This window comes from Chiloscyllium plagiosum, unplaced genomic scaffold (assembly GCF_037043375.1).
Source record: "Chiloscyllium plagiosum isolate Xiang-an unplaced genomic scaffold, Cpla_swu_hap1 HiC_scaffold_3, whole genome shotgun sequence".
Taxonomy (NCBI): Eukaryota; Metazoa; Chordata; class Chondrichthyes; order Orectolobiformes; family Hemiscylliidae; genus Chiloscyllium; species Chiloscyllium plagiosum.
The window spans coordinates 39,716,436-39,860,614 of NW_028270141.1; the positions used below are offsets into that span (position 1 = coordinate 39,716,436).

At 42.8% G+C, this 144,179-nt stretch overlaps 2 protein-coding genes and 1 pseudogene across 7 annotated transcripts in view; 2 read left to right on the plus strand and 1 right to left on the minus strand.

Annotated features, from left to right (window-relative positions):
• The first annotated feature begins 18,782 nt into the window (after positions 1–18,782).
• Positions 18,783–106,593, plus strand: extl3 (exostosin-like glycosyltransferase 3). 3 transcript variants are annotated; one of them, XM_043680266.2, is made up of 7 exons: positions 18,790–18,937; positions 22,069–22,113; positions 93,892–96,571; positions 97,186–97,313; positions 97,467–97,611; positions 103,302–103,430; positions 104,987–106,593. In XM_043680266.2, exons 3-7 carry the CDS (start codon positions 94,439–94,441, stop codon positions 105,194–105,196), a joined length of 2,745 nt encoding a protein of 914 aa, XP_043536201.1. In that variant the 5' UTR covers positions 18,790–18,937; positions 22,069–22,113; positions 93,892–94,438; the 3' UTR covers positions 105,197–106,593. The 3 variants fall into 3 exon arrangements, with proteins under 3 accessions (XP_043536191.1, XP_043536216.1, XP_043536201.1); XM_043680256.2 differs by lacking the exon at positions 22,069–22,113 and having other exon boundaries at positions 18,783–18,937; XM_043680281.2 differs by lacking the exon at positions 22,069–22,113 and having other exon boundaries at positions 18,786–18,814.
• On the minus strand, positions 97,656–102,343 carry LOC148150570 (uncharacterized; annotated as a pseudogene).
• A 16,406-nt stretch (positions 106,594–122,999) lies between the features above and the next one.
• Positions 123,000–144,179, plus strand: part of LOC122548604 (pecanex-like protein 1) — a 281,969-nt gene continuing 260,789 nt past the window's right edge. For all 4 annotated transcript variants that reach the window (XR_015752841.1, XM_087978544.1, XM_087978548.1 and 1 more), the window contains exon 1: positions 123,000–123,442. Coding sequence is in view for 3 of the 4 variants with exons in the window: in XM_087978544.1 (XP_087834670.1) it covers positions 123,290–123,442 (153 nt within the window). In the remaining variant the exon portion in view is untranslated. The remainder of the gene's footprint in view (positions 123,443–144,179) is intronic.

Consider the following 144,179-nt stretch of genomic DNA (forward strand, 5'->3'; position numbering starts at 1 on the left):
GGTATCACAATATCTCTGAACAGATTGATTAAAAATATCTGAAGGAATAACATGTACTGTGGAAAAGAGGAACCTGTGGATGTACTGTACTTGGATTTGCAGAATTTAATGAGATGCCATGTATAAATTTATTTCAGAAAATATAAGTTCATGGTGTACAAAGTAAAACATTTAACATGAATAGAAGTTTTGCTGGCTGACAGAAAACAGAGAGTACACATCAAAGGGTGTTTGTCTGACTGGCGGGTAGGATTGATGAGTACAGTCTGACAAGGATCTGTGCTGGAGTCTTTTTACAATTTACATCAATGATTTAGATGAGGGGAGTGAAGGCATGGTATCTAACTTTGCAGATTACAGAATTTCGAGCTGCAGTGGAATTTGGGTGTTCTGGTCCATTAGCCACAAAAAGTTTGTATACAACTACAGCGTGTAATCTACTATCTTTAATGAGAGCAATTGAACATAAAGTAAGAGTGTTATGTTTCGTTTGTACAGACATTGGTGAGACTACATCTTGAATGCTGTGCACAGTTTATATCTCCTTATTTAAGGAAAGATGTAAATGCACAGGAGGTCGTTCAGAGAATGTTTGCTAGATAGATATCTGGACTGAGTAGATTGTTTTGTGGGGATAGATTGGGCATGCTGGGCATGTTTGCATTGGAATTTTACAAGAGTGAGATGTAGCTTCATTAAACTGCATGCGATCCTGAATGATATTGAAAACATGGACATGAAAGAGGTGCTTCCACTTGTGGGTCTGTTCACAACTAGGAAGCACTGTTTGAAAATGAACAGTTGCCCTTTCAGGATAGAGAGAATGTTTTTCTCACGGTGGGTTGTGCAATTTTGGAGCTCTCTGCCTACAGAGGCAGTGGAGGTGGGTCATTAATTATTTTTGAAACAGAGATGAATAGATTCTCATTCGGCAAAGGAATCAGTGATTGTTGTCAGAGGTAGATGGGAATGTGGAATTCGAAACACAAAAGATCCGCCATGATTTTATTGAATGGCAGAGAAGACCTGAAGGGCACGTTTATCTGTGCTCTTATTTCTTCCAGGGTTTAGATGGTTCAAAAGGAATGGGGGGGGGGGGGGTAGGTAAAAGAGGTGGGGTAGTGGCATTGCTAATCAGGGATAGTATCACAGCTACAAAAAGGGAGGTCATCGAGGAGGGTCTGTTTACAGAGTTAGTATGGGCGGAAGTCAAAAACAGGAAAGGAGCAGTCACTTTATTTGGAATTACAGACCCCCCAATAGCTGCAGAAGCACAGAGGAGCAGATTGGGAAGCAGAGTTTGGAAAGGTGCAGAAGTAAGAGGGTTGTTGTCTTGGATGATTTTAACTTCCCTAATGTTGATTGGAACTTCCTTAGTTCAAATTGTTTGATTGGAGCAGTTTTTGTCAAGTGTGTCCAGGAAGGATTCTTGATTCAATATGTAGATAGGCTGACTAAAGGGGACACCATACTGGATTTGGTGCTTGGCAACGAACCAGGCCAGGTGTCAGATCTCTCATTGGGAGAGCATTTTGGTGATAGTGATCACAACTCCCTGACCTCTACCATGGTCATGGAGAGGGATAGGAGCAGATGGCATGCGAAAATATTTAATTGGGGGAGGGGGAATTACAATATTATTAAGCAGGAACCGGGGCATCTAAATTGGGAACAGATGTTTTCAGGAAAATGACCAACAGAAATGTGGAGGTTGTTTAGGGAGCGCTTGCTGATACTGCTGGATGGGTTTGTCCCACTGAGGTAAGGAAAGGATGGTAGGGTGACAAGGGATGTAGAACTTTTAGTTGAGAGGAAGAAGGAAGCTTACTTAAGGCTGATAAAGCAAGGATCACACAGAGCTCTAGAGGATTTCAATATGGCCAGAAAAGAACTGAAGAATGAATGTAGGAAAGCTAGAAGGGGACATGAAAAAGCTTTAGCGGATTAAGGATAACCCTAAGGCATTCTACTCTTATGTGAGGAACACACTTATGTGTGCTCATATATTAATCCAAATATTTTTTGAAAGTTACTACTAAAGCTGTTCCTATCATCATTTCAGGCACAGTATTGCAGATTACAACTCTGCATAATTTTCCTTCTCTCAAGTTCTCATCTCTTTTTCCAAACATGTAAATCTGTGTTCTCTGATGACAGGGCCTTCTGCCATTGGAAAGGTTTTTCCTTATCTAATCCCTCATAAAAGAGGTAAACATCTCGCAACAAATGTACGAAATCAAGCTTTTGCTGTCTGGTACATCCACTCTTGAATGGTGAATAATTACTTAACTAATGAGAGGAAGAGGAGACTTCATGAATATCCTCACAGAATCCACAATGTCAATGTAAAAAAGTATTTGTGACCATTTTCAGACAGAAATGCCAAGTGAGTACCCCATCTTGACCTCATCCTGAAATGCCCAGCATCAAAAATGCCAAACTTCATTCAATTTGATTCACTTCAACTGACATCAAGAAATGACTGAGTACTCTGTTAATACAAAAGTCTAGGAACTCTAATAATTTCCTAGCTATAGTACGGAATCTCTGTGATTTAGATGTATCCATATTTCTTGTGGTGGTGTGCTATTTTTAAATATCAATTTGTGTAGTGTTCATTTGCAGCTGTCATAAAAAAACACCAGTAGATGGTGCTGTAAGACGAAGCAGCCAAAAGCATGGGACAAACTGGCACTAATAGTAGCCATTGTTTTATACTATTTTTTTCTGCAGTTTTGTTTTCTGAATCCCAACATACTCGCAGTCAACTAGGAATCTCACACCCTTAGTCAAGCTATTCCACTAAATCTACGATAGTGGGATCAAGAATTTGGAAAATGATCTATCAAAAGCAGGACAAATCCAATCCACTTATTGTCCCAACAATCTATTCTTAATCATCAGCAAAATGATGAAAGATATTGGCAACAGTGCTTTCAAGTAGTCTTTACTCAGCATTCATCTAACCACCAATACTGAGTTTTCCAGTACCCACTTAGTTCCAGAATTCACTATAGCCTTGAACCAAGCATGGACAAAAGAGTTGAATTTTTGAGGTCTCTTGAATGTGACTATCTTTAACTGTGTGTGGCATCAAGGAACACTAAAATTGAAGTCAATGGACACAGGTGGAAAACACTCCACTGCTGAAATCATAAAAAACACAAAGAGAGGAAGCTGGGTGGTTGTCTGCAGACATTGAATTGTAGAATCCCTACAGTATGGAAAGAGGCCATTTGGCTCATTGAGTCTGCACAAATCCTCCGAAGAGCATCCCACCCAATTCCTGTAACCCCATATTTACCACAGTTAATCTACCTAACTTCACATCCCTGTACACTTTGGGCAATTTAGCATGGCTAATCCACCTAACCTGCACATCTTTGGACTGTGGGAGGAAACCAGAGGAAATCCACACAGACAGAGGGAGAACATGCAAATTCCACACAGTCACCCAAGGCCGGAATCAAACTTGGGTCCCTGGTGCTTTGTGGCAGCAGTGCTAACCACTGAGATACCTTGACACCCTTTCTCAGCTTACTGTCCTAGGTGTTCCTCAAGTCATTGATCTAGGCTCAGCCATTTTAAGGTAAAAACAATGACTGCAGATGCTGGAAACCAGATTCTGGATTAGTGGTGCTGGAAGAGCACAGCAGTTCAGGCAGCATCTGAGGAGCAGTAAAATCAACGTTTCAGGCAAAAGCCCTTCATCAGGAATATAGGCACAGAGCCTGAAGGGTGGAGAGATAAGTTAGAGGAGGGTGGGGGTGGGGAGAAAGTAGCATAAGAGCTTCAGGGCAGAGGAAATGACCTGGGAGTTGCAATGGGAGAGGGACTGCCTGAAATTCTTGTAGAGAGAGGAGGAAAACTTCTTCAAGGCAGGCATCCTTGCAAGAGGATTCGCAGTAGGGTTAAAATCAACTAGGTAAAAACAATGACTGCAGATGCTGGAAACCAGATTCTGGATTAGTGGTGCTGAAAGAACACAGCAGTTCAGGCAGCATCCGAGGAGCAGTAAAATCGACGTTTCAGGCAAAAGCCCTTCATCAGGAATACAGGCAGAGAGCCTGAAGGGTGGAGAGATAAGTTAGAGGAGGGTGGGGGTGGGGAGAAAGTAGCATAAGAGCTTCAGGTCAGAGGAAATGACCTGGGAGTTGCAATGGGAGAAGGACTCCCTGAGATTCTTGTAGAGAGAGGAGGAACACTTCTGCTTCATATATAAACTTCACTCCATCATAAGGACAGATGTGTGGATGTTTGTTGATGATTGCACTGCTTTCAGAACTGTTCAAATAATGTTATAATCCATGCTCACATGCATCAGGATATGGTCTATATTCAGACTGACTGATAGGGAGAAAGTAACATTCATGCCATGCAAGCACCAGGCAATGACCATCTTCAAGAATCTACCAATCTTCCCTTGACATTCAGTGGCATCACCATTGCTCATGATCTTGGGGAGTATGTGTCGAACTAGACCAGACGTATAAATACAATGACCAAAAGAGCAGATTATAAACTGATTATTCTGCAAATTCAAACTCTAAAAAATGATATAAATCAGACACATTTCATCACACTTGAATGAGCATTAACAGTTCAACACCATTCAGGACAAAGCAACTTGCCTGATTAGTATTCATCCATTACCTTAAAAACATTCAGTACCTCCACCATAGGCTCACAGTATTATCTACACTTTCCACTGCAACAACTCATCCAGGATTCTTCATCAGCATTTTCCAAACCTAAAACTTCTACAACCTGTAAAAACAAGGGCATCAGACACATGAGCCTGAGATAGATAGATAGATAGATTCTTGATCGGTAGGGGAATCAGTGGTTACAGAAAAAGACAAGAAAATGGACGTGAGGACTGTCAGATCAGCCATGATCCTATTAAATGATGGGGCAGGCTTAAGGGACTGAACAGCCGACTCCTGTTCCTATTTCCTACCTTACAAGAAGATCATCTCTTCCAAATAACACACTAAATCACATACCATACTGACTTAGAATTATATCACTTTTCCTTCAGTGTTACTAGTTCAAAATCTTGGAACTCCAGGCCTTACAGCATTATGGATGTAGTAAACAGATGAACTGATCTAATCTATACTTTCTCAAGGGTAATTAGGAATGAACAACAATGCTGACCCCATCAACAGTGGCCACATGCCAAGAAGGAATAATACAAACACGGCCACTTAGGACATTGAGCATCCTGAAATATCCACATGGCACAGCAATTGCATGGCACGCAGGCAACAAATTTAAATTCTTCTTCTCACTCCTGCTCTTTATGAGTCTACATAGTTTTTGGATATCCTTATGTGCCTATTGCACTATTTTTGTGTTTTTACCTTAGTATGATTTTCATTCCAAATCCATTCCTTTATTTCATATGTTTGTATATCATATTATGTTTAATACAATTTTGATTCCTTTTGTGTCACTAGTTCTTTTAGTGGTTTTCTAAATATTGAAACAGTGGTTTCTTGGGCTACACACTCTGTACTAGTTTATGGTAAAAACAATGACTGCAGATGCTGGAAACCAGATTCTGGATTAGTGGTGCTGGAAGAGCACAGCAGTTCAGGCAGCATCCAAGAAGCAACGAAATCCTCTTCAGCTTTTGTGTTGCTGTGTTCAGTGTTGCATTGTGCTCCTGAGCCTCCTGCTGTTTGATGCTTTCTTCATGTCTTGTTTGACCTGTGATTTGGTCTTCCAGTTTTTCTGTGATTACAACATCTTTATGATCTTGATTATCTTGTGATTCTCTCTGTTACTCCCTTTGCTGTTGTGCTGTGTTTTGCTTTTGGTCCTGAGATGACCCACATATTTCTATATTAGATCTCTGCATTGAGGAAGAGCAGTAGTTCAAGGTTAGCTGCAACCTTCTTTAGTATTGTTTCCTGCCTTGTGCTGTCATTATGTTCCCTTCAAAAATTCACAGAGCTTTCAGGTACAAGTGTAACAGAATCATAACATCATACAGTGCAGAAAGAGGCCTTCAATCCATCAACCTATATAAAACAAACTATCATATTCTAATAGGATTAGATAGGTTATATGCAGGAAGGATGCACTCAATGGTGGGGAGTCCAGAAACAAGGATCATGGTAAGTGTAAACCTTTTAGGACTGAGATGAGGAGAAATGTCTTCACCCACTACCACAAAAAGTAGATGAGGCAAAAATATTGTGTTTTCAAGAAAGAGGAAAATCTTACTCTTGTAGCTAAAGTGATCTTGAGATATGGGGAAGGGCAGGATTAAAATATTGCATTTGATGATACACCATGATCATAATGAATGATGGAGCAGGCTCTAGCCATCAAATGGCTTACTTCTGATTCTATCTGCTATGTTTCTATGTTAAGTCTGTACCACCAAAAATATACTACTACCTACACTCTTCCTACTGTCCTTCACTAGACCCATAACCTTGAATATTATGACAATTCAAGTGCTCCTGAGTACTTTTTAAAGATTGTAAGGTCTCCTACCTCAACTGCTCTTCCAGGCAGTGCATTCAAGATCCCTATCATCCTCTGGATGAAAACATTTTTCTTCAAATCCTTTCAAACCTCCTGTCTTTCTCTTTAAAATTATGCCTTCTTGTTCTTCATCCTTCAAGTAAGGAGAACAGTTGCTTTTATTCACCCTGTCCATGCCCCTCATAATCTTATACATCTTATCAGATCCCCCCCCCCCCCCCCCCCCCCTCTCCCCACCAACCTTCTCTGCTGCAAAAAAAATCTGAGCTACTCCAATCTCTCTTCATAAATGAAAGACTCCATCCCAGGCAACATCCTGGTGAATCTCCTTTGCACGTTCTTCAATGCAATAACATCCTTCCTATATTGTGGTGACCAGAACTGCACACTGTATTCCAACGTTCTGTACAGTTCCAACATCTAGTTACCTAAATTTGGTGTGGTATTCAAAGCTACAACCTTTTGAATCAGAAACAAGAATGCTCCCCATTAAATCACAGCTGATACTTCATTTATATATCACTTCCTTTAGTACTTCAGGACTGTGTCATACAGCATCCATCAAATACACCATCAAGGTTTATCATGGAGAAGATGTTTCGATTCGCAAAATAATATTGACCAAGACAAGTGAGTACTCAATGCATGGTAAGACATTGGGAAGCTCAGAGGAACAGATAGGTCTTGAGGTGCTTGTCCAGAGATCCCAGAAGATGGCAAGACTAGCTACGAAAGCAAATGGGAACTTGCCTTTTTCAGTTATGGCATAGACTTTAAGAGCAGGGAAGTTATGTTGGAGCTGTACAAAACTTTGGTTAGGTCACAGCTGGAGTACTGTGTGTAGTTCTGTTCACCAAACTACAGGAAGAATGTGATTATACTGGAGGGAGTGCAGAGGACATTCACCGGGATGTTGACTGGAATGGAGGATTTTAGCTGTGGATTGGGTTTGGATTGTTTTGTATGGAGCAAACAATGCTGAGGGGGGACCTGATTGAGGTACATAAAACTATGAGGGGCATGGATAGGGTGGATAGGAATCAGCTATTCCTCTTATTCAGTAATGAAGTGTATAAAGTCAATAATGAAGAGGCATAATTTTAAAGTGAAGGGCAGGTGTTAGAGGGGACTTGAGGAAAGTTTCTTCACTCGGACAGTGGAGGGAATTTGAAATACACTACCTGGGAAGTTGTAGGGGCAGGAATCCTCTTTAAAAAGTACTTGGATGAACACTTATAATGTCATAACATTCAAGACTATGAGCCAGGTGCTATAAAATGGGATTATTATAGCTAGCTCATTGCAGACTTGATAGGCTGATGGCCTTGTCTGTGCTGTAAAACCCTATGATCATCTTCCTTTTGCTGCAAGAATTAATTACGACATATTTATGTATAATGGAATAAGCACAGATACTGCTGCTGAAAGTTTTGATACAGAACTTACTGTACTTATTGATTTAAAAAGCAATATTGGATCTTCAAACAGTTTGATCAGTTGTTTGCATCTAGTTAGATATTTTCAATCAATCTATTCAGGCATACTGTTAACTTAGGTATGCTGTCAGACAACTTAACCTATTTTTCTAATTAACCTGTTCAGGGGTGTTATTACACACCTCTGGAGCAAGTAAGTCTTGAACCTAGGCCCTTAGGTCCAGGGGTAGGGACACTACCAGAAGGCCTCTTTTGCACCTAGGTAAACTATGACAAGTGATTGATATCAATCTGGATGTGATTGTTAACTATTAGGACTGACAGTTCCTCAGTGGAAAATTTCTATTGTTCAAATGCCTCAGGTTGCTTAGTTGTTTGGTTTTGGACTGCTAATGGGTAAATTACATTAACAGCCAGTCCTGCTCAATGTCCCACATTGCACTGAGAACATGGACTGCTTGGAATAGGAGTTTTTCTATTATGTAATGAGGAAGAAAGTAGTTATACATAACAACCAGCTCCCCTCCCTCTATTGATGTTTCATAATTTTTGCTGTCTTGAGGTCTGGAGATATAGAATCTGTTTTTCTCGGCTTTTTGGTCAAAGGGGGATTGCAATTTTTTCCATCTTTTCCATTAGTGGGCCCTTGTTCACTAAGAGTCAGTGTTTCACCCAATGACAGCTTTTCTGCTTCACATTCTCTTGAGTGGTTGTCTTTTGGCTTGTGTGCATAATTATGATGAAACAATGCAGCTGGTGAGGATGTGGTTTTTGTAACTCAGGAATCTAAATCAATGGTGCAACTGCTGAGTTGTGAATATCATGCCTTTTCCAGAAGTGTAGTCCCATGACATTCAGTTGCTGATTCAAAAAGGATATACTAGACAAGGAGCCAAGTGGAGGCTTTATCAAGTGTTTTGGCCTTGTGATGTCATTCATACTCTACCTGTCTGTGTGGCTGTTTTGAATTGGTATGAGTTGTACTGATTTGGTCTCCTCCTTTCACACAGTCCACATTACTCATTTAGGAAGCTTCAGTATTCAAACATTTTCATCTTATGATCATCATTTCACCTCCAAATTTGTCTTTGTATTCTGGTAAATTATTTATCTAACCACAAATGTCAGTACCTTTTTTGTCATTTAATTTATCAATGCTCATACTTTCAGGAAATGATGTTCTTGAATCCTGGGGACCCCTATTCATTCACACTTTTCAGTGTCTTTATTTGGACAGTATCTCAAAAACAAATTGTCAAGGACTGAATAATTTGATGGCTTGATCATAATGCTGAAGAATAGCATTGTAAAAATCCATTAGTTCTCTGCGTTAAACATGCACAAGTAATGTAAATAGAGCATCAAATAATTAATTGTGGAAACAATGCTACAGGATTGAATGTCAAGAAATTCTGTCTCAGTGATAATTTGCAGAGACTGTAACACGTGAAGAACAGAACTTTGGTGTAGTGCATTGGATGAGTTAGTGCTTGGTTTCCAGACATTGATCTTTATTCAATCATTAGAGATTAACTGTTTCTCTCTGTCCCTCTCTTCCTATAAAGGATAACTTACACAAGTGACCTGAATTCAAAGCCTAGGCCGACATTCCCAATGAAGCACTGAAGCAATGCTGAATTGCCAGAAGTCCCAACTTTCAGATGAAGTGTTAAACTGAAGACCTGTCTGTCCTCTGAGATGGATATTAAAAAAATCACTCAGATCTCTCCAATATCAGGGTACTTTATATTCCTCAACTCTCCAAGATGACAGCAGCAATGTAGCAGGCTACTGAGTCTGGGGCATCCACTTCTGTCTGTTTTTTCTTTTTACTTTTGCTTTTTATTTGTTTTCTCTTTAAAGATTATTTTGCTCAGTTGCAGTGGCACCTATAAGAGCGGGTCCTGTGTGGCATGGCAGACAAAGATGGCAGCGCGAACCCAGAGACCAGCAAGACTGAGTAAATGTTGAAGGAGGAGGCATCCAGCAGTGGTAACAGCAACTCCAGGATGAGGCAGTCATGGCTCCACCCCAACCCACGGTCTCCCAGGGAGTGAGAAGCAGGTCCCAGGCTTAATCTCCCATTCTAGACTCGCAGACTGAGCCGAAGTTCCAGGTCTGTGCTAGGCCTGGGTGCCTCTCAGAGAAGGCAGCAGCGGAGATGAATTTGGTTCCAGCACAGGAATCTGCAGCACCAGTGACTGCATCTGCGTGAACTCATAGTGGCAGTGATTGTAGAGGCGAGATGGCACTGGAGAGTGGTGACTCTTTGTTTTAATGGCAGAAGCACGGTGAAGTGTGGTTGCAAGAGTGTTGTCAGTTTATCAGCAGGGAGTTGAAGCATTGGATTGGAGGAGCCTGGATCCAGGCCCACGGCTGAGCTAGAAGTGGGAACTGTTCCAAAGACCTTTATCTCTTTATTGAGATAAGACTATAAGTTGAACTTTATTGTTTTATTTTCTAACTTTATATTCTGTGTTTTGATTTATTTTATGTGTTTTAAAATGGCACCGGAGAGTAGCGACACTAAGCAACACTTTTCACTGTATTTTTATAAATACTTATTACAACAAATAAATAAAATTTAACTAACTTGACTTAAGAATAAAAGATTGTCTCATCATTATCACAGTGGTGTTCGTGACAACTTGCAGAATATAAATGAGCTGCAACATATTCTGCATTATAAAATGTGATTATACTTCAATATTATATGTACTTGCCTATCAAGCTTTTCGGCGCATCCTGCAATCATGAAAGATGCTATACAAATGCAAGTATGTGTTTTGTTTTCATTGTTATATCCTGAGGCCCAGATTTTCTGACTGTCATCAGAACAGATCCAACTAATGGTAATCCTATTAAAAATTGCCCATTTGCCTGTCAATGATTGTCAAGGTTTCCAAGCCTGCACTCCTGCATGGCTCCATTGTAAGAAACTAACATCCAGTGCAAGATTTGGGAATTGACTGAAATGACTACTTGATTCCCTCTGACAAAGACAGAACACAAGGTAGTCATCCACACAAACCACAAAGACAATTTCTCTTCAGAAACGTGTATCAACAATCCTTCTTCCCAAGGACAATCCCACAGTGGAACAAGTTGCCAAAGGAAATTGTCTTAGCATCGTCACCTAAAATGTTTAAGACCCATTTTTGGATTATTTTCACTTAAAATGATTAATTATCAGGTTTACTGTTTCAAGAGGTCATGCTTGATTTAGGTAGGAAGTTTTGGAGGCCAAGCCCCTTTTTCAGAACCATTATTTGCTGTACTCCTGTAAGTAAAATGATTAAAGATCCCAAAGTCAATTTGACATCCATTGGAAGAAGATAAATTTCTGCAAGACTGTATCAGGAAATATCTTCAGAATTATTTTTATTTGTGTAATATTTGATCACATGAAAGATTTGGATTTACTTCTATATTCATTTTTTGAATGTGGGTATCACTAGCGAGGCCAACATTTGTTGCCCATCCCTATTTTCTCTAAAGAAAATAAACTGTTTTTTTGAACTGCTGTAGTGTAGGAAATGAGTTTCGGGATTTTAATCCAGCAACAGCAATTACTACAGCAAAGGAGAGAGAAAAAAGATGGACTATGTTTATAAAATATGAATGAATTGGTGGGAATTGACTGAAACAAGTAATTGATGCCCTCCAGCAAAGACAAAACACAGGGTAGTCATCCACACAACTGCAAAGACAATTTCTCTTCAAGCAAGTGTATCAATAATCCCTCTTCTCAAGGACAATCCCACAGTAGAACAAGCTGCCAAAGGAAATTGTCTCAGCATTGTCACTTGAAATCTTTAAGACTTATCTTTGGATTATTTTCACTTTAAAAAAATGAATTATCAGGTTTACCATTTCAATAGGTCATGCTTGATTTAGTTAACACTGACCATACAAATGGTGGCAGAAAATAGCAATCAGTTTCCATTGCTGACACAGTAAAGCAGAAGCAAAGGCACAAAATTCAATAGATACATCAAATCAGAACAAAAGAACAAGAGTGGGCCATTTAAACCCTCCAGCCTGTTCTGTCACTACTCAATCAAATCATGGCTGATCACTGAACAAATTCCATATACCATAGATACTCGTGTAAATGTCAAATTTTTTAGATTATTTTTTAAGGTTAAGTTTTTGGGGTTGACTATTACATGAAATTACTTTTGAGGGGCTGAAATTTATGCTACAATCTAAAATACCATATCATTAGCAGAAGCCCAACTGATCTCTAAAGAAATGAAGAAAAATCCCAATGAATTGTGATAATTATTGGATGAAGACAATAGAGACAAAAATGAATTAGTAAGCTTTTATATACACATACAAGAAGTGAAGTAGAAATATAATATGGCTTTAACTATAATTACATGGTACATCTTAAGTTAAACATGTCAAATACAAAAGTTCATTAAAATCCTGCAACATCACACTGTTCAACACCTTCAGCAGTGAAAAAAACTTCATAATCAGCAGGATGAATGATATCATTGTATGGATCCTCTTCATCTTCACTGTCTGTAGTTAGAGTAGCACATCATCCGCTTCTTCTTCTTCATCTATGTCATCCCATAGATAATTGTCCAGTGTATTGTCTATTGCATTCAAAATTCCACATTTCTTGAATGATTTGAAAATACTGTCAGCTTTTATTTCCTTCCATGAATCAACGATTCATTCACAGAACAGTGGCAGTGATGGAGCCCACATATTGCCTCCTTTCACATATGTGTTTTCTCCATCACGCATCCAGTTATTCCACTTCATTCTCATCATGTCCTTGAATGGCCTATTGATACCATCTATTGGTTGCAAAACACTTGTAAGTCTGCTGGGAATTACAGCTACTTCAGCATTATGTGATCAGATGTTAGCAACAACATTCTTAACTAGCCATGATCTAAACTGGTCCCAGATTTTTCTTGCGTAGTCCACCAGGTCGTAAATTCCAAATTTCCTTTATTCATTTTCTACATCCACCTTCATTCATCCGGCCTGTGGATGCATATAGACGACAATTTATTTTGGAAATTTCTCCTTTGGCAAAGTTTTCTCTTAAAAACAGTCATTGATTTTAACTTACTGCCACCAGCCACACAAGAAAGAACCAAAGTAAACCTATTTAGCTCATGACCAGTGTTTTTTGCCAATATTGGTTTTTTTCTCCTTTTTGGTTTGTAAAATCACTAGGGGCATAGATAAGGTGAACAGCAAAAGTATTTTCCCTAGGGAAGGGGAGTTCAAAACTAGAGAGCATAGGTTTAAGGTGAAAGGAGAAAGATTTAAAAAGAGACTCGAGGGTGACTTATGTGGAATGAACTGCGAGAGGTAGTGTTAGGTGCAGGTACAGTTACAACATTTAAAAGACAGTTTGGAGAGATGTATGGATAGGAAAGCCTTCAAGGGAGATGTGCCAAACGCAGGCAAATGGAACTGGTTCAGTTTGGGAAACTTGGTTGGCATAGACAGACCACATGACGGCGGATTGTAAGGTCACTATCTGTTAGAACTGCAAGCAGAAGGGTCACCCGACCAAGGAATGCAAAGAGGCCAAGAACTGTAATCTGTGCAGAGAGACGGGCTACATGTACAAGGCCTGCCCAGACAAGGAGCCGCCACCTACTCACAGATGGCCGGAGGTGGACCGCAAAAGACCAGCAAGGTACCACAAACCAGCAAGGGAACAGTGTCTGGTGGCACCCAGAAGGAACGACAGGCTGGAGTGGAGCAGACAGCAGCCAGTGGGGAGGTACAGCAGCCGATCCAAGCTCCGACAGGACAGATGGAGGCAATGGAGGAGGACGGAACCAAGGAGGCAGAGGAATGGATTCCTGTTAAAAACAGGAAGAGGAAAACCCGCCAGGTCCTCAAAATCTCCCAAGGGGGAAATGGCAGCTGCACGGTGAGGATACAGGCAGCTCTTCGGATGGTGAAGACAGGCGCAAGGAGAGTCGTCACCAGAAGAAGAGACAGAGTGCCGCAGGGAGAAAGGAGGGCAGCACCTTCCAAACAGGAAATGACAAACCCTCTGAGGAGACTGGTAAAGACCACCCCCACCAGGTGAAAACCAGGAGATACCCACTGCCCCACAGCTTCAGGTAACTGGGAGAAGCGACCTTCTGACAGCCCTGCTGTTAGACATAGAACTGGACTGTGCGAAATCTGGTCCCGGCCCGATGAAACCCAAGCATGGAAATGGCCCCAGTGTGGAGCCAGACAGCTACCTCAGCCCTGCGAGGATCCAGCTGTTCGCGTACACCACAGGGATGCAGACAGCTACCCCAGAGAGGCAGAACCAGCGGCAAATGGACACTGGTAACCTCTTAAACTGTTAAAATGGTGATTAAAAACTTTGAGTATTAATGTGCATAGCATTAAATCCACTACGCGATGTGTTTCTACATTGATCTTCCTCGCCAACTTTAAAGCCAATGTCCTGTTTCTACAAGAGTGTGGGATACCACACCTCAGCAGCTACAGGAGATGGTTGAGCTTGTGGGCCCATGGGCCATCAGTTTTGTTGGGGGGCAACAATAACCGCTCCTCAGGCCTGGGTATCCTGTTGCGGGGAGGTAACTTCACCATCTCCGAGGTTAAGAATGTGGTGGGCGGGCGCCTCCTTGTCACTGACGTCATGTACAGAAACGCTTCCCTGAGACTAATTAACGTGTATGCCCCAGTGAGTAAGAGTGAACGATTGGCCGTCCTGCAGCAGCTTCCATTGTTGCTGGCAACATCCAGGCCGATCATTCTGGCCGGAGACTTCAACTGTATCATTGATGCAGATGGACGATCCGGCGGGGGGGTCAGTAAACTTGACGCCACGTCCAAAGCCCTGATGGAAACGGTCAAAGAAGCCAAGCTGCACGATGTCTTCGGCATCCCTGCAGACAGAGCGCAGTGTAGATACACCTGGTCATGGGCAGACGGGTCTATACGCTCAAGGATAGATTACCTGTTTGTGTCCCGAACGTTCTCGGTCAGATCCACCGACGTCAAGCCGGTGTTCTTCTCTGACCACTGCCTCTTGCTGGCTGACTGTCATCTACAGGACGAGCAGCGGGCTGGTAAGGGAATGTGGAAGATGAACACAAAGCTGTTGACCCCAGGAGACATTGAGGAGCTCAAGAGGGATTACACAGGTTGGAGAATCGTGAAGCCCTTCTTTGAGTCTCCAGCGGACTGGTGGGAAACAGTAAAAGAGAACATCAAAAGGTTCTTCATCCTCAAAGGTGTTCAGGAGGTGAGAGAGAGGTGGGCAAAACTGTCCCAACTCCAGGAAAGTATGCAGAACCTGCTCCTGCTGCAGATGATGGGGGGTCGATGTCACGGAGGTCCTCCAGGAGGTGAAGGGCCAGCAAGCCTCGCTCTTTGCCTCGGAGGCCTCCAAGATAATCTTCCGGTCCAGGGTCCGCTCCGTGGAGCAGGATGAGACGTGTTCACGTTTCTTCTTCCAGAAGGTGCACAAAGGGAGCTCCGTGCTCACAGCCTGAAGGAAGGAGATGGCTCGGTAACGTCATCTCAGGCTGATATCATGAGTGTGACTCAAAGCCAACTGACAGCGTGGCTTCCCAGTCATTCCTGTCCTCTATCATGGAGGTCTTAGATGACAGGACATCGGAGAGGCTGGACCAGCCATTATCTCTGGATGAGCTGACCAAGGCCCTCAAGTCCTTCGAAAAGCAACAGCTTAGAGGTCGAGCTCTATTCTGCTCTATGGCACTTGATTGGCCAGGACCTGCTGGAGGCGTATGTCAGTATGCTTCTGGCAGGTACCATGAACGAATCCATGAGGAAAGGCATCATCACCCTCATCTACAAGCGGAAGGGGGAGAGGGAGGAAATTAGATATTGGAGACCAATCTCACTATTAAACGCAGATTACAAAATCTTGTCAAAGGTCATCGCCAACCGGGTCAGGTCTGCTTTGGGATCGGTGATTCACCCTGACCAAACCTGTGCTGTACCGGGTAGGAAGATCGCTGAGAGTCTCGCACTCCTCAGGGATACGATTGCCTATGTGCAGGACAGGGGGGTGGACACTGCCTCATCAGCCTGGACAAGGAGAAAGGCTTTGACAGGATATCCCATACATATATGAGCGATGTCCTCTCCAAAATGGACATTGGGGAGGGAATCTGCAATTGGATCAGACTGCTCTACACCAACATTGTCAGTGCAGTCTCAATCATTGGGTGGGAATCAAATAGCTTTCCAGTCAGATCTGGAGTCAGGCAGGGCTGCCCTCTCTCTCTCCTGCCTTGTTTGTGTGCTGCATAGAGCCATTTGCCGAGTCCATCATAATGGATGCGAGCCTGAGAGGGGTGACTATTCCTGGCAGCGGGGGCCTACAGGTTAAGGCCTCCCTGTACATGGACGATGTCGCTGTTTTCTGCTCGGATCTGCTGTCCGTGCACAGACTCCGTGTGCATATGTGCCCAGTTCGAATGGGCCTCAGGGGCCAAGGTAAACCAAGGCAAGAGCAAGTCCATGCTCTTCGGGAACTGGGCTGACCAATCCTCCATGCCCTTCACCGTCAGGACTGACCACCTGAAAGTGCTGGGTATTTGGTTCGGTGGGGCTGGGGCATGCGCCAAGACTTGGGAGGAACAGATCAGGAAAGCAAGGCAGAAACTAGGCAGATGGGCGCAAAGCTCTCCATCAGGGGCAAAAACCTGGTCATCAGGTGTGAGATACTGTCAGTGTTGTTATATGTGGCACAGGTCTGGCCTATTCCCCGAACCTGTGCCGCCACATTCACCTGGGCCATCTTCCACCTTATGTGGAGATCAAAGATGGATCGGGTCCGAAGGGACACCATGTATAAAGATCTGGGCAATGGGGGGAAATACACACCCAATGCCACCCTCACCCTGATGGCCACCTTTGTGTGTGGCTGCATCAAGCTGTGCATGGATCCCTGGTACGCAAACACCAAGTGTCACTATGTACTGAGGTTCTACCTGTCCCCGGTATTGCGAAGGATGAGCCTAGCCTCACTGTCGTGGAACGCTCCATAGCTCCTTGAAAGTGGAGTCGCAGGTAAATAGGATAGTGAAGAAGGCATTTCGTATGCTTTCCTTTATTGGTCAGAGTATTGAGTACAGGAGTTGGGAGGTCATGTTGCAGCTGTATAGGACATTGGTTAGGCCACTGTTGGAATATTGCGTGCAATTCTGGTCTCCTTCCTATCAGAAAGATGTGAAACTTGAAAAGGTTTACAAGGATGTTGCCAGGTTTGGAGGATTTGAGCTGTAGGGAGAGGCTGAACAGGCTGGGGCTGTTTCCCCTGGAGCGTTAGAGGCTGACGGGTGATCTTATAGAGGTTTACAAAATTATGAGGGGCATGGATAGGATAAATAGACAAAGTCTTTTCCCTGGGATGGGGGAGTCCAGAACCAGAGGGCATAGGTTTAGGGTGAGAGGGGAAAGATATAAAAGAGACCTAAGGGGACAACTTTTTCATGCAGAGAGTGGTACATGTATGGAATGAGCTGCCAGAGGATGTGATGGAGGCTGGTACAATTGCAACATTTAAGAGGCATTTGGATGGGTATATGAATAGGAAGAGTTTGGAAGGATATGGGCCAAGTGCTGGCAGGTGGGACTAGATTGAGTTGGAATATCTGGTTGGCATGGACAGGTTGGACCGAAGGGTCTGTTTCCATGCTGTACATCTCTATGACTCTATGACCTGTCCTTCATGGAGAAATTTATGAAGAAAAACACCTTTGACCACAAGTCCATCAGGAAGTGGTCAGCACGTACTGTCCTTGAGACCCTTCAGGAAAAGGAGAGGGTGGATCCTATTGAGCGGTTCCCTGGGCAGACTGTCAAAGTCATTTGGTAGAATGCCTCATCATCAGAACTTCTCAACAAGCACTAAAACATGGCTTGGCTGGTGGTGAGAAGGGCTCTGCCGGTGAGATCCTTTATAGACGCCCGGACTCTCTGCCCCACGAAGCAGCTGTGGAGGGGACGAGACTGTCACACACCTCCTTCTGGAATGTGCCTATGCGAAGGAAGTTTGGAGAGGAATGCAATGGTGTATGTCAAGGTTCACCCCGAGCAGCTCCGTGACGCGGGACTCTGTGCTCTCTCGTCTGTTCCCGGGACGCACACCAAGACGAACATCAACTGTGCCTGGAGGATCATCAACTCAGTGAAAGACATCTTTTGGTCTGTCTGAAACCTGTTGATCTTCCAGGTGAAGGAGCTGACCCCGACTGAGTGTTGCGGACTGGCACATTCCAAGGTCCAGAACTACGTGCTGAGGGATGCGCTGAAGCTTGGGGCAGCTGCTGCCAAGATGCTGTGGGGAAAGACCACCGTGTAAGGTCTGTCTGCCTAAGAAGAACAAGGGGCCCACCCAGTAATTGGGCTCTGCTGACGTCTCAGCAGAATATCTGGATAGTCAATGTACAGATTTGTACATACAAATGATTAATTCCGATCCCTGTATGTAAAGAAATGGAATGTATATGTGTGTATGGCATCACCAGTTGTATAGATATGAAAATAATTCGATGAATAAAGTATATTTTTGAAATTAAAAAAACTTGGTTGGCATAGACGAGTAGGACCGAAGGGTCTGTTTCCGTGCTCATTCACTCGATGAGTGGTCTGCTTGTTCTCTGCAACCCGTAATGTCCTGAAACAACGGATTGCCCATGAGTTGAAGCCAAATGTAACGGCCAGCGAGCGGTGTATTTTGAATTACGGTAAGCTTGCTATTGTGAATGTTGCCAGCAGGAGGCGGGCGGCTGCTGTGAGTCGGATGGGGGCCGGTTCCCACAATGCTGCTGCGCCCTGTTTGGAGAGCAGCTTGTACTATGCGGCGGGGCTGAAAGCGAGCCTTGCAGGTAGTGGTTTTTTTCCTTAAATGAATGTTTTTTTTTAAAAAAGACGCGGCTTCAATTTTGCATTTGCAGAAGATTATATCTTCTAAACAAAAGCACAAAGGCATAGAGCGCACCCCGGATCATGTAAGTCATTTTGGTTTTCTGTATCTAAGAGATTTATTTTTTGTGTTGCTGAAGCCAGGCAGTGTGTTGGAGAGATATAGAGCATACACGGGCCTGTGTAGCTGCTGCGAGCACAGCGGCTGGAAGTCGCTATTTCGGATTCCTTTTACGGCAACATGTCTGATACAGTGTTGCACCGCGACTTGTCGTTTCTCCATTGCCTGGAAAATGCCCCCTTCTGCTCTTGTCTTGCCCTAGCGGCTAGGGGCCTGGACAGTTCTCGGCTCCAGTAAGCTTACAAGCTTACAGTCCGTCCCCCCCCCCCCCGTCTCCCCCCAGTGTAGGTTTATACTGCAACATCAATTCAGGGGAATTCAGATCTTGGATTGTTTTCCAGAATCACTTCGCGTTAATGCATTTTTTTTTCAAAATGCAAGTTGGAAGTTTCAGACCGTAGGCGACACCCGATTCATCGACTGTTGGTTTGCTCTGGCTGTGTATATGATCCGCTTCAGGATTGGAGTTTCCTGTGGTGACAGAGTCGATGCAGCCAACTGAAAGTGTATTGCTCAGTTTACCTTAACCCCCACCCATCCTTTCAAGAAAACACTAACTAGCCTCAGCCAGAAGTTACTAGGAACTTGCTGGATTTTGTTTTGTTTGGCTGTTGAGGTCATTGCTGATCACCCCATGCAGCCAATCGAGTGGAGAATAAATATTTTGCTCAAATGTCAGATCTTGGATCAGCGAATTGAAAGAACGGGATTTCTTGCACCCATCAGTGACAGCGTAGTGGATAATGCTTAAGTGTGTTTTTGTCAGAACACGCCGCACTGCACAGTGAAAAGTTCTCATTCCCAGGTTTGCATTTAAAAAAAAAGTGGGGTACAGGAGAAGATGCAAGAAAGTTAAAACCTCTAGTTTTGGTGGCAAATTGAAACAACTGATCAGATTTATAGGTGACCTGACAGAGATCTTTAGAATCTTGGACGAGTTTAGTTTACTATAGATTTTGAGAAGACCATTTTACTTCTGTGTAAGACCCAAAACAGAAACCTTCAATATAAGGTAGTCTTTAAACCAACGAAGGAATTCAGGAGAAATTTGTTAATTAGCCTAGAATGTGAAACCTGCGCAAGATGTGGTTGAGGCAGGTCATATACAAGTCTTACAGTAAAATCGATAAAATGTCTCTCACAATGTTATTAAGCAAAACTATGCTGGAGGGAGTAATGTATTAGCATGGATTGTGGATTGGTTAACATACAGAAGACAGGCCACGGTGGTGCAATGGTTAGCATTGTTGCCCCACAGATTTGATTCCAGTCTTGGGTGACTGTGCAATTTTCTGTTCTCCCTGTGTCTACGTGGGTTTCCGTTAGATGCTCTGGCTTCCTACCATAGGAGAAAGTGAGGACTGCAGATGCTGGAGATCAGAGCTGAAAAATGTGTTGCTGGAAAAGCGCAGCAGGTCAGGCAGCATCCAAGGAGCAGGCGAATTGACGTTTCGGGCATAAGCCCTTCTTCACCATGGGCTTCAGCAGAAGGGCTTATGCCCGAATCATCGTTTCTCCTGCTCCTTGGATGCTGCCTGACCTGCTGCGCTTTTCCAGCAACACATTTTTAAGCTTCCTACCACAGTCCAAGAGATGTGCAGGTTAAGTGGATTGACTATGTTGAATTGCCCTGTTGTGTCCAGGGATGCATAGACTGGGTGGATTAACCAGTATAAATGTGATAGGGTGGATCTGGGTGAGATGCTTTTTGGAGGGTTAGAGCAGACTCAATGGGGTGGCACGGTGGCTCAGCAGTTAGCACTGTTGCCTCACACTGCCAAGGACCTGGGTTCGATTCACACCTTGGGCAACTGTCTGTGTGGAGTTTGCACATTCTCCCCATGTCTGCGTGGGTTTCCTTCGGGTGCTGTGGTTTCCTCCCACCATTCAAAGATGTGCAGGTCAGGTGAATTGGCCATGCTAAATTGCCCATAGTGTTAGGTGCATTAGTCAGGGGTAAATACAGGGTATGATCTGGGTGGGTTGCTCTTCTGAGGGTTGGTGTAGACTTGTTAGGCCAAAGGGCCTGTTTCCATACTGTAGGGAATCTAATCTATTCTAAAAATGTGCTGAATGGCCTTTATCTGCACTGTTGACATTCTAAGACAGAATTAGAATTAATGGATATTTTTCACATGAGAAAGATGTAACTAGTGGAGTGCCCCAAAGAACATTCCAAGTGTCTCCATTGTTTATTACCTATAGCAATGTGTTGAGGGGTAAAATTGTTGTGAAAATAGGTGAGTGGGGAATGTTGTGATGCAGACCTAAGAAATCTATAAGGAGATATGGATAGGTTCAGAAAATGGCCAAAACCTGGTGCGTAATACTGGAAAGTGAGTTATCTCATTTGGTAGAGTCACCAGGCAGGCTTCCATTTAAACTGCGAGGGACTCCCAAAAAAATAGTGAAGCATTCTGAGACCTGGGTGTTTGTGTACATGAACACAAAAAGGTAAGCATGCAAATGCAGCATGTAATTAAGAAATGAAAGGGAATTTTGGCTTTAAATGCAAGGGACTAGAGTTTACACATAGGAAAGACACTATAAGAATCCAGGGTATTGCTGAGGTCTCACCTGAGTACGGTGTGCTGTTTGATCCCAGTATTTTAAAAAAGGATATATTGGCACTGGGGGCAGAGATTCACGAGCCTGATTTCTGAGATGAAGGGGTTGACTGAGGAAGAATGGCTAAACAGGTCTTCGTTCACTAGAGTTTAGAAAAATGATGTGTAATCTGATTGAAACAAACAAGATTCTGAGAGGACTTTACGGAGTATATCTTGAGATATTTCCACTAATGAGGCAATCTCAAGCTAGGGAATATAATTATGGAATAAAGGGACACTGACATGAATAGGAATTTATTCTGCAAGTAGTGAATGTCTAGGGTTTTCTATCCCAAAGTATTGTGGAGGCTAAATCACTGGAAGTATTTAAAGAAGAGGTTTTGAGATATCAAGGAGTTGGACGTTTTGAACAGCTGGCATGAAAGAGGGATCGAGGTCTGAGGCAGATCAGCCATCATCTTAAAATGGTGGGCAGGCTTGAAGGGGTGAATGGCCTATTCCTGCATCAATTTCTTTTCTTATCTAGATAAGCATAATGGAGGAAGGAACAGAAGGATGCTGATGGAGTGAGGTGAGAGATAACATTCCACATTCTAACCACTCACTGCGTAAAAACTGTTTTCCTCATGTTGTAGTTGCATTGATCTTTACTAGAGAATAAAGCTGTACACCAGGTAATGGAAGGGATGTAGGAACTCAAAAAAATCACAATCATCAGAGATTGTTACTGAGTAGATTAGCTGGGATCTTGTCAGCCCCAGGTCCAATGATGGACACCAGCTTAGGGTCTTAAAAGAAATGGCTAGTGGGGTCATTGTTGCATTGTTTTTAATTTTCCAGAAATTCCTACATTTGCAGAATGTCCATTAGATTGGAGAATAGTGAATGTAACTTCTTTATTCCAAAAGGGGGAGAAATGGAAAGCTGAAAACTCCAGGTCAGTTTGCTTAACATCTATCATTGGGAAGATGTTAAAATCCTTTATGCAGAATTTCCTTATTAAAGAATTTATAACAGGGCACTTAGAGAAGTTAAAGATAATAGACAGGGTCACATGGCATGGATAGAAGATTAACTGACTAGCAGGAAATGGGAAATAGGCACAAATGAGTCATGCATGGTTGGAAAGATTTAATAAAGGGTAAACCACAGGGAAGCACTTGAGCCTCAAGTTTTCATAACTTGTATAAGTGACAAGGATGAAGGGAAGGAAGTATTGTAGCTAAATTTACTGATAATATAGATAAGTTGTGAGAGGTCATGAAGAGGCTACAATAGCAAATAATTAGTTTAAATAATTTGACACATTTGAAAAATAGAGTATAATGTGAAACTGGCCAATTGGAAGGAAAAATGAAAATGTTTATAATCTCATGGTGAGATTGCAGAGCTCTGAAGTACAGAGGGATCTACATGTTGTAGTGCATACGTCACCAAAGGTTAGTATGCAGATCTACTAAGTAACTAAAAAAGCTAATAGGACATATTGTTTGTTACTATAGGAATTCTATGAAAAGGTAACGGAATTATACTTCTGTTATACATGGCAATGGTAAGACCACATCTGGAGTACATGCACAGTATTGATCTCCTTATTTAAGGAAGGATATAAATATGTTTGAAGCAATTCAGACAAGATGTGCTAAATAATATCTGGAATGGGCAGGTTATCTGGGTGGGAAAATTTAGACAGCCTTGGTTTATATCCACTGGAGTTTACAATAATAATTGGTAACTTAGAGTCTTGGAGATGTACATCATGGAAACAGACCCTTCGGTCCAACTCATCTATGCTGACCATATATCTTAAACTGATCAATCCCATTTGCCAGCACTTGTACTCCCCGACCCCAAGGAAAAGACTTTGTCAATTTACCCTATCCAACACCTTCATGGTTTTATAAACCTCTATAAGGTCGCTCCCTCAGCCTCCATCACTGCATGGAAAACCGCCCCAGTGTATTTGGCATCTCTATAGCTCAAACCTCTAACCCTGGCAACATCCTTGTAAATCTTTTCTGAACCCTTTCAAGTTTCACATCATCCTTCCAGTAAGTGGGAGATCAGAATTGCTCACAGTATTCCAAAAGTGGCCTAACCAATGTCCTGTACAGCCACAACATGACCTCCCAAATCCTATACTTGATACTCTGACCAATAAACGAAAGCATAACAAATGCCACCTTCACTATCCTATCTACCTGCGGTTCCACTTTTAAGGAACTATGAACCTGCACTCCAAGGTCTCTTTGTTCGACGACACTCCCCGGGACTTTACCATTAAGTGTATAAGTCCTGTCCTGATTTGCCTTTCCAAAATGCAGCATCTCACATTTATTTAAATTAAACTTCATCTGCCACTCCTCAGTCGAGTGACCCATCTGATCAAGATCCTGTTGTACTCTGAGGTAATCATCTTTGCTGTCCACTACACCTCCAATTTTGGTGTCATCTGCAAACTTGCCAACTATATCTCCTATGTGCGTATCCAAATCACTCATATAAATGATGAAACACACTGGACCCAGCACCGATCCGTGTGGCACACAACTGGTCACAGGCCTCCAGTCTGAAAAGCAACCCTCCACCACCACTCTCTGTCTTCTACCTTCGAGCCACTTCTGCATCCATATAGCTAGTTCTCCCTGTATTCCATAAGATCTACACTTGCTAACCAGTCTCCCACAAGGAACCTTTTCAAACACCTTATCGAAATTTCCATATGGATGCGTCCACTGCTCATCCCTCGTCAACCCTCTTCATTACTTTTTCAAAAAACTCAATTTGGTGAGACATGATTTCCCACGTACAAAACTATGTTGACTATCCCTAATCAGTCCTTGCCTTTCCAAATACAAGAAATCCTGAGGGACAGGATTTACTTTCAACAACTTGCCAACCACTAATGTCAGGCTCATCGGTCTATAGTCCACTGACATTTCCTTACCACCTTTCTTAAATAGTGGCACCATGTTAGCCAACCTCCAGTCTTCTAGCACCTCACCCTATTACTTTTGTTGACCCAAATAACTCAGTAAAGGGCCCAGCAAACACTTCCCACAGAGTTCCGGGGTACGATTGATCAGGTCCTGGGGATTTATCCACCTTTATGCGTTTAAGACATCTAGCAGCACCATCTGTGTAATATGGACATTTTTTCAAGATGTCACCATCTATTTCTCCACATTCTATATCTTCCATGTTCTTCTCCACTGTGAACACTGATGCAAAATACTTATTTTGTATCTCTCCCCATCTCCTGCAATTCCACACATAAGCTGCCTTGCTGATCTTTGAGGGGCCCTATTCTCTCTCTAGTTACCCTTTTGACCTTAATGTATTTTTAAAATCCCTACAGATTCTTAACCCTATTTGCTAAAGTTATCTTATATACCCTTTTTGCCCTTCTGATTTAACTCTTAAGTATACTCTGCCTTTATACTCTTCTAAGGATTTACTCAGTCTCTACTCTCTATACCTGACATATGCTTCCTTTTTCTTGGCCAAAACTTCAATTTCTCTAGTCATTCAGCATTCCCTCCACCTACCAGCCTTGCCTTTCACCCAAGCAGAAATTTACTGTCTTTGGACTCTTGTTATCTCATTTCTGAAGGCTTCCCATTTTCCAGACGTCCCTTTACCTGCGAACATGCGCCCATGATCAACCTTTGAAAGTTCTTGCCTAATACCATCAAAATTGGCCTTCCTCCAATTTAGAATTTTAACTTTTAGATCTGGTCTATTGTTTTCCATCGTTATTTTAAAGCTAATACAATTATGGTTGCTTGGTCCAAAGTGCTCCCCCACTGACACTTCAATCACTTGCCTGCCTTATTTCCCAGGAGTAGGTCGAGTTTTGCACCTTCTCTATTAGGTATATCCACATACTGAATCTGAAAATTTTCTTGTACGCACCTTACAAATTCCTCTCCATCTAAACCCTTAACACTATGGCAGTCCCAGTCTATGTTTGGAAAGTTTAGAAATCACCTACCATATTGAAGCATGCAACATCCTGAAATGTCTTGACAGGTGCACGTGGAAAGGATATTTTCTCCTGTTAGAGAATCTAGAATTGGGAATCTCTTCCTCAAAAAATGGTGGAAGCAGTTTCCTAGAGTATTTTTAAGGAAGCGGTAAATAATGGGAAACAATGGGAAAAAGGTTATTGAGCATAGGCAGGAAAGTGAAGTAATCTGATCAGCCCGGGCCTTATTAAACAGTCGAACAGAGTTGAGAGGTTGTACGGCCTACTCTTGCATCTAATTTGGATGTTAATTGTTTTAGTATTTTCCAGTCTCCATAAATGAGTGTCTCCAGGTTCTTGACTCTCCCATCAATGGGACCTGTTTCTCTCCATCTATTCTGTCCAGACCTTTTATAGTTTAGAGCACCTCTATCAGATTTCTTCTCAGCTTGACCTTTTCTACTTTAAGAAGAACAACCTCATTCTCCAATCTTCAATGTAGCTAAATCTCTCATCCTTGGAAGCATTGTCATAATTTTTTACTACACCCTCTCTAAGTCCTTCACTTCCTTGGTAAAGTGTATTGTCCAGAATTGGACACAATACTACAATTGAATTGATGCCAAACAAGTGCTAATGTTTTTTATGGCATCCTTGTTTTTATACTGTGTCTCCATTTATAAAGCCCAGGATCTTTTTTCCACTTTCTGATCATGCCCTACAATCTTCAATAATTGCATACTTATACCTCAGATTTCTCTTCCTGCATCTGCTTTAGAATTATATTCTTTATGTTGTTAAAGAATCATTACGGTTCAGAGGGAGGCCACTTGGCCCACTGTGTCTGCATTGGTGTTCTGAGCATTTTGACTTAGTATTGGTCTCCTGCCTTTCCCTCACCTTGACTTACATTTTGACAAGAAATAAAATCACTTCTCAGTTCTCTATCAAATCGCATTTACCAATCCTACCAGCCTTTCAATATCCCCTTGAAGTCTGCAACTGTCTTTTTATGGTTTAAAATGTATTCAAATTTTATATTATCTGCAAATTTTGGAATTGTAATCTGTACGACTGAGTTTGGATCACTAATATTTAAGAAAAGCAGGTGCGAATGCGGAAGCTCCACTAAAAACCTTCTTCTATCCTGACAAACATCACTTCACCACTACTGTCTGTTTCCTGCCCGTTTGCCAACTTTGTATCCATGTTGCTCTTCAAAATGGTGAGATAGGATCTCACACATCCAAGTGAGAGGACTGAACAGGGCTCAGCCTTGTCTTCAGAAAGTGGCACTTCGGGCAGGACAACTCCTCCCTTATTTGGTGTGTCAGCTTGGAATTTGATATTTAATTTGATTTATTGTAGTCACATGCACCTAAGTACAGTGAAAAGCTTTTTTTGTGAGCAGTACAGACAGATCATAGCAAGCAAGGACATACCGATCATAGGGTTTTTAGACAGAGTGAGGCATATAGGTTACACTACACAGGTGTGCGAAGCAAGATCGACATTAATAAGATCAATATTATTTGAAGTTAGAGAGTCCATTCATTGACATCTCTGTCTCAGTGAAGTGTAGTTAGGAAATGTTGCAGCCAATTTGAGTATAACAAGCTTGCAGAAATACCAATATTTTAACATCAGATAATCTGTTTTGACTGATGTTAGTTGAGGGATAAATATTGACCATGGCAGTAGGAAGAGCTCTCTTGCTGCTCTTTGAAATAATGCCTTGGGATCTTTTATATCCAACGGAGAACAAATGGGTCATCAGAATGATGACGACTCCAACAATACAGCACTCCTTCATTACTGGCTTATGTGCCAGACCAGACTTGTGTGCTAAAATCTCTGGAATGGGACATGTACCCACAACTTATTGACAGTTGAGAATGTTACCACTGAGGCACGATTGACATTGTGAGGACTGCAGATGCTGGAGATTAGAGTCGAGAGTGTGGTCCTGGAAAAGCACAGCAGGTTAGGCAGCTTCTGAGGAAGAGGAGAATTGACGTTTCAGGTAAAAGCCCTTCATCAGGAATGAGGCTGTGAGCTGAGGGGGTGGTGAGATAAATGGGAGGGGGAGGTGGAGTTGGGGGGAAGCTAGCTGAGAGTACGCTAGGGGGTAGACGAAGGTGGAGGTAATGGTGATGGGTAAAAGAGGAGGGTGGAGCGGATAGGTAGGAAGGAAGATGGACAGGTCATGAGGACGGTGCCGAGTTGGAAGGTTGGAACTGGGATAAGGGGAAATGAGGAAACTGGTGAAATTCACATTGATGCCGTGGGGTTGTTTACAAGAGGTTCTGATTGATCCTATGACCGTTCCAAGTGGTTTATAATTGTATGTGGCTTTGATGTTTGTATACGTCCAGTGACCAACTGCAATACACGTAGCCTATCCTCCATAACTGTCTCAATGATGATACAAATGCTGACCTGTGCCAGAGGTACCCCTTCATCAGAAATAATCAGTTTTTATGTTGTTTTTCTTTCTAGCATTAGCAAGTATTGTTGCTTACTCCTGATCAGGATTGGTGATTGAAAATTGATGACATGGATTTAAACTAAAATTCAACAGTATAATGTAATTTTGAATTTCCTTCCTCTTTTTGAGGATAAGGTAAACTTGTAAAATATTAATTTTGGGGAAACTATGATTCCAACGGATATTATTGGATAAGTATGAGACTGCATTTTGGCTTGTTAGATCATATTTTTTTTGTTGGTTTTAATGAGGCAGTCTTGCACTGAACACTGCAGATTTGGGTTTAACAAAACAAGTTTATTATGCAAAATAAATGAAGATAATACAGCATAAATCAAACTATTTGCATATAACACACAATTTCAGAGCATACAGTAAAATACAATCCCATTAATCTCAACCGCTACTTTTTTTAATACTTGCACAAGAGAGAAATCCACAAACCAACAGTTACTCTCAGACAACAACTCACCAGGACGAAGGACCCGATACCCAGCATGAGCAAAACCAATGTAGTGTACAAAATCCCAGGCAAGGACTGCACAAAACACTACATAGGACAAACAGGAAGACAGCTAATGATCTGCATCCATGAACACCAACTAGCCATGAAACAACACGACCCACTATCCTTAGTAGCCACACAAGCAGATGACGAGCAACATGAGTTCGACTGGGACAACACTACTATTATAGGACAAGGAGAAAGTGAGGACTGCAGATGCTGGAGATCAGAGCTGAAAATGTGTTGCTGGAAAAGCGCAGCAGGTCAGGCAGCATCCAAGGAACAGGAGAATAGACATTTCGGGCATAAGCCCATTGTAGGACAAGCCAAACAGAGAACAGCCAGGGAATTCCTAGAGGCATGGCACTCATCCACAGATTCAATCAATAAGCACATCGATCTGGACCCAATATACCGACCACTGCAACAGAGAGCTGGAACTGACAACCGGAAGCGGCAGATTCAGACCACGACAAATGCCAGAGGAAAAATCATAGAAGCGTTTCACAGGAGGCTCCCAAGCACTGAGGATGTCACCTAGACAGGGGACGAAACGTCTGCAACACAAATTCCCAGCTCGGCGAACAGAACCACAACAGAATTCCATTCTCTTATCACAACTTAAAGCTTAGTTAACTGTCCTCAGTTCCAATCTTGATAATCTGATGGCCTCTTCCTTGAGACTTCATATAAAAAGTTTAGATTTTCTCAACTTCGGATAACTCTTCAGTCTTTTAACCAAACACTGCTGGTCTTGAATTTTAAAACTCAATGCTTTACATGGAAGTAACCTATTTTTTTAACCATCGTAAACTACCTCCCTTTCTCAGGCGCAACAGTATTACACATCCAGCTTCAGCCAAAACTTCTGTAAACCATCAAATTAAAACCCAAAAGCTTTCCCAAAGCAGTGGTGTTTTCCCAATCAAAAAATCTGTAGAACCCTGTAAACCAAAAGCCTAATGCACAACATTGTTTGTTTTGTTCGTTCATAAACTCTCCCAATGAAGAAAAATCGCACTCGGAACTGTATATTATACTGTTTCCAAAAGAAACCACCATGACTACAGAAACACAAGTTATTCATAAACCACTTCAGATTCAGACCAAAATACATATGCTACTAATTCAAATTCAAACTGTAAGATAAATGATGTTAAAATATTTGTATAAATCACACATCTTACATTACCATATTAATATTGTGTGATATCCTGTCAAATTATTGCCCACTCTTATTCCATGGACTCCCATTGTCAACATGATAAAGGTGCATCCACAATTTAGAGGTTGCGGGACTTTGGTGATGGAGGAACAGTGAAATGTTTCCAAGTCAATATGGTGAGTGATTTATTGAGTATTTGGAAGTTGTGAAATTCCGATTCTACTGCTGCTTTAGGTAGCGGAGGTTGTGGGTTTGGGCAATCTATTTGTTAGATGCCATATTATGCTGTTCTTTTTTTTTATTATGATGATATGGCAGTGGTGTGTTATGGATCATATGGATGGGCAAGTTTGTGGCAACGTGCATGGTCTGGCATCACTATTCATAGCTACAGACTGCAGAGGTTGCAACTTCCTTTCCATCATATCTTGCAAAATGTCCAGACTACAGAGGAGAAAGTGCTGGATGTCTTGAAACGGGTAAAGGTGGATAAATCTCCAGGACCTGATCAGGTGTACCCTAGAACTCTGTGGGAAGCTAGAGAAGTGATTGCTGGGCCTCTTGCTGAGATATTTTTATCATCGATAGTCACAGGTGAGGTACTGAAAGACTGGAGGTTGGCAAACGTGTGCCACTGTTTAAAGTTCATAAGGACAAGCCAGGGAACTATAGACCAGTGAGCCTGACGTCGGTGGTGGGCAAGCTGTTGGAGGGAATCCTGAGGGTCAGGATGTACATGTATTTGAAAAGGCAAAGACTGATTAGGGATAGTCAACATGGCTGTGTGTGTGTGGGAAATCATGTCTCACAAACTTGATTGAGTTTTTTGAGGAAGTAACAAAGAGGATTGATGAGGGCAGAGCGATAGATGTGATCTATATGGACTTCAATAAGGCATTCGACAAGGTTTACCCATGGGAGACTGATTAGCAAGGTTAGATCTCACGGAATATAGGGAGAACTAGCCATTTGGATATAGAACTAACTCAAAGGTAGAAGACAGAGGGTGTGGTGGAGGGTTGTTTTTCAGACTGGAGGTCTGTGACCACTGGAGTGCCACAAGGATCTGTGCTGGGTCCTCTACGTTTTGTCATTTACATAAATGATTTGGATGCGAGCATAAGGGGTACAGTTAATAAATTTGCAGATGACATCAAAATTTGAAGTGTAGTGGATAGCCAAGAGGGTTACCTTAGATTACAACAGGATCTTTACCAGATGGGCCAATGGGCTGGGAAGTGACAGATGGAGTTTAATTCAGATAAATGCGAGGTGCTGCATTTTGGGAAAGCAAATCTTAGCAGGACTTATACACTTAATGGTAAGGTCCTAGGGAGTGTTGCTGAACAAAGAGACCTTGGAGTGCAGATTCATAGCTCCTTGAAAGTGGAGTTGTAGGTAGATAGGATAGTGAAGGCGTTTGGTATGCTTTCCTTTATTGGTCAGAGTATTGAGTACAGGAGTTGGGAGGTCATGATGCGGCTGTACAGGATATTAGTTAGGCCACTGTTGGAATATTGCATGCAATTCTGGCCTCCTTCCTATCAGAAAGATGTTGTGAAACTTGAAAGGGTTCAGAAAAGATTTACAAGGATGTTGCCAGGGTTGGAGGATTTGAGCTATTGGGAGAGGCTGAACAGGCTGGGGCTGTTTTCCCTGGATCGTCGGAGGCTGAGGGGTGACCTTATAAAGGTTTACAAAATCTTGGGGGACATGGATATGGTAAATAGGCAAAGTCTTTTCCCTGGGGTCGGGGAGTCCAGAACTAGAGGGCATAGGTTTAGGGTGAGAGGGGAAAGATATAAAAGAGACCTACGTTGCAATGTTTTCACACAGAGAGTGGTACGGGTATGGAATGAGCTGCCAGAGGAAGTGGTGGGAGGCTGGTACAATTGCAACATTTAAGAGGCATTTGGATGGGTATATGAATAGGAAAGGTTTGGAGGGATATGGGCTGGGTGTTGGCAGGTGGGACTAGATTGGGTTGGGATATCTGGTCGGCATGGATGGGTTGGACCGAAGGGTCTGTTTCCGTGCTGTACATCTTTATGATACTATGACTATATGACTTTGACCAGAAATCTCTCCAAATCTTACTGCCTGCCATTGGTCTGTAATAGAAGGATTTGCAGATTGATTGTTCCAACTATAAAGGTTGAATATCAATTTGTGGAGCTTCTGGCTCAGAGTCAGGGACATTACTGCTATGTTGCAAGAATCCTGATTATGATGCAACATCACATAAACCATAAAATACCAGAAAATGTCATCATTCTCCTCTGGTTCTTGATAGCCACAACACTTTAATTTAACAGAATCTCCCACAAACTGTGTGGTTTCATGGTTGTGTCAGAGTACCTGAATCACCTCCAGACTGTTGCACGTAGTTAACCACTGGCTGTTTACTGGTTTAATATTGAAACAGGAGAGCAGTGTGTCTTAAGATGAGGAAGTGGTACATAAAATTTCCCTCATGAGTACGCTGTTTGCTATTCTAGCATGTTTAAACTGATTTGTATAACCTGTGCTATTTTTAATTTTGCTGCATGTCTAGCTGTGTACTTCATAAATGTTTTAATGCCAAAATTTCACTTTATTCCTGAGCAAAAGAGGTTTCTCATTGCATTGCATGATTGCCACTTTCAATAACCTGTTAAGAGGTTTTGGGTAAGTCTAGTTCCAGGGGATTAAACACAAAACCATGACTGGGGCTGAATTTTCCCTCCTAAGTTGGGAGCACTTACTTCAGAGCATTCCTGAAGGGGTTGACCTGACTTGGCAGAAAGTTCTACATTTTGTTTTGGGTAGTTGGGGGTGTTGGCAGGCAGTTGTGGGTATCAGGTCTGGTGCCGCTGGAAATAGTGTGGAGGCAACCACGTGGGCTGCTGGAAATAGACTTGTGAAAGACCTATCTTGGTGATCCATGACATCATTCTGGCGGTAAAAGAAAGCAGTAAATAAAAAAGCTGCCCTCTGGTCCTCAGACCTCACAAAAACCTTATCTGCCACAAAGTCTTCATGCTTTGACCATACCAACTCAGACCACATTATGTCCTGCAACCAGTTCCATCGTTGCTCATATCACCAGACCAACCCTGTCCATCTATTTAATATTCATGGTCCCTGATATCACCCATTCTAACCTATGCCCCTTTACCAATGCTTATAGCCCACTTTATGTCCCATGCCAACTTAGTGCCATTTCATGCCAACCTATGATGTTCCACTTACCACCTTTGCCCTTACATCTTCCATGCAAACTCATCAAGCATGCATCATGGGCTAACTTTGAACCATGCTGAATTGGAATAAAATAAAATTCTAAGATTTTTTTAATGACTCCCCATAAAACTATTTTGATAAAATAATTTAAATATGCAAAATTACTTCTAATGAAAGCATACATTTATATACATAGTCCCACATAAAAGACTTGGAGGTAGTATTTAAATTGGGGACATAGAAGTGCACCCTCTCCTCAATATCGTATGGTGATGCGAGGTGGAATTAGTCACGCAACATTAATCCTATAATCCTAACACTCCAGCATATGTTCATGACTTCATGAAATTGCAAGCACTGATCATTTTCAACTGCAGTGTTTTTTTTAATCCAAGAGCTTGGGGATTTAAATGCCTTGACAGTTCTATTAAATTAATTTTTATATGCATTAATGTCTGCATTTAACACTGACCTGACCCATCCAAAAAGCATGCGTAGACTTCTCTCAAAGGGCACCCTATCTCTCCAAATTAACCTGGCAGTTTTGGCTTTATAAGCATATGAGATCCCGATGAGGGCTTTTGTAGCGCAGTGGTAGTGCTAGTGCCAGTGGTTGAATCCAAAAGGCTTGGGCTCAAGTCTTAACTGCTCCAGAGATGTGCCATAACCTATCAGTCTCTAGACAATAATAAAAGTATCTGAGAGATCCTGGAAGATCTTGAGAGGGTAGACTTGGTGAGACTTTCGACGTGAGGAGAATCTAAACTTGAAATTTAACACACAGGTGAGGTGATTTTTTGTCTCTGAGGATTGGATGTCTTTTGATCTCTTTCTCAAAAGGTGATCAATGCATGGTTTTTGAATATTTGTGAGCTAGAGGTGGATAGTTTCTTGGTAAGCAAAGCAATGAAAGATCATTGGAAGTAATGTGGCAGTTGCCTTCTTAAAACACAGTTGCAAACTAAACCTGTTCCCTTAGCAAACATGTTGGAAGCTTTGTTTGGAGGTTAAAATGCAGGGCTCCAGTACCATTATGCGGAAACTTCCAGCAATGTGAAAATCCGACCCTGACTTTCAGTGAAGTATTACAGGTGTGCTGTATTGTTGGAGATGTGCCTTTAAGATAAGAAGTTAAATTGATCCGCCCCACTGTCCCATCAGATAGAGGTAAAAGATCCCACAAGGACAGTTTTGTAAAGAGCAGAGGAGATGTTCTTAGAATTGTGACTGATTCTAAACCTTTCAACAGCATGAACACAGTTTAACTGATTATTATCATTGCATTCTGGTTTTTGGCAACTTGCTGTAGGCAAATTGTATGCTGTGTTTTCTAATTACTAAGGTGTAATCACTGTTGTAATGCATCATTGTCTGATAATTGTTTTAAGTCACACTGAGGTGAAAGTAGATTACTGAAGTGCAAAGGTGCCTTTAATGACTTTAAAATATTCATGTAACTTTTTTATTTGTTCACTAGATATGGGCATTGCTGGTAAGACAGTATTTAGTGCTTGTCCCCAATTGCCTTGGTGAAAGTGATGATGAGCTGCTTTTTGAACTACTACACTCTATGTACTGTAGGTGCTTGCATAATGCTATTAGGAAATGAGTTCCAGGATTTTTGTCCCAACAAGGAACAACAATATGTTTCCAAGTCAGGATGGTGAGTGGTTTGGAGGGGAATGTGCTGTTGGTGGTTTACCCATGTATCTGCTGCTCCTTGTCCTTCTAGATAGAAGTGATTGATGTTAGCAAAGTGCTGTCTAAGGAGCGTTGGTGAATTTCTGCAGTACATCTTGTAGATAGTAGTACACACTGTTGATCTGAGCTTTAGTGGTGGAGGGAGTGAATGCTTGTGTATGTGGTGCCAATCAAGTGGACTGCTTTGTCCGGATGATGTTGAGTTTCTTAGTGTTGTTGGAACTACACTAATCCAGGCAATTGGGGAGTATGATAACACCTTCCTTACTGCTGCCTTATAGATGGTGGACAGGCTTTGGGGAGACGGGAAGTGGTTAACTTTTAGCCTCTGAACTGCTCTTGTAGCTACAATATTTGTATGGCTGGTGTCATTCAGTTTCTAGTGGCTCAAGTCTTTCTTGCTAGTTAACCCAAATCTGGATATTGTCTGCATCTTTGCTTGTGCATTCTGGTTCGTTCTTTTAGTATATGAAGAGTCACAAAAGATGCTGAACATTGATTGCACGATGAATATTCCCACTTCTGATCTTTAAGATGGAGAGACAATTATTAATGTTCAATTGTTTAATTGTCCATTACCAGTCACAACTGGATGTGACTGATCTGCAGAGCGTGACCTGACCCACTGGTTATGGGATTGTCTAGTCCTGTCTATCACATGTAGCTTTCATTGGTTGGCACAAAAGTAGTCCTGTATTGTAGCTTCATCAGGCTGACATCTACTTTTTGATATGCCTGGTGTTGCCACAGACATGTTTTCCTGGACTCTTCAATTAATGCGTCTTACTCTCCCTCACTGTGACATCACTTCTGTTGGGTCTGTCCTGCAGGTGGACAGGATGGGAGTGTCTGGGACATTGACTGTAAAGTAAGTTTACATATGCGTGAATATGCCAAGCTATTACTTGTGTGTGGGATAGCTCTCCCATTTTAGGTTAAAATTCCCAGAGATTGGTAAAGAGGATTTTGCAGGTTTAGCAGGGATGGGTTTGTCATTGATGTTTCAAGTGCTGAGGTAAATATGGTGTGGTTCACCAATTCTTTATGCTTTGCAGTGATGATAAAATGTGAGTTGGTATTCTAGGACATCTTAGATGGCAGTTAAGAGTCCACTGTGCTTAGTCTGGGACCAAATCAGGTAGAATGGCATATTGTCCTCCTTTAAAGGACATCACTGAACCAGTTGGGTTTTTATGATAGTTGACATTAGAATAGCTTTTATTTGCAAATTCTAGTGAATTCAGATTTCACCATCTGTGTGGTCAGATTTGAACCCATATCCTCAGACCTTTAGCCTGGGTTCTGGATTACTGATTCAGTAACATTACTACTGTGCCACCTCCTTCACCTTCCTAGTGTTACTTGGTTTGACACCTGGAACTTTTCCTAACCTTGTACGCTTGTGTCCTCTGTTCTTTTCCTTAATCCACTTAACTGCTTTGGTTTTCTCATTCCCCTTCACCATCACATTCTCCTTTTAGCTGTCATGCTTTTGCAAACATTAAAGGTACTTTGAAGGAGTTTGTTGAGCTGCCAACCTTTGCAAGTAGTTAATTGGGTGGCATTCTCACTCGTCAGTGGCCAGAGGGAGTATCAGCCATTCGTGTAGACTGCTGTGCACTGTTCTTCAGGGTAAATACCTCCTCAGATCAACTTCTTTGCTACCCCACTTATATTTATTTGGTGGCACTTTGTCACCAATAATCAAACTGAATCTGAAGAAAGCAACTTGAAAGTGTCATTCATTCATCACTTACTACACTTCATCGGTTCCTGATATCTCAACACACTTGAATTTAAAATCCTTGTTTACAAATTCCACTGTGGTCTCACTACCCTTCTCTCTTGTTTGTCAGCTCCTACAACCCTGAGTCCACCTCTCATCCTGGCCTGTTGAGCATTCCTGAAGTAAAGCATATCACCATTTGCAGCTATACCCTCTGATGTCTGGGCCCTGAAGCACCAGAATTCCTCCTAAACCCCTGTGTCTACATCTGTCTGTCTGTCTCTTTCCTCCTATATAAATGGCTGCTTAAAACCTGGCAGTTTGCTAAGCTTTTTGTCTCCTGTCCTAATATCTATTTAGATGAGTTGGTGTCAGCTTTTGTCTGACAATACTCCTGTGGAGCATCTTGTGATGTTTTACAATATGAAAGATGCTAGATAAATGCAAGTTATTTTTGTTGGTATTGCACAAAATACCTCATAGAAAATATTATTTCAAATGAATTGGTTCTAGCCAATTTTGCATGGGGAGTCACTAACCCTGAGAAGTTCGAGTGAAATGGACTTAGAGAAGTGGTAAATTGCTTCAGATTATTTGTTCAGGTGCTTGTTTTGAAGTCATATGTTCTGTTCTTTATTTATATGATGCATTTAGACTTGTTTTAATAACTGGCACAACAATACAAATCTAAAACAAATTCAAACCCTTCATCCAGATATATTAAGTATTACTTAAAAGATAGTATGATCAGTTGGAGTGATTTGGGGCTTATAATCTAATATTGTGGTTTAGTTGTCTCTCTATAAAGCACTGGAGTGAGCCCGTGCAGTTTACAGTATCATCGTATAAATCATCCTAGCTATCTTTACTCTGAGTTAAACTCAAATTGAAACTCTTAAACAAAACCAAAGCCTTGCTTAATTCAGCAAAAATTTCCATTGATATAGTCCCTTTTAATATGTTAAAAGATCTCATGGTGGAGATCCAAGATGGCGGCACTCTGAGTGGTCTACTGTGCTGGGCTCTGTGCCATACCCCTGGCAAGGTGGACCTTTAGATTAGAGTGGTGCTGGAAAAGCACAGCTGGTCAGGCAGCATCCGAGGAGCAGGAAAACCAACGTTTTGGGCAAAATCCCTTCTTCAGGACTGAAAGGTTAAGATGTATGGAGAAGAACTGTGGAGGGGGGACGGTGGGTGTCCATTGTTAACTCTCAATGTAAATAACATGTTTCCCTTATCTGTGCATTGCCTGGGACTGGGGCACAGCCTCAGCTGGAAGGAGGCAGGATGGTAGCAAGGATTGAGAGGATTGCCCCCTATGGGCAAGGGCGGGGGGGGGGGCGATCTCTAGTGAATTGGGGTTTATTTGGGTGTTTATTTAAGTTAAATGTAGTGATTTTTGTTTTAGTTATAGTAGTTTTTTTATAGGAGTAGTTTTTAGACTTTAGAGTTAATGTCTTTTTCGCTCACTGCATCTCAGATAAGCTTCGTCCTCTTGGGAAACCAAGCTGCTGTGGATGACCGTGGCTAGTGATGTGTTCAGGTGGTGCACCTGTAATGTAAAAGGGAGCCATACCCCCATTTAAAGAAAGAAGGTGCTGTCAGGCCTTAGGAAGGAAAGGGTTGACATCTCCCTGCTGCAAGAGACACATTTAACTGATAAGGAACATCTGAAGCTGCAGCAGGGGGTATATGACAGGGTATTCTTCTCTCCCTTTAGCTCCAAGAGTAGAGGAGTGGCTATACTGATAAGAAACCTCCCATTCCAGGTAACTGAGCAAAGTAAGGATGAACGTGGACAGTTCATTCTTAAACCGCCTCATCTTCCGCCTAGGAACCCTCCAACCACAAGGGATCAACTCAGACTTCTCCAGTTTCCTCATTTCCCTCCCCCCCCACCTTGTCTCAGTCCCAACCCTCGAACTCAGCACCACCTTCCTAACCTGCAATCTTCTTCCTGACCTCTCCGCCCCCACCCCCACTCCCACCCCCACCCCCACTCTGGCCTATTACCCTCACCTTTACCTCCTTCCACCTATCGCATTTCCAACGCCCCTCCCCCAAGTCCCTCCTCCCTACCTTTTATCTTAGCCTGCTTGTCACACTTTCCTCATTCCTGAAGAAGGGCTCATGCCCGAAACATCGATTCTCCTGTTCCTTGGATGCTGCCTGACCTGCTGCGCTTTTCCAGCAACACATTTTCAGCTCATCATTCTTAAAGCTCTAATACATGGAGAAGAGTATGGCATCCTGAATGTTTATTGTCCCCTGGCACACCCTTTTAAATTTCTAATTGATGCAGTTGCTAAATTAATGAATCTTGGGCTGTACCGCACGATCATAGGAGGGGATTTTAACCGCCTAATGGATCCCAGTGTAGACAGGATGCCAATGGGCCCAGCAGGTACACCTGCGCAATCTAGACAGTTGGTGAACCTGTGTGAGGAGTTGGGATTAGTGGATGTGTGGAGGCATCTCCACTCTAATTGAAGAGACTTTATTTTTTATTCCAACCTGCACGAGTGCCACACGCGAATTGACATGTTCCTTATGCTGTCGGTTTGTTTGGACAGAACATTGATTTGCAAAATTAGGACCATGTACCAGTGTATTTAGATGTTAAAATCAAGGATGACAGAATAGATACACGGCAATGGCACATGGACCCATTCCTGTTAAGGGATAGCAGATTTGTTGAGTACATTACAAGAGATTTCAGGGCCGTCTAGGATATCAACTCAGGTACGGCCAGTTATCCAGCAATACTATGGGAAGCCACTAAGATATATTTATGAGGCCTGATCATTTAGTATTCAATGACTAGAAGGAGGCAGAGGGAGGAGCAGCAACGGATGCTGGAGACATGGCTGAAGGTAGCTGAGGAAGCATATCATAAGAGGCCTTCATTGGTCAAGCTGTAGAGGGTCACGGCTCTCTGGGCTGCTGTCAACTCATTGCACACACAGGTGGCAAAATAAAGAGGTCTCCTTTGCTAAACAAAGATTGTTTGTTTGAATTTGGAGATACGCCAGGTAGATATCTGGCTAGAGAGAAAATGCTTGCCAATCCATAATGTCTGTTAGAGAGAAGGCTGGCACAGTCACCTGTGAATTGAAAAAAATCAATGTTAGATTTAGGGAATATTTTGCAGAGTTATACCGGTTGCAGGGCGGCAAAGATGGTGCAGTGAGAATGCAGTTCTTTTTTGAGAACCTGGACCTCCCCGGTATAAACGCAGAACAGGTCTCCCTGTTAAATGTGCCTATGGCAATACAAGAGGTGCCGGAAACAATAAAGCATCTCCAGGGTGGCAGAGCACCAGGGCCAGATGGATTCCCAAGTGAGTTTTGTAAGGAATTCATAAATGTGTTGGTGGAGCCACATTTGGGGATGTATAGCTATTCATTAGTGGGCGGCACGGTGGCACAGTGGTTAGCACTGCTGCCTCACAGCGCCTGAGACCCGGGTTCAATTCCCGCCTCAGGCGACTGACTGTGTGGAGTTTGCACGTTCTCCCCGTGTCTGCGTGGGTTTCCTCCGGGTGCTCCGGTTTCCTCCCACAGTCCAAAAGATGTGCAGGGTCAGGTGAATTGGCCATGCTAAATTGCCCGTAGTGTTACGTAAGGGGTAAATGTAGGGGTATGGGTGGGTTGCGCTTCGGCGGGGCGGTGTGGACTTGTTGGGCCGAAGGGCCTGTTTCCACACTGTAATGTAATCTAATCTAATCATATACACAGAACGGTCTTCCTCCCTCTCTTAGGAAGGCTAATATCACCCTCATTTTAAAGAAGGGGAAAGACCCCGAAGAACGTTCTTCATACAGACCAATTTCATTGTTGATTAGAGACTTGAAAATTCTGTCGAAGGTGCTGGCCCTGAGGTTAGAAAAGATTGCCCAAGATTGCCCTATATTATGAAAGAAGATCAGACTGGTTTTGTCAAGGGCCATAGCTCCTCCAACAATATAAGGAGGGTACTGAACATAGTGCAGGTATGCCAGCAAAGATTGATCCCGGGTTTGGTGGTCTCCCTAGATGTGGAAAAGGCATTTGACCGGATAGAATGGCTGTACCTGTTTGGGGTCCTAGAGCGCTTTGGTCTGGGCGGAGCCTTTGCTAGGTGGGTGGCAGTATTATATAATGATTCTAAGGCAGCACTAAGTCAGATAACTTTAGTATTGGGAAAGATAGTCAACAGGGATGTCCTCTTTCACCGCTGTTATTTACCTTGGCAATTGAGCCGTCAGCCGAGGCTATCAGGAAGGATCCTGAAATAGTGACGCCAAGGGTGGGAATGGAGGAGCATAAGATCACCCTATACACTGATGATGTCTTTCTGTTTTTGGCCAATCCGGAGGAGTCTGTTCCTCGATTGATTCAAAAAATTAATTTATTTGGCAGTTTTGCAGGATATAGGATCAACTTCACAAAATCGGAAGCCATGCCATTGGGGAGATTAGTAGAGGTCCTTGATCTGAAGGATGGGATGCAGTTCCCATTTTGATGGTCGTCAAAAGGTTTTTTGTATTTAGGAATTTTTTATTACCCCTGCCTTCCACCAGCTATATAAAGCTAACTATGCCCAATTATTGCAGAGGATAAAACAGGATTTGCAGCAGTGGGAGGGATTATCATTATCGTGGTTTGGCCGAATAGCTCTGATTAAAATGAATAATCTTCCTCGCCTGTTGTACCCCATGAGAACGCTCCCGTTGTTGCTACCCAGACAAGTATTATGGAGGCTCAGTGGTTGGTTAGGGTCCTTTATTTGGTATCGCAGGCGCACCCTAATTAAATTTACTTGATTGAGGCTGCCACAGGGTAAGGGAGTGGGTGTCGTGGGATGGACCTTCCAGACTTGAAGGATATCAAATAAGCGCCCTGTTAGCGTATGTGGGTGACTGGGTACAGGGGATTTCGGAGCTGATTTGGCTTGATGTTTAAGCCTTGCAATTGAGATGCCCCCTAGTTAATCTATTATTCATGGATAAGATGAAATCCGTGATCGAGCAATATAAGAACCCAACCATTTTAAATATGGTAAAAGCTTGGCGAATAATGAGGCAAGACAAGGGCAATTGGCTTAAGACCTCGCTGTTTACCCCGTTAGCGAAAGCCCAAGGATTTAAACCTGGGGCAATGGACTCCGGCTTTCTGTTATGGGAAAGTAAGGGAATCTCTTGTTTGGGAGATTTATTTGAGGGGGAGGTCTTGATGTCATTTAGCCAACTAAGTCAGAAATATGGATTGTCTAATAGGGACCTTTTCTGGTACTTTCAGAAAAGGGATTACATACAGAGGAAGACCACGCTGCTGGCCCAGCCTTACAAGTCAGACGTGGAGACGAGTGCTCCGGTGTACAGGCGCTCTTTCAGTTAGTACTTTGTATCGTTTACAGAAAGGACGTGCCTTAGGAGATGTGGAGAGACTCTGTAGGACTTGGAATCGGGAACTAGGAGAGGATATTTCATTAGAAATATGGGAAGATAGATGGGAAAATGTAAAGAAAATCTCCATATGTAACAAAGCGCAGGCCACGCAGTTGAAGATTTTACACAGGGTTCATTTGGCGCCAGAGAGGCTAGCTAAGTTTAAGAGATGAGCGTCTCCAGGGTGTCCCAAATGTAAAATTAGTACAGGCACTCTTACACGCTGATACTGGAGTGCCATAGTAAGGGAGCTGAAGGAAATCCTGGGAATTTAAGTCAAAGTGGACCTGGTATTTCTTCTTCTGGGGTTACCAAATCTGCCCCCTCTGGAGGGAACACGGGAAGAGACTGTAACATTCTTTCTCCGTGTGTGAGGAGAACATTTTAATGATTTGGATGTTGAGAAAACCCCAGGTCTTATGAGGTGGCGCAGGCTGGTGATGGAGCATCTCCCCCAAGACGACCTCTCAAATGTGGTGCACCACAAAACAGAGCAGTTTTATACGACGTGGCAGCCCTTTCTCAATTATATTGACACAGACTTATCGGCAATATTAATTAAGGCCGTGATATAGCCGTGGGAATCAGTTTGGGTGCCCATGGGGCCCTGGGAGGGGGAAGAATACGGGTACAATAACTGGTGCTCCCAGGGGTGGGAACTTCAGTGGAGGTGTGGTAGTGAAATAAAGTAATGTGATATAATTTAATTTACCATAATTTGAATTCAGCTTAATTTAATTTTTAATTAATTTAATTGTAGTTTAGTTTAAGTAGATACGTTTGTTCTGGAAGAATAGTAGGTAGCTTATTATTAATAGTATTGTGATATGACATTGTTGTACTACCTCTATCTTGTATTTTGGTTTTTTAAAATATATATAATTGCTTTGTAAAAGATTTGAAAAAGTTTTTAATAAAAATATTTATTAAAAATAATCTCATGGCATTTCCTATGACAAAGAATAATAGTGCTGCTCAAAGGAGGAACAGAATGTTTTGAGGAGGGAGTTCCATAGCTTAAGCTCAGGCAGTTAAAGGCACATTGAGGAATAATGCATTTAAAATCAGGGTGCACAAGAACCCAGAACAGGAGGAATGCAGAGATCTTTGAGAGTTATGTTGTAAAGAGTTGTAATTAAGTAACAAAATGTGCAGCACCTTGCAAACCAGAGAAACTATGTTGCTGGAAGAAGAAAACGGACAAGCTCCGAGGAGCAAACAGTTGCTACAGAACCACCACTAGCAGGGGGTTATAATTATACTGTGACAAATTTACATAGTTTCCACTACAAATATGGCCATAGAAATGCATACAGGGTAATTTAAAAAGCTGATAGTGCACAGAAACATAAAATCATAAACAAACAGAAGTGTATTAATATGTTAATTGTCTGGAATTGTTGCAAGTGATTCCATTCACCACTGTGTTAGCAATAAAGGGACATTTCCTGGATCTGTTCGATATTTCATGGCTATGGAAACCTTGCAATAAAATAGCAAGTGGCTCAAAACAAAAGCTTAATGTGACTCCTCTATGATAGTGAATGCTGCCTGCACTGTTCGAGGGAATCCCAGAATGTTTCGCATGTTGAAGGACACAGCCTGTGTGACCTGATTGTTCTTAATTTACTTGATACAGCTTCAGTGCTTATTTAATTGTCATGAATCATTAAATGCTTCACCTCATGGCAAAGGTAGTCCAGCCTCTATGCCAACATTTAAAAATCTACTTCATGAAAATTTCTGCACTTCATGTAATAAATGAAAAAGGTTAGTTTCATTACTGATAATTAAACATTGTATATTTGCTAAAGATTTTCACTCGAGGTACTTTGATTTAAATTAATTTGGAGTGTTTTCTTGATGGTGACAAACGTGAAGCTTTGGAGGAACAAAGGAATGTGTGTCCAGGTACAGAAATGGCTAAATATCAGTGCACAGATGCAAGCAGTCATCAAACTGTTTGTGGAACCTTGGGCTGTCTTGTGGCACAGTGGAAGTGACCCTACCCCTGGACTGAGAGGCCCAGGTTCAAGTCCCACCTGCTCCAGAGGTGTGTAAAACCATCTCTGAACAGGTTGATTATGAACAACAATAGAACTTCGGACTTTGTTGAGGGAGTTGGAATAAAGAAATATGGAAGCAGTGTTGCAGTTATGCAGAGCCTTCATTGGACCCCACCTGAGAACTGTGCTTCTCAGCAGTACGCCTCAGAAAGGGCCTATTGGTCTTGTGGTTAGTGCAGCTTCACCAGGAAGATACCAGAACTTAAGAGGATTAAACAGAGAGGAAAATATGCCTAAACTTGGTTTGTAATCCCTTAAAGTTAGAGGTTTGCTGTTCAGGTGTACTGCATGGAGACATTTCCCCCGCCATAGGGGGAAATCTGAAACTCTTCGTGCTGAGCTCTCACCCGACAAATAAGGCTGTTGGTTGACATTTTCAGTGATGAGGCTAATAGATTTTTGGGGAAGGACATCAAAGGATATGGAGCAAAGGCAGGTAAATGGGTGTATTCATCAATAGTAGAACAGACTCAAGGGGCTAAATAGCCCATTTCTCTTCCTATCAATCCAGAACTTGATAAGGCCATCAAATTTCTCTTTGGCCATCATCCGATTCATGTATTTGAGGGCTTGTTTATATCTGTTGCTGAAAATGTTTGATTAATATAAACTTTTTGTGTAATAGTAACATTGTGTTCCTTTGAGGAGCAGCAGTTTGCCTTTTGGGTGTCCCAATGGGTTCCTTGGACTGTATCAAAATTTGTGCAAGGTTACTTATACACAAGCTTCAAAACCAGTACCCAAAGTTACTAACTAACCACTTTTTTCTTGTTTTTTGTTTGTTGCTCCCCTTTTTAAAAAAGATTAATTACGTTTTCCTTTTGACTACATCCATACATTTTCTAGAGAATAGTCCTAAAACTCTATTGTATCATCGCTTCATGGCATTGACCATGGACCTAGAGAGATCTCCTCCCTTGCTGCCTTCAATTACATTTTCCTGCCATATATGTTTAACATTTGACCTGCCCACATGTACAATGTTACCTTTTTTAAAAATTAAACATAGTCTCTCACTACTTCTACCCCTCTCAATTATGTATTCCCCAGCTTTACTTGTCCTTCTTTCTGTTGATTTCCATTTAACACTTTTCTGCCCACTTAACCAAATAATTGATATCATTCTGAAGTTGACAACTATCCTCATCACTACCAATTATATGGTTAATTTTTGTGTTGACTTAGCATTTCCAAATCATGATTCCCATATTTAAGTCTAAATCATTGTCATGCAACAAACAACAAGTGTACCAACACATGAGCCCAGTGAAGCAGCAGTGAAAATCGCTGTCCATTCCGAAGTATCAGTCAACCATTACCCTCTATTTCCTGTCATTGAGTCAATTGGATCCATCTCGCTACATTTCCCTTATCCCATGGGCTTTTACTTTTCTAACCAGTTTCCCATGTAGAACCTTGTTAACTGTCTTACTAATATCCACTGTAGTCCCACATCAATCCTCTTTGTTATTACCACAAAAAAAGCTCAAACCAATTATAAGGGCATTACCTTACCTTAAAATCATGCTGACTGTCCCCGATTAATCTGGTAGTTTATTCATCTCTCTGAATTGAATCTAATAACTTGTCCACCACCAAAGTAAGACCAGCCAGCCTATAATTATTTAGCCTATCCCTCAGCTCTTCAAGCAACTCTTGAACAACGTTTGCAGACCTCCAATCCTGTAGTACTTCATCTGAATCTAGCGATGTTTGGAAAGTGACCCTAGAAGGATCTGACCTTTCCCCTCTCGCTTCCTTTAACTACCTGGAATACAATCCATTTGGCTCGGTGATTTATTCACCATTGAGGATGTCAGTTCCTCCATGCTTCTTCTCACATTATGCTGATTGTATTTGATATTTCACACGTCTCTTTAACTAAAGCACCTGTGTTATCCCTGTCCTCTCAAGGCAAAGTACTTACCAAGAACATTACCTCCAACTTTTCCGATCAGAATACAAATAACCTTGTGCGTATCTCATACACACTATCCATTCCTTTGCTATCCTCTTGTTCTTAACTTATTTTTTCATCATCCTTGTACTTTCTGTAATCCTAAGCATTTTAATGTTACACATTTTCTCTGACTCTTGTAAGCTTTCTTTTTCTGCAAACAAATGTCTCTAGATACCAATCCGTTAGCTAGTTTTCTGCCTGAGATATTTCAGCCAATTCCCAATCTACTGCAGCACATTGCTGCTAGTCACTCACTCTAAGTCTCTTCTGATGCACCTTATCAAAGGAATAGTTGTAAGACTTTGTAAACAATGACTAATTATATTCCAGACTTAACAGCAGCAATTTATTTTGGTAAATCAATCTTTTGTCAGAAGGTGCGAAGTGTTCATGATAAGATCTTCTCCATCTGTTGTTATTTGAGGTATTTCTAATGGTATACAATTATAAATGTGTAATAACATAGCTCTGCCATGTTCCCTTTTGGAAAATTGGAACTATCTACATCTCCTTCCTGTTAAGAGTAACAGCCCTCAACTCCAGAGAGTCATAACATTGGGTGAGAAAGGGCTCATATTCTACCTCATGTCCTTAAGGGTCCAGGGTGGATGTTCTCTATCTTATTTTGCGGTAGAATGCTCTCCTCACAGTGGAGAAATAGCAACAGGTCAAGGTCCTGTTTTCTGTTTTGCAACAAACTTGAGACAAGTGATTGCAGCTGCTGTTAACTGCTTAATTTTGAGAGTTGAGTGTAAGATGTTCTATAATGCACTTGGGTAATTGCACTGATTTTTGAGTTTCACTGCTCCTGATGTTGCCACAAAACACCATGATTTAATTAAGCTACACAAAATCCCCAACTTACCTGTCATATGAATTCAGGTTGACAGAAAGCACTGACTACAATCTTTTACTTAATGAGAGCTACTATGTATTACAAATAATTAAAGTCTAGCCATAAGTAAACACAACTATGAACCATCAACCGATAACTCTAACACCTTGATTGGTGTTACATACATACATACATGGACGGACACACCCAGACAAACAAAAGAATGTGGGTGTTATGGATGGAGGGAAAATAAACTACTGCAACAGCTTCAATATGGTGTTCACTTTTCTTCCCCAAGACCTCGGTTCTGCTTTTTCCTTCTCTGGGTTCTTTCACAATGTCACAGGAGGCTGAGGATAATTGGTATACCAATTACCAACTCTGTTAGTTACTGGTTAAAGGCAATAACATATCGCAACTAGTGGGAGAAAATAGCTAACCTGCCTCAGGTACTTCTATTGCAGAGAGTAAGAGACAGAACCTCTTCTTCCAGCAATCTGGAGGCTTCTCACCCACTATTAGATTAGATTACATTACATTACAGTGTAGAAACAGGCCCTTCGGCCCAACAAGTCCACACCGACCCGCCGAAGCGAAACCCACCCATACCCCCACATTTACCCCTTACCTAACACTACGGGCAATTTAGCATGGCCAATTCACCTGACCCTGCACATCTTTTGGACTGTGGGAGGAAACCGGAGCACCCGGAGGAAACCCACGCAGACACGGGGAGAACGTGCAAACTCCACACAGTCAGTCGCCTGAGGCGGGAATTGAACCCGGGTCTCAGGCGCTGTGAGGCAGCAGTGCTAACCACTGTGCCACCGTGCCGCCCACTATTGTAAGCACCCAACCTGTTCACTTGCCCAGAAGAGCTGACTTCCAGCACGCACAACTATTTTTAATTGTACAGACCAATCAGAAATCTATTGCTGTTTGAATCTCCCTATGCATGCATCCTAGTGCTGTGTCATCTTGTGTCTTCTCCCCATTACTGCTTGCAAAGCAACAGTATAAACACAACTCTCAATGAGTCTAGCAACTTGTTTTTAAAAAGTGTAGTTATTCCTTCCACAGTCCTTGGTATTGGAACAGTATTTTTCTTATTTCAGTCCCTAATCAAAAATAAAATGACGTGGTCTTTAAAGATGTGGGAGAATAGATAACATGGGGTAGACTACAAGAGTGTAAGAGGGCCTTGTTTGAAAGGTGTGTTGGTAGGATGATTGTCAACTCTGCATGGTCCATTATATAGTTATTTAAAAAGAACATCACTATTGTGATGTTGCAGGCAAGGTTGACATTAATGATCTGACCTTATATCTTTTGAGATGATGGTAGTGGACTGGCTTGAACTCCAGAAGTGGGTTGTTACAACTGAGCGACTTGTCAGTCCTTCATTTAAGGATGGTTAAGGGTGGGGTGGGACTGACATCACAAATAGGTCCAAACCAGGTAAGAACAACAGGTTTTCTTCCTGATAAGGATGTTAATGAGTCAGTTGGTTTTTAGCAGCAATTTGACAATTTCATCTTTGCCTTGATTAATACCAGGTTTTGTTTATTTACAAATTTGTTTGAAACTGCTCAGCTTGGATTTGGAAGTCTCATAAGGAGGCAGTGGTTGTAATGTTCCTGGAGTGTCACTGCGCAATGCCATGCTAATGTTCTGAGGATATGGATTTGAAACCCACCACAGCACGTGGTGAAATTTGAACTAAATAAAAAGCTGGTCTAATAGCAAGGATATAATCTTTAATCTTTTAAAACCCATCTAGTTCGCTGATGTGTTTTATGGAAGGAAATTTGCTATTCTTAACTGGTCTGGCTTACATGTGACTCCAGATCCACAGCAATATTGCTCTTAATTGATCTTAGGGTGAGGCAATTAATAGACAAGTCATATCACATGAGTGATTAAAGAATTGAGGATTATTAGTTCAGTAACATAATCACTTCACTGCTATACCTGTGCATCTTGCTTGTTATAAGATTATTCACTCAACTATCACAGCTTTAAATCTAGAGTCATGGAGCTGAATCCATATTACTTGGTAGGACTCAACTTGTTTATGGTGGTACAATAAAGATCAATGAAATGCTAATGTTTTCCAAATATCTAAGTTGGGTCACCATCATTGATAGGATACTTTTCTCAGTACTAGAGCTTCTCCCTGCTCCAATTCTGGATGTTTGCATATCCCCACACATTCTCGCTTCATTAGTGGTTGTATCTCTTGCTCATTAAGCCTTAAAATCTGGAATATCTTCTGTCAACTTCTCCACATGATCATCTCTTCTTTCTTCAAGACACTCCTTGAAAGCCTACCTTTTTCACTAGGATGTTGTCATCGTCTTAATATCTCCTTTTGTGTCACTGTATCTAAACTTGTATTCCTGTGAAGAACCTGGGGACATTTCAGTGCTAAACTTGGTATATAAATGCAGGTCATATTATTACAAATGGTCTCATCTCATTAATTTTACATACCTGTGCCCATCGTATTCTGGGTGTAAAGGTAAGAATATGACTGGTTTATTTATATAATCAGTGCATTTATACACAAGTATAAAGCACTGAGTCTGCCCAAGAAGCCAATTATGTATTACTTTGTGTTGATATGGTGTTAATTTCAATAAGTTTGTTATGTGCTAACAATAGCTTTGAGTTTGCGTGGGTGGTGTCATTTTGCCTTTTGTTCGAGATTCTATGAGTCCCGGTTTTAACTGTATGTCGTGATCAAGTAAGTGAATTGTCTATACAACTAAGAGAATGTCCAATGAAAACGTGTTTAATTAGAAGTGTCTTGTGATAATTTAAATGAAAGTAATCAGCATATAATCAGTAATCAGAGTATGTGTTCATTAAAAGGATTTCACCAAAAGAAACGCTTTTGAAGTTTAGTCATTGCTTTGTTTCATGATGTTGAGAAGTAAGTATTGGCAAAGATACCAGGAAGAAATTCCCCTGCTCTATAAAGGCAATTGAGACCTGCATTTAAGTAGTCATGATAATGCTACCTCTAACCATGCAGCAGCCCCTTCATATCAGCAAGGACTTTGTATTGAAGATTATGGAATGAGTTTAGAACCCAAATTGCAAAAGAAGGTTTTGAAGCAAACTGAAGAATGAAAGAGTATGAAGAGGATTTAGAAGTTATAATGGAAGGGCATAACGTCTCCTAGATGCTAATAGGTTTAAGAGGTTTTTGAGATAGCACAAGTGTTTTGAATCTTGAAGCAAATTTTGTGAAGTGGTTTGTATTATAGGTGTTGTGTATGATTTATGTTGTATTACATTGTAAATTTTTAGTATTTTTCCTTTTTGGTAACCCAAAGGAGTTGGGTTTCGTGTCGCCCAAAAGGAGTACTTAAATTTTTTACTCCATTATTCTTCCCTTGTATGACAGACAAAACTCAGGGAGGTGTCTCAGACTTTAATTAATCAAACATTCCTTTAACTCTTTAAGTACCAATATAAAATATACATTCATTGAAACACTTCATCTAACTTAACTTCAACTTAACCCTAACTCTAAATCTAAGTTTGTCTTGAAATATGTGCTGCCCCAATTTGAATAAAGTGGTCAATTTTGCTCTCTGTACAGGTCTTGCCTCGTGTTTCTTTGCTCTCTGAAGATAACTTCTCAAGTGTTGGTTTCAAGGGCTCACTCCTGCAAAATCCTTTGTTCTGGTAACCTTTAAGCTCAAAGTGTGCTCACTTTCCAGAAACTTCTCTGGCACTCAGGCAATGAATTGACCAAACCTAATCAGTGTTTGATCCCAGCCAATGGCATTTATTGGTAAACGTTTATACTGCATTGTAAACAGGCATGTACCATGCTCCATATAAGGTAATATAGTCCCAGGGCATGTCTAGCAGACCACTAAATCATCCCTTTAGTCAACACAGGAAACTGCAGGTCATAGCTTACAGGACAGGTCATAACATATGTCCTGACCGCAGTTTTGACTGAGGTCAGAATTTCAACTAGCTTGACTGAAGTTCTCAGGATGCTTGATTGTAGCTCTTAACTAGTCTCATAACTATTTCTCCTACTGGACAACTGACCACTGTGGTATTAATAAATTAGTCCATTTCTGCTACCTGTCAATTGTATGTGACAGTTTGAGAGTAAGAAACTTGGATTAGAAAAATCTGTGCGAAATTTAAATAAAGTTAATTATATAGGGATGAGCACAGAATTGGCTGGAGTAGACTAGGAAAGCAGTTTAGCAGAAAAGGTGGTTGAGGAACAATGGCAGAAATCTAAGGAAGTAGTTCATGGTCATATCAAAGTGAGGAAGAAGGATTCTAAGGGTTCTATGGTTACCCAAGGAAGTATCAAATTCAAAGAAAAAGAAAACCACTATCAAAAGTTAGCAATTAACCAAATGGTCAGGATAGTTTTTAAAAAAACAATAAAAGATGATGATCAAAAATCTTTTTGTGAGAAAATGTGGTGTTATGTAATTTTGGCAGGAAGGCTAGAAAAGCTGAGTAGTATTCAAATAGGGAAGGAGTGCAGAATATGGCAGCAAAGAGGAATTTGTTGGACCTTGTACATGAAGCAGAAAAATGCTTGCACCAAATTCCAGTAATGAGAACGCAAATGACCTTTATTTCAAAGTGAATAGAGTTTAAAAATAAGAGGTCTTGTTAAAATGATATAAGGCTGTAGTCAAACCACACCAGGAATAGTGTGAACAGTTTAGTTCCTCTTATCTAAGGAACACTGGCAACAGATGCAGTCTGGAAGTGGTTCATTAGATTGTCTCTGGGCCTGGAGGGTTTCCTTTATCGGGAGAAGCCATTTTATAGAATTCTTCTACTCCCAAAGAAGAGCTGTACTGAATTTGAAATTTCAACTCTGTTTCTCTCTCCACAGATGTTGGCAAACCTCCTAAGCTTCTCCAGCACTTCGTTTTATTTTAGATTTCAAGTGCCTGTAATAGTTCAGGTTGGCTTGTATACATTGGAGTTTAGTAGAATGAGAGGAGATCTCATTGAATTTCGGGAGCTTGACAGGGTAGATGCAGAGAGGTCATTTCCCCCTGTGGGGGACTCTAGAGCCAGAGAGCATAATCTTAGAGCAAGAGTTCCCCCATTTAATCATAAGGGAATTAGTAAAGGTAGGAAAGTGGAGCTGAGAATTCTCAGGTCAGCCATAATGACGGTGCAGACTCAGTGGGCTGAATAGTTTATCTCTGCACCTACATCTTATTGTTTTGTGGTTTATATCTGACCCAACTGTGTTCATAGACTACTTCCACTCTCCTTTACAAACGAACTGGTCAATGAAATGACAGCAATCCTGAAATACATTTCAACGTACAAGCCCATAGAGTAAATGTAGAGTCAACAGTGAATAAGGAAAATCAGTCTATAAGGTGATCTATCAGTATTTCTGACAATTTTTTAAAAAGTATTTTCTTCTCGATTTTTGTCATTCTTTGGGTTTACCTCATTATTTGCCATCCACTTCCTTTGTTCAATGAGTGATAGTGTTTAATTTTTTTTTCTGATCTCTGATTTGTGGCCTCAATCTCTGGTTCTTGTTCTCACTTTTTCTTTAACTTTTTGTTCGCTCTTCATCCTGCCTTCTGCCCCCACTCCCTCCAACTCCTGCGCTGAGGAGTGCTGGGAAAAGTGCTTGCATTCTTTCTTGAAGTTCAGCGTTTGCTGATCTGTTTGCTTAATGGATCCCTTCAGGTTTAATGCAAGTGGTGTTTTATGACTCTTGTCATAGTACAGACTATGAAACAATAACTACTGTGATCTGCTTCATGGTCAGATAAGTACAGGGGCTTGTTTTTGTTGTAGTAGCTATTATTGTTTTAAAGCAATCAAGTGTAAGAAACATTCACAAGAGGCAAAGGGGTGGAGTGGTAATATCACTGGACTGGTAAGTCATAGGTGCAGATTAATGGTCTGAGTACATGGTTTCTTATCCTTCTATGGCACTTTGTAGAATTTAAATCTAGTTAATACGTCTGAATTGGAATCTTGATTTGGTATGGTGGCAATGAAACTACCATCTATTGTTGTTTTTAAAAAAAAATCTGGTTCACTAACCTTCATTTGAATTAGTCTGGCCTACATAGAATCGTAGAAATAAACAGGACTGGAACTGACCCTTTGGTCCAATTCTCCATGCTGACCAGATATCCTAAGTTAATCTAGTCCCATTGGCCAGCACTTGGCCCATATCCCTCTAAACCATTCCTATTCATATACCCATCAGATGTCTTTTAAATGTTGTAATTGTACCAGCCTCCACCACTTCCACTGGCAGCTCATTCCATACATGCACCATCCTCTGCCAAAATGCCACTCCCCCCTCCTTTCTATCCTTTCTGCAGCATTTGTATCCTGGAACAGAAAGCTGCAAGTTCTGTCATCCCTGAGCCACATCTCTGTAATTGCTATGATCTCCCAGTCCCATGTCCTGAGTTAATCTGCCTTCCCTGTTAGGCCTCTTGCATTGAAATAAATGCAGTTTAATGAAGTGGCCTAGCTGTGCAGTGGCCGAAGGAGAGTTGGGAATAAGCAAAAACATTAGCCTTGTCATCCATGCCCCGTTCCATGACAGAATGCTTTTAAAAATCCAACCACCTATCCAAGACTGGGATCTCTTTATCTCTGTATCATTTTTCTGTCTCATTCCACCCTTCCATTTCCCTCATCCCACTCTGATCTCATTCTTCTGATGTTTCTATATCCTTGCCTTTTTCCGTTTCTTTCCGGTAAGCTAGTAAATGTGTGAAATTACAAACAATTGGACTGACCCATCAAGAAATATAAAATCAGTTGGTCAAAAGTTTGATCAAAGAGTTAAAGAGCATTTTAAAGGAGGAAAAAGAAGTGGAGAGGTTTATGGAAAAATTTTCAGAATATTCACTGTAGGCAGCAGAGAGTTTGGACATCCCAGTTTAAAGTTGGGAGTTTACCAGAGGCTGGAATCGAAGGAGTGCAGAGGCAGTTGGTCCTGAGAGTGATGAAGTAACTAGAAGAAGCGAGGGCAAGTACATTCTGGTCCACCACAAATACTTAGCATACATAGCAAATGTTAATTTTTGTAGCAAACTATTTCAGAGCTAGACAAAAGTACAGAAAGGCCTCACTGTGTTAGCTGCAATCTCTGGTTAGTATTACCAATACTTTAATGTGACAATACAATCCTAATAATTTCATTTCACGAACTTGGAAACTTGTCTTTGAATTATTTTCCCTGCAGACTGTTTGCAGTTGAAGGTTTCCTTATGAAATGAGTTTCTCCCAGGCCTCTGATATGACTCCTTTACAAAAGACAAGAGAACTCTGGTCTACTTGTAGATTGCTAACTTATGACATTTTATCTCCTGCCAAGATGATACAGGTTAGTTTATATAGGAAATGAAAGAAATTGCAAGAATTCAGTAAACAGTTAAGGGTGAGAGAAGCAATTTGTTTTGAAGTAGAATATGGCTGGGATGAATGAAAGATTTGTTTCTTATTTCTACCACATCTTACACAACTTATGTCCCAAAACACTTGACAGTCAATGAACTGTAGTCACTATTCAGAGTCAAGAAGTGTGGTGCTGGAAAAGCACAGCCGATCGGTCAGCATCCAAGGAGCAGGAAAATCGATGTTTCGGGCATAAGCTCTTCATCAGGAGTCTTATGCCCTAACATCAATTCTCCTGCTTCTCTGATGCTGCCTGAGCTGTGCTTTTCTAGCACCATACTTTTTGACTAATCTCCGGCATCTGCAGTCTTCACTTTCTCCCTGTAGTCACTATTCCAGTTGTACAGCACTCCCTTAGTAATGCACTTGTGTCAGGCTACATATTAAAAGGTAAAGGTGCCATAGACCTACTGGACCACAGGTTCCCTATCTGGAGAGAGAAATGGCTGGTGGTGGTTTAAACTGAGGGTCGCCATGCCCAAAGTGGGGAGAGAGGTTGAGAAGGAATGTCCTTTATGGTAACATTAGGTGATGTGAGGACTGAACCCGTGCTTTTGCCATTATACTGTGCATCACAAACCAGCCAGACAGGCTTGAAGAGAAAATGGTGGTGATGCTCGCATGCATCAACTGACCTTGTCCTATATGTTGTTAGAGGTTGTGGGTTTGGAAGATGCTTTTATTTTAGGCCTGAAGAAATTCTAACAGAAATAGTTCAATATTTCTGACCTAGCTTGAACAACAGTTGAAATTTTAAGTATGTATGCAGCATCATACACATTGTGGTGTTGGGAGATAACAAACCGCTATCCAGACAGAACAATTCAATGGTCCGTTACCCACCAGGCACATCACATGAAGCAGAATTACTTCAACAAGTTCATAGGAATGTACAAACAGAAGTAGGCTGTTCAGCCCCTCAACCCTGTTCCAACATTCAGTGAGATCATGGCTGACTTGTGGTCTAACTCCAAATACCTGCCTTTAGCCCATATCCCTTAATACTTTTGCTTAACAAAAATTTATCTATCTCAGATTTGTTTAAAACACTGATCTGGCAGATATCCACTATATCTAACAAGCATTAGAAAATAACATAGCTGAAGAAATTAAGAGAATTGGGCTAAAATAAAACTGCTAATAGTTAAAATATTTTTTCAATAGTTCACTATTTGGAGAGAGTGAATTTAACTCCTTAAATTCTCTATCAATTCCACTCCTGATTCGTCAATTTGGAGCAGTCAAAAGCGAACTAAAGTTATTTGTCCTCTATCTTTGTGGAACTTTTTGAATGATCTGTGCGCCAATATTGTACATCATCTGACTTCTCTTCAGTGACCATTTCAGGTGTAAGACCCAACTGTGTTTTGAGTGGCCTGTTCAGAAATAACTGAACTATAAGCTTCAGTGGCAAAAAATGTCCAGTTCTTGTAAGTTGAAGTCCATTGTTCCTTCAGGAAAGCCCTAGATAGCATTTCAGTTGAGAACACATTTTCTGTGTTGGAAAACTGAGAATGATGGTTTTTCTGGAGAGTTGAGCCAGCTGCACAAGAGGGGGAGGAGAAAGAATGGAAGAGCAATAGTGGTGGGAGACTCAATAGTAAAGGGTACAGAAAGCCTTTCTGCAGCCTCAGACATGACTCCAGGATGGTGTGTTGCCTCCCAGGGCCCAGAGTCATGTCACTAGTTGCAGGGCATTCTAAAAGGGGAAGGTGAGCAGAGGTTGTGGTTCAGATTGGTACCAAGGACATTGGAAAGAGAGATGAGCTCTTGCAACAAGAATTTGGGGAGCTAGATAGATTGAAAAACAGGTCACATGAGTAGAACTTAGAAACAAAAAGAAAACAGTTATATTGTTATAGACCTCCAAATGATCAGTGAGAGATGGAAGGGCAGGTATGTAGGCAAATTTCAGAGAAGCATAAAAATAATAGTAATAGAGAAAAACCTCGATTATCCGACCGAGGCGGGCAGGGAATATTTTGTTTGGATAACTAATCAAGGTTCCCGCGGCGGTGCCAGGAGCAGGGTTCCCACAGTGGCCCTGTTCCTGCTCCCGCTGCCAGCTCAGGCTGCCTGGTCTCACTCTGCTTTTATTTATGGGAGGAGAAAGTGAGGACTGCAGATGCTGGAGATCAGAGCTGAAAACGTGTTGCTGGAAAAGCGCAGCAGGTCAGGCAGCATCCAAGGAACAGGAGAATCGACGTTTCAGGCATGGGCCCTTCTTCAGGATTGAGGAAAGTGTGCCCAGCAGGCTAAGATAAAAGGTAGGGAGGAGGGACTTGGGGGAGGGGCGTTGGAAATGTGATAGGTGGAAGGAGGTTAAGGTGAGGGTGATAGGCCGAAGTGGGGGTGGGTGCAGAGAGGTCAGGAAGAAGATTGCAGGTTAGGAAGGTGGTGCTGAGTTTGAGGGTTGGGACTGAGACAAGGTGGGGGGAGGGGAAATTAGGAAACTGGAGAAGTCTGAGTTCATCCCTTGTGGTTGGAGGGTTCCTAGGCGGAAGATGAGGCACTCTTCCTCCAGCCGTCGTGTTGCTATGGTCTGGCGATGGAGGAGTCCAAGGACCTGCATGTCCTTGGTGGAGTTGGAGGGGGAGTTGAAGTGTTGAGCCACGGGGTGGTTGGGTTGGTTGGTCCGGGTGATGAGGAGATGATTTATCAGAATTGAAAAGTTAAGGAAATCTGAACAACCTGACTTGCACCTTCCTATTATAGTGTGTTCATATTTGCTTTATCTGCCCATGTACACATTTATAATTTACATGTCTTGTTCTCCAAAAACCAATGTAAATTTGCACAATTATTTAAAATATAATATCAATTCTCTGTGAAAACCAATAAATGCTTCCAACAAATCTCGTGAAATGTCATCCATAATTTCAGTGTCTATATTTTGAAATCAAAAGCCACAAAAGAAGTGATCAGAATGTTTAAATGAGCCTACTCCCATTTTTAAATTTAATTAATTCTCATTATTTAGGTGTATCTGTCAAGGTTAGGGTTTATTGCTTATCCCTTAAGGAGATGATGGTAAACCAACCTCCTACTGACGAGAAAGTGAGGTCTGCAGATGCTGGAGATCAGAGCTGGAAATGTGTTGCTGGAAAAGCGCAGCAGGTCAGGCAGCATCCAAGGAACAGGAGAATCGACGTTTCAGGCATAAGCCCTTCTTCAGGAATGAGGAGGGTGTGCCAAGCAATCTAAGATAAAAGGTAGGGAGGAGGGACTTGGGGGAGGGGCACTGGGAATACGATAGGTGGAAGGAGGTTAAGGTGAGGGTGATAGGTCGGAGAGGGGGTGGGGACGGAGAGGTTGGGAAGAAGATTGCAGGTCAAGAAGGTGGTGCTGAGTTTGAGGGTTGGGACTGAGAAAAGTTGGGGGGAGGGGAAATGAGAATGCAGATTTCTCCAGCTTTCTCATTTCCCCTCCCCCCACCTTTTCTCAGCACCGCCTTCTTGACCTGCAATCTTCTTCCCGACCTCTCCGCCCCCATCCCCTCTCCGGCCTATCACCCTTACCTTAACCTTCCACCTATCGTATTCCCAATGCCCCTCCCCCAAGTCCCTCCTCCCTACCTTTTATCTTAGCCTGCTTGGCACACCCTCCTCATTCCTGAAGAAGGGCTTATGCCCGAAACGTCGATTCTCCTGTTCCCTGGATGCTGCCTGACCTGCTGCGCTTTTCCAGCAACACATTTCCAGCTCCAACCTCCTACTGACATCTACTGAGTGGCCTGCTAGGTTGTTAGAGGATAGGCAGTAGTCAAGTATACTGTTGGTCTAGAGTTCGCTCAAGAACATGTGATTTTAAAGATATTGAACTGAAATTCCTAAACTGCTATGATGGTATTTGATTGCATGTTCAGTCTTATTAATGCAGATTTTTGACTCTCCTGTAACATTATGCTTTGCAAATCAGAGATTATGTAATGTAAATGCTATAGATAAGATGGGAAAGTAAAGTGTCAATAGATCAAATTGCATGAATTCTGTCCAATAATTAACAGCTATGTACACATTGTTTTTTCTCACTAGCAATACCAGGACATAACTTGCAATGCATAACTTGCCAGTAATGCAATCTGTCCCTCTCTCTTTTGAGCTTTACTAGACATTCCCTGAGCACTGGTCATCTTCTGGCCTAGTTAGATTTTCCACTCTTGGCTGTGCGGGTGATGTTGATACTGTGAAAGCAGCTTATCGGAAACACCAGGCTGTTCCATATATTCCCAACTCCAGCAATTAATCACCTTTCCTATCTTGCTCAATCCCTCTCACATAGCTCCCTTCAGTCCAGAAATTGTTGAAAGCAACATGGTATCAGCTAACTCATTGCCTGGTAAGGAAAGATCCTAGGCTTAATGTGCTTATCAGTTGAACCATAGATAGTAAATAAATATGTTTGTATGCCCCATCTCCGACACTTGAACATGGAATCGAGGCTGATGCTTCATTGCATTGAGGGGATACTTCACAGACAGAATTGCTGACTTTTTGATATCAAATTAAATTGCCTGAAAAATAGCATGTTCATGTTGTTTTGAATTATTTTTGTGTAATTGTACCAGTCTCCACAACTTCCTGTGGCAGCTCATTCAATGCATGCACCATGGTCTGTGTGGAAAGTTGCCCCTTTCACCTTAAACCTATGCCCTCTAGTTATGGAAAAGACCTCGTCTATTTACCCTATCTATACCCCTCATGATCTAATAAACCTCTACGAGGTCACCCCTCTGCTTCTGACGCTCCAGGGAAAATAGCCCAAGCCTAGTCGGCCTCTTCCCTATAGCTCAAACCCTGGCAACATCCTTGTCAATATTTTCTGAACCCTTTCAAGGAGGGAGACCAGAATTGCACACAGTATTCCAAAAGTGGCTGAACCAGTGTTCTGTTCAGCTGCAACATGACCTCCAACTCCTATACTAAATGCACTGAGCAGTAAAGGAAAGCATACGAAATGCCACTTTCACTCTCCTATCTCCCTGTGACTCCACTTCCAGTGAACTATGAACCAGCACTCCAAGATCTCTTTGTTCACCAACAGTCCCCAGGACCTTACCATTAAGTGTATAAGTCCTACTCTGCTCTGCTTTTCTAAAATGCAGCACCTAACATTGATCCACATTAAACTCTATCTGCCACTCCCCGGCCCATTGGCCCATTTGGTCAAGATCCTGTTGTACGCTAAGGTCACCATCTTCGCTGTCCACCTCCAATTTTGGTATCATCTGCAAACTTACTGACCATATATCCTGTGTTTGCATCCAAATCATTTATATAAGTGACAAAAAAGTAGTGAACCCAGCACCGATCCTTGTGGCACTCCACTGGTCATAGGCCTCCAGTCTGAAAAGCAATCCTCCACCACCACCTCTGTCTTCTACCTTTGAACCAGTTGTTTATCCAAATGGCTAGATCTCCCAGTATTCCATGTGCTCTAACCTTGCTAACTGGTTTACCACGAGGAACCCTATTGTGAATGCCTTACTGAAGTCCACATAGATCACGTCCACTGCTCTGCCCTCATTGATCCCCCTTAGTTATTACTACAAACAACTCAATCAAGTTCATGAGACATGACTTCCCAAGCACAATGCCATATTGATTATCTCTAATCAGTCCTTGCCTTTCCAAATACATTTCAATCCTGTCCCTCAGGATTCCCTTTAACAACCACTGATGTCAGGGTCACCAGTCTGTAGTCCCCTGGCTTTTCCTTACCATCTTTCTTAGATAGTGCCACTATGTTAGCCATTCCGGCACCTCACCTGTGACTATCGATGATACAAATATCTCAGCAAGGGGCCCAGCAATGACTTCCCTAGCTTCCTACAGAGTTCTAGCACACACCTGATCAGGTCCCGCAGATTTATCCAGCTTTATGGCGTTTTAAGATGTCCAGCACCACCACCTCTGTACATTTTTCAAGATGCCGCTATTTGATTCCCCACATTCTCCACAGTGAATACTGATGCAAAATACTCGTTTAGTATCTCCCCCATTTTCCAGCCATCCCTTTACTTGCGAACATCCACTCCCAATCATCTTTTGAAAGTTCTTGCCTAATACTGTCAAAATTGGCATTCCTCCAATTTAGAACTTCAACTTTTAGAACTATGCTTTTCTATCACTATTTGAAAACTAATGGTCACTGCCTCCCAAAGTACTTCCCCACTGACACCTTAGTCACCTGCCCAAGAGTAGGTCATATTTTGCACCTTGTCTTGTAGGTACATCCACATATTGAATTAGAAAATTTTCTTGTACAGACTTGACAAATACCTCTCCATCTAAATCCTTAACACTATGGCAGACCCAGTCTTTGTTTGGAAAGTTACTAAATCATCCTATTATTCTTACAGATAACTGAGATCTCTGAGGAATGGTGGATGGAATTTATAATTTGGATAAGTGCAAAGTGTTGCATTTTTGATAAGGAGATCAAAGGCAGGATTGAAGTGGTAGGGCCCTGGAGGATCTTGTCAAACAGAGCGATCGAGGGGTTCATGTACATCGTCCTTTGAAAGTTGCATCTCAGGTAGACAGAATGGTTAAAAAACATGTTGCTGAAGTTGGAATGGCAATTATGTTTCTGAGTTGTCGTTACTCTTCGATGTTTATATCAGATGGGTAAATGGATACAGTCCAGTATGATGAGAGTGACAGCCAAGGTCATTCATGCTAGTGTTTGTAATGTGTTTAGTACTTAAAAATAAAATGCAAATTAGCCACTTGTAAATTTGTTGAAATTTACTTTTTAAAGAAAATGCTAACAATTTCTCCGTGCTGTAAATATCTGGAACAATAGCTTAATGGAATCATTCAGTTAACTGTCAGTTAATGAAATCTTGAAGCTGCTCCTGCATCAAACCTGACCGAGTTGGTAAAATCACTGACCAACTCTCACAACCAACATCATTGTTTTGGTGAAATCACTAACCAACTCTCCCATTCAAAATGTTGGTTTGTGATTTCATTGACTGGGAGCTGCTTAGTGATTTCATGGAGTTGGTCAGTCTGTTTGAGAGAGTTTGTCAGCAAGTTTGCACCAAAGAACATTTGTTGCAAATTAACTCTAGGGGCTGGGGGGGATGGTCCAGTTCTGGTCACCCAGTTATAGGAAGGATATTATCGAGCTGGAGAAGGTTCAGAAGAGATTTACAAGGATGTTACTGGGTGTGGAATGTGTGAGTTGGAAAGAAAGGCTGGATAGGCTGGGACTTTTTTCATTGGAGCGTAGGAGATTGAGAGGTGATCTGATAGAAGTTTATCAAATAATGAGAGGTTTAGATAGAGTTGATGGTCGTTGTCCTTTCCCTAAGATGGGAAATTTCAAGACTACGGGCACATTTTAAAGGTGAGTGGAGAGAGATTTTAAAAAAAGATATGAGACAGTTTTTTACACACAGGGTGGTTCGCGTGTAGAGTGAACTTCCTGAGGAAGTGATGGACGCATGTACAGTTACAATGACTAGATTAGATTTCCTGCAGTGTGGAAACAGGCCCTTCGGCCCAACCAGTCCACACCGACCCTCCAAAGAGTAACTCACACAGACCCATTCCTTCTGACTAATGCACCTAACACTATAGGCAATTTAGCATGGTCAATTCACCTGACATGCACATCTTTGGACTGTGGGAGAAAACCGGAGCACCCGGAGGAAACCCACGCAGACACGGGGAGAATGTACAAACTCCACACAGATAGTTACCCGAGGCTGGAATCAATCCTGGGACCCTGGTGCTGTGAGGCAGCAGTGCTAACCACTGAGCTACCATGCCGCCCCGATAAAAGACATTTGGATGGACACATGAATAGCTGAAAATGTGTTGCTGGAAAAGCGCAGCAGGTCAGGCAGCATCCAAGGAGCAGGAGAATCGACGTTTCGGGCATGAGCCCTTCTTCTGGATGCTGCCTGACCTGCTGCGCTTTTTCAGCAACACATTTTCAGCTCTGATCTCCAGCATCTGCAGTCCTCACTTTCTCCTAGATGGATACATGAATAGGAAAGATTTGGATGGATGTGGGCCAGGAGCAGGCAGGTTGGATGAGTTTAGTTTGGGATTATGTTTGGCATGAACTGGTTGGACCAAAGGGTCTGTTTCTGTGCTGTATGACTCTATAACTCTCTCACTGAACCCAACCCATTCAGTGAAATGGCAGTAATTTACTTGCATACTGTTCATCCACAATATTTCTGGAACTCGTTGCTGATTACTTGCAAAGTTTGAAAAGTAGGCTTAAGATCTCAAACATCATTGAACAAGTTAAACTGACTGATTCACCTGCTCTCCTCAGAATAAAGATAAGTTTTTTTTTAACATTTCTATTTGAAAATGGTAAAGACTGTCTCCCCACAGGCTACTTAAAGATTGTGGGTAGCGAGAGAAACCGATGTTGGAGTCTGTATCCTGGAACATCAGCTGCGTTCTACATGCCTTAAAAACAACTTCCTTTTACTACTGTCCTTCAGCCAAGGGTATATCTAGCCAAAAACAAAACTGAAAAGTGCTGGAAATACACGGCGAGTCTCTCCATACTGGGAAAAGCATAGACAAGTTTACACATGGAGCGCAACTTTATTAGAATTGGAAGCTTTGTCAAAGGGTCAGCATCTAAAACATGAATAACCCTGAAGTCATAAATAGTTTTTGACCCCAAGTCTAAAGTACATTCCATACTCTGAACTTTCTCTGCTGGAGAAGGATTTTGTCCTGAGGTCGTCATGCGAAACATCATTTCATAATTGTCAGTAACCAAAAAACTTGACCTTGCTTTGAATTTTAAAAATATTTTTAAATAGACAAATTGCAAATTGTCTATGGCTAAACTTTCTATCCCTCTGGAGTTTGGATCCTTGAGGGAAGGGAAGCTGAATATTGCAAAAAATGTGAAAAGGAAACTGAGATTGAAATAATAAAATTGTTCCCGAACTGTGTTTGCAAGTTTGAGAGTAGAACAAAGATTTTGACTTGATGCCAACTAATCGACTGCTGCAGCCCTGATCAATGCCTTTGATACTTTTTGGGCACAACTTCCATTATTTTAATGCTCTCCTGGTTGGCCTCCCATCTGTCATCTTTCTCAGAGCTGAAATCATTTAAAATTCTGCTTGTACCTTAACTAGTATAAAATAGTGTTCGCCCACAACACTGAAACCACCCAGCTCCCAATCTGACAACACCAAGATTTTAAACTATGCCCTTGCACCCCTCTATCTCTGCAATATCCCACTACTCTTTGAGAAATCTACACTAACCTCTCATCGAGCCCACATTTTAATTGCTCTCCACTACATGTGGCCATGCTGATAGTTGCTGAGGTTGTAAGCTCTGCAATTAACTAATTCTATTGGAATTCAATGGAGATATAGCAGACAGCGGAAACCCAGAGATATGGAGCATCTAGATTTCCAAAAGGCTTTTGACAAGGTCATGCACAAAAAACTTATATACCAAGGCAATGTATTAGCATGGATGGAGGATTGGTTAACTAACAGGAAGCAAAGAGTTGGGATAAATGAGTGCTTTTCTGGTTGGCAATCAGTGACTAGTGTGCCTCAGGGGTCAGTGTTGGGGCCATAATTATTCGCAATTTACATAGATGATTTGGAGTTGGGGACTACGTGTAGCGTGTCAAAGGTTGCAGATGACACTGAGATGAGTGGTAGAGCAAAGTGTGCAGAGGACTCTGAAACTTTGCAGAGGGTGTACTATAAGTGAGTAAGCAAAGGTCTGGCAGATGGAGTACAATGTCAATAAGTGTGAAGTCATCCATTTCGCTAGGAACAATAATAAAAAAAGACTATTATTTGAACGGTAAAAAGAATGCAGCATGCAGATGTGCAGAGGGACCTGGGCGTCCTTGTGCATGAATCACAGAAAGTTGGTCTGCAAGTGCAACAGGTAATTAAGAAGGCAAATGGAATTTTGCCCTGCATTGTTAAAGGGATTGAGCTTAAAACCAGGGAGCTGTCTAGGGTGCTAGTGAGGCCACACCTGTGTACAGTTTTGGTCACTTACTTGAGAAAGGATGTACTGGCACTAGGGGTTAGGAGAAGGTTTACTAGGTTGATTCCGGAGTTGAGAGGCTTGGCTTATGAAGAGAAACTGAATAGACTGGGATTATATTCATTAGAATTTAGAAGAATGGGGGGGAGATCTTAGGTTGTTGTTGTGTCACCATAGTCGTACCAGACCATAGGGGCTGCTCTTTTATTGGAGAGAAGCAGCTAGTGGTGATTTAACCTGAGGGAAGAGGTTGAGAAGGAGGCTCCTTCATGGTAACCTCACACTGCTCTGCAAACCAACAATCCAGCCAACTGAGCTAACCAATTCCCAAGAATATCTTATAGAAACATAAAATTATGAAGAGAATAGATAAGATAGAAGTAGAGAGGATGTTTCCATTATCAGGTGAACCTAAAACAAGAGGGCATAGCCTCAAAATCATGGGGAGCAGATTTAGGACTGAATGGAGAAGGGACTTCTTCACCCAGAGGGTTGTGAATCTGTGGAGTTCTCTGCCAAGTGAACTAGTTGAGGCTTCCTCATTGAACGCTTTTAAAGCTAAGATTTTTTTGAACAGTAAAGGAATTAAGGGTTATGGTGAGAGCGCAGATGAGCAGATCTGAAGCCACAAAAACATCAGCCACGATCTTATTGAATGTTGGGGCGGGCTCGAAGGGCCAAATGGCCTACTCTTGCTCCTAGTTCTTATGTTCTTAATTTCATCCTCAAGCATTAAGGTGCTTCTTAAAATCTACCTCTTGGTCACCTACCTTTATAGCTATATATATGACTGACTCCAATTTTGTTCTAAAACCACCTCCTCTAAAATACCTTGGGATGCTTTGCTTTATTAAGTGCATTAAGTAAATGCACTATTCTGTTGATAAAGGCTAGGGATTAAGATCATTCCAATACAGAAATGCAGAATACAGAAATGTGACTTTGCAACCATGTCTCAGAGGAGGTGGAGATGAGGTCATTGAATAATTTTAAGGTGAAGGTAGGTAGATTCAGGTTAGGCAGAAGAATTAACGATTATCGGGATAGAAGGGAATTCGAAACAAACAAATCAGGCAAATGATCTTCTTGAATGATAGAGCAGGCTTGAAGGGTTGAATGGCCTACTGCTCCTCCCAGTTCATATTTTCTTACGCAGGGTATCATCTGTGGAAGCTCCTGACACTTTGGAGAGGGAAAATACTGCTGTTCTTGCTATTTTTACAATATCGGGTTTGCTATTAAATTACTCTGCTTGATACCAGAAATTAAATTCTTTGACCTTGATCAATGTGCAAGAAAGAAAAAGTCAAAAATAGCTGTTTATGCTTAAATGTACTTTTTTTGGTTACAGCTTTTGAATTTCAAATCTTACACATTGGTGAATTGTGGTTCTTTAATATTCCCCACATTCTACAGGTCAGGTTACTCTTTCTAATATTTTGTTCATGTATGTTAGATCGGGGTAGAAGTAAGGTGGTTTTCTAGAAACAGCTGAAAATGCATAGCAGGCTGGGTAGACCTTTGCATTTATGGGTTTTTCTTGTTATTCATTCTTAAAAAGTGAAATTGATGATAAAGTTGGAGTTCCAATAACGACTGTCTAAACTCAGTACAACAAAAATAACCCTGTGCAACTTCCCCATAGTTAGAAACAAGAGGCTGTTTAGCCCTTCTGATTAATGAGATCATAGCTATTGTACCTTAAAACATGCTACTCAAATTTGTTGCTTAATCTTAATATCCTTATATAACAAAAGTTTAATAATCTTGCTTTTGAAATTTCACTTGACACCATAGAGCTTCAATCATTTCAGATTTCCACTATCCTTCATATGAAGTCCTTTCTGCCATCACCACCAACAACCTATTTTCCTTCATTGCAAAAAATTGGATATATGGAGAGAAACTCTCAAATCTTTTTATTATCTTGCTAATCTCAATTAGGTACCTGCCTAATCTGCTATGCTTGAGGGACTTCTTTTATTCACAAGTTCTGGGTATCACTGACTAGGCCAGCAATTATTGTCCATCCTAATTTGTCCCTGAGAAGTTGATGATGAGCTGCCTTTTTGTCCACTACCGAACAAGATTTTGACACTGTGAAAGTGAAGGAACCACATGTATTTCAAAGTCATGATGGTGCGTTGCAGGTGGTGATGTTCCCATGAACTTGCTGCCTTTGTCCTTGTAAGTGGGAGAGGTCATGGGTTTGGAAGGTACTGTCAAAAGGGCCTTGGCAAATTGCTGCAGTGCATCTTCTAGATGGTGCACATGTCTGGCATTTTGCATCGATGGCGAAGAGCATAACCATTGAAAGTGGTGGATGCAGTATCAAGTGGGCTGCTTTGTCCTGAATAATGTTGGACTTCTTGACTGTTCTTGGACCTGTGCCAGTTCAAGCAAGTGGAGAGTATTTCATCATACCCTTGATTGGTGCCTTGTAGTCGGTGGATCAGACATTAGGGAGACAGAAGTGTTACTCACTGCAGAATTCTTAGCATCGGACTTGCTCTTGTAGCTACTAAATTTAAATGGTTTGTCTCGTTCTGTTTCTGGTTAATAATAACCCCCAGATGATAGTGGGAGATTCAGCAGTGGTAATGCAATTCAATGCCAAGGAGAGATGGTTGAATTCTCTCATTGTATGTGGACATTGCGCGGCTGTTTTGTGTGAAATTACTTGCCACTTATGTGGGTATGACTGGATATTGTCCAGTTTTCTTTTGCTGCACATGGGCACAGGCCATTTCAATATCTAAGGAGTCACCAGTCATGTCAAACACTGCAATGAGGATCCCCACTTCTGACCTCTTAATAACGGTAAGGTCATTGATGAAGCGCTGATCTGTAGAACCACCATCACAACTAACCCCCTCGTGCCCCCACACCTACGCATTTGCAGTCTTGTGGTCTCTCACTCTGTTCTCCGCCACCCCCCCCCCACCGTGTTTCTCTGTCTGATCCCATCTAGCCCCCAACCCTATCCCCATAACCTCTCATTAACCATGGCTACTCCATTTATCCTGCACATCCTTGAACACTACAGACAATTTAACATGGCTAGTCTATTTAACCTGCGCATCTTTGGACTGTGGGAGGAAACCCACACAGGAGGAAACCGTGGGGAATGTGTAAATTCCAGACTTCACTCCAAACTTTCTCCTGAGGGTGGAATTGAACCTTGGTCTGTGGCGTTGAGGCCACAGTTCCAAATACTGAGCTGCCATGCAGCCCACAAAAATCAAATTTTAAAAAACATTTTCTCAGTGCTGCATTGTAGTGTCAGCCTTGAACTCTGATTTGGGGTAGAACTTAAAATCAACAACATTCTTTCACAGTTATGAGAATGTGACTAACTGGACCACAACGAGTCTTTGTTTATGCCCCTTTGTTCTGGATGCAGTCATATATGGAATTACTTCTCCACATTTACCTTATGAAATGCATTATAGTCTATCTCCGCTCTCCTCTTGACTCTTTCTGTAGAAAAGATAAGATTCGATTGAAGTTCATCCTGCTCCTTCCTTCACTATTTAGTAACACGCCACCTCCAAACTGTACATGCAAGCACTTGCTTATAAGCTGCTGACTTCAAAACAGACATGTCACCATATGCCTGTAAAGTGCTTCACCTTATCCTACAGGTTCAGATTACTCATTGCAGCATAATACATGAGAATCTTACTCAAAGTTTGGCATGATTGATTATAACAAGCTAATTTTGGTATTATATTTTCTATCTGGGTTGTCCGGGAAGTGATATTACAGTACAACCTTTATTAAAGCAGTGGAATTGTCAACTTAGATCATAAAGTTACAAGCTGATCACAAGGCTTGGAGTTGTGAGGTAAGACCTCAATGATGTGGACTTCCCAAGTTGTGAAAAAGGAGAATGAAGGGTGATCTAGAAGGACTGAATATATTTTCGTTTGGAAACTGGCTTTGAACAAAATGATGACTAGATCTTGTAGGATAAAAGGAGGCTGTTTGGCCTACCTTTCCTCTGCTGGCTCTCTAGAAGAGCTAGCTCATTAGTTCTACTGTCCACTCTTCCCCATCATTTCTTTTATTTATAGAGCTAATTCTCTTTTGAAAATTAGTACTGAATCTATATCCATCGCTCTTGCAGATTGTCATGAGTCATGACTGCTCAGTGAAAATATTATCATCTTTCCTCTTCGTGTCAAATATTTGTGCATGATCTGTTCTGTGGTTACCAATCCTCTGAGCAATTTTTCCTTATTTTTTCTACAAAAACTCTTTTTGGCTTTGAACACAACTATTGAATTTTCTCTTATATCTTCCTTTAAAGAGAATAATCCCACCATTTCTCTCCATGTAACTGAAATCCCACCTCACTGGTACTATTCTGGTAAATCTCATTTGTAATATTGCTATACCAGAACTTTCGAGGGCAGAGAATTCCAGGACGTTCAATCCTTTTAAGGCAGAACTTCCTTCCTGGCTCAGTTGTAAAAGGCTGAACCCTTAGTCTCAGACTTTGACAGTGTATATCACTCAGCTAGAGGCAACATATTTTCTCCATATCTATTCTGTTAGATCTGAATTTTATGCTTTAGTTCAATCATCTGTCATTGATTTGAAACTCTGGAAATAAAAACCTAGTCAACACTTTCCTCTAGGGTATGTACATAGTCCTTTTGGTATAGAGATCAAAAATGCATACACTCATCCACTGCTTGCCAGTTTTAGTAACACTTTATTCTTTTACTCTAATGCTTTCTAACAAAAGATAATAGACCATTTGTCTTCCTAATTGTTTGCTGTACCTGCATGTTAACTTTGTGATCATATACAGGGACATTCGGATATTTCCCAGTCTCTCACCATTCAGTACGGAAACAAAGCCTTTGGCCCAACCTGTCCATGCCAACCAAGTTTACTAAACTAAACTATTCTCTCTGCATTTGTCCCTTTTCCCTCTAAATCTTTCCTATCCATGTACCTGCCCAAATATATTTTAAATTTTATCATTTTACCTGCCTGAAACACTTCCTCTGGCAGCTTGTCCCATACACGCTCCACCCTCTGTGAGAAAATGTTGCCCCTCAGATTTTATTTTACTTCTTTTACCAAAGTGAATAACTTTGCACTTGATATTGTATTCCATCTGACATGTTCTTGTCCCTCTTCAGCCTGTCTGTATTCCTGTGTAGCCTTTTTGCAATTCCCATACAGCTGAGACCCAAGTCCTAAGACCATAAGACGTAGGAGCAGAAATTAGGTCATTCAGCCCATCGAATCTGCTCCACCATTCAATCATGGCTAATAAGTTTCTCAACCCCATTCTCCTGCTTTCTCCCCATAACCCTTTATCCCCTTGATGCTCAAGAACCTATCTATCTCAGTCTTAAATATACTCCATGACCTAGCCCCCACAGCCTTCTGTGGCAATGAATTCCATAGATTCATCATTCTCTGGCTGAAGAAGTTTCTCCTTTATCTCTATTCTAAAAGCATTAGCGTAAATGGAAGGGAAGATCTATGTCCTCAGGTTTTAGTCTCTCCTACCAATGGAAACATCTTCACAACATCTACTTTGTTCAGGCCATTCACTGTTTTGTATGTTCAATTAGATCCCTCCTCATTCTTCTAAACTCAATTGAGTATAGACCCAGAGTCCTTAAACATTCTTCATACATTAAGCATTTTTATTCCTGGGACCATTCTCATGAACCTCCTCTGAATACACTCCAGGGCCACGCTCCTTTCTGAGATATGGGGCCTATAACTGCGCACAATATTCCAAATGTGGTCTGACCAGAGCCTTGTAGAGCCTGAGAAGTATATCCCTACTTTTATATTTAAGTCTTCTCAAAAAAAATGCCATTATTGCATTTGCCTTTCCAACTACTGACTCAACCTGCAAGTTTACCTTGAGAGAATCCTGGACTAGAATTCCCAAATCTCTTTGCACTTCAGAATTTTCTCCCCATTTAGAAAGTAGTCCATGCCTCAATTCTTCCTCCCAAAGTGCATGACCTCACACTTTCTCACATTGTACTCCATCTGCCACTTCTTTGCCCACTCTCCTAACCTATCCAAATCCTTCTGCAGCCTTCCCACCATCTCAATGCTACCTGAATACCTATCTGTGTATTATCTGCAAATTTAACCAGAATGCCCTCAGTTCCTTTGTCTAGATTGTTAATGTATTGGTCCCAATATTGGACTTGCGGGACACAACTTGTCACTGGCTGCCATCCAGCAAAGGACCCTTTTGTCCCAAATCTTTGCTTTCTGCTAGACAGTCAAACTTCTATCCATGCCAGCACCTTGCCTCTAACCTTATCTTACTCAGTCTCCTCCTGTGCAGCACCTTATCAAAGGCCTTCTTAAAGTCCAGATAGATAACTTCCTCAAAGAATTCTAACAGATTTGTCAGGCTTGACCTCCCCTTGATGAAACCATGCTGACTCTGCACTTCCAAGCATTCAGAAATCTCGTCCTTCACAATGGATTCTAGGATCTTACCCATGACTGAGGTTAGGCTAATTGGTCTGTAATTTTCTACCTTTTGCCTTGCTCCCTTTCTAAACAGAGGTGTCACATTAGTGATTTTCTAGTTTGGGACCCTCCCTGATTCTAGTGATTCCTGAAAAATCACCACTAACTATCTCTTCAGCTATCTCCCTTAGAACTCTGGGGTGTAGTCCATCTGGTCCATGTGATTTATCCACCTTCAGGCCATTCAATTTTCTCACACTGTCTCCTTGGTGATGGCCACCATACTCAGCTCTGCTTCCTCACTATCTTGAATTCTTGGGATATTACTTGTGTCTTCCACTGTGAAGACTGACACAAAGTAATTATTCAGTTCCTCATCCATTTCCTTGTTCCCCACCACTATGTCTCCAGCAGCCTAATGTCCACTTTTGCCTGTCTTATGCCCTTTGACCACTGTTGGTCTTTGTAAGCTTTCCAATCCTCTGGTTTCCCACTGCCCTTCGCCACATTGTTATTTCTCTTTTGCTTTTATGCTATCCCTGACCCCTCTAGTCAGCCATTGTTGCCTCATCCTCCCTGTACCATGCTTCTTTTTCCTCGGGATGAATCTCTGCTGTGTCTCCTGAATTACTCCCAGAAACTTCTGCCATTGCTGTTCCACTGTCTTTCCTGCTAGGCTCCTCTCCCAGTCAGTTCTACTCAGCTCCTCCTTCATACCTCTATACTTGCCTTTATTCAGCTGTAGTACCATTATCTCTGATTCTATTTATTCCCTCTCAAATTGCAGAGTATATTATGATCACTGTCTCCTAAAGGTTCCTTCATCTCGAGCTCCCTAATGAAGTCTGCCTCATTGCACAATGCTAAATCCAGTATCGCCCATTCAAAGCTGCCTGTTTTCTGTCTGTTAACGAATCGTCATCCATATTAGTATATTACTCCAAATTCTCATTTTTGTGTACTAAGAGGTCATTGGTCCAAACTAGCAAAAAGCAAATTTAGGACTGAAGTTTTTCATAAACACATAGCGATCAACACAAGTGGAATTCCAAACATAAGAATGGAAACAATAAAGGTCATTCAAATATCATCTCGTGAAACAACAACAGAGGAGCAAAATGTTTAGGATCTTGCCAAAGCAATGAATTGTGATGAGCCGAATGACTTCCTTCATCTGTCATGCCGTTGGGATGTTAACTTGGATTATGGGCTCATGTCTCTGGAATGGGACTTGAACCCAAAATGTTCATATTAGGGATTTTACCTCAAGGTGACAAAACTGAAGGAGCTGATGAACAAAGAGGATCATTTTATATAAAGCAATATCTGTGAGGTGACTGGGGAGTTTAGTTACCATCTTGACAGTTGCTTTGATCATTGTGCATTCCTAGCTAGACTTATGTAATTGCCATTGTGCATGTTTCTCCCCAGCTTTGTTCTTTCCATATTTGTAACATGGGAGAGAAGGCTAGATTTCCTTCCAGAGTAAAGAGCGTGAGAAATAAGTAGCTGCTGTGCTTCGCCTTCACAACAGCTGTTGGGCCACATGCTGTGAATTCCGAACATAAGCTGCGTCTTGGAAATCATTAACTTTCTTAGTGGCTTATAATATTTTAACAAAAAAACTCTGGACCTGTATTCTTAAAGGAGAGATTAAATAGCCTTGTTCCCAGATTCACCAGTCGCTTCTTAAGTAATGATTTTCACAGATTTCATCCTTTGTTTTTTCCTACTATTTAACTTGTTTAAAGCAAATGTGTAAAATCTTGTTTTTTTTTCATTTCAACCTTTCTCTTAGTCCTGCCCTGCTCCTACCATTATTACTCCTTCTGAATCCCTGACATAATCAAAATTAAGGGGATATGTTTAAGCATTGAATATTGTTATGCTGCTTTTTGAAAATTTCAATCTTGGAAAATAGGCATGGCTGACAAAGGCTGCATTTATTTTCTATACCTAATTGACCTTGAGAACTGAGCCTCCCTCTTCAACCATTAGTCCATGTCACTCAAGTACTCCCACAATGCTATTAGAGAGGGAGTTCCAGGATTTGGTCCCAGCCACAATAAAGGAACAGTAATATTGATCCAAGTAGGGATGGTGAGAGACTCTGGCAGAAACCTGCAGATGGTGGTCTGCTCATGAACCTTCTTGTTTTGTGATTTAGAGACTGAGAATTTTGATAATATCAATCGTATAAGTTTGTCCAGAACTGCCGAACCACAGATCAAAGCCTGCACTCAATCGGGGAAATTCAAAACTGCTCTGTGAAAACAATATTTTAGTAAGCAAATATCAATCTGTGAAACAGGCCTGCCAAAGGAGATGGTGAGAAAGTCATAATAGATTTATTTCCAAAAATGATATTTTGGGGTGCATTATATGAGCAATTTTTGGCATGTGTAACAGACTTCCTGTGAACTGTGTAACTGCAACATTACACAGATTATTAAAACACCTGAAACAGGTCATTTGGCCCAACAGTCTGTGCTGGTATTTATGTTCTGCATGAGCCTTCTCTCATTTCATTTCATCTGAGCAGCATAATCTTCTGTTTATTCCAGGGATGGAATTCCAGTCAAAGGCACAGTTGCCAGCAGTTAGTGATGCAAATTAGGAATGTACCACAAAAAAAAATTGGAAGAGAACAGAAATTTTGAAAATTGTTGGGGCTTGAGGAAATTAGTTACAGAGTAGGGAGGGGTGAGACCAAGGAGGAATTTGCACGTACAAGAGTTTTAAATCTTGGTGATGGTGGGCCAGGAGCCGATATTGGGCAGTTATAAAGGGTTGTTAAGTGAGTGGAACTTGGTGTAAGTTAGAATACAGGCAGCAAATTGTTTGGATGAGTTCAAGTTTAAGAAAGGAGGGGTGTGGGAAGCCTGTGTTAAATCTTGATGACAAATGCTTAAGTGAGAGTTTCTGCAACAGATAGGTACAGTTGGGCAATGTTAGAGAGGTGAGTGCAGGCTGTCTTAATGAGATATTGAAGTTTGTAGGTACAGGTTTTAAAAATTAATTAAATTTAATATTAAATAAATTAAATAGATACAGATCATTGTAGTTTGAAGCTCCTCAAATTATGCACATAAGAAATCCTTTTCTTTGAACAATGGGATCTTATTTGGGTTTTCTCCTGCTATAATTTAGACTTGATGGCAAGTTTATAAAGCGGGATTTAAACTCTTTCTGTTCCTATCATAGATATTTTGCGATAAAAATTGGACAGCATATCCAAAGAAGACAACAATTTTGTACATTGTATTGTCCTTGAGTGATAAGGAAATTAAACAAGATCTATACTGCTGACCTTGTCATAGAACAGTATGTCCCTCTGATGAATAACTTTAAGAATTTCAGCCATGACAATATGAAGGAGACAGGTCAATAATAGGAAATTATTGTATGTTGAACAAGTGTGGGCATGAGATTCCTACTCTTGGGGCATCCTGTTCTTTTTTTTTTGAAACCTAAACACAGACAAACTATTTGACCCAATAGGTCTATGTTGGCAGTTATATTCCACAGGAACCTCATTTACTTATCTCACTCCATCAGAAAATCCTAAAACTCCTTTCTCACTTGTGTTTGTCTAACTTTCCCTTAAATGCACCTGTGCTGTTTGTTTCACCCACTCCTGTCTCTCTTGAAATGCCTGTTGAAGCTAGTAGTCACTCTCTCACATTTATGCTACTAGTCATGTTCAGTTCTGCAAGTAAAAGCATCCTCTTGAGAAATACCCTATGACATACTTACATAATTTTAAAAACATCTCTTGACTGTGATGTAAACCCAAGGCACCACTGTTCTCGGGTAGATTTATAAGATTCTATGGAACTGCTGAAAACAAGACTTGAAGTGCAAAACAAGTGCTTGCTGATTATCTTTGGTAGGTAGGTATTTTTTTATGTTGAGTGGGCCTTCAGTCCATTGCTGGAAAGGACAGTGTGGAACAGTAAGTGTAAACAACAACATAAGTTTATAAATCATTTTCAGCATTAATAATAAAAAAGATTTGAGAAAGTAGGCCAAGAGATAGGAAAAGGCGATTTCTAGATTAGATTAGATTCCCTACAGTGTGGAAACATGTCCTTCAACCCAACAAGTCCACACAGAGCCTCCGAAGATCAACCCACTGAGACCCATCTTCCTCTGATTAGTGCACCTAACTCTATGGACAATTTAGCGTGGCCAGTCTACCTGACCTGCACATTTTTGGATTGTGGGAGGAAACCGGAGCACCCGGAGGAAACCCACACAGACACTGGGAGAATGTGCACACTCCACACAGTCGCCTGATGCTGGAATCGAACCTGGGTCCCTGGCACTGTAAGGCTGCAATGCTAATCACTGAGCCACCATGCCACCCTGCAAGGTTTAATCAAAAGCTGGGTTGAAGTCAACCAAAATCACTAAAAGCAAATTATATGAACATTGTTACATTGCTGTTTGTGGAATCTTGTTATGCTCAAAATAGACATCCTGTTTTTCACATTACAGTAATGTTGGTTCCTCAAAAATAATTAATTGAATGGAAAGCTTGGAACATCCCGAGGTTGTGAAAGGCACACTATAGATCATCTTTTCTTTATTGTTCACTTTCCCGACATATGTAATGTTCAGTTGCACTTGGTGAGTATGTGGAAATGTGGTCTCTGTATCAGTAACATTTACTGAGTTTTGAGAAGATTTGTAGCTCAGGTTGAGGTTTTGGATGTAGATCTGCTTGCTGATCTGGAAGGTTCATTTCCAGACATTTTGTCACCATACTAGGTAACATCTTCAGTGAGGTAAAAACAATGACTGCAGATGCTGGAAACCAGGTTCTGGATTAGTGGTGCTGGAAGAGCACAGCAGTTCAGGCAGCATCCAAGGAGCAGCGAAATCGATGTTTCTGGCAAAAGCCCTTCATCAGGAATAAAGGCAGTGAGCCTTAAGCGTGGAGAGATAAGTTAGAGGAGGGTGGCGGTGGGGAGAAAGTAGCATAGAGTACAATAGGTGAGTGGGGGAGGGGATGAAGGTGATAGGTCAGGGAGGAGAGGGTGGAGTGGATAGATGGAAAAGGAGATAGGCAGGTAGGACAAGTCTGGACAAGTCCCACCCTCCCATCCTGACACTTTCCCCTGTCACCGCAGGAACTGTAAAACCTGCGTCCACACCTCCTCCCTCACCTCTATCCAAGGCCCTAAAGGAGCCTTCCACATCCATCAAAGTTTTACTTGCACATCCACTAATATCATTTATTGTATCCATTGCTCCCGATGCAATCTCCTCTACATTGGGGAGACTGGGCGCCTCCTAGCAGAGCGCTTTAAGGAACATCTCCGGGACACCCGCACCAATCAACCACACCGCCCCGTGGCCCAACATTTCAACTCCCCCTCCCACTCTGCCGAGGACATGGAGGTCCTGGGCCTCCTTCACCGCCGCTCCCTCACCACCAGATGCCTGGAGGAAGAACGCCTCATCTTCCGCCTCGGAACACTTCAACCCCAGGGCATCAATGTGGACTTCAACAGTTTCTTCATTTCCCCTTCCCCCACCTCACCCTAGTTCCAAACTTCCAGCTCAGCACTGTCCCCATGACTTGTCCGGACGTGTCCTACCTGCCTATCTCCTTTTCCACCTATGCACTCCACCCTCTCCTCCCTGACCTATCACCTTCATCCCCTTCCCCACTCACCCATTGTACTCTATGCTACTTTCTTCCCACCCCACCCTCCTCTAGCTTATCTCTCCATGCTTCAGGCTCACTGCCTTTATTCCTGATGAAGGGCTTTTGCCCGAAACGTCAATTTCGCTGCTCCTTGGATGCTGCCTGAACTGCTGTTCTCTTCCAGCACCACTAATCCAGAACATCTTCAGTGACCCTCCGCACGAAGCATTGCTGATGATTCCTGCTTTTTGTTTCAATGTTTGGGTGTCTTTGGGTTGGTGATGTCATTTCCTGCAGTGATGTCATTTCCTATTCTTTTTCTCAGGGGGTGGTAAATCGGGTCCAAGTCAATGTGTTTGTTGATAGAGTTCTGGTTGGAATGCAATGAATGCGTGCATGTCTCTGTTTGGCTTGTCCTATGAAACCTTCAAGACCATCAATAATACCCTTACTGGCATAATATTCACTATAGAGGAGGAAAACAACAACAAACTGTCAATCCTAGATGTCACTCAGCAAACAGCCTATGGGGAACTTCAAACCAGCGTGAACAGGAAAACAACACGTACGGACCAAATATTGAACTACAGAAGCAATCATTCCAACATCCGCAAACAAAGCTGCATTAGAACATTATTCCACGAGCCACTGTACACTGCAGCAGAAAGGAACTATGCAGAGCAGAGGAAAATCACCTACACAGTGTTTTCAAAAAGAACGGGTACCCAATGAACACAGTTCACACATTTCTCAGCAACAAACCCAAACAAGCGCTCAAAACACGTCCAGAAATCCTAGCCACTTTCCCATACATCAAAGACATCTCAGAAATGACTGCCAGACTACTCCGACCCCTTGGCATCATGGTAACCCATAAACCCACCAACACACTAAAACAGTAGGTAATGAACTTGAAAGACCCTATACAGACAACAAGCAAAACTAATGTCATTTACAAAATACTGTGTAAGGATTGTAACAAACACTAATTTGGACAAACAGGCAGAAAACTAGCCACCAGGATACATGAACATTAACTAGCCACAAAATGTCATAACTCTCTCTCACTAGTATCCCTACATACAGATGAGGGAGGACACCACTTTGACTGGGACATAACCATTCTAGGACCACCCAAACAGAGACACGCACAAGAATTCCTAGAAGCATTCCAACAGGAACTCTCTCAGCAAACACATCGAGTTAGACCACTATCTACCACCCCCTGAGAAAAAGAACGGGAAATGACATCACCAAGCCAAAGAAACCCAAACATATAAATAGAAAGGCAGGAATCATCAACAATGCTTCGTCCAGAGGCTCACTGAAGATGTTACATAGTACGGTGATGAAACATCTGGAAACAAACCTTCCAGCTCAGCGAGCAAACCCATATCTAGATCAGTGACACTGCCATAGCCTTGAACTGTTAAAATAACATAGTTCATTCTGGGTTGGGGCATTAACTAAAGTAACATTGCAGCAGGCAGGTTTGTCTATCAGTCCACGCTCTCAGATAATCTCTGCACTTGTTTGAATGTTCAGGAGAAATTTGCTGTGGGATCCCTCCTCTCATATTAGATTAGATTACATTACATTACAGTGTGGAAACAGGCCCTTCGGCCCAACAAGTCCACACCGACCCGCCGAAGTGCAACCCACCCATACCCCTGCATTTACCCTTTACCTAACACTACAGACAATTTAGCATGGCCAATTCACCTGACCTGCACATCTTTGGACTGTGGGAGGAAACCGGAGCACCCGGAGGAAACCCACGCAGTCACGGGGAGAACGTGCAAACTCCACACAGTCAGTCGCCTGAGACGGGAATTGAACCCGGGTCTCAAGCGCTGTGAGGCAGCAGTGCTAACCACTGTGCCACCCATATATTGTGTATCTATGCAAATTTTTGTTCTCCAAGTATTATTTCTATCTGACTCTCTCAATCTCTGTAGCACTTTTGACATTGTGCAACAAGATGAGAGGAGGGTTTTGGGGGGAACTGAGGGAGAAGAGGTATGAGTGAGGCTGTGGGATATATATATATATATGGGTCGAGAAGGCCAAATAAATGAAATCAACCTGCTGGGAATGGGAGGCTGGTGGATGTTGGTGAGGGGACAAATGAGATGCACTAAGATATGGGATGTTGAATGGAAAGCAAGTAAAGAATTAGAGATATTGGAAATGATTAAGCTCTTTTAGAATGAAAGAAGATTCAGCACAAGTGGACCATTCAGCCAATCATGCTTCTGCCAACCTCTTTAAAATAGCTATCCAGTTAGTCCAGGCTGCCTGATATTACCTCATAGCCTGCAAATTCTTCCTTTACATTTCACAGCTATTTTTGAATTGCTCGCAATGTTTCAGGCCAATCTCTCTCACGCTCTTTCTCGTGCACACGCTCTCTCCCTCTCTCGCGCGCCCTCCCGCTCTCTCTGTCGCTCTTTCTCTTGATCACTCACTATTGTTCAGTCTCGCGCACGTTTGCACTCGCTGTCTATCATGTGAGCTCTTTCTCTCACACTCGCTTTCCCGCTCTTTCTTGCTTGCGGTCTCTCGCTCTTTCTCGTGCGCTTTCTCACTCTCTCGCGCTCTATCGCTCGCGTGTGCTCTTTCTCACTTGCTCTCTGTCGCTCTTTCTCTCGCACTCTCGCTCTTTCTCGCTCGTGTGTGCTCCCTCTCGCACAATGTATCTAATCAGTGGAAAATTTAACTTGGAGCAAAAAGTGAAAACATTGCATCATACATTGGAAATCAGCCATTTGTTAGCTCTTCCCACTATCGTGCTTAATGTTGCAGACTTGCTCTATTTTAATTAAAATAAATTAAGGGTTGCTGTGTGAAGCGTATTCCCTTGTGAAAAGGACCTAGAGAAGTATGCATGGAATCAGATTCCGTGTGACCAGAGCTTACACAAGTCCGGAGAAATGCAAATCTTTTATGCTGAGATTCCAATATCACCCTGAAGTAGAAAACTAAGCCTTTTTTTTTCTCTGCTGCAAACTGTCATTTTCCTTGTATTTGTTCTCCACCCACATTCCACCTCCCCCTCCCAACTCTACTTACTGCTGTGCTCACTCCTGAAAACAGACTTGCAAAATCCCAGTCTTTGGGCTTTGCCCTCCATTCAACTGCAATATTTCTTCAGGTCCCGATTTGCTGAACCATTCCTGTATTTCCTGCTTTTGACTTGATCCTCATTAAATCCATTCTTTGATTTGGCTCCTCCCCCAATACTTCCCTCATTATACTTTAAGTCCAGGGAATGCAGACAGGAATGGATATTGGAAACGTAGTTTAGCCTTTTCATGTCACATTTAATTGGACCACATAAAGCACTTTTGTCTGCCAAAACTACTCACTGATCATAATAAGTGCAAAGATAGCTTCTGGCTGTTCTGTATTGTGAGCAATATTCTTAAACCCCTGTGTTTTCATCTTTAATTCAAACAACTGTGAAGAGATTGCCTGATCAGCCGTCCCTTTCACCTAGTGAACTGGATCAACACAGCCCCGGAGAGTCAGATTTGATTCTCTGTCCACATGCCCCCCCCCCCCACCTTCCCCAATTTGAACATTCGTGGCATGTCTGTGAAGGTTTCCTCCAGGTGCTCCAATTTCCTTCCACGATCCGAAGAAATGCAGGTTATACTACATTGCCCAAGTTAGCTGGATTAGCTATGAGAATTGCAGGGTTACAGGACAAGAGTGGGGATGGTGGGTCTAGGTGCTCTTCATAAAGTTGGTGGGCTAAATGGCCTGCTTAGACACTGTAGGGATTGTATGATTCTTTGAAGGTTCTCCCTGAACCCACATAAAGTCATAGAGATGTACAGCACAGAAACAGATCCTTTGGTCCAATTAGTCCATATCAACCAGATATCCCAACCAAATCTAGTTCCACCTGCCAGCACTTGGCCCTCTAAACCCTTGCTATTCATATATCCATCCAAATGCTTTTTAAATGTTGCAATTGTACTAGCCTCCACCACTTCCTGTGGTAGCTCATTCCATACACATACCACCCTCTGCGTGAAACAATTGCCCCTTAGGTCTCTTTCCCCTCTCACCCTAAACCTATGCCCTCTCGTTCTGGACTCCTCTATCTCAGGGAAAAAAACTTTGTCTATTTATCCTATCCATACTCCTCATGATTTTATAAACCTCTATAAGGTCACATCTCAGCCTCCATTGCTCCAGGGAAACCAACCTTTCAAGTTTCACAACATCTTTCTGATAGGAGGGAGACCAGAATTGCACACAATATTCCAACAATGGTCTAACCAATATCCTGCACAGCCACAACATGACCTCCCAACTCCTGTACTCAGTACTCTGACTGCTAAAGGAAAGCATACCAAATGCCGCCTTCACTATCCTATCTACCTGCGACTCCACTTTCAAGGAGCTATAAACCTGCACTCCAAGGTCTCTTTCTTCAGCAACACTCCCCAAGCCCTTACCGTTAAGTGTATAAGTCCTGCAAAGATTTACTTTCCCAAAATGCAGCACCTCGCATTTATCGGTGTTAAACTCCATCTGCCGCTTCTCAGCCCGTTAGCCCATCTGATCAAGATTCTGTTGTAATCTGAGGTAACCTTCTTTGCTGTCCACTACACCTCCAGTTTTGGTGTCATCCACAAACTTACTAACTATACTTCTTATGCTCCCATCCAAATCATTTATATAAATGATGAAAAGTAGTGGTCCCAGCACCGATCCTTGTGGACTCCACTGGTCACAGACCTCCAGTCTGAAAAACAACCCTGCACCACCAAACTCTGTCTTCTACCTTTTGAGTCAGTTCTGTATCCAAGTGGCTAGTTCTCCCTGTATTCCGTGAGATCTAAACTTGCTAACCAGTGTCCCATGGGTATCCTTGTCGAACGCCTTCCTTCTATATCTTCCATGTCCTTTTCCACAGTAAATACTGATGCAAAATACTCATTTAGTATCTCCCCCAATTTTCTGCGGCTCCATACAAAGGCCACCCTGCTGATCTTTGAGGGGCCCTATTCTCTCCCTAGTTATCCTCTTGTCCTTAACGTATTTGTAAAAACCCTTTGGATTCTCCTTAATTCTATTTGCCAAAGCTATCTCATGCCCCCTTTTTGCCCTCCTGATTTCCCTCTTGAGTATAAAGGCAGTAGGAGTATACTTTTCTAAGGATTCACTCGATCTATCCTGTCTATACCTAACATATGTTTCCTTCTTTTTCTTAACCAAACCCTCAATTTCTTTCGTCATCCAGCATTCCCTATACCTACCAGCCTTTTCTTTCACCCTAACAAGAATATACTCTCTCTAGATTCTCGTTATCTCATTTCTGAAGGCTTCCCATTTTCTAGCTGTCCCTTTATCTGCGAACATCTGTCCCCAATCAGCTTTTGAAAGTTCTTGCCTAATACCGTCAAAATTGGCCTTTCTTCAATTTAGGACTTCAACTTTTAGAACTGATCTACCCTTTTCCATCACTGTTTCAAATCTAATAGAATAATGGTCGCTGGCCCCAAAGTGCTCCCCCCACTGACACCGCAGTCACCTGCCCTGCCTTATTTCCCAAGAGTAGGTCAAGTTTTGCACCTTCTCTAGTAGGTACATCCATATACTGAATCAGAAAATGTTCTTGTATACACTTAACAAATTCCTCTCCATCTAAACCGTTAACACTATGGCAGTCCCAGTCTACATTTGGAAAGTTAGAGTCAGAGTCATACAGCATGTAAACAGACCCTTCGGTCCAATCAGTCCATTCCGAACATAATCCCAAACTAAACTAATCTCATCTACCTGCTCTGGCCCATATCCCTCTAAACCTTTCCTATTCATGTGCTTATCCACATGTCGTTCAAATGTTGTAATTGTAGCCACATCCACCACTTCCTCAGGAAGTTCATTCCACACAGGAACAACTACTCTCTAAAAGATTTGCCTCTCATGTCTTTTTTAAATCCCTCCTTTCATCTTAAAAATGTGCCGTCAAGTCTTCAAGTCTCCCACTCTAGGGAAAAGACAACTACCATCAACTTTATTTATACCTCTCATTATTTTATAAACTTCTATAAGGTCACCACTCAATATCCTGCACTCCAGTGAAAAAAAAGTTCCAGCTTATCCAGCCAGCCTTTATAACACGGCAACATTTTAGTAAATCTCTTCTGAACCCTCTCTGGCTTAATAATATCCTTCATATAACTGGGTCACCAGAACTGGACATAGTGTCCTAGAAGAGGCCTCACCAATATCTTGTATAACCTCAACATGACTTTCCAAGTCTTTATTCGAAGAACTGAGCAATGAAGGCAAATGTACTAAACATCTTTTTAACCTTCCTGTATAAATGTGACACAAATGTCAAAGAATTATGTACCTGAACCCCAGGTCCATCTGTTCTACAACACTACCCAAGGCCCTACCATAAATTATATAAGCTTGTTTGTTGTACCTCAGTGCACTACCTTGCATTTGTCCAGATTGAAGTCCATCTGCTATTTTTCAGCCCGTTAATCCATTTGATCAAGATCCCTTTGTAATCTTAGAAAGCCTTCTTCACTGTCTACTATGGCACCAATTGTGGTGTCATCTGCAAACCTACTAACCACACCTTCTATATTCTCATCTAAGTCATTCTATAAATGACGAACAAAAGAGGACCCTGTGAAACATCACTGCTGACAGGTCTCCAGTCTGAAAAGCAACACTCCACCACCACTGTCTGTCTCCTGCCATTAAGCCAATTATGTAATCAATTTGCAACCTTGCTCTGAATCACATTAATTAAACTTTACTAATTGCAGAACCTTGTCAGAGACTTTACTAAAGTCCAAGTAAACAACATCTATTGCACTGGCCTCAATCTTTTTTGGTCACTTGCTCAAAAAACGCAATCAACTTTGTGAGGCACTACTTTTGTCACACAAAACCATGCTGACTATCCCTCATCAATTTTTGCCTCAATGTCCATAAATCCCTATCTTTTAAAATTGCCTCCAACAATTTACCCAGACCGAAGTCAGACTGTCAGGTCGAAAGTTCCCTGGTTTCTCGTCACAACCTCTCCTAAACAAAGGTACAACATTATCTACCTTTCAGTCATCAGGTACCTCGCCCGTAATTATAGGTGTTGCAAATATTTCAGCAAGGTGTCTTGCAATTTCCTCCTTTATTTCTCATGATGTTCTAGGATACCTTGGATCTGATTCTGGAGATTTATCCACCTTTACATTCTCCAAGATCTCCCAAATTTCCTCCTCTATAACGTGAACTGTTTTTAAAACATCAAAATTTATTTCTCTGCTTTCTCTAGTTTCTCTATAACTCACCTCATGTCCCTTCTGAGCTAATCTTGTTTGTGAGACTGTTTTAAAAAATTCTCAAGGTCAAGGACCAGGCTCGCAGGAAAGTAGTCTGACACAGAACAAACAGCCAAGAGGCGAGTCTGCTAGAATATAGTTTTATTCCCCGCAGTGTCCCCACAACCAGTCTCGTACTTACAACGGGTCTGGCTTATACTCACTCTACATGTTACCAAAACTGGGAGCCGTCAGTTCTCGTAGAGCGGTTGCCAACAACCCACGCTCGGCGGTTAAACGTAACCCCGGAGCAGACTCTACCGAACTGGAGACTTCTCCAGCTGATATACCCTTTTCCAGATATAAACATTCATGTGAACAGCAGAGCAAGGCTAAAAAACACATTCCATTCTGGTTACATACAGATAAGAAGATTCACACGGGAAGGTGTATAACAAGATTCACACGGGACTAAGCGACACCTTCCATTTTCGGTTAGATTCACACATGTATTGGGACACAATTTTAACCCTTTCACCACATTCCACTGCTTGGCCCAATACATGTGTTGCATAATGATTCACACATGTATTGGGACATAATTTTACACCACATTCCACTGCTTGACCCAATACATGTGTTACATTATGCCCATATGTATTCTTTCTAACAAGCGCCTACGTACACGCCAAATATACAAGCAAGTCAGGACATTACAGCATGTTAAAATCACCAGGACCGCTACCAGGATCGACAAGGGTGGGAACAGGAATGTCCCCGCAGTGGAGGACATACCACTCAATATGTCCCACCAATGATGAGCTGACTCCACGTCCACTACACGGGCAGCATGTACTACCTCCTGTCCATGTATAAAGGTAGACACCGTAACCTTGGTGACATTGGTTTGATGCTTTCGTAATATCTGCTTAAGCTCCTCGGATTGGTCCAATGCTCGCTTAAACCGATCCAGGGAAATGTTCCAGGGATTCCTCAGCACTTTCCACTGCACCTTGGTAAAGTGGCGAGCACTGCTATAAGTGGTCAACAAATAGGTGTGATTCTGCCAGTGCCACTGATAGACATTTGAGAGGCATCCCGAGAACGGTGCTGAGGGAAGCATAGGATGTGGATTATTGGTAGCCACACAGAGCGTGTGTGGCCCAATCTGCCACATCATGTCCCTTGGAGTCTCAACAGTCCATTCGCACAGGGCCGTTCCCTTAGTCAAGCAAGGGTCCCGATACCTGTCCATCAGTAGGCAAGTTTTCCCCTGATCAGTCTGTTCACAAGCGGACAGATCATAGGTAATATTGGTATCTGGGCTAAACCACTGTCCCCTTGTCTTCAGAAAATAATATCCAGAAGATGTAATCACTGGTAATACATAATATCGACAGACCGTAACAGTGTGGGTTACATTCATGGTAACAAAGTATCCGTTACACATAGTTGCGTTACACCATGTTCGGTCTGGATGGGTTATCATCCACAATTTCTCAGATACATTCCATAGTCCCCTCCACGCCTGTACATTGGGGGATGTTACCACACGCAAAAAGCGTTCTTTCTGTATTTGAGCATGCAACATTTGAATATGACAGGCAGTCCAATTTAACTGAGCCGTAATGTTCTCAAACAGTTCCTGAGTGGCGCCCCAGACATCCAGTTCCCATTGCAGAGATTGTATCATTATTTCAGCTGTCTCTCCTTGAGTCATCATTACGGATGGCATCCACCTTCCAATAGTATGTAGTCCTTGTGAGGTGGCCTGTCCCGTGTTAGATAATTTAGTACGGGTTACCTCAGAGTCAATGGCATTCGAGATACCCATAACAGTTCCTGCGCCTCCCAGCAGGGTGTCGTACCACGCTCGTCGCCGCCTCTTGGTATGACACTCGGGTATGAGGGGCAACTGTACCCGCCAATGAACATCAGTGTGCAGTACCGCCCGGGCCATCTGTTGACAAGTTGACATAATAGGGGCCAACTGTGTTCGATGCGACCGCACGCCCCCCGTGGCACCCCTCTTCGGTGCTGGCCCGCCCCGCGTGGGGTTTAATAACGCCTCAGACGGGGCGTTCGTCGAGGGCAGTACCATTATTAACCACATGAATCGATGACGATTCCGAATATCGGTGGCATTGCGCAGCCACAGATCTTCCCCCCGAGCTGTGACGCTCCAATGAGTCCCCGTTGTCCCGCATGTCTGGGTGCGTCGGTCCCACAAACACGTCTTGACTTGGGCATTTACCACCAGGGTGCAATTAGGCGGTATGAACGATATGTCATATTTTTCCCCATCCCGGCGCATGTAGCACTGTGCACACGTGTACAATTGACAGTCGCTGGTGAGAGTCAGAACAACGCACTGCTGACCGGGTTCACATGTAAAGTCGTCCTGCGTCCGTCGCTGGCTACTGGCCTCCCACCGCACCTCATGGCGGGCGACCGGTACCAGCGTCCAGGCCGTGATACCGATGCCCTGGAGTGGCCATCCGATCGCGAACATCGCCAATAGGAGTCGCAATCCCCATGACCACCCCATGTTCAAGGCGGAGGGTCAGCCTGCGGGTGCATAGCAATTACAACATTATTTAGGTCTCACGTAAGTAGCACTGGTTCGCCGGGACGTTTGCCCAGGTCGGGTCTCCGGGGTACATAATGGTGACCAGACTGTCCTTCCCCTGTGCTATGATTTCGGCCGGCCTGGGGGGGCCGGTCGTCTGGCGCACCCATACCTTGGCCCCCTTAGTGTCAGTAGACCCAAATCCCCCCGTCCCACGCTCAGTAACCGTAACGGGAGCTCCCATCTCTTCCACCGTTGTAAGGTTACATGGCTTAATGACCAATTGCGCTATTCTGTCCCCCTTCTGTATCACGTAAGGTTCAGCGGTGATGTTGACCAGGATCACCCCCAACTCCCCTTGGTAGTCTGCGTCAATTACGCCTGCCATCACATCAATCCCCTTTAGTGACAGTCCCGACCGCGGGAGGATATGCCCATAGGTTCCAGGGGGACAAATCAACCCTAACCCGGTCTTAATCACCGTAGGTTTCTGTTGGATCAAAGTCTGGGCAGTTAGTGCTCGTAGGTCCAGTCCAGCCGAAGCCGGCGTGGCCCTTACGGGAATATCAGCTTCCTCAGCGAACTTCCACATTTTAATAGGCTGAGTCTTTGGGGTATCACATACTTGTATCATCCTATTCAAGGGTGTTACCCCATTTCCTAATGGGCGGTTATTAATTTGTTTCACCACCCGAATTAGTTGCTTCCTCCAACCCGTTAAGTCATTGCAACCTCCTGCTTTTCGTAGTGAGGACTTCAGAAGCCCATTCATTCGTTCTATAAGTCCCGCAGCTTGTGGGTGATAGGGTACATGATAAACCCATTCCACGTGGTTATCGTGACACCACTGCTTTACCGCCCTTCCTGTGAAATGGGAGCCATTGTCACTCTGGACCTGTATGGGCAATCCATAAAATTGTTCAATCAAATCTAAACATCGCAAGGTAGCCTGTTGATTGTTGTGACGACAGGGATGGGCTACCAAAACCCCAGACATAGTGTCCACAGCTGTACATATGTGGTTACATCCTTGTGAGGAGGGTAAGGGACCCACAAAGTCCATTTGCCAGCTCTGTCCCGGACCATCCCCCCGATGGATATGTCCCATCATGTGTTGGGGCACTCCCTGCCGCTGATGTTGACACTGCTCACACTGGTTTACTGCAGTCTTAACATCATCTACCATAAGATCTATTCCTCAGTCTCGAGCCCAGTGCAAGGTTCCTTGCACTCCCCAGTGCCCAGCCTTAAGGTGTGCCCATCTAGCTAGGTCCACTGAGGTGCCCCTTTGCACCATCATGGTTCGGACGATACCATCCACATATCGCTTATGTAGAGCTTCCACATCATTTCGAGAGGTATGGGCATCTACGTGGGTGATGTATATGACCAGGTATTGAGCTTTCTCCCATATATCCTCCCATAACTGTTTACCCCACACTTCCCTATTCTGGATCATCCACTGATTGGCCTGCCAAGTTGGCATCCATTGTGTCATGCCGTTAACCACTGACCACGAGTCAGAGAACAAACAAACTCCCATGACCCCTGCTTGCATGACTACCATATGCACTGCCTTTAATTCTGCCCACTGACTACTTTTTCCCTCCCCTAATTCTTCTAGGGTAGTGCCTTGTTTTGGGTTAAAGGCGGCAGCTTTCCATCTACGCTGTCCCGCTTTCCATTGGGCTGACCCATCTACGAACCAAGCCGTGGCTTGTTCATCCGGGGTCAGTTCATCATACCGTTTTCCCATCTTAACGGGTGATTCCTTGTATTCAATCACCTCAAACCGCTTTTCCCCTTCCTCAGGGGCCTCCGCCACTTGCTCATGTAGGACTGACACTCCTTTCTGTCCAGTCCGCACTCTCTCCGACACATACCATTTCCATTTAATGATGCTGCTCTCTTGGGCAGTTCCTATTCGGTGGGTAGTGGGGTCACTAAGTACCCACGGAAGAATAGGGATAGCTGTTCTCATGATCACTTCATGTCCAATGGTCAGGGCTTCGGTTTCCACCAAGCCCCAGTAGCATGCTAATAACTGTTTCTCAAAGGGGGTATACCGTTCCCCTGCCGGGGGTAATTTTCGGGACCAAAATCCCAGTGGCTTACGGGTCCTTTCCTGTTTTTGCCATAAGCTCCAATTGGCATAATCCCCCTGTGCTGAGACTTGCAGTTCTACAGGTCCTGACTGTATCTTTCCCAAGGATACAGCTTGCTGTATCGCTTGCTTGGCCATTTCAAATGCAGTTTGATGGACCTCCGTCCATTCGAACGCTGCCTTTTTCCTCGTAACTCGATACAAAGGTTTTAAAATTTGTCCTAAATGGGGAATATGCTGTCTCCAGAATCCGAATAACCCAATAAATTGCTGCACGTCCTTCTGGGTGTGAGGGACGGCAAAGACCTGAATCTTATTTTTAGCTTTCGCAGTGATTTCCCTTTCCCCCTTGTTCCACACGATTCCTAAGAATTTTACCGTTTGTGAGGGACCCTGGATTTTGGCTGGGTTGATCTCCCACCCATATCCTCGCATATGTTGAACCAGTTGGTCCAGCAATTCCTGAACCTGCTTCTGACTTGTCCCCTGTATCATCATATCGTCAATATAGTGCGAGATCATCACTTCGTCAGGCACTTTAAAGGCAGCCAAGTGTTCTGCAACTATCCGGTGGCAGATAGTAGGGCTATGCAGATATCCTTGGGGCAGTCGTGTGAACGTGAATTGTCTACCCTCCCAAGTGAATGCGAACTGTTCCTGCCTATCTTCGGGAATAGGAATTGTGAAGAAGGCATTAGCCAAATCAATTACTCCGTACCACACCCCTGGATGATGTTGGATTCGTCCTATAATAGTGACGGCATCCGGGACCGCTGCCGTCAAGGCCGGAGTGTGACGGTTTAGTTTCCGATAATCTACCGTCATCCGCCATGACCCATCGGCTTTATGTACGGGCCATAAGGGGTTATTCCACACCGTGGTGCATGTCCTAAGCACTCCCGCTTCCAAATAATCCTTAATTGTGGCGGATATTTCTTTATGTCAGCCGGGAATCCTATACTGTCTAAGACTTATTACGCGATTGGCGATCGGGATGGGGAAGGGGTCCATCTTAACCTTTCCCACTAACACCGTCCTACAGCGCAAAGCCATTTTCGTGATTCCAAATTCAAACTTCCCCTGTTGGAGGTGAAGTGTTAAACCGGCCAGAATGTCCATTCCCAGGATCCATTCTCTAACCGGTGTAATGATAATTGAATAAGTTTTAATGGGCATTGTACCTATCTTTAGGGGCAATTGTACTGTTCTTCCTTCAATCAGATTACCTCCCAGCCCAACCAGCGTGACTGGGGTTCCTTTAAACTTATGGGGCGTCCCATAGATTAAGGTGGCCTCCGCCCCTGTGTCCACTAGAGCCATAACGGTTTGGACGGATTTGCGCCAATAGATAGTCAATGATACATGAGGTCGAATGTCGTCTGCTGACCATTGGCTCGTTCGTGGGCAAACCCTTGGGGCTTGGCCCGATTCCTATTGTTCCTCCCATTCATCTTCCCCAGACAGCACTGGGTAAAGACGTTTGCCTCGCCCTTCTTTGTTCTTGCCTTTCTTACTAGGTTTCCGGCCACGCCTATCCACTTTATAACACTCTCGGAGGGGAGGCCGTACCTCCTCCTCCTCCTCGTCCTCCGAGGATTCCCACCGCTGGGAAGTGGAAGTTCTACCCCTTCGAGGCTCATTAACAACCGGACCCCGTGTCTGACATTTTTGTGTTAGTAATTCCACTAGGTCTTCCATAGTGGGTCGGGACTCCGTCTCTACCCGGGACACCTTCAGTCCCTTTCGTCTGCATAAGTCTTTTAATTCCGGTGTAGGTAGGCCATCAATCTCCGATGCTGGGACCTGCGCCCGTATCAAAGCTTGCCACAAAGCACGCCATGAGGGGCCTTGGTTACTTCCTTGATTAGGGTTTACTTTTCCCCCTGCTCGAGCCTCAGGGCGACGCCCCTCCGTGCCCCCCTGAGAAGCACGGGTTGTGGGTCCCCAATCCCCCAAACCACCCATCTCCCTCATCATACTACGGGCATCTCCTAGGGTTTCTCCCCGTCCACTCAACATTATGGTTAATAACAGTGGTTTATAATGGGGGGGGGCAGTCTTCACTAGATGGTCTCTAGTCTGTCTACTAACATTTGTGTTATCTACCTCGTCCAGCACTCCCAGCAACAGGGCATCCCGCACACACAAACGGGTTAGCCTCTGAACCCCTTCCTTAATCGTTGTCCAAGTTCCTTCCAAGGGGGGCCAATCGGACGGGAAGGGATACTGTTCGGCCACTGCCCTGGCATACATCCCAAATAGGGTCCCCATACTGCGATCTATTACCATATCCTTGGCTTGGTTGCGGTACCCCAGGTCTATGGCAGCATCCTTTGCTAATCCACCAAACTTGGGAGCATCCTGATAGTCTACCTGCACTTGTTGCCCCCCTTCCTCGAGGAGCCGAATTAGCCATAGCTCTAACGGCTCCCCAGGATTACGTCGGGTTTTCTGGGTGATAAACAGCACCTCATCGGTAGTGAAGTCTTCCGTTAATTCAGAGAATTCTGCGGGAGGCTGAGCCCGCGGTAATTCATGCATAATTGCCTCCCCTTGTTCATTCCGTATAGGGTTTCCTTTCTCATCTAACATTACCTCCCGTTGCACTGGGAGACGTCTCTGAACCTGCTTTCTCCTAACCACTGGTTTAGCTTGGAGTACGGGTGGGTCCTCTTCGTACTGATCATCTAAATCTCCCCAAATGTTCCCATCCCAATGATCGATATCCCACCGATCCCCGTTATTTAACTGGGCTACAAACGCCCGTACTTGTACCGGGTCCGGGGTTCGAGGGACCTTCCTTTTCTCTTTCCGTTTCTTAGCAGACAAATACATAATAGTTCGTCCTGCTAGTTCAGTTAATGCTGTCAATTCAGCTTTTAACTTCATAATTTCCTGCCTCAACATAGAGGCATCTCCCGAACTGAGTCCCTGCTCATGTTTCAGGAGGGCTAATTCTGCTTCAGCTTTTTGGCGCTTGTCTGACTGTTGTCTACAAGCCGCCGCACAGGCCCACATCCTCCGCTGTACCCCAGGCAATGGGTTCTTCGGCAGGACTGGGATCCTCTCAAGGGTGGACAGCAGCGACCCTGGGGTTCCTACGCCCTCGGCCTCCCAGTCCTCCGGTCGCCCCCCACCATTTCTCAAACAAACTGCCACGCCATGCCACGGCCCATGCCATCCCGGGACGGTCAGGACCTCCACAGTTTGTTCCTCTGGTTTCTTAGCCTTTTTCCAAAACATTGTTCTGTATCAAAATCTTTCCTCAATTGCGATTGATCCTGCCGGCTACGCCAAAATGTTTTAAAAAATTCTCAAGGTCAAGGACCAGGCTCGCAGGAAAGTAGTCTGACACAGAACAAACAGCCAAGAGGCGAGTCTGCTAGAATATAGTTTTATTCCCCGCAGTGTCCCCACAACCAGTCTCGTACTTACAACGGGTCTGGCTTATACTCACTCTACATGTTACCAAAACTGGGAGCCGTCAGTTCTCGTAGAGCGGTTGCCAACAACCCACGCTCGGCGGTTAAACGTAACCCCGGAGCAGACTCTACCGAACTGGAGACTTCTCCAGCTGATATACCCTTTTCCAGATATAAACATTCATGTGAACAGCAGAGCAAGGCTAAAAAACACATTCCATTCTGGTTACATACAGATAAGAAGATTCACACGGGAAGGTGTATAACAAGATTCACACGGGACTAAGCGACACCTTCCATTTTCGGTTAGATTCACACATGTATTGGGACACAATTTTAACCCTTTCACCACAGAGACATACCTCTTGCTTCATCAATCCTATTCTCACTGAGCCAGAAACCCTGCCTATCCCTGAATTATTTCAAACCCTGTAACTTTCCAATAAATGAAAGCTCCTTTAATTAAGGTGTTCGATGCATCTCTGATTGAAATTACTCCAATAGTTGCTGTGCCTTCTGTTACTGAGAGCTCCTAAGTGCTCCAATTTCTTCGTCTCACTCTCTGTCCACCTTTAAGAATGTCTTTTTAAAAAAAAAACTGATCAGGTTTATGGTTGTTTGCCCTCAAATTTTCATTAGATGTTGGAGCAGAAGTAGGCCATTTGGCCCATTGAGCCTACTCTATCGCCCAGTGAGAATTTCTGATCTGATAATCCTCAACTCGACTTTCTTGCCTTATCCCCATAACCCTTGATTCCTCACTGATTAAAAATCTCTGTCTCAGCTATGAATGTACTTGATGATACAGCATTGACAGCCCTTTGCGGTAATCAATTCCACAGAAACACTACCCTCTCAGGGGGAAGAAAACCCTCTTCATCTCTGTCTCTAACTGGCTACCTTAAACTCTGATATTATTCTCTCTGGTTCTAGACTATCCCACAAGGGGGAACAACCTCTCTGCATCTACCCTGTCAAGGTCCCTCAGGATCTTACTCATTTCAATAAGGCCTCCTTGCATTCTTCAATACTCCAGTGAATACCAAGCCGAAACTACTCAACCTCTCATCTTCAGAAAATCACTCCATACCCAGGATCTTCTGAGTAAACCTTATCTAGGTTGCCTTCATTGTCAGATAAGTGACCTGAAACTGTTAACAATATTTTATACTCCGTTCCCTTTTAAAATTAGGGCCAGCACTCCATTTACCTTCTCTGTTACCTGCTAAACTTCTGTGCCAGCTTTTTGTGATTGATGTATGAGGACTGCCAAATCTCTGTGCTGCAGCTTTCTGCAATCTTTCCACACTTAAATAACCTCACTCCTCTATTCCTGCCAAAGTGCATAACCTCACATTTTCTCACACTATATTCCATCTGCCCACATTCCCATTTTCCCTACTCACTTAACCTGCTTCTATCCCTTTTTAAACTGTGCACAGTCAAAATAGACAATACCTGGACATCCCAGTATGCATCATCAACTGAATGTCTATAACTTCTATTTAATTAATTCTGTGCTGCTTTAATTTTAGACTAATAACAATGTGAACCCACATAGGGTGTTCAACAGAGTAAGTTTTGACACACACATGAGATAACAGAGGTTTGGTCAAAGAGAGATTTTAAGGAGCACATTAAGGGGGTACCCGTGTGTTTTATAATTCTAATGAAGCTAATCCTAAAGGAGGTAAGAAAGGGGGATGGGGAGGTTTAGGGAGGGAATTGGGCTTTAGGGCCTTGGCAACTGAAGGCATCGGATTGCAGTGATGGTGCAAGGAAATTTGGGACTGACCAGCATGATTAGATTCCCTACAGTATGGAAACAGACCCTTCGGCCCAACAAGTCCACACCGACCCTCCGAAGAGTAACCCAAACAGACCCATTCTCCTACATTTACTAAAGCACCTGACACTATGGGCAATTTAACATAGCCAATTCACCTAACTTACACATCTTTTGGATTGTGGGAGGAAACGGGAGCACCTGAAGGAAACCCATGCAGATACGGGGAGAATGTGCAAACTCCAGACAGACAGTCGCCCGAGTTGGGAATCGAACCCGGGTCCCTGGCGATGTGAGGCTGCGGTGCTAACCACTGAGCTACCGTGCCGCCACAGTGTAAAGGATGGGGCTGGTAAAGGTGTGGGGTGGGGAGTGGGCAAGTCATTGAGGAATTTAAATGTACAGGTGGATGAGGACTACAGTTCAGAAACTCACAGCCCTAGTGTTTTAAAACAAATGAGATGCTTCTGTTCTTAGTGATTTTATATGAAACTGCTAACCTCAATCCTCTTGCACTGCAGGTGGTGATGTTGCCTTTGGATGTTGAAGTCATGTGAGAAGAGAGGGCGGGAGAAGACCAGCTTACCTGTCACCACCTGTTCGTTGCTGTGGCTGTGGTTCATGAATATCGTATGAAGGTGAATGGTATATTGACGACTGCCGGTTCAGGATGCTGACGGCCACTGTTAACAGGCATTTGCTGTGGTTGGCTGAGAACTCTCATCATCATGGCAGTGGTACCTGCAGTGGGTACAGTAAGCTGAAGGCATATGCTAAATGATTCTGTTTGCTCAGCAACCTCAAGAGGAGAGAGACGCATTCTCAAATTTTGTGGAAGGAAAGCGCGAGAAAATGAAATTTCCATTCTATTGGTGTTGAGTTGTGAATAGCTTATGGGAAACATCTAAAGCAAAATACACAGTGAGCCTTGGGGCAGTGAATGAGATTAAATTTCCTCGTCATGGCTTCTGATCAAACGTGATTGTTTGTGAGAGGGTTTATTCCCCTCTCCCACTTTTTTTTTTAAATTTATAAACTTGTTTCCCCCAACTCCAGCCAGTTTATATCATGCTCCGGAACGGAGTTGTTGGGAATGTAGGCCAGCCATGCATGCTACGATGGTCCAATCGCATCCGATTGACCTGGCTCAGTTTCACCCTCTTCATCATACTGGTGTTCTTCCCGCTGATTGCCCATTACTACCTGACCACCATTGACAACCTCGATGACTCGGGCCCTCGAATTTTCGAGCCACGCTCAGGCAACGCCCTGTGTGAGGTTAAGCACGTGCAAGATCTGTGTCGCATTCGGGAATCAGTCAGTGAGGAGCTGCTGCAGCTGGAGGCCAAGCGGCAGGAGCTCAACAGCGAAATTGCCAAACTCAACTTGAAGATTGAATCCTGCAAGAAGAGCATTGAGAATGCCAAGCAGGACCTGCTGCAGCTCAAAAATGTCATCAGCCAAACTGAGCACTCCTACAAGGAACTGGTGGCACAGAACCAGCCAAAGCTCTCGCTGCCAATTCGCTTGTTGCCAGAGAAAGATGAGACCAACTTTCCATTGCCAAAGTCCCCCAACAGTTGCCGCTTGCACTCTTGCTTCGATTACTCCCGGTGTCCACTTACATCTGGATTTCCTGTTTACATCTACCCCCTGGATCAATACCAATTCAGTGCTTTAATTGATCCATTAATCAAACAGGCATTCCTGGAAACTGCTCGAACTAACATCTACGTTACAAACAATCCTCATATTGCCTGTGTCTATGTGGTTTTGATTGGGGAGCTACAGGGCTCTACAGTACTGAAATCCATTGATCTTGAAAAACAGTTGCACTCCCTCTCTTATTGGCGGTCAGATGGGCACAATCATCTCCTCATCAACCTTTCCAGGAGGTCCCAGACACAGAATTTGCTTTACAATGTTAGCACAGGCAGGGCCATGGTGGCCCAGTCTACATTCTACGATATGCAATATCGTCCTGGCTTCGATCTTATCCCCTCCCCATTCATTCACGCCATGTCCGAACCTAACTTCCTGGAGATACCTCCCCAGGTTCCTGTCAAAAGGAAGTATCTCTTCAGCTTCCAGGGCGAGAAGATTGAGTCACTCATGTCCAGCTTGCAGGAAGCCCGTTCCTTCGAGGAGGAGATTGAGGGAAATGCTCCAGCCGATTACGATGATAGGATCATTGCTACCTTGAAGGCTGTCCAGGACAGTAAGTTGGACTTGGTTCTTGTGGAGTTCACTTGCAAAAACCAACCTCGGCCTGCCTTGCCTACAGAATGGGCACTTTGTGGAGACAGGGCAGACAGGTTAGAATTGCTGAAACTGTCCACTTTTGTATTAATTATAACACCAGGGAATAGCCATCTCATTGCTTCCACTGGCTGTTCTATGAGGCTTTTTGAAGCATTGGAAGTTGGAGCCATCCCAGTAATCCTTGGGGAACACGTGCAGTTGCCGTATCAAGACACGATACATTGGAGTGAGGCAGCTCTAGTGGTGCCAAAGCCTCGCATAACGGAAGTTCACTTCCTCCTGAGGAGTATTTCTGATAGCGATCTCCTCAACATGAGACATCAAGGTCGTTTCCTATGGGAGACTTACTTTTCCACCTCCGATAACGTGCTGAGTGCTATCCTGTCCACTGTGCGAACCCGAATACAAATTCCTGCTGCTCCCATTCCAGAAGAGCCCTCCAAGGAGATCCCTCACAAAACAGGAAAAACTGCAGGCACTGATCCCAACATGGCGGACACTGGAGACCTAGACTTAGGACCCGTTGAGACTGAGCCACCGTACGCCTCACCAAAGTACCTGCGGAACTTCACGGTGACTGTTCGAGACACTTACAGAGCTTGGAACACTGCCCCGGGACCTTTCCATCTTTTTCCACATACCCCGCTGGACCCCACGTTACCCTCAGAAGCCAAGTTCCTTGGGTCTGGGACTGGATTTCGGCCTATAGGCGCAGGAGCTGGGGGCTCTGGGAAAGAGTTCCAAGCTGCGCTGGGTGGGAATGTTCCTCGGGAACAGTTTACAGTCGTAATGTTAACCTATGAACGAGAAGAAGTCCTGATGAACTCTTTGGAGAGACTGAATGGCCTCCCCTACTTGAATAAAGTTGTTGTAGTGTGGAATTCTCCTAAACCACCATCTGAGGACCTTATATGGCCTGATATTGGAGTGCCCATTGTGGTAAGGATGTTTCCTTTACTCTGGTTTACATCTGTGTTTCAGTTTAATACTTTTGTGCATAGAATGTTAAAACATGACAAAAGACCGAGCTTCCCAGGTCCAGGAGGAGTCCTTTTGGAATTGTGCAGATAAATCATCTATTGACTTGAGTTAGTACAGGTTTGATAATCGACCACATTCCAGGATTGATTGATCATATTTGACTAGATGTTTTCCCATTGGTAACCCTCCATTTAAATCATCAGCTGTCTCTGCCTGAGACAGTTTTGGTAGCCCAGAGGTATGAAAGTTGAAGTGTTCTGATAAGACCAGGTCTGAATTTTGTGCATTACCTTGGAGAGTAAAAGTACTTTAGAGAGACAAGGTATACTTTTTTGATATATCAGCTGGAAAGTAAAAAAAGGGCAATATCAAGATAATGAAAAGATTCATTCTAATGCTCCAAGTTTGCAGAGTGAGGCCTTGTATGTCAATCTTGGTTAATTAAACTTGCTGGTTGAGATCCTTATGGTTCAAATTGTTTGATCAGGTGAGTTGCTCTGATGCTAATCATTCAGTTGGGTGGTGATTCCTGGACTAGAGTATGCCAGTAAAATCAGTATTATCCTTTTTAGGTTGTTCGTACAGAGAAGAATAGCTTAAATAATCGTTTCTTACCCTGGGATACTATTGAAACGGAGGCAATTCTTTCAATTGATGATGATGCCCACCTTCGCCATGATGAAATTATGTTTGGCTTTCGGTGAGTACATGACAGTTTACAGTCGTCTGGTTAGTGAACATGCAGAACAAGAAGAAAGCTGAATAGGTTTGTTCACTCTGTTCTGAATGAATGACTTGCGCTGGCTTTCTCTACTTCCTCATTGGCCCTGAGATTGTTATACTTTCTCCACAGGGTTTGGCGAGAGGCCAGAGATCGGATTGTGGGTTTTCCTGGCAGGTACCATGCTTGGGACATGACCCACCAGTCCTGGCTCTACAACTCCAATTATTCCTGTGAACTATCCATGGTGCTGACTGGCGCTGCCTTCTTTCACAAGGTTTGTGCATGTTCTGTCGAGATTGTTAATTGTAATTTAATCGTTTATGATTGTGAACAGGTGGCAGCTAGGAACTGGGGATTTGCTTGTGGCCCTTTAAAAAGAAACAGACTGAAAATGTGACTATAAACTGAAGTGCTGAGTGTTTGGAATGAGTAACTTTAAACCTATTCCAGGTACGCTATCTTCAATCTGGCACCTCCAGGAATGGAGCCATGCCAGATTTTGGAATGTACCAGATTTTGAAATACCTGTTACTTAACGTGCAAGCACACAATAGATTCCTGGTCTGTGTTTCACTTGTACATGCTCTGTGAAAAGTCCAATCCATTACTCTGTGAGTGAGCTGAATCATGAAAAGTGCAGTCTAGAATAGTTGTAGAATGTAAACAATGAATACAAATGGACAAGGCAAATTATGTAAATGCTATAAATTTTGAGCTGTACCAAAAGAGAAAAATATGCAGTTTTTAAAACCATTGATTTCTAAACAGCCTAATTTGAGGTATTGTTCCTTGAAAGGGTTCAGAAAAGATTTACAAGGATGTTGCCAGAGCTGGACGATTTGAGCTATATGGAGAGGTTGAATAGGCTAGGGCTGTTTTCCCTGGAGCGTTGGAGGCTGAGGGGTGACCTTGTAGAGGTTTATAAAATCATGAGGGGCATGGATAGGATAAATAGACAAAGTCTTTTCCCTGGGGTGGGTGAGGGGAAAGAGAGTCCAGAACTAGAGGGCATAGGTTTCAGGTGAGAGGGGAAAGATATAAAAGAGACCTAAGGGGCAGCTTTTTCCACAGAGGGTGGTACATGTATGGAATGAGCTGCCAGAGGATGTGGTGGAGGCTAGTACAATTGCAACATTTAAAAGGCATCTGGATGGGTATGTGAATAGGAAGAGTTTGGAGGGATATGGGCCGGGTGCTGGCAGGTGGGACTAAATTGAGTTGGAATATCTGGTCAGCATGGACGGGTTGGACCAAATGATCTGTTTCCATGCTGTACATCTGTATGACTCTAATTGGCATGTGGAAAGATAAAGCAAGAATGCAGTTCCAGTGGCTAGTTATAGGAGGAAATTAGGGGAGGGTAGACTGTAGAGGTTTAATGTTCACCCATTTTATTCCCTGATCCTCATGACAATGACTGTGGAGAATGGATTCACAGCCACTGCTAGTCTTCCACAGGAACAAAAACAGAAATTGCTGGAAAGATTCAGCAGGTGTGGAGAGAAAGCAGAGTTAATGTTTTGAGTCCAGTGTCCCTTCTTCAGAACTTATTTGTAACTAAGAGAGGGTTGATATATATTCGGAAGATTGGGTAAATGATGGGTGGAGATGTAGCCCAGAGAGAGAGAGAGAGAGAGAGAGACAAAACAGCAATTGTGCAAATGTTCAGTGTCATTCACAACTGCTGATGACACATTCCTTCACTTTATTGATGATCAAAGTAGACTGATGGGGCAGTGATTGGCCGGGTTGGGTTTATTCTGCTTCTTGAGTAAAGAATATACCTGGGCAACATTTCCATATTGATAGATTGATGCCAGTGTTTTAACTACTCCAACAGCTTGGCTAGGGGAGACAAGTTCTGGAGCACAAGTCTCCAGTATGTTGTCAGGGCCCATAGCCTTTGTAGTGCCTCCAATCATTCTCTTGATATCATATGGAGTGAATTAAATCTGCTGAAGACTGTATCTGTGGTGCTGGGGTCTACCTGGGGTGGCCGAGATAGATCGTACACTTGGCACTTTTGATTGAAGATTGCTGTAAATGCTTCAGTCTAATCTTTTGCACTGATGTGTCGGTCTCTTCCATCAATGAGGATAGGGATATTTGTGGAACCATCTCCTCTAGTGACTCATTTAATTTCTACCACTATTCATGACTGGATGTGGTAGGACTACCTAGCTTAAATCTGATCTGTTGGTTGTGGGATGGCTTAGCTCTGTCTAAGACTTGCTGCTTATGCTGTTTGGAGAAAGTGAGGACTGCAGATGCTGGAGATCAGAGCTGAAAAATGTGTTGCTGGAAAAGCACAGGTCAGGCAGCATCCAAGGAGCAGGAGAATCGACGTTTTGGGAATAAGCCCTTCAGGAATGAGGAAAGTGTGTCCAGCAGGCTAAGATAAAAGGTAGGGAGGAGGGACTTGGGGGAGGGGTGTTGGGAATGCGACAGGTGGAAGGAGGTTAAGATGAGGGTGATAGGCCGGAGAGGGGGTGGGTGTAGAGAGGTCGGGAAGAAATCAAGAAGGCGATGCTGAGTCTGAGGGTTGGGGCTGAGATAAGGTGGGGGAGGGGAAATGAGGAAGCTGGAGAAATCTGCATTCATCCCTTGTGGTTGGAGGGTTCCTAGGTGGAAGATGAGGCGCTCTTCCTCCAGGCGTTGTGTTGCCATGGTCTGGCGATGGAGAAGGCCAAGGACCTGCATGTCCTTGGTGGAGTGGGAGGGGAGTTAGTGTTCAGCCATGGGGCGGTTGGGTTGGTTGGTACGGGTGTCCCAGAGGTGTTCTCTGAAACGTTCCGCAAGTAGGCGGCCTGTCTCCCCAATGTAGAGGAGGCCACATCGGGTGCAGCAGATGCAGTAAATGATGTGTGTGGAGGTGCAGGTGAATTTGTGACAGATATGGAAGGATCCCTTGGGGCCTTGGAGGGAAGTGAGGGGGGAGGTGTGGGCGCAAGTTTTGCATTTCTTGCGGTTGCAGGGGAAGGTGCTGGGAGTGGAGGTTGGGTTGGTGGAGGGTGTGGACCTGACGAGGGAGTCACGGAGGGAGTGGTCTTTCCAGAATGCTGATAGGGGAGGGGAGGGAAATATATCCTTGGTGGTGGGGTCTGTTTGGAGGTGTTGGAAATGACGAAGGATGATACGATGTATCTGGAGGTTGGTGGGATGGTAGGGGAGGACCAGTGGGGTTCTGTCCTGGTGGTGATTGGAGGGGCGGGGTTCAAGGGCGGAGGAGCGGGAAGTGGAGGAGATGCAGTGGAGAGCATCGTCAACCATGTCTGAGGGGAAATTGCGGTCTTTGAAGAAGGAGTCCATCTGGGTTGTTCGGTATTGGAATTGGTCCTACTGGGAGCAGATGCGGCGGAGGCGAAGGAATTGGGAATATGGGATGGCGTTTTTACAGGGGGCAGGGTGGGAGGAGGTGTAATCTAGGTAGCTGTGGGAGTCGGTCGGTTTATAGTGAATGTCCGTGTTGAGTTGGTCGCCCGAGATAGAAATGGAGAGGTCTAGGAAGGGGAGGGAGGAGTCTGAGACGGTCCAGGTAAATTTGAGGTCGGGGTGGAAGTTGTTCGTAAAGTGGATGAACTGTTCAACCTCCTCGTGGGAGCACGAGTTAGCGTCGATACAGTCATCAATGTAGCGGAGGAAAAGGTGGGGAGTGGTGCCAGTGTAGCTACGGAAGATGGACTGTTCCACATATCCGACGAAGAGGCAGGCATAGCTGGAGCCCATGCGGATGCCCATGGCTACTCCTTTTGGTTTGGAGGAAGTGGGAGGATTGGAAAGAGAAGTTGTTCAGAGTGAGGACCAGTTCAGTCAGTCGAAGGAGGGTGTCAGTGGAAGGGTACTGGTTGGGTCGGCGGGAAAGGAAGAAGCGGAGGGCTTTGAGGCCTTCGTGATGGGGGATGGAGGTGTATAGGGACTGGATGTCCATGGTGTAGATAAGGCGTTGGGGACCGGGGAAACGAAAATCATGGAGGAGGTGGAGGGCATGGGTGGTGTCCTGAAAATAGGTGTGGAGTTCTTGGACTAAGGGGGACAGGACTGTGTTGAGGTATGCAGCGATGAGTTCGGTGGGGCAGGAGCAGGCTGAGACAATGGGTCGGCCGGGGCAGTCAGGTTTGTGGATTTTTGCCAGGAGATAGAAACGGGCGATGCGGGGTTATGGGACGATGAAGTTGGAGTCGGTGGATGGGAGAGCCCCTGAGGTGATGAGGTTATAGATGGACTGGGAGATGATGGTTTGGTGGTGGGAGGTGGGGTCATGGTCAAGGGGGCAGTAGGAGGAGGTGTCCGCGAGCTGGCGTTTAGCCTCAGCAACGTAAAGATCGGTGCGCCAAGCTACCACCGTGCCTCCCTTGTCTGCTGGTTTGATAGTGAGGTTGGGGTTGGAGTGGAGGGCTGTACGTTGCGAGGGTGAGAGGTTGGAGTGGGTAAGAGGGGTGGACAGGTCGAGGCGGTTAATATCGCGGCAGCAGTTGGCTATGAAGAGATCGAGGGCGGCTAAAAGGCCAGCACGGGGTGTCCAGGTGGATGGGGTGGATTGGAGGTGGGAGAAGGGGTTGTCAGAAGGTGGGCAAGAATCCTGGCTGAAGAAGTAAGCGCGGAGGCGAAGAAGGCGGAAGAATTGTTCGATGTCTCGCCGCGTGTTGAACTCGTTAATCCGGGAGCATAGGGGGATGAAGGTGAGGCCTCTGCTGAGGACTGATCTTTCATCCTCAGAGAGGGGGAGGTCTGGAGGGATGGTGAAAATACGGCAGGGCTGGGAGCTAGGACCTGGCGTGGGGGCGAGATCGGTACACGGGCGGAGATGCATGCGGCGTGGTCGTTGTGCAGGTGAGTGACGTCACTGGGGGCGGAAGTGGATGCGGCAACGGCAACTCTGGGGGCGGAAGTGGCTGCGGCGATGGCAGAAACTGTGTTGTTCCCAGTGGCTGTGGACCCCGTGGAGGCCGTGAATCTGTCAGCGATGGTCTTCCCGGCGATCGTGGAGGCGGTTGTCTGTTTGGCATGCAAGCAGTCCTGACTGGTAGTTTCGCCAGGTTGACACCTCACTTTTAGATATGCCTGGTGCTGCTTCTGACATGTCCTCCTGCATTCTCCATGAAACTAGGGTTGATCCCCTGGCTTGGTGGCAGTGGTTAAGTAGGAGATATGCCATGCCTTGATGTTGCAGATTGTATTGGAGTGCAATTCTGCTATGTTGATGGACAAAGCACCTCATGGATGCCCAGTCTTGAGTTGTTAGATCTGTTTGAAGTCTGTCCCATTTAGCATAATGATACTACCACTCATGAGGGACGGTATTCTCAGTCTGAAGTGGACTGTGCGGTGGTTACTCTTACCAATACTGTGTTACCAGCACCACACTCATATAGACTCTGCAGTCCTCACTTTTGCCTAGTTGATTTTAACCTTACTGCGAATCCTCTTGTAAGATGCCTACCTTGAAGAAGTTCTCCTCCTCTCTCCACAAGAATCTCAGTGAGTCTCTCTCTCTCTCTCTCTCTCTCTCTCACTGCAGCCCCCAGGTCATCTCCTCTGCCCTGAAGCTCTTCAACCATGACTCTTTGCTACCTTCTCCCACCCTCCTCTCTGACTTATCACCTTCATCCCCACCCCCATTCACCTATTGTACTCTTTGCAACCTTCTCCCCAGCCCCATCCCCCTCCCATTTATCTATCTACCCTGGAGTGTCCCTGCCTTCATTCCTGATGAAGGGCCTTTGTCCGAAACATCAATTTTCCTGCTCCTCGGATGCTGCTTGACCTGCTGTGCTTTTCCAGCACCACTCTAATCTAGACCCTGATTTCTAGCATCTGCAGTCCTCACTTTTTTGCCTCGTTACACCTGCATCCTACAGATTGGTGAAAATGAGGTCAAAATGTTTTTTCCCTCTTGTTGGTTTTCAAACCACCTGCCACAGATTTTTATGCATCCTCCCTGAAGGTTTTATTCTTGTCTTCCAGTACTATGCGTACCTCTACTCCTATATCATGCCACAGGCCATTCGCGACATGGTGGATGAATATATTAATTGTGAAGATATTGCCATGAACTTCCTTGTCTCCCACATCACCAGGAAACCACCGATTAAGGTTAGTGAAACCAAGATTGATATGTCTATTTGTTAGAGTCATCAAGACTGTCAATGAGATGGACATAAATAAAATACTTCAGTAATGTCTGTTATAATTGAACAATATTTTAATTTGTTTCACGATGAACGAATGCTCAGAGCAAGAAATTTTACTAAACATTTGAATATATGCAGGTGCTGTATGAGTGTGCACACAATGGGAATGTAGTTAGGTGCTTTATGATGGGAGTTCTGAATTGACTGAAGGACGATTGGTTTACAGTTATGATGATATGGTGTACATTTTCTTTTCATGTACTTCCAAATTTCACTGCAAAGGACGTAAACCAGGCTGACACTTTACAATGCCAGTACGGAGTGTTCCTGTGCTGATGGAGTGGTCGACTTTTGAATAAAATGATCTCACCCCTCTCAGGTGGATGTAAAGGGTCCCAGGGACCACTCAAAGAAGTATAGTGGGAGTGCTGCTTGGCATCCTAGGATTAATATTTACCCTTCAACCAACTTCACAGGAATATAATTGGTCCGTTACTGTATACAAATTCAGTTACATTTCTGATGTGAAAAATGGCTGTTTCAAAAGCAATTCATTGATTGAAAAGTACTTTGATTTACACATCAATGTTATTTCTGTCCCTTACTCAGCTTACCAGGTGTTATTGTATTACTTCAGTGATTTTATAACAAGCCTCCTATTTTGTATTTTCCATAAACCAGAGTTTGTTCAAAACTTCTGTCTATATCCTAACACGTACTGAGCCCTATTCATCCATCACCCCTATGTTCACTGATCTGTATAGGTTGTCAATCCAGTGGTGCCTTAATTTTAAATTTTAAGTATTTCTGTGTTCAAATTCCTCCATGGCCTAACCTCATCCTATCTCTGTGCTCCTCCATCTCTATACCATCTTGAGATACCTGCATCTGTCCAATTCTCCCTCTTGAGTATCCTTAACTTTAATCACTCCATCATTGGCATCCATGCTTTCAGCTGCTAAGCTTTGAAATTCCCTCCATAAGCTATTTGTTTCCTTTGTCTTTCTTAAAACTGTGTCTTTTCTTAGTAGCAAAAGCAGAGTTTTCAATCATTTTTATTTTCCCCTTGTCTCATTGAGAGTTGAGGCCTTTAACCTAGGGATTTTTAAGCTGTGGTTGCAAACGTGCTCTCAACCATTGTATCAATGGACACTGGAATAGATGCTTCGGTGGGATAGTGTTGGGATCAGCTTCAACATCCTCGTCCTGTACATGTGTAATTGTTTTCTTGTCTGGGTCAACCACATGGTTGAATGAAATGAGTTCTGAGGCTAATTGATGCTTCTCAGAGAACTTGTAAAATATAGAACACTGCAACCACACTATATCCTTCTGCACAGTCTCAAATATTCCCCAGTGCTCTCGCAAGTTTTCTTTCCCCTGTCCACTCATAACCTGCCTCCACCCACCCTATTATTACTGGGGTCATGCTCATTTCCAAGCCTTGAGATGAGGTCACAATGGGGGTGAAGTTTGGGAAAGACTGCTCTAACCTTCTCCACATTCTCCATCCACCAGGTCACATCACGCTGGACTTTCCGCTGCCCAGGATGTCCCCAGGCTCTGTCGCATGATGACTCCCACTTCCATGAAAGACATAAATGCATCAACTTCTTTGTGAAGGTCTACGGGTACATGCCGCTGCTCTACACCCAGTTCCGTGTGGACTCCGTCCTCTTCAAAACACGGCTGCCACACGACAAGACCAAGTGTTTCAAATTTATCTGAGGGACTTTCTGAACTCCACTTTGAGGGGGAAGGGACACCAACAGTCATTCCATACCATTAAAGATCCATTTTACCATGAGCACCTAACGGGAAAGAAGTTAGACATTACTTCAAAGAAAAATCATCAAATTCTCTTGCTGCATTTTACTGTTAACTAGTAATCGTAGGGTTGGTTTGATTCTAAATAATCTTCATTGTGAAAGACTGAAGAGAGGATAATGAGCAAAGATTTGCCTTTTGGAAAGTGTAACATGATTCCAAATCCCAGAAAGATGTATAGAGATTTTTTTTTGAGGTGGGGGAGTGAATGTGGATCATGGACAGAGATTGGTGGAGATTTCCGGTTGGCTCAGAAATATTTCAACTTCATCACCCTCAACTCAGAACTCTCCTGTTCTTAGTGCACCTTTCTCTCTGGAGTTTTTTGTTCTGTTTAACACGTGGGACAGCCTTCATTAGGAATAGACTGAGGTACCTTGAGGAGAGAAGGAGATGTATAAATTGTACTGTCATTTCCATCACTTCCTCCCCCAACTTTACTGCCCTCCTCCTTTCCACCCCCATCCCTGTCCTTGGGATATCAGTCAATCGTAGGCATAGCCCATATCCTCACTGGTATAATGGTTGTGACAGTTCACTGCCACACAGACATAACACTGTTTCTTCTTAAAGTATTAAAAATTGGGTTTTATTTACAACATTGTTTTTAGTATTTTTGCCATTTTGTTTACGTCTCAGGGTTCTTTTTTTGGAATTGCTCAGTTTGTATTTTGAAATTAACCTATGAAAAGTGACCAGCTGATGCTTTGAGTAGTGACTGGTGATGGTAAACGTTGGGATTCATCCAAAGGTATAGGCTGTCGGGGGTGTGCAATAGATCAATCACCATCTAATAGAATGACAGAACTTGTTGCCAAATCCCTGTTGAATTTGGGAGGTTTGGAATGACCTGTTCTTCCCTCGTCTATCAGCAAATCACCAGAGTGTTACAGATTCCCTTAATATCTGGAACAGTCAAGTCAGCAACTTGCAGAGCGGAAATGAGATATGGAGCAGATTTGATCCGATGAAACATTTGACAAAGAATGCCTCCCCAGGGCACATATTGACTTGCATTCTATGAAATCACTGCACATCCGAGCAGTGGGATTCCTGCTCTGGATATTACTTGGATATTGATCAATACAAGCCTCCTTTGGAGAAGTATGGATAGTTTTGAAACCATGCTGCCTCAAAAAATGTCAGAGCATTTTTCCTCTGTTTAGCTACTGCAAAGAACATGGAGCTCAGCTCATGCTATTGGAACCCTGTGGTGAGTTTATAACGTTGCAATCACTTCAGGATACCCAACAGCCTTGTATATATCTTAATAATAAAGGTCCTTGTATCTAGTCTAATCACATCTGAATTACTTAGATTCTGTGTACACACCAATCTCCATCCCAAAAAAATACTTAACAGATCCACTCTGGAGCTAATTGTCTTTCTGTGTTTTAAGTCCTGTTACAAAACAATTGTAATTTGCAAAAGTTGGTTATTGGAAGGTGAAATAATACTACTCATCACAATACAGGAATGTCTGTTTCTTGTGTTGGGATGCAGCAACAGATAAAGGCTCAATGATTCAGCATACTCACATCAGCAGATATCCATTGCTCAACAGGATTGTTTCCAAACCCTCAAGCCAAAGAGGATCTCTGTCTTCCTGCTCAAAGATTTTCTCTCCCCACACCTTCCCCCAAATTCTGTCAGGTCTGTTCCCCTTTTATGAACTGGCTCTGATTGTTTTGACTTTATTTTTGACTAAAACAACAGGACTTTTAAATCCCTCTGAATTCATTCCTTAAATGAGGGGCTTATGAAGAATTGTTCAACAGGATGCCCATTGGAGTTTAGAAAAATGCAAGATGACTCAGTGAAACACTTAAGATCTCAATGGCCCTTGGTAGGGTTGAAAACAAGAGCAAGTTTCCTCTTGTGGGGAGATTAGAACTAGGGGAGACAATTTGAGAATAAGTTATCTCCCTTTTAAGATGGAGATGAGGAGTCTTTTCAGTTGTTTGTATGTGAAATTCTCTTCCTCAGAAAGCAGTGGAGGCTGGGTCATTGAATTTACTGAAGATAGAATTGAGTGCTAAGAGTTATAGGGCCAGAAAGGAAAAGTGAAGTTGAGACCACAAACAGATCAGCTATGACCATATTGAATGGTGGAGTAGGCTTGAAGGCTTTCAAGCCATTTCTTTTTGTATTGTTTCAAGACTTGAGTGTTTCTTGATTTCTGTTTTTCTTTGCATTTTGGAAATTGGAAGATGTATGGGTTGCACTTTGTTCACTTTGCATCGAAGTTATTTGTGCCTTTGATAGTGAAAGCATCTGTGACCTTTGACATGTTGTGTTCAGCTTCAGGTTGAGCTGCTGAATATCCCATTAATTATAAGGTGATTTCTGTACCCTTAATGATAGCTGCTTAAATTAAAATCTTCAGAACCTTAAACTCAGCAATTGAAGCTCGTCTGAGCCAACTATTCTGCATCAGAATCAAGTTCTAGATTTATGAAATTTCAAAGGAAGATTTACATCTAACTAAATTAAAACCAGATGGCACTCTGAATATTTAATCTGCATCATAATTTATGTACTGGATGAATACATAATCAATTGAATATAGTGGAACAAAATCTGAAGTGAAATTGAGAAGGGTCAGAAAATTAAGATTGGAAAAAATCCTGCTTGCTCTGATATCACTGGTGGAAGGATGAATATAAATTGTTTAGATTTCCTACCAGAGCTTTGAATATTTTAACACGTGTACAGCCAAGAATATTTTTGACTTGTCGATGTGCGGAATTCTAAGCAAAACCAGAGATTTGTTCAATCAAGAATCCTATAAAGAGGTGATAAAGGTTTTGAAAAGCTGCTAGTTTTTTGATTACACCAAATATAAGGATTAATCTTTGAAGTGGTGCATGTAACAGAATCAGTCACCAAGTATTGAGTTCGTCTAATTTACTACACAATCAAAAATGTAATTAAAATAAGCGACACACAAGAAACAGCATCTTGTATTCCCAGTCTGTCCCACATGATTGTGATCCATCATCCTTCACTACCCACTCCATTTGAAGCTGTGAAATCTGTTGTATGAAGTAGGGAAAAGAAATCTGAACTGTGGCTGATTGGGGTGAAAAGGTAATGAAACTAGTCCTAGAGATTTTTGGCTCTGATTTATGTTACCAGATATTAACCTATTGTACAAGTTGATCTGTACTTCAACCGCAAATGGGCCTAGCTCTTTATTGAAGGAACCCAGCCCATCTTTAGTGCGCAAGATTTCTATTCCAGAGGTTAACGACCCACTTGGAGAAGACCAAATGCCTAACAATCAATCAGTCATGTTCTACATCTGTATGATTTGTAACTACCACTCCTGGCCCTTCTAAAAATGTCAAAATATTTTTTCCTGCATAAGCACATTTAACCCATTCATTATTTACAAAGCTTCATCAGAGTCAGCCAACATAATGTGAGTCTTGAACATACATCAATCTGAACCAAGAAGGGGTTGTTGCCAAGTGATGTAAGGGTGATTGTGGCGAACATTTCTTTTTACTGCTTATTTCCAGTTCCAGCTGAAACTTAGTCTTGATGTATGGATGAATTTGCCATTACAGAGACCAGCCGTATAATAAGTAACCAGTTGCTATAGTCTGAGCATGGCAGAATCTGAGGTGAACGTCAACACCCTCTTCCATCTTGCACCCCATCTGGTTCACTTACATCCTTTAAAGGTGCACATCCTTACCTGGTCTGACCTACATGTGACTCCAGAACCCCAGCAATGTGGTTGACTTTTAACTGCCCTCTGGGTGTTTAGGGATAGGCAATAAATGGTGGTCCAGCTGTGAAACCCTAATCCTTTGATTGAATAAAGAAAAATTAACCAGCCTACAGTTCATGTGTAGATGAAGTTCCGCGTTCACACTGATACCCTGTGTTGTGTTGTACAGTACTGCTGCATAAGATAGACTTCCAATAGATTGAACACTTCACAACTTGGGATCGTTGAGGTGCTGTGAGCTGTTGGTCAGTAGAATTGTGCCCCTCCCGGTGCAACCTGTAATCTTATGGCTCATCAATCCTGGTTCAATGAAGAGTGCAGAAGGTAGCAGCACCAGGCATACCTAAAAATGAGTTATCAACTTAAAGATATCTAACAAGACTACTTCCATGCCATTCTAAGCAGCCAGTGATGGATAAGGCTGAGCAGTTCTTTAACCAATGGATCAGATCTAGGGTTTTGAGTCCTGCAACATCCAGTCATGAATGGTGGAGGACAATTAAACAACTCACTGGAAGAGGAAGAGACACCACAAATATTCCCAACCTCAATGATGAAAAAAACCCCAGCATCACAACTGTCAGTTGTTAGTCAATTCAGTTTGCTTCAAGGTGATATTAAGGAACAGCTGGAGACACTGCAAAGGCTGTGAGCCCTGCCAACTTTAATAAGACGGAAGACTTGTGCTCCAGATTTTGATGCAACCAAAATCAAGCTATTCCAGTACAGTTACATTGGCATGTTCTCTCTTTTATTCCATCCCATCATTCTACTCTTGATCAGTAAAGTGATGGAAAGTGTAATCAATAGTGCTATCAAGCTGCATGTGCTTACTAATAACCTTTTCACTGACATCTAATTCTTCCAGAACCACTGAGCTCCTAACCTCTTTGTAGCCTTTGTTTACATATGGACAAAAGAGCTGAATTCCAGAGGTGAGATGAGAGTGGGTGCCCTTGACATCAAGGCTGCATTTCAAAAAGTTTGACACCAAGAAGCAAAATTGGAGTCAATAGGAATGAGTGAAACTATCCATTGTTTGAAATCATGCCTGACACATATGAAAATAACTCTGATAGTTAGACATCAGTCATCTCGGCTCCAAGACATCTCTGCAGGACTTCATCAGAATAGTATCCTGGACCTAACCATCTTCAGCTGTTCATCAATGACTTTCCCTCCATCATTAGCCAACATTCCCATTTCTGACTTAATGACTGCACAATGCTCAACAACATTCACGGTTCTTCAGATACAGAAGCTGTCTACGTTCAAATGCAGCAATATCTGGATAATATTCAAGTTGGGGCTGACAAGTGACAAGTAGCATTTGTGCCACCCAAATGCTAGGCAATGATCACTTCTGACAAAAGAGATTTTAATCACTGCCCCTTGACATTCAATGGCATTACTATCACAGCCTTACTTTCAACATCCTGCGAGTTATCTTTGACCAGAAACTAATCTGGATTAGCCATGTAAGTACTATGGCTACAAAAGTAGTATAGAGGCTAAGAATTTTTAACTTCAGCCTCACCAATAGGCTGAACAACCTTGGTCCATTTGGAATTCAGTAGTCTTAGAAATCAAATCAGAGATCTAAAAACCATTTAAAGAGCTTGATGACCTCATTTGATGTATTATTCAAGTTCAGCAGTTTGATGGGGATAACAAAACAACTTTAAGTAAAAGTAGACAACAATGAGTGGTTGTTCTTTATAAGATACTGAACTTCTGGTTTGATATGGCCATAACTAATTCTGTACTATTGTTTATCCCTAATTCCCTTTATTGTCCCAGAAATCTATTCTTCATTTGAATTCACTCAGTGACTGAGTATCCAGGGTTTCTGGTGTAGACAATATGACAAATCTTTGGAATTCTAAGTGAAGACATGTTTAAATCCTAAATGGCTGACAACCAATGCTGAGCCTTTGTATACATAGTTCTAAGTTTGACGTCTAGATTAAAGAGTCTCCAAATATCAACCCTGCGAAGCCCTTGAAGAATTTTGTATGTTTCAATTTGGTTACTTTTGAACTCCTAAACTGTCAGGAATAAAGGCCTAGTCAACTTAACCTCTCCATGCAGGACAATCCTTTCATCCCTGTAAAAAGTTTAATTTGCCTTTGTTGCATACCCAGAGGCAATAAGATCCCTCCTTGGAAGGGCTGTTATGGCACAGTTGTAGTATCTCTATCTCTGAAAAAGGAGGCCTGAGTTCAAGTCTCAATTGCTCCAGAGGTATGCAATAACATTTCTGTGACAGGTTGATTAGAAAATACCTATCCCCCTTGAATTAGGAAAGGCACAACTGCACACAGCACTCCAGATGTGATTTCATTAAGCTCTGTGTAAACTTTTAGTAAGATGAAACCTTTTGTAATAAATACTGATACACAATTTACTTCTTTAATTGCTTTCAGTCATTGAATGTTAACTTTGTAATTCCCATTGAATTCCTTCTGAATGCTAACATTTTCTCGTATTGCAATGTTTAGAAAGTAATGTTTTCAATTTGAAATAACTTCACATTTTACATCGTACTTCAACGCCCACTCGTCTCTTCTGTTTATATTCAATTGCAACCTCTATATTCTTCTCAAAGCTTACTTTCAAGCTTTTGAATAACAAGTACGCTTGGTCCCCTCATCTAAGTCATTAATGCTAGCTGTACATATCTGAGGCTCAAGTACTCTAGTGATGCCTTGTTGTGCTAACCCAAAAATTATCCTTTAGGGATGGGTAACAAAATGTCAGCTTTGTCAATGATGCTTACATTTCAGAAAAGAAAGAAAATAATTTTATTATTTTGTTTTTATCTTGATGCACCTCACCAAGTGACATAGTAGAAATCGAGCACTGCCACTCCTGGAGTCATCATAAAGTGTTAAATATTTTAAAAGATATGCAGAATCCCCCACATATGCAGGTTGACAAAGCATAGACCAGGTTTTGGTGCTTAACAAAAATTACTATTCATTACAAATAGAACTAACTACAAATAATAATTATGAACTGTCATTTACATAAATGATTTGGATGCGAGCATAAGAGGTACAGTTAGTAAGTTTGCAGATGACACCAAAATTGGAGGTGTAGTGGACAGCGAAGAGTGTTACCTGCAATTACAACAGGATCTGGACCAGATGGGCCAATGGGCTGAGAAGTGGCAGATGGAGTTTAATCCAGATAAATGTGAGGCGCTGCATTTTGGGAAAGCAAATCTTAGCAGGAGTTATACACTTAATGGTAAGGTCCTAGGGAGTGTTGCTGAACAAAGAGACCTTGGAGTGCAGGTTCATAGCTCCTTGAAAGTGGAGTTACAGGTAGATAGGATAGTGAAGGCGGCATTTGGTATGCTTTCTTTTATTGGTCGAATATTGAGTACAGGAGTTGGGAGGTCATGTTGCGGCTGTACAGGACATTGGTTAGGCCACTGTTGGAATATTGTGTGCAATTTTGGTCTCCGTCCTATCAGAAAGATGTTGTGAAACTTGAAAGGGTTCAGAAAAGATTTACAAGGATCTTACCAGGGTTGGAGGATTTGAGCTATAGGGAAAGGCTGAACAGGCTGGGGCTGTTTTCCCTGGAGCGTCGGAGGCTGAGGGCTGACCTTATAGAGGTTTACAAAATTATGAGGGGCATGGATAGGGTAAACAGACAAATTCTTTTCCCTGGGGTCAGGGAGTCCAGAACCAAAGGGCATAGATTTAGGGTGAGAGGGGAAATATATAAAAGAGACCTAAGGGGCAACTTTTTCACACAGAATGTGGTACATGTATGGAATGAGCTGCCAGAGAAAGTGGTGGAGGCTGGTACAGTCACAACATTTAAGAGGCATTTGGATTGATATATGAATAGGAAGGGTTTGGAGGGATATGGGCTGGGTGCTGGCAGGTGGGACTAGATTGAGTTGGGATGTCTGGTCGGCATGGACGGGTTGGACCGAAGGGTCTGTTTCAATGCTGTACATCTCTATGACTCTATAACTGTTAAGATTTCTAAGTGTTAAAACTAAAATTTCAGCTTCATACAAATACAGACAGACAAAACAAAATGGGTTTTAAGAGTAGAGTGAAAGACTAGGAAGACAGTTCAGTGGTCCCTTGCCACAGGGTTTACTGAAATGATCCATTTACTGATTGAAATGCTGCTTTTTGACCTTCTTTCTCCAGGTGCTTTCACTTATTTGCAGGAGGCAGAAGGTAACTTGTTAACACTTAGAAAGATTTCTGACTTACTAACTAGAAGTTACACCTTACGTCAACTGATGTCGGGAAATAAACTGGCTATCTACTGGTGAGTTGCTTTCACTGTGGGGTGAAAGCAGCCCCTTTTCCTTGCAGAGGTCCAGTGACTTCTTACCCAAACATCACAACCCCAACCTGTTTAGTTACCTGGCAGCCAATCACACTTATTGGCAGGCAGAAGGCCTATGTCATCAATTTCACAGACAAATCAGCTACTTGTTACTGACCAAACTTCTGTTTGTCCACAGCCGTCTGGCTCTGGCTCCATCTTGACTGCAACTGGGGTTTCTCCACTGCTTGAACAAACAGCCGTAAAAACAGAATTTACCTTTTTTTTAGCCAACTTGTTTTCAAAGTATACTAATCCATTGCTTTTTAAACATTTACTTTTACATTTGAATCAAGCAAAAATACAGAAAAGTAAGGAAGATGTCGTTTTAACATTATCCATTAACCCAGAGCTGGGAAGATCAGAGTTGGTGCAGACTCTTCTTCCTATTTAGCAAGTGTGTTGGAACTATCCGTGTAGTTGCATGAGGAATACTCCTGTAATCAAATAGGAACTGGGACAGTTTGGTATCTAGCAAGGCTGTAGGCTGTTTATTCAAACTCTGCCAAACCATTAGATGATGGTTGGTATGCAACTGTCCTTATTTGATGAATACCATTTGATGTAAGAAATACTCAGATTCCTTGATGGCCCATTCTCTGTGACCAACACTTCCTGGAGTCCATGTAATGCAAAGGATGCATGCAGTTTTTCCATAGTCATTCCTGTGTTTGTTGAATGAACTCATTTACATCCAACCACTTTGAGTGGACATCTACAATGACCGAGAACAGTCGGCCCATGAAAAGACCCACGCGGTCGACGTATAACTGAGAACAGGATATATCTGGCCATTCTAACGGATAAGGAGGAGTCCTGGCGGTAATTTTGATCTTTGTTGGCACTCTGGACACAGCACCACCAATGTGGCTATGTTTGCATCCAAGACTGGCTATCAGACATCACACTTTATTTTGAAGACCCTTGGATGACCCAGGTGGAGTTCAGCCAGTATCTGGTGGTAATCTTTGTTCAGGAAAGTCTCTGTTGCTCTTCAATAATTTGCTGTCCGCTACTGTGATCTGGTCTCTGGGAGTCCAAAAATGTTTCAGTTCTGGTTGTTGGCAGTCCTTACGCTCCCCCTTTCCCCTCCCCCCCCCCCCCCCCCGGCCAACACACACACACAAAATCAGTACCATCTTTTTCAATTTTGCTTAGACTGGATCTTTGTGTCCAAAGTCTGATATTGTTGGCTGTGACAGGAAGTATGTTCAGATAATTTAAAACCATTATGGACTCTTCCAGTGGCAATGCCACTGGTCATGTATCTGCCAGAGAGAGGTGCCTCAGTGCATCCGCATTTGCTATTTGGCCTTCTGGGTGGTGTAAGTGAGGACTGCAGATGCTGGAGATCAGAGCTGAAAAACGTGTTGCTGGAAAAGCGCAGCAGGTCAGGCAGCATCCAAGGAGCAGGAGAATCGATGTTTCGGGCATAAGCCCTTCTTCAGGAACCTGAAGAAGGGCTTATGCCCGAAACGTCGATTCTCCTGCTTCTTGGATGCTGCCTGACCTGCTGCGCTTTTCCAGCAACACGTTTTTCAGCTCTGATCTCCAGCATCTGCAGTCCTCACTTTCTCCTAGTTGATTTTAACCTACTGCAAATCCTCTTGCAAGGATGCCTTCCTTGAAGAGGCTCTCTTCCTCCTTCTGGGTGGTTTTTCAACTTGTAATTATCCTCACTTAGTATAAAGTTTAAAAAGTGTGGTGCTGGAAAAGCACAGCCGGTGAGGCAACATCTGGGGAGCAGGAGAGTCAACATTTCAGGAATTTAGCACTTAGTATAGAGCCCACTGCTGAATTTGGCCTGAAGCTATAGACAGCACTGCCATGTCCTCTTTAAGTAGGTCTACTAGCAGTTTGTGGTCCCTTATCATCATCACAATTTTATGTCCATTAAGGTATTGGTGGAACTTCCGAACTCCAAATATGAACACCAAATCTACCTTCTCTATCTGCGCATATTTAACTCTGCATTAGCCAAAGTCCTGGATGTGTACACTATTGGGCATTTGTTTCCATTAAGCTACCTCTGAGCTACAACTACACTGATGCCATACCGGGTAGCATTGCATGTGAATATCACCTGATGCTTGGGATCATAGTGTGCCAACACCTGAGAGGACGATAACCATTTCTTCAATTCCCTGAAAGCAATGGCTTGGCTACCTTTCTTTAGGAATTGATGTAATGGTGTCAGGATAGAGGCCGGGTTATGTGTAAACTTTATGTAAATAATTCACCAGCCCAGGGAGACCTAAGCTCCGGCACTGATGTGGGATCCGGGCATCTTTGATTGCCCTCACTATCTCACAATGGGTTAACCTGGTCTTGTCGACTCTGTAGCCTAAGTAGGTGGCTTAGTGTGCCTAGAACACACCTTGTGCCTTCATAGACACACCCGCCTGTGAGAAACATCTAAGGTTTGTGTCCAAGTTTTCTAAGTCTTACTCATTTGGCTTCCCTGTTATTAGCACATCATCTAGATGAATGGTGACGTGAAGTAGACCTTGCAAAACGTTATCCATCGTCACTGAAAAATTGTACTGTTTACCCAAATGGCAGTCTTGTATATTGGTACAAATCCTTATAGATATTAATTGTAGTATACTTCCAGGAAGCGTTATCTAACCACAACTATGCATAGCTCATGAGGTAGTGGGTATTTATCCAGCTCCAAAAAGAATTTGCTGTTTGTTTAAAATCCCCACAAAGTAAAACCAACCTATCTGGCTTCAGAATCAGTACAGCCAGTACTGCACATTCCATCAAACTGGACCAATTTGATGAATTCCTTTGCTTCCCAGCCTTTTGATTTCTGCATTAATTTTGCTCATTAGGCAAGTGGCAGAATTGCAGAATTGTGGTATTGCTTCCTGGTCAACATGCAAGATGAGCTTGGTTCCTTTGATAGTCCCCAAACCTTCCTGAAAGACTTCCAGGCACAAAGGAACTTCAATTATTTGAACGAGATGGGTGGACACTATTTCACTTGGATAATTGATTATTTGGTTAATTGATTTCCTCTGATGCTCGGAGTTTTCTGTGAAGTCTACTCCCCGTTCAGGAGACTAGACAACAGCACACTGCGCACGAGTCCCTGCCGCCAAACCCCATCCCGTGACCCTGTCCACCACCCCCCAAACTCTGTCCACCCTGACCCCATCCGCCCCCACTCTGGGGAGTACACCAACAGTAATACTGCTGCTGCATTTGTGGGATAAGTCTCCAAATAGCGTGCGCGCACACACTTTTTACTACAATGTTTTGACAGGTTCTACCTCTGCCCTGTACAGGACAATGTTGGAAAGATTATTGGGGAAGGGGGGTTTAGAGTACACCCCTGTCTAGAATTCCAGGGGAAGTATGTGGGGGGAGCGAGGGGGTGGGTGGTCAGTTATTTGGAGATGGTGCCTGTACTGTTCAGGACTGTTCTCAGCAGCGTTTCAGTGAGCTGAGTTTGTTTTTAATCATTGTACCTGTAAACAGAAGACGCGATGAGGGTTGAAACAGCTCTTTGACGTAATGTTTCTATCAGGACCTCGAGATCTCCTTCAGATAATCCGATATTTGTATAATCGAGGTTCCTCTGTATTTAAGTAGAATTTCAATCAAGCAGCCATTTTCTAACTGAAAAATGTTGAGCTAATCTAGGTGAATCTCTTGTGGCCAATTCGCCTCATCAACGTTCCGCCCAAGCCTTTTACTACAGTCACTGGTAACTGAAACAGCTGCTTTTCATAAGAGACCAGAACTGAAGTTGTACCTTTAAATGTAGGTTTGTTCGCTGAGCTGAAAGGTTCATTTCCAGACGTTTCGTTATCTTACTAGGTAACATCTTCAGTGGACCTCATGCGAAGCAATGCTGTAAATTCCTGCTTTCTATTTATATGTTTGGGTTTCTTTAAGTTGGTGATGTTATTTCATGTGGTGAAGTCACTTTGTGTTCCTTTTCTCAGGGGGTGGTAGATGGGGTCTAACTCGATGTGTTTGTTGATAAGAGTTCCGGTTGGAATGACTTCACCACAGGAAATGTGGTGAATTGTTGCAAGTGAGTGTCTTTAGGAATGTGCCTTGCTCTCGTCACCACTGAAAGAACTCCACAGAGGCTAGACTAAGTCACCCCTTATTTACACATGCTAAGTCCTTGACACTGGTCCAGCATCCTTAAAGGCTGCTCTGAGTGTCAGAATGTCTGACATACCTCTTTTTATCTGTCAGGCAGGGCTCTCTGGACAAGATTAGAAGCCTCAATCTCTACACAATCCCATGAACCATAATTTAGTGCAATCACCATCGTAACTGCTTATGGAATGTCTTTTGAAAATCTAAAATCTAATTAAAATCTAAATACGGCATCCACTGGTTCCTCTTATTTACCTGCTGGTTACAATCTCAAAAAATACATCAGTCACTACATGTATCAAACATAGTTTTCCTTTAAACATAGTTTACTTTGTCCATTTCTGTCCAGCCCAATTGAGCAGAATGGTCAGGAGCAAAACCTCTTACACATTTTTTGAAATAAGTCTTGGATACATTTATGGCTGGTTTTTGCAGATGTTAGAAGGGACACAGTGTCAAGTGGATGCAAATAAGGTGTGAATAGCCCATGATAAGGTGTTCATTCAGTGGAGGGGTGAGGAAGGAACGGGTGTCAGTGTAGGAACAATTGCCTCAAAGGCCTTCACGAACTCTTGTTTACTAATCAGTCACCAGTGTCACACAATGAGGCCTGAAAATACTCGTTTACAGAATGCTACAGGGGGGAAAAAAAAACATGTCTGTGTGGTTCAGTCCAATTAGCGCTGCTTTCCCCAGTGCCCTATTATTTCATTCCAAATGTTGACAAGGAGTCTTCCATTAACTTAGTGCTTTTCATGATTCCAGGTCATCCCAAAACACACCACAACCAGTGTCCAATCACTGTTGTAATGTAGAAAATTTGCACAAAGCAAGTTCCTATAAACAGGGGGCTGATCATAATCTAATCATGTTACTCTGCTGCTTAAGGGCCAAGTCCTAGCCAGCTCCATGCTCTCATTTGAAATAGCATCAGGAGAAATCTTACATTCACCTGAGTCGGCAGACAGATTGAGATCAAGGCAGAACATCTGAATTTTCTATTGCTATCCTCCCATCCTTTAGGCATAAAAGAAAGTGTTCCACTGGCAGTAAACAGATCTCAAGATTAGAATTCCACACATAACACATGCTGGGTTTCCTTTGATGTGAAATACCAATTTTATTAACAGTTTTCAAAATCCAGGAGCCAGACTAAACAAGAGAGATGAGTTGACAGACTGATTGGGAAACAGGATGGTAAGAATGCTTCAAGCTGTTTGTTTCATTCCACCTCCCATTGCTTTGTGCACCAGGCTATTTCTATAACACGGACCTTCAGGTTGGTCTGCTGCCCTCAACCCTTCATGTGTTTCCGAGTCTTTCGTGAACCACCGTCTTCTCATATATCATTCCTTCTTTTCACTGATATGTAACTGTAATTGGATTCCTTAATTGCCACAAATACACTTGTGATGTAGTGACTTGTTCTGTTATACATCAACAGTATACATCAATAATTAACTTGAAAATGTTGTATTTCCATAGTCTGAAATTTTAGCTAAACCACCCAAATACAAATAAGTTCTGCTTTAAGCAGCTGGAGTCCTTGTCAACAACAGTTTCAAAGCCATTGCATAGTTTAGCAAATTTGGGAACTATATGAATGTTTTTAGGAAGGAAGGATCTTAAAGAAGATTTGGATGGAAGGGACTGAATTGGTATATTAGAGATAAAGAGACTTACGTTATTGATGATTCGGAGATGCCGGTGTTGGACTGGGGTGTACAAAGTTAAAAATCACACAACACCAGGTTATAGTCCAACAAGTTTAATTGGAAGCACACTAGCTTTTGGAGCGATGCTCCTTCAGCAGGTGATTGTGGAGGGCTCGATCGTAACACAGAATTTATAGCAAAAATATAGCAAAAATCACACTGCAAATTTTTGCTATAAATTCTGTGTTATGATCGAGCCCTCCACAATCACCTGATGAAGGAGCGTCGCTCCGAAAGCTAGTGTACTTCCAATTAAACTTGTTGGACTATAACCTGGTGTTGTGTGATTTTTAACTTTGTACGTTATTGATGGTCTTGAAAGTGATAATGGGGGCACACAAGAACTCAGAGCAAGTGACTGGAGAAGGCTGTAAAGTGGGAAGGATTTGGAGGGGAAGTCATGGAAGAATTTGAATATAAATGAGAGTTTTCAGTTGGAGGCATAGTGGACCAGAAGTTGATGCAACTAAGCAAGGAGTATAACGATTTAAAAATAACAATTGTTGATTGGAAACAAGAACCAGTTAAATTTAGTTCCATAGCACGTTCTTAACAATGCTTCGTCAGCACAAACAAGCATGATTTAGAATAGATTGTAGGAGCACCACCATATAAAAAATGGGCAATACGTGTCATTTTAAATTATTGGACAGTTTATACATACACGTATTATGTCCTCTGCAAAGACTTCATTTTTTATTTTTCTATTTTTTTAATTGTGGACTAAAATGGGAAGTGTTTTAAAAACAAAATGCTGGTGAAGAATTGCTGAACTTTGTAAAAGCTAGTAACCTGACACTCAAGTATTGTTTACATAGCTCTGGTTCAAGCAAAGTGGACGGTTTGCAGATGAGCTAGTGTCAAGGAGTTGTGTATAATGAAGATTCAGCCAGCAACAAGTGGCTGACTTAATCTGTGGATTAACAATTAGCTAAAGGCCTTCTGCTTGCTAGCAACTATGTGATCGGTTCTCAAGAAGCCCGACAGTTTGGGGCTGTGAATGAAATTAGGAGAAGCCATTAGATGGCTGCAAGCACAAAAGCTTTCTCTGTATAAATAAAACACTAACACAAAAAAACAAGAAATGAAGTTTACTTTTCCTTCAATAGTTGTTATAAGTGGTGACTTTTAATAAGTCAGAGACATGTTACAGGTGTGAACTAGTTACCCTGTGCCTCCTGTAAACAACTAAAAACATCGAGAAGGGAGATTGAGAAGCAACACTGATTATTATAAGAATCATTGCAAAACATCCTGTGAGCAGTGACCACTGAACTGCCTTCCATGCTTTCCCTCTGGCCATAACACCACAGACTGTTTTGTCTACCTGTACTTAGATGCAGAAGGAGAATTTACAAAGGGACTGGAGTTTTGACTAATAGAGTTATATGCTGATGGCTCAATTGTTTGCCTTTGTTGTAGTCTGTTTATTTGTAATAGTAGTTATTCTTAAGTACAGAAATCTGATCTATGTTTTCTGTTAACCTGTATATGACATGCATATATAGACCATGATTCGGAGATGCCGGTGTTGGACTGGGGTGTACAAAGTTAAAAATCACACAACACCAGGTTATAGTCCAACAGGTTTAATTGGAAGCACACTAGCTTTCGGAGCGACGCTCCTTCATCAGGTGATTGTCACCTTCAATCACCTGATGAAGGAGCATCGCTCCGAAAGCTAGTGTGCTTCCAATTAAACCTATTGGACTATAACCTGGTGTTGTGTGATTTTTAACTATATATAGACCAGGTGGGTTCATGACATGCATGAGTACACTTTAATACAAATGCTCTGCACTTGTGCAGGCTCATTTTATTTGTATGTACAACACTTGGGTAGCATGCACACCAGCTTTATTCAGTGTGGTGAGACCATCCACCATCTTGCCTACACCAGTTGATTCCTGTCATTGATATTCACATATCAGTACGGCTGCAGTTTTTGAACATCCAGGGTGAAGTACAGACATGTGTCACTCATGGGAAAACACGATGATAAAGGGGAGCAGAAATGTTTTCACCGGGTGCTATTTACATGCCCTACATTGGCTGTTGCAGCAACTCACACTTGGTTAGCCATAGAACCAAGACTTAAGTGACACCATGGGCTTGTGGATCATGTAGAATGGTTCAATCCTCTAGTTAAACTAAATCTTGATAAGGACAGATGGTACAATGAGTAGAATCAATTTCATTATGGGAACAAGTTCAACTTAAACAGTCTTGACAACTCGACTTCTCTGCATCCTTCTGTCTCCAATTTGGACCTGTTCTCACAGCTCCAGCTGGCACGTCCCCTGACTGGAAAAGATGTGTTTTGGTTAGCAATGCTCAGCTTTACATTTCCTTGCGGTGTGAAGTTCTCCTTAATCACTGCTTTTCCCTGTTAGACTTGTTCAGTCTGTAAAATTGTCTGCCTGCTGCACAAATTCTAATACAACTGCCTACTGCCCTCTCATGGGGGCACTGTGATAGCACAGCTTCCCACATATTTGTACATTACGACATACTTTCTCTGCCACAGTAACCATTACAAAACAAACATAAACTGGTAATTAAACATCAGGATTAATACTGTGGTTGCAACAGATAACGCTTTTCACTGGGGATAGTATGTGTTTTTTTTTAAAGCAAGTTCCTTAACATCAATAATTAAGGTTGTAAAGCCTTGGATAGAAAGGTTTAGTTTAGGATTGATTATAGGACCAAGAGTGGTGAGAATGGTGCTACAGGATCAGCCCGAGATTGACACAGGGTATTAAAAGAGTGGGAGTAATTGACAGATGCAGGGATTGGTATTCAACTGACACATGGCTAAGTGATTAGCACACAACAGTGGAATTTATTTGGAATTGGTATAGAACTATAGAGAAAGAGCAGAACAATGGAATTTGGCTGGGGTTGATACAGAAGACCGTGTTATAAGAAATGGTGCAGCATTAGTATGGTAAAAACGAGGTAAAAACAATGACTGCAGATGCTGGAAACCAGATTCTGGATTAGTGGTGCTGGAAGAGTACAGCAGTTCAGGCAGCATCCAAGGAGTTTCGAAATCGACGTTTCGGCAAAGCCTCTTCAAAGCATCATTAGTATCCCAAAATTTAAAGAAGAAATCTTTAAAAATACACTTCTGAAAAAGTACCAGAGCAGTGGGATGATACTGGGATTGATATAGAGCTGTTTTTTGGGGTTGGGATTAATAGCTGTTAGTGGTATCAGTTTTGGATTGAGACAGAAGAGGATGGGCCTGTGGAATTTATTGAGTAGGGGGTGCCCTCCGTTGGGGAGATCTTTAGGTATGGTGGCCCTCTGGCGAGGATGAGAAGGTCACTCCAGTGGATGTGGGGTTGGAGCTTGTCTCTCGGTGGGTATGAGGATGTTGGGAGGCCACCCTAGTAGATGTAGGGTTACTGGGATGCCTCATTGTATGCTGAAAATGTGTTGCTGGAAAAGCGCAGCAGGTCAGGCAGCATCCAAGGAGCAGGAGAATCGACGTTTCGGGCATAAGCCCTTCTTCTTATGCCTCATTGTATGTCTGTCACAGTGGGGGTAGGGATGTTATCGGGCCCCAGTGGAGAAGTTGGGGGAAGGCTTCTGGAGGGGGGCAGGGATGATGTTGGGGGGTGGGGGGAACGCCTCTGGGTGGAGGCGGGGCAGGGATGTTAGGGGGAAGCCTCTCTGTGGGGGCGGGACGGAGATGATGGGGGAAGGTTTCTTGGTGGGAGCAGGTCAGGGATGTTGGGGACAAGGCCTCTGGGTGGGGGTGACCTTTCGCTCACAGCCTCATTCCTGATGAAGGGTTTTGCCTGAGCCGTCGATTCTCCTGCTCCTCGGATACTGCCTGGCCTGCTGTGCTTTTCCAGCACCACTCTCGACTTTGATCTGCAGTACTCACTTTCGCCATGTTAGGAGGCGGGGTGGCTGCGCAACGACCTGAATAACCCCGCCCCACCGCAGCCGAGAGGATGACGGGAAGGACGAAGTGCGCATGAACAGAATGGCGGCCGGTTAACGGATGCTGCAGCCGGGTCGGGGCTAACGGCTGTGTCCGCTATGGGTTGGCATCTAGTCAGCCTCCTCCGGCGAGGGGTATGGGCAGTGCTAACGGGCGGTTGCTACCTAGAACCCCAACAGAGCGGCTTCTCCAATGCCTTTCACCTGTATCTGTGGATAACACTCCTCGGAGCTCCGTTTGTGCTGCATCTGGTGAGTTAGTGACTGGGGAGGCGAGGCATAGGGCGAAGCAATGGTGCAGAGCAGAGACTACCTGTCAGGGGACGAGCCACGGGGGGGTCGTGAGTCCTGATGTAGAGGGTGTGGGTCCTGAGGTGAGGCAGGGTTAGATCTGGATGTGGTCAATATTTGATCGAAGTAGGTTTCGTATCTGGAGGTCACCTATCGGGGATGGTGGATAGGCTATGTTAGGGTGTTCAGCCTCTCTATCGTGTTGTGTTATTCAATGCCTATCTCGTGGAGGTTATCATTTATATGTAAAGCAGAATACGAAAGAGTGGAAGTTATCCTACAGTTGTTATTATTACCAATGCAACATTCCACTTCCAAAGACAGTGGCTTGCATGGAGATGGACAACTAACTTGAGAATCAAGACAGAGATTGCTGGAAAACTTCAGCACATCTGGCAACATCTGTGGAGAGAAAGCAGAGTTAATGTTTTGGGTCAAGGTACTCTTCCTCAGACACCATAACTTGAGCATCTCCTGATGTGACTCCTGAGCTTCACTCTAAAACTGTTTCTGCTACATTTACTCCAGGGGAAGGCCATGTACTGAAGATGTAAAAAGTTTTTTAAGCATGGATCATGGCCCTTTGGTGTATTCTCTGTGCTGACCATCAAATATTCATCTGTTCTAATTCCATTTTCCAATACTTGGCTTGTAGCATTGTAAGTTTATTTATATTCATCTACATAATTCTAAATGTCTTGAAGTTTTTTGCCTCTCCCAGACTGTAAGGCAGTGGATTTCAGATAGCCACGACCACCTGGGTAACAGCATTTTCTTCAAACCTCTCTAAATGTTCTCTTTTCCCTAAAACGGTGTCCCCTGGTTATTGGCTCCTTTTACTATGGGGAAATTTTTCTCCCTATCTACCCAATTTAAGGCCATCAGAACTTTGTATATCTTAATCAGATTCACCATCAGCCTTCTCTGCTCTAAGAAAAACAACGCCAGTCTATCTAATCTTTCTTCATTGCTCCAGCCCTTGCAATATATGGTGAATCTCTTCTGCACCATCTCTTGTGCAATCGTGTTCATCTTATTGTCGGATTATCAGAACTGTGCACAATACTCCAGCTGTAGCCTAATTAATGTTATATTACAGTTTTCTTGCTTTTGTATTTAGTGCCTTGACTAAAATGTACAAGTATTCCATGTACCTTAACTACATTATTTACCCATTCTGTGACCTTCAATGATCATGGATGTGCATACTGAGGTCCCTGTTGATCCTCTTTACTTCCTAGGATTGTACAATTCAATATGTACTCTGCTTTTTTACTCCTCCCAAAGTGCACTACCTCACTTCTTTCAGAAATAAATTATGTTTGTCACTTATGATGATACTATGGATTTAAGAAGTGTATTTTGACCATTTTTATTAGTAAAGATTGAGACAGATTCTGAGCAGTCTGCTCAAAGCCAATAAACAGCTTGTGAGGCTTTGGGTTTTTTAAAAAAGTTGGAACAATAGAAGCAGCCTGAATGGCTGGGGTCAACCTTCTGCAGAACCAAGATTGTTAGTTTTAGCTTTCTACAGTTGCTGGTGTCCTGAAGCTGGATTTGGAAACTCTTAATTTTCTCTCTCTCTTGCAGCTAAAAGCTGGGTTCTCTTCCAGCTGTTAGAATTGCATGTGAAACAATCTATTTTACTGAATTTGCCTTTGTCAAGGTTGTATTTATGGGATATTACTATATTGAAATAGTTAATTAGTAGTTAAGATATATTATTATTTTGTTGAACATTTCAGTAGTTATGGTTAAGCTCATTCTTTTGTTTTTATTTTGTCTGTATTTTAACTGTAGTGTAAAGTGTTTCCATTAAAGCCGAGTCATTTGACCAATCAAATTGCATCTGAACAAGAAAATGTTAGAGTCTAGGCTATCTTAATATATTTTGAGGTGGTTCGGTCTTGTCCATAATGCACTATTCGTACTAACTGACCAGCCCGTCTATATCATCCTGTAGGCGAAGGCTTTCCTCCTCAATATTTACTACGTCATCAATTTTGTGTCATCTATGAACTTATTGATCATGCCTCCTTCTTTCATGCCTATATTATTAATGTACACAACAAACAGGAAGAGACCTACACTGAACTGTGTTACACCACTGAACAGGACTCAGTCACAATAATACCATCAACCATCACCCTCTGCTTCTTACCACTAAGCTAATTTTGGATCCAGTTTGTCAAATTGCCTTGGATTCCATGATCTCTTAGCTCCTTAGGCTGCTTGCCATGCGAGACCTTGTCAATAACCTTAAAGTCCAAAATAAACTGTCAATTGCACTACCCCATTCTACAGACCTGGTCAGCTTGATGCCATTCTTCTTGAATAATGTTACCACATTTTAATGTCCTCCAGTCCTCTGGCATTTCTCCTGTGGCCAGAGAGGATTGGAAAATTAGTGTGAGGGCCCCTGCAAATTCCTCCTTGACTCCCATAGCAACCTGAGATACATCTCATGGAGGCCTAGGAATTTATCCACTTTCAAGTCAGTTAATACCTCCTCTGTCTAAATTCTAATTCATTCAACTATATCATAGTCATCAAGATCAAAGCACAGAAAAAAACCTTTCAGCTCGTTGCATCTGCACCAGTCTAAAACAACTGCCGAACTATTCTAATCCGATTTTCCAGTCCCTCTCCCTGATTTCTAGACTACCTTGTCCTTCTCTGCAGTGAATACAGATGGAAGGTACTTCTTTATAACCTTGGCTTGTTTTCCAGTTCCAGAACATGTTGTCACTTTGATCCCCTATTGGGCCCTACTCACTGGTTATTCTTTTGCCCCTAAATGACCTCTAAAACATCTTTGAATTTTTGTTAAATTTACCTGCCAGTGTTTTTCATCTCCCCCTCTTCATTGTCTTAATTTTTTAAACAGGCCCCTGCACTTTCTATACTTCCGTATGGCATCCACTATATTGAACCTTCTGTATCTACCATAAACTTGCTTTTTATTTCATGTTGAATCCTGTACATCTCTTGTCATTCAGGTTCTCCGGTTGATCCATTTTTACAAGAACATAATGGCCTGATGCTCTCACTTTTATCCTGTTAGATGTCTCCCACTGCTCTTTCTAAATCAACTTTAGCTAGGCCCTGTCTTATTTAAAATTTGTTTTCTCCAATTCAGAACTTTTATTTCTGGTGTATCTTTGTCTTTATCTGTTATTACTTTAAATTTTACTTAATTATGGTCACATTCACTGGCCTCTGTTTTCTCTGGCCTTCTGAGCCAGCTGAGTTTTTAGTTCTGCACTCCAAACCAATACTCTTTCAAACAGTCAGCATATGAGAGCAACATAGAGAAAATTATAGCAAAGACTATCAGTGCCAGAATAGTGCCAGTTTGACGCTACTGCAGATCTCAGGATTCTGCTGCTGCCCCTTCATAGCTGGCTTTGCCCATCACATTGTCACAGAAAGAGATCATGTTGAGCAGCTTTAGCAGGCAGTTTTCTCCCACAGCACAGCAGTCCTCCACTGCTCACATGGTTGAATGCCTTGGTGAGATTGATGAAGGGATTATGTAGTGATCTCCTTTTTCATGGCATTTCTCTTGGAGTTACAGGCATAAAACATCGTGTCAACTGTAAATCTCCCAGTTCTGAAAACTTTCTTGGTTTGGGTAGATGCGTTCAACCAGGATCTGCAGTTTGACAGAGGCAACACGAGAATATATTTCCCATTGAGAATGTAAATAGGGTATAAGCAGACAGGGAAAGAGTTAAGTTCTGTGTTTTGTGAAATGAGGTTCAACTGTGCATGACTCAGATCGGATAAGAACTTACAGTTAACAATGGGGTGTTGGAGGTAAGGGTAATGGGTTAACAAGGTGGAAAAGCATTCATTACATAAAGCCATTTAATAAGATGAGGTAATATTCAGTATGTAACATCAGTTGACAAGGTGAAAAGTATTCATTATGTGAAGTCAATTATTCATTGTGTAACAGCAGATTGCTTCATCTTTACTATTGATACTTGCTAATTGTAACGGTCACCCAATCAATATGTATGTTGCCTTATCTGTATGTTCCTTCCTGTAAAATGACTATATAGTTCCTTGCAAAATTGCTGTTCCAGAGAAGACAGTGAGCTCATGTCTTCTCCCTCCAGCACCTGAAATAAAGATGGAGGTAAAACTACGCTGTCTTTGAGTGTTTTGCTTCGACTGGGGGGAGGGGGGGGTGGGAACAGGGTGACAATACTACATAGTCAGCAGGATCCAAACAGATAGTTATGATCGGACGGTTCAGCGGCCGCCAGAACATTGGTGTCTCAAGACGGACGGGCCCTCAAGGTAAAATTTTAAACCTTGGTCCCTCTCGATATTCCTGTCTGTCAGAAACAGTCCCCTCGCTCAATCACACTCTATTCTACAGATTCCTCGAACGGCAATTAGTTCCGTTGAGAGACACAGTTTTGCAAGCACGCTGGCAGGCGTAGGTTCGAGTCCTCTGCGCAGCATTAGGGAGAAGGGGGTGTGATTGAGGTTCGAGTCCTCTGTGAGGTACTGGGGTTTTGAGTCCCCTGGGGTGGGTTTGGGTTGAGGTTCGACTTCTCTGCGTGGTACTGGGGTTTAAATCCCCTGGGGTGGGTGTGATTGAGGTTTGAGTCCTCTGCACTGCATTAGAGGAGACGGGTGTGATTGAGGTTTGAGTCCTCTGTGCAGTATTGGGGTAGAGTCCCCTGGGGTGGGTTTGATTGAGGTTCGAGACCTCTGCCTGCCAGCGTGCTTACAAAACTTGATATTTATCTGAGCAGGTAATATCATTAGCTTTGAATGAAAAAAATCATTGAGAATGCTGTTCAAGAGTGTGGTGTCAGTGTTGATCAGACCCAGTTGGTGCCAATGTCCTGATCTTAGATAACTTCAGGACATCTTGTGGCATTTTCTATCTGGAAGAAGATGCCAGTTTCACAAGCTTGTGGTATCAGAAAAGCTTCAGTAGTCTGTGTCCATTCCTAGGCCATGATGTCCAAGGCAGGAGGGCATGATCTCATTGTCTTGCATTGAAATCCCCCCCAGGAGATAAAGATATGTTGCTGATAGCAGTGTTAAGTTCCTCATAAAAGTGGTCTTTCACCTTTGTAGTGGAACTCCTACAATGGAACGCAGATACTTGTGGATTTGAAAGGTGGATGGGGAGACCATTCTCTGAACTATTTGGTGCTATGTTATCAAGAGTAGTATGTGCCTTGCAGAAAAGTCAATACCTTGCTCACATGTTTTCCTGAAATCTTGTCAGATGAGCATGCAATAATTCTATCACAATGATACACTTACGAACATGGTCTTCTGTAGAGAAACTATATAATTGTTCAGCCTATCAAATTCAATGTAGGTGTGGTTGTCTTGAATGTGTTACCAAACAGCTGTAAGTCATCTGTAAATTTTGCATACAAGACCTTGATTGTCCAGCTTACCAAAAGAAGAGGTGGTGTCTTCCAACTTTCTTATTTGCTTGCCTGGGTGGGTGGATTGCATCCACTTGTTGAGCAGAGACTGTAATCTCCAAACATCCAATGAAACTAATGTACTGTGGAGGATTCTTTACTAATTAGGGTTACTTCATTTGATGTGGCTATGCCTGACTATTGGGACATTGGGTCCCTTCCACCATGAGAGACCATCTGGATCACCAATTCTGTGTGCCACAGGATCTCTTGCAACAACTGTTTCCTGTGCCATGTTAATGCTATGCACTGAAACTTGAATGTTCTCTCCAGGGTGGAAGCATAGACAAAATTTATGAAGATTCTGGGCTCCATCCATTAGGATCCCTCTCTTTACCTCCCCAGTTGAATCCAAAGATTTGATTGCAAATTACTACATTTGGCAGCTGTTTGGTTGCAGGAGTTGTCAGAAAGATATCATTTAAACAGCAGTCTGCCTTGAAGATCCATTTCAGGCTTTTTTGTCAGAGGTCATTCCCATACTCTCCCAAGATGTCCACAAAGCAGTGGAGATATTGCCTATAAGTCAGAGTTTGGTTCATGAGGGTCATGACATTTCACACCCCATACATCTGTGTACCACATGTCTGGGGGTTAAACCACTTCTGACAGCTATACAAAAGAGCATTGAAATTAGAAGCAGAGTAGGCCATTGTGGCCTTCAAGTTTTATTGACTGTCCAATAAGATTGTAATTGATCTGATTGTAATGTTAACTCCACTTTCTTGCCTGCATCTCATAACCCTTGTTCATTGTTGGTTGAAAATCTAAAAATTTTGAAGTCCCAGTTAAACCACAGCTTGAAGTACTGTGAATAATTCTGATCAGCACCCTTTAAAAAGGATATATTGACCCTGGATGGGGTGCCAAATAGATTTAACTGGACCTCGAGGGGTAAATTATGAGGAAGCACAATACCAACTAAGACTGTATTCCTTGCAGTTGTAAATTTAATGGATTATTCGATTGATATTTCAAGATATTGAAGTAAGTTATGGGTAATAAAGGAAAGCCTATTTCCATTGTTTGAGAAATCTGGTTAGGGGGCATAGTAAAACAAAAAATTAGAGCTCGATCTTTCAGAAAGGAATTTAGGAAACACTTCTAAATGCGAATAGTGGTAGAAATTTAAAATTCCCTCCCACACATGACACTTAATGTTAAACTAATTGTAAATTTTATATCTGAAATTGATGTTGTAGTGCAAAAATATGAAGGCATGTGTCAAACGCATGTATACGAAGTTAATTGGCAGATCAGCTTGATGCTCTAAGCGACCAACACCTGTTAAAATGTATCATAATTCCGTCAAGCCTCCTTGACTGCAGATCCTCTAGCATCCAAAAATTCTTTATTAAGTTTGACCTTATTAATTGAGCTGGTGAGTACTGGTTTTTGAAAGGTTTTTTGGTTTTCCTTAGCCAGCATGGGCTGTTCACAGTCTGGTGTTTTGTTTGAGTCTCAGGTGAGCTTCCTATATCATATCCACACTGTCGCTAATTTTGTCTGTTTCCACTTCTGTATTACACCCAATTCTGCCCCTGTGTCAGTTTGTCTGTTGCTGAATTTCTCATCCATGCCTTTGTTACCTCCAGTCTTGATTATTCCACTTACTCATGGTGAACCATCTTTTGCAAACTTGATATCATTCAGGACTCTTATCGGTTGGTTTTGAAGTAACTCGCACGAGGTCCCATTGTTAAGTTCTTTTTCCTGAGGTTCTTACACACTTGGTGCAACTGCAAATGACAACTTTTGTGAACAAGCAACCAACTTTATTAAGCACAGTGCAGTGCAAGCTTTGGAGAAACCCTAAACATTCTTTGCTATGCTTGTGAATCATGTCCCAGGTGTCTCTGAACAAAGGAAACAGTCTTTTCTTTACATCACAATTGGTAATGCCCACAAGACAACCTCCAGCCATCCCCTCACAGTCCCACGCCACTCATGATACAATGCAGTGACCACCCCACCTCCAGAAACAATGTGATGCAAATCATCCCTTAATGGTCAAATCTGTTGCAAATCATTTTTTTGTAATTATAGGGGAGTAGTCAAATTCCAACTGTAATGTTCTTATTGATTTCTGGATGAAAATGTAAATCATCCCTGAATGGCAAGGTAATGGCCATGTAAACCTCCCACATTCCACATATACGACAAAGACACACCACGTTACCTTACGGTGGCTCAGTGGTTAGCACTGCACCTGGGTCCCATGTTTGATTCCAGCCTCGGGTGACTGTCTGTGTGGAGTTTGCACATTCTTCCCGTGTCTGCGTGGGTTTCCTCTGGGTGCTCCGGTTTCCTCCCACAATCCAAAGGTGTGCAGGTCAGGTGAATTGGCCATGGTAAATTGCCCGTAGTGTTAGGTGCATTAGCCAGAGGGCAATGGATCTGGGTGGGTTACTCTTCAGAGGGTCGGTGTGGACTGGTTGGGCCGAAGGGCCTGTTTCCACACTGTAGGGAATCTAACCTAATTTTACCCCCAGGGCATTCAATTTCTTGCAGGTCAGCAGAGCAAATGAACTCTTTAATATCTCACCATTTATCCATCTCTCTTTTGCTTGCTGATCTATATTAGCTCACAGTCAAGCCTCAATTTTACAATTCTCATTGTTATCCCAAATCCATTCTCAACTTTTCCCCAAACCTCACGTGCGAAGATGTCCAATCAGGTTACTGTTTCTGCAGTGGGACTGAAATTGTTCTCATTAAAGTCACCTATGACATTTCATATGTTTGTGACAAACTTTCCCACTTCATCTATCTTGCTTTGACCTGGTTGACCACACCATTATACTCAGTGCTTCTGCGCTGTCATCCAATTTGATGGAGTTGTTCTCACCTTCCATTATTTATCTACTCATAGCCAGAGTATCACTTACTTTAGCTTCACTTCCAGTTCCACAGCATTACCTCTGGTGCCCCCCCCAATGATGTTCTGTGTTTTTTTTAATCAACATTCTGTCCTTGGACTCCATCATCTGAAACCATAGCATTAGTTTTTCAATGTATATTGACAACATTTAGTTGAACCTCACCAGCACCTCTTAACTCCTTCACTGTTGGGGGAAAAACAGTCAAGTTAGTGTAGCACCCATGGACCTGGTTCTTAATTCTGAATTCTCACTCAAACTAGGTAAATTTAATATACAATATTTCAGCCTTCAGAAATTTACCAAATAGTGTGAAATTTTTATTCCTGTTGTGTGGGTCCAGAGGCCAGCATTTGTTGCCCATTCTGATTGACCCTGAGAAGGTGGTGAGCCATATTCTTGAACTGCTTTAGTACAGGTAGACAATCCTTTATCAGAAATGCTCGGGACCAGCTGTTTTTCGGAATTCAGAATTTTTTAAATTTCAGAGTAAGTGACAGTTTAGTGGTGACATTTTAAAAATCTGACTGGAGGAGCAGGCTTCGAAGTAAAAACAGGCCTTGAGAGAGGATCCAGGCCAGCTGGTGCTGGGCCATGCGCCCCCCTCTCAGTCACATTTAAGTGGGTGTCAACTTAGGTTAACTGTTTGCACGCCAAACAACCTTATTAATGAGAAAAAAACTTCACCAAAAAACCATTGGATTTCGGGGCTATACATCTAATGCAGGTATCCTCTATAAAGAAGGCAGTTTTGGATGGCAATATAGTTCCAATTTGGGTTAACATTTGGCTTAGAGGGGAACTTGCAGGTGGTAGTGTTCCCTTGGATCTTCTGCTGTTATTCTAAATAGTAGAGGTTGCATGTTTGGAAGGTGGGGTTGAAAAAAGCTTGGTGAGTTGCTGCAGTATATCTGTAGCTTATATACATTGCTGCTACATTGCGTCAGTGGTGGAGGGAGTGAATGATGAAGGTGATGGATTGGTAGCCGATCAAAATAACTACTTTATCAAAAATGATGTTGAGCTCCTTGGGTGATGTTGCAGCTGCAGTCTTTTAGGCAAGTGAACAGTATTGTTACTTTCTGACATGTATCATGTAAGTGATGAACAAGTTTGGGGAATCAGGAATTAAGTTATCCGCCATGGAATTGCCAGCCTCTAATCTATTTTTGTACTCATTAAACCCTGCTTTAGAACTGTCACTGGACCTGTAATGTTAAATCTGCTTTCTCTCCACAGATGCTGCCAGACCTGCTGAGTTTTTCCAGCAATTTGTTTTTTTAATTTCCTGCATGCACAGTTATTTGGGATTTTTTTGGGCACTGTTTTGCTACCTGGAAAGATTCCTCAGTTACTGAAGTAGCAATCAAATCTGTCCCTTATCTGCCACGTGCTCATTTCATATCATGGCCCATCATGGCGCAGCTAAGGAGGGCTAAGCTCTGTACCTTCAATGTTCTAATTCGTGCTGGACAGACATTTAGACACAGCTGATAAAGCTAAATGTCTATTTAGAAATATCATAACATTTACAGTAGTGTCATTTGTGCCACCTGTGTGCTCTCCAGCTCATCTTTCCTATCCCATGATGTCTCCTGAATTGAAGCGGAAGAGCCTGCTGTGCAGTGCACACCATTGGCTTTGTGATTTTGGTCAGGTGACTCAATTAGCATTTGTGTATAACATGTCCTTTCCAGAGGCAGTTACCTCATCACCTTGAACTCTCACAGAACTAAGGTGCAGATTGGGTGGAGGTAGATGGTTTGGCCTGTTCTGACTTTTCCTGAAAGGAAACTTCTGGAGTGCCCTGTCTCTGGTTACACCACGCTGGATGTCTACCAACGCTATGTCTCGTTGTGAGGACCAGGCACCTGAGGTCAGCTTAATGTCCCTCGTCCCTCTGTTACTATACCTTCGGTGTTGAGCATGTGTGGAGTGCAGGTCCATGCACATATGAGATCCTTGGACCTGCAAGCTACAACCAGTCATGAGGCAGCAGGGTCCCATTGTCGTAGTTCTGTAGCCTCTTTGTCGTGTTGTCCAGTGCACCCAGAAAGGCACCAATAAGAGGCACCTTATTGGTTGGTTTGTTGATTGATGGAATCATCCCCCACCACTTAATCCAAGCTCACATGATTGGTTGCTTATTACGTCCCTGTGGTACCTCTCAGATGCTATTTTCACCAGATCATATCACCGACTTTTCCTGGTGAATAAATCCTGCATAATCCAAGGTGGAGGACAGGAGCAATTTCTGGCTGTAACAGCTGCACCTTTTTTGAGGTATTTTAGGTGTTGATTTCCTCAAATTCCAGGAGCAGCAATTACTGTTTTATATGCTGTTGCATTGTTTTGGAACTTTGAGGAGAAAAATAAAGTCAAAACAACAGCAGTTTTTAAAGGGAGAAGATCAGACAAAGGAAGCACGTGGTGAGGTCAGTACAGGAGAGATAGAGAGAGAAATAAAGAAAGAAAGAAACAGATAGCACAGTGAACCTGCATAGTTACTGCCTTTGCTGTTTGAATTCATGTATCGCTGGACATCGGAGTGCGTCTCGGAAAATTAACAAACAGTGAAATTTGCAACTGATCTCGGAGGAACTGTTTGGGCAAAGTCACAGCACAGATGCCGTCCATGCCGACCAGATATCCCAACCCAATCTAGTCCCACCTGCCAGCACCCGGCCCAATCATCCTCCAAACCCTTCCTATTCATATACCCATCCAAATGACTCTTAAATGTTGCAATTGTACCAGCCTCCACCACATCCTCTGGCAGCTCATTCCATATACGTACCACCCTCTGCGTGAAAAAGTTGTCCTTGAGGTCTCTTTTATACCTTTCCACTCACACCCTAAACCTATGCCCTCTAGTTCTGGACTCCCCAACACCAGGGAAAAGACTTTGTCTATTTATCCTATCCATGCCCCTCATAATTTTGTAAACCTCTATAAGGTCACCCCTCAGCCTCCGATGCTCGAGGGAAAACAGCCCCAGCCTGTTCAGCCTCTCCCTGTAGCTCAGATCCATCAACCCTGGCAACATCCTTGTAAATCTTTTCTGAACCCTTTCAAGTTTAACCAAATCTTTCTGATAGGAAGGAGACCAGAATTGCATGCAATATTCCAACAGTGGCCTAACCAATATCCTGTACAGCCGCAACATGACCTCCCAACTCCTGTACTCAATACTCGACCAATAAAAGAAAGCATACCAAATGCCGCCTTCACTATCCTATCTACCTGCGACTCCACTTTCAAGGAGCTATGAACCTGCACTCCAAGGTCTCTTTGTTCAGCAACACTCCTAGGACCTTACCATTAAGTGTATAAGTCCTGCTAAGATTTGCTTTCCCAAAATGCAGCACCTCGCATTTATCTGAATTAAACTCCATCTGCCACTTCTCAGTCCATTGGCCCATCTGGTCCAGATCCTGTTGTAATCTGAGGTAACCCTCTTTGCTGTCCTCTACACCACCAATTTTGGTGTCATCTGCAAACTTACTAACTGTACCTCTTATGCTTGCATCCAAATCATTTATGTAAATGACAAAAAGTATAGGGCCCAGCAACGATCCTTGTGGCACTCCACTATGTTTGGAAAGTTAAAATCCCCTAGTATAACCACCCTATTATTCTTACAGATAGCTGAGATCTCCTTACAAGTTTGTTTCTCAATTTCCCTCTGACTATTAGGGTGTCTATAATACAATGCCAGTAAGGTGATCATCTTTTTCTTACTACTGTAAGAAAATACTGTTGACAGTATGTCAAAGGCTACTGGTAACATCAGCCTCCCAAGCACAACTGCTGGAACACCCATATCTTTAGGAGCAAATCAGATTGTTCTTAACCCAGTATCTGAACACTCTGATTACAGCATCTCCAGCCAAACTATAAAGTCAGAACCAGTAGGGCAGCAACTGGTAGTGACTACTCTTGGAAAGTCCTGACAGTCCATCGTACTTTCGTTGCCACCAAGTCAAGGAACTCACCTTCAAGTCTCATCTCAATTACCAGCGATGGACCCACAGGGGCAGAAACAAATAAAGGTTAGCACTGCTGCCTCTCAGCGCCAGAGACCCGGGTTCAATTCCCGCCTCAGGCAACTGACTGTGTGGAGTTTGCACATTCTCCCCGTGTCTGCGTGGGTTTCCTCCAGGTGCTCTGGTTTCCTCCCACAGTCCAAAAGTGTGCAGTTTAGGTGAATTGGCCATGCTAAATTGCCCGAAGGGGTAAATGTAGGGGAATGAGTGTGGGTGGGTTGCGCTTCGGCGGGTCGGTGTGGACTTGTTGGGCCGAAGGGCCTGTTTCCACAATAAGTAATCTTATTTCTCAATTCCACCCAAATAACTTCTCTGAATGTATTTCTGGAAATATCCTCCATCAGTACAGCTGCAATGCTATCCCTTACCAAAAACGCCACTCCCCCTCCTCTCTTGCTTCCCTTTCTATCCTTCCTGCAGCATTTGTGTCCTGGAACATTAAGCTGCCCGTCCTGCCCATCCAAGTGCCATGTTTCTGTAATTGCTATGATATCCCCGTCCCATGTTCGTAACCATTCCCTGAGTTCATCTGCCTTCCCTGTTAGGCCCCTTGCATTAAAATAAATGCACTTCAATTTATTACTCCTACCTTGTCCCTGCCTGCCCTGTTTGACTCGCTTCTGTTCTCAACTGTACCAGTCTCAGATTGATCTCTTTCCTCACTATCTCCCTGGGTCCCACCCCCGACCTTACGAGTTTAAATCCTCCTGAGCAACTCTAGCAAATCTCCCTGCCAATATATTAGTCCCCTTTCAGTTTAGGGTGCAATCCGTCCTTCTTGTACAGGTCACTTCTACCCCAAAAATTATTTCAATGATCCAGAAATGTGAATCCTTTGCCCACACACCAGCTCCTCAGCCATGCGTTCATCTGCTCTATCCTCCCATTCCAACCCTCACTAGCTCGTAGCACTGGGAGTAATCCAGATATTACTGCTCTCGGGGACCTCCTTTTTAAATTTCTGCCTAACTCGCTGTAACCTCCCTTCAGAACCTCAAACTTTTCCCTTCCTATGTCGTTGGTTCCAATGTGGGCAATGACCTCTTGCTGGCCACTCTCCCGCTTGGAACATTCTGCACGCTCTCTGAGACATCCTTGATCCTGGCACCAGGGAAGCAACACACCATTCTGCTTTCTTGCTGCTGGCCACAGAATCACCTGTCTGTGCCTCGGACTAGAGCCCCTAACACAATTGATTGCTTGGAACCCGACGTACCCGTCATTGCATTAGAGCCAGTCGCAATACCAGAAACTTTGCTGTTCCCCTGTGAATCGATCACCTCCTGCATTTTCCAAAACAGCATACCTGTTTGAAATGGGGATAGCCACAGAAGACTCCTGCACTACCTGCCTACCTCTCTTACCTTTCTTGGATTAACCCATCTATGTGACTGTACCTGAGACTTTCTCCCCTTCCTATAACTGCTATCCATCACATACCATCGCAAATTCCTCATTGCCTCTAACTGTCTCTCAAACCGATCCATTCGATAGGGTAGGATTAGCAACCAACAGCACTTATTGCAGATATAATCTGCAGTAACCAGTAAACTCTCCTTAATCTCCCACATCTGACAAGAAGACGGAAATTGAGAAACAAACTTGTAAGGAGATCTCAGCTATCTGTAAGAATAATAGGGTAGTTATGGTAGGGGATTTTAACTTTCCAAACATCGACTGGGACTACCATAGTGTTAAAGGTTTAGATGGAGAGGAATTTCTTAAGTGTATACTAGACAATTTTTTGATTCAGTATGTGGATGTACCTACTAGAGAAGGTGCAAAACTTGACCTACTCTTGGGAAATAAGACAGGGCAAGCGACTGAGGTGTCAGTGGGGGAGCACTTTGGGGACAGCGACCATAATTCTATTCATTTTAAAATAGTGATGGAAATGGATATACCAGATCTAAAAGTTGAAATTCTAAATTGGAGAAAGGCCAATTTTGATGGTATTAGGCAAGAGCTTTCAAAAGCTGTTTGGAGGCAGATGTTCGCAGGTAAAGGGACAACTGGAAAATGGGAAGCCTTCAGAAATGAGATAACAAGAATCCAGAGAACATATATTCCTGTCAGAGTGAATGGGAAGGCTAGTAGGTATTGGGAATGCTGGATGACTAAAGAAATTGAGGGTTTGGTTAAGAAAAAGGAAGCATATGTCAGGCATAGACAGGAGACATTGAGTGAATCCTTAGAGGAGTATAAATAAAGTAGGAGTATACTTAAGAGGGAAATCAGGAGGGCAAAAAGGGGACAGGAGATAGCTTTGGCAAATAGAATTAAGGAGAATCCAAAGGGTTTTTACAAATATATTAAGGACAAAAGGGTAACTAGGGAGAGAATAGGGCCCCTCAAAGATCAGCAAAGCGGCCTTTGTGTTGCTGGAGAATGGGGGAGATACTAAATGAATATTTTGCATCAATATTTACTGTGAAAAAGGATATGGAAGATATAGACTGTAGGGAAATAGATGGTGACATCTTGCAAAATGTCCAGATTACAGAGGAGGAAGTGCTAGATGTCTTGAAACGGTTAAAGGTGGATAAATCCCCAGTACCTGATCAGGTGTAGCGAGAACTCTGTGGGAAGCTAGAGAAGTCATTGCTGGGCCTCTTGCTGAGATATTTGTATCATCAATAGTCACAGGTGAGGTGACGGAGACTGGAGGTTGGCAAACGTAGTGCCACTGTTTAAGAAAGGTGGTAAGGACAAGCCAGCGAACTATAAACCCAATGCGCCTGACGTCGGTGGTGGGCAAGCTGTTGGAGGGAATCCTGAGAGACAGGAAGTAAATGGATTTGGAAAGGCAAGGACTGATTAGGGATAGTCAACATGGCTGTGTGTGTGGGAAATCATGTCTCACAAACTTATTGAGTTTTTTTGAGGAAGTAATAAAGAGGATTGATGAGGCCAGAGCGGTAGATGTGATCTATATGGACTTCTGTCAGGCGTTCGACAAAGCTCCCCATGGGAGACTGGTTAGCAAGGTTAGATCTCTTGGAAAACAGGGAGAACTAGCCATTTGGATAGAGAACTGGCTCAAAGGTAGAAGACAGAGGATGGTGGTGGAGGGTTGTTTTTCAGAATGGAGGCCTGTGCCACAAGGATTGGTGATGGGTCCTCTACTTTTGGATGCGAGCATAAGAGGTACAATTAGTAAGTTTGCAGATGACACCAAAATTGGAAGTGTAGTGGACAGTGAAGAAGGTTACCTCAGATTATAACAGGATCTTGATCAGATGGGCCAATGGGCTGAGGAGCGGCAGATGGATTTAATTCAGATAAATGTGAGGTGCTGCTTTTTGGGAAAGCAAATCTTAGCAGGACTTATACACTTAATGGTAAGGTCCTAGGGAATCTTGCTGAAAAAAAAAGCTCCTTGAAAGTGGAGTTGCAGGTAGATAGGATAGTGAAGAAGGTGTTTGGTATGCTTTCCTTTATTGGTCAGAGTATTGAGTACAGGAGTTGGGAGGTCATGTTGCAGCTGTACAGGACATTGGTTAGGCCACTGTTGAATATTGCGTGCAATTCTGGTCTCCTTCCTATCGGAAAGATGTTGTGAAACTTGAAAGGGTTCAGAAAAGATTTCCAAGGATGTTGCCAAGGTTGGAGGATTTGAACTACAGTGAGAGGCTGAACAGGCTGTGGCTGTTTTCCCTGGAGTGTCGGAGGCTGAGGGGTGACCTTTACAAAATTGAGGGCATGGATATGGTAAATAGGCAAAGTCTTTTCCCTGGGGTAGGGGAGTCTAGAACTAGAGGGCATAGGTTTAGGGTGAAAGGGGAAAGATATAAAAGAGACCTAAGGGGCAACCTTTTCACCCCGAGAGTATGTGCATGGAATGAGCTGCTAGAGGATGTGGTAGAGGCTGGTGCAGTCACAACATTTAAGAGGCATTTGGATGGGTATCTGAATAGGAAGGGTTTGGAGGGATATGGAGCAGGTGCTGGTAGGTGGGACTAGATTGGGTTGGGATATCTGGTCGGCATGGATGAGTTGGACTGAAGGGTCTGTTTCCATGCTTCTCCAGCAACACATTTTCAGCTCTAATCTCCAGCATCTGTTAATGCACTGAGACCTGGGAAATTTGCAGTAATGAGTGATTAGAGATGTGGATAATGGCATGATCATAGAGGGATTTGAAAACAAGGATAAGAACTTTAAAGTATGATGTCACATGAGTAGGAGTTAAGAGAGGTCATTGAACACAGGCGTGACTCAGGTGAATGAGATTTGACGAGCAGGAGAATCGACGTTTCGGGCATCTCTTTGACTCTATGACTCTAAGTTATCAGACTGCTTTCTGATATTCAGTACTGGAGGAACAAATATTTTCTCCAATTAAATATTGGGAAGATTGAAGCCATTGTTTTTGATCCCTGCTCCAAATTCCAGTCCTTCGCTATCAACTGTAACTTTCTACCTGGCGATCATCTGAGATTAAGTCAACCTGTATACATCCTTTGTGTTGTATTTGATGAGTTTTCAATCTTCTATCTATGCCATTGCTAAGATTCCCTATTTCTACCTCACTAACATCTCCCAGCTTTGCCATTGCCTCAGTTCTTTTCCTGCTGAAACCCTCCTGCCTTTGTTACTGCTTGACTTAGAATCGTGGAGTCATAGAGATGTACAGCATGGAAACAGATCCTTTGGTCAAATTTGTCCATGCCGAACAGATATCCTAACCTAATCTAGTCCCATTTGCCAGCACTTGGCCCATACCCCTCTAAACCCTTCCTATTCATATACCCATACCAATGCCTTTTAAATGCTACAATTGTACCAGCTTCCACCACTACTTCTGGCAGCTCACTCCAATTAAGTACTATCCTCTGCATGAAAAAGTTGCCCCTTAAGTCCCTTTTATATCTTTCCTCTCTCACCCTAAACCTATGCCCTCTTGTTCTAGACTCCCCCACCCCAGGGAAAAAGACCTTGTCTATTTATCCTATTCGAGGTCCCTCATGATTATATAAACCTCTATAAGGTCACCCCTCAACCTTCGATGCTCCAGGGAAAACAGCCCCAGCCTATTCATCCTCTCCCTACAGCTCAAATCCTCCAACTCTGGCAACATCCTTGTAAATCTTTTCTGAACCCTGACTTAATTATTTCAATGTATTTCACTCTGATCACCCACCTTCTACACTCCTTAAACTTAGCATCCAAAACTCTACTGAATGTGTCTTAACTCTCCTCTAATCTCATTCAGGAGAAAGTGAGGACTGCAGATGCTGGAGATCAGAGCTGAAAATGTGTTGCTGGAAAAGCGCAGCAGGTCAGGCAGCATCCAAGGAGCAGGAGAATCGACGTTTCGGGCATGAGCCCTTCAGGTATTCCTGAAGAAGGGCTCATGCCCGAAACGTCGATTCTCCTCGTCAAATTTAATTCACCTGAGTCACGCCTGTGTTCACTGACCTCTCTTAACTCCTACTCATGTGACATCATACTTTAAAGTTCTTATCCTTGTTTTCAAATCCCTCTGTGATCATGCCACTATCCACATCTCTAATCACTCATTACTGCAAACTTCCCAGGTATCAGTGCATTAACAGTTCTGGCCTCTTGTGCATTTCCAATTTTGATCACTCCGCCATTTATTAACCTTAGCTTCTGCGGCTTAGTTCCAAACTCTTCCCTCTTTTTATTTTTCCACCTCATTTTTTGAAACTGTGACCAACTTTTCGGTTATCTAATTAATCTCCTTATGTAGCTCAGTGTTATACTTTATAATGCTCTTGTGAAGTCTTTGCATGTGATTTAAGTTGTTGAAACATGCACTGCTTCTCATGTGCAATACCTACAGGTTTATACAGTACTCCAGAAGTGGTCTGTCCAGTGCTTTGTTTAGCTGTAACTCTATTGTCTTTGTTATTGCCTTTTAGTTATTTAAATTTATTCAAAATTGTATGACCTCATACTTAATTGCTTTGAATTCCATCTGCCACAGTTCCACCACCACACATTATCAATGTCTCTTTCGTAATTTTGCTTGTGTATACACTGTTTACAATGCTAGCAATCTTTGTCATTGGCAGACTTGAAATAAGGCTTTGTGTCGCGACATCAAAACTATTCATAAAGATTATTAAACGAATTCCTAATGAGTTGCGGCCCCAACACACATCCTTGTGGGACATCACTACTCATGTCCTTCTATTTTGATTATGTCCATTATCCCTGCACTGTCTTCTACTGTCCAATCAGTCTCTTAATCCAAAAAGATATTTTTAATTTCGTGACTCTTTTCACAAACAGCCTCTTATATGTAATCCAAACGAATATCTTCTGGGAGCCCACATAATGTATGTTAAAAGACATTCCTTTGCCACCATCTTTGAGCAATTATACTATGTTGAGATCCAACGAATTGACTACAGTTGTCATAAGTAAGAAAACATGACACTTAAGTAATCTAATCCTTTTAGCAGTTTTCGTGGGACAGCAAAACCTGTTGTGCTTTGGATGGTGGGTGTTTGGTGAAGTGTAGTTGTGTCATTCTTGATGACTGCTGATCCATGGTGATTATTCAGTGCTTCTCTTTTTAAACTGCCACTGTGCTGTTTGCTATGGGCCTATTCTTTTTGAACATAATAAAGGACCAGAATCATTTAGGTTGTGAACTTTTTTCAGTCTATAGATCATAGAATCCCTAGTGTGAAAGCAGGACATTTGGCCCATCAAACCCATCCTGTCGCTCGAAAAAGCATCCCACCCAGACCCACCTTATCCCTGTAACCCTGCATTTCCCATAGCTAATTCATTTAGGCTGCACATCCTGGGAAATTTAGCATGGCCAATCCATCTAACCTGCACATCTTTGAACTGTGGGAGGAAACCAGAGGAAACCCACACAAATACGGGGAGAATATGCAAACCCCATACACGTGCCCCGAGATGGGTGGAATTGAACCCAGTTCCTTGGTGCTGTGAGGCAGCAATGCTAACCATTGAGCCACTGTGCTGCCCTAGCTGTTCTCGGTATGTTTATTTTGAACCTTGTTCAAATCTTGTTTAATATGAACAACTGCCGAAAGCTTCCCATTCTGTAACATTCCTTTTGTTGTTGACTCAATTTTAGAGATTGATCGCAGTTTTTAATATCTCTCTTTTGTTCATCCAGAGAATCCACTTAACGTTTTTACTGGAGATCTAAGATTTGACAGTTAATGCAGTCCTTGTTTCATTTTTGCCTTCCTTGGGTGCAACATGACCTCCCAACTCCTGTACTCAATAGTCTGACCAATAAAGGAAAGCATACCAAACACCTTCTTCACTATCCTATCTAATATTGACTGTTACTCAAGTATATATGATACTACTTTCAGATTCGTTTGATAATTGGCCAGATTGTTCTCAGGCTTATTGTGCTGGCTATGAGTGGTAAGTGACCCACCCCTCTTGCAGAGCTTTTATTATTATATTATTATATAATATTATATAATATTTCTTGGGACACATAAGTTACACTATATCAATCATATATCTGAACGCTTTTGGCCAATGGCCATGTCAGGTGATCATTGTCTTCTTGCCTGTCTTAATCTGAGGGTGAGTTTACTATTCTTTCTTAGTGCAAATACTTAGCGAGTTTTGAGAAGATTTGTAGCTCAAGTTGAAGTTTTGGATATAGGTTTGCTCACTGAGCTGGAAGGTTCATTTCCAGACGTTTCACTACCCTACTAGGTAACATTTTCAGTGGGCCTCAGGCGAAGTAATGCTGAAAATTCCTGCTTTCTATTTGGGTTTCTTTGGGTTGGTGATGTCATTTCCTGTGGTAAAGTCACTTCCTGTTCCTTTTCTCAGGGGGTGGTAGATGGGGTCTAACTTGATGTGTTTGTCGATAGAGTTACGGTTGGAATGCGATGCTTCTTGGAATTCTTGTGCATGTCTTTGTTTGGCTTGTCCTTGGATGGATGTGTTGTCCCAGTCAATGGTATCCTTCCTCATCCATATGTGAGGATACTCATGAGAGAGGGTCTTGTCTTTTTGTGGCTAGTTGGTGTTCATGTATCCTGGTGGCTAATTTTCTGCCTGTTTGTCCAATGTCGTGTTTGTTACAGTCCTTGCACGATATTTTGTAAATGACATTAGTTTTGCTTGTTGTCTGTATTGGATCTTTCAAGTTCATTAGCTGCTGTTATAGTGTGATGGTGGGTTTATGAGCTACCATGATCCCAAGGGGTCTGAGTAGTCTGGCAGTCATTTCTGAGATGTCTTTGATGTAGGGGAGAGTGGCTAGGGTTTCTGGACGTGTTTTGTCTGCTTGTTTGGGTTTGTTGCTGAGAATGCTGACCATTTGTCT

What these genes read in the sequence shown, in the direction of transcription:
- extl3 (XM_043680256.2), top strand. Translation starts at nt 94,439, where the DNA reads ATGCTCCGGAACGGAGTTGTTGGGAATGTAGGCCAGCCATGCATGCTA. An exon ending in ATATTGGAGTGCCCATTGTG is followed by an intron (nt 96,572 to 97,185) that starts GTAAGGATGTTT and finishes TATCCTTTTTAG; the next exon opens with GTTGTTCGTACAGAGAAGAA. An exon ending in GCGCTGCCTTCTTTCACAAG is followed by an intron (nt 97,612 to 103,301) that starts GTTTGTGCATGT and finishes CTTGTCTTCCAG; the next exon opens with TACTATGCGTACCTCTACTC.